This window comes from Pithys albifrons, chromosome 1 (genome assembly GCF_047495875.1).
Source record: "Pithys albifrons albifrons isolate INPA30051 chromosome 1, PitAlb_v1, whole genome shotgun sequence".
Taxonomy (NCBI): domain Eukaryota; kingdom Metazoa; phylum Chordata; class Aves; order Passeriformes; family Thamnophilidae; genus Pithys; species Pithys albifrons.
The window spans coordinates 76,271,005-76,415,183 of NC_092458.1; the positions used below are offsets into that span (position 1 = coordinate 76,271,005).

General features: G+C 43.4%; 3 protein-coding genes across 5 annotated transcripts in view; 2 read left to right on the forward strand and 1 right to left on the reverse strand.

Moving 5' to 3' along the window:
* The first annotated feature begins 47,215 nt into the window (after positions 1–47,215).
* Positions 47,216–93,342, forward strand: SESN3 (sestrin 3). Of its 2 annotated transcripts, none has more exons than XM_071555422.1 (10): positions 47,216–47,473; positions 71,375–71,440; positions 74,453–74,650; positions 75,313–75,495; positions 75,876–76,112; positions 77,543–77,690; positions 79,899–80,014; positions 82,399–82,589; positions 83,897–84,041; positions 84,818–93,342. In XM_071555422.1, the coding sequence occupies exons 1-10, from the start codon at positions 47,378–47,380 to the stop codon at positions 84,902–84,904; spliced, it is 1,467 nt and encodes a 488-aa protein (XP_071411523.1). In that variant the 5' UTR covers positions 47,216–47,377; the 3' UTR covers positions 84,905–93,342. The 2 variants fall into 2 exon arrangements, with proteins under 2 accessions (XP_071411523.1, XP_071411531.1); XM_071555430.1 differs by lacking the exon at positions 47,216–47,473 and adding an exon at positions 55,096–55,115.
* Positions 93,145–110,118, reverse strand: ENDOD1 (endonuclease domain containing 1). Its single transcript, XM_071555442.1, has 2 exons — positions 109,471–110,118; positions 93,145–103,906 (listed from the first exon to the last, which is right to left on the reverse strand). Exons 1-2 carry the CDS (start codon positions 109,762–109,764, stop codon positions 102,773–102,775), a joined length of 1,428 nt encoding a protein of 475 aa, XP_071411543.1. The 5' UTR covers positions 109,765–110,118; the 3' UTR covers positions 93,145–102,772.
* Positions 110,119–124,833: 14,715 nt separating this feature from the next.
* The window catches only part of CWC15 (CWC15 spliceosome associated protein homolog), a 19,368-nt gene continuing 22 nt past the window's right edge, over positions 124,834–144,179 (forward strand). The window contains exons 1-7 of one of the 2 annotated variants that reach the window (XM_071555490.1): positions 124,834–124,918; positions 127,712–127,850; positions 129,911–130,023; positions 130,935–131,023; positions 132,170–132,280; positions 143,194–143,312; positions 143,849–144,179. The exon at positions 143,849–144,179 is cut by the window's right edge and continues 22 nt beyond it. In XM_071555490.1, the coding sequence (XP_071411591.1) occupies positions 127,720–127,850; positions 129,911–130,023; positions 130,935–131,023; positions 132,170–132,280; positions 143,194–143,312; positions 143,849–143,978 (693 nt within the window). In that variant the 5' untranslated portion in view covers positions 124,834–124,918; positions 127,712–127,719 and the 3' untranslated portion in view covers positions 143,979–144,179. The other variant, XM_071555496.1, reaches the window with a different exon arrangement.

Genomic DNA, 144,179 nt, shown 5'->3' on the forward strand with positions numbered 1-144,179 from the left:
TCCAGCCTGGCTGCAAGAGCAAGCACAGCTCGGCATGCCCCAGAGGAATCTGTGATTCTGTGAGGGGCAGTTCCCACCCAGACTCCAGCCACTGGAGAAGGCTTGTTTGACATCCTGTTTGCAGAGGGGACACTCTGATATCTCAGAGGGAAGACCACAAAAAGTTGTGAAATGTAGCCTACATGGTCATTGATTAAGCATGATGTCTTTTTGTGTTCCCTGGTGTTGCACGTTGGACCACAAGCCCTGTGCACCACCCTTGGGAAGAGGAAATAACACCTACAAAACTTGGAGAAGAATAAGGGGCAAGTTTGACATTTGACTCCTAGTGGTAGGCACTACCTAGGCAAATATTTGTAAAAGATAGCTCTGGCTCTTTGAACAACGAAGGGAAGTGGAGGGGCAGGGACTTGCCCAAGGTCAGCCAGGCAATCTGCAGCAGATTCAGAGACCTTTGGGTCCCAACCCAGCACCCACACTCCAGACAGCGCCGTGTTTCACCAAGAACCAATAGCTTCACACCTTGCTTTGCCTGTGTTGGGTTTTCTTTCTCCTCTGTGCTTGGACCTTTCTTTGAAATCCCGAATGTTCTCCCAGTTTCTCAGATCATGTTCCTATTGTCATAAGCAGTGCTTCTGGGTGCAGTTGCTTGGGTCACTGAGTCCAAAGAATCTGACCTAGCAATAACATCATCCTTCAAAACATTTAATCAACAAGTCTTTCCTCTCACCTACTGAAAATGCCATAAGGCTTATAAAGGTTATTTCCTGCAAACAACCTGAAGTCCTTGAATACCACCAAGGACTGGCAAACAAAGAAGTATTTAATGAAAACCAGAAGTTGCTTCTGCATAACATGGAATAGGTCACTGGGATTTCTGTGACATAGTGTTCTACCTGTAGTTTAAGAAGTGGAACACATTAATACCTGGTATATTATTGACTTAAGCTTCCCATACATCAGAAGAGAGAATGAAGCTGACTTGCATTTGGATGAAGAAGAAAGTAAGCCATACTTTTCCCATGGATAAGTTCTGGTCCCAGGTCTAATATGACTTGCGATGTTTGCCAAAAGCTGTGGGATTTGCCATTGACTACTCTGAGCTTTGGAAAGGCATGTAGTTCAGAAGGACCAAAATGGTCCAAGCCTGATACAGGCATTTCAAAACCCCACCAGGAAGGTTTTGCTTCTGGTTTTCAGTGTTTTCTAAGGGGAAACCAGGTGCTACAGTAATACTACAAAAACCTCATAAAATCCCACTTCAAGCCTTGCTTATCTAAATATGAGAAATGGCTCCTGCTCTGCAATACTTTCTGATCTACATTTTACCTGAAGCCTGCAGATAATTTGCAATAATCTGCTTGGTCTGCACAACAGCCACCCACTCTCACCTGCCCACTCCCCGGTACACAGGAGGAAGAGGGAGAGACGAGCAGCTCCATTCTGCAGAGGGAAACTTCCAGAAACTGCTCTTTTACTACAAAAATAATTGTTGCTTAGCAGAACCCTCCTTGTCCCATATTTTCTTTAAAGTCCTCTTTGTTTTCCAGATCTGAGGTGCAGAACATCAGCCATGTTGAATCAACTGATAATTGCACCCACTTGCTCATATAGAGCTCCACATCATCCTTGAGGTTCTGCTGTATCCCAGGTGTGTTCACTTTGTCTCCTGCTCATCCCAGAAGGATCCTTGAGGCACAGAGCATCTCTGGCTGCTTGCTGGGCTCCTTCCCTGCCTACTAGGAAGGGAGAGCTGTGATAACTTCTCTACGTGCCGTGTTTCTCTGCTCCAAGAGCCCAGCCAAGCAGTTGGGCACAGCTTCTGCACCCGTGCTGGTGCTGCCTAGGGCTGACAGGGGGTTTCCCACACATGGGGTGCAGGCCACTGGTATGGTCCACTACCACAAACACAACAGTAGTAACAAAAATCAATAACAAGTGCATTTCTTCCCCAAAACTTAGGTCAGATTTTGTCTCTTCACATTTAGAGCTCCAAGTGGTGGACATCTAGGATTTTTGTGACTATATTTCACTTGAAATCAATAAAAACAGTCAACATACTTCATGTTTCTGGGGTGAAAATGGAGCACAGGGCAAGGTTTTTCTTTTTTTGAAGCAAGAGGGTCCAGTGTTGGGATGGAAAGGCCTTGTGGAGGTAAAAAGCTTTGCAGCCCTTCCTGAAGGGTATTATCCTCTGAATTCACTTGGAGCGGGTCATCAGTGAGACCGCTGTGCTGGTAACCTCAGTGGCTTTATCCAGGTCTGCCAGCAGCTAATGGGCACCACTTGGAAAGCAGGATGGACACTCTGCTGGTGGCCTGGTACAGCCATCAGCTGCCTGGATGAACCATAAAGGCACTGCTGATAAGGCATGCAGTAGAATGGGTGGTCCAATACAAGCAAAATAGTAAATAAGGAGATGATTATAAAAAGCAATTAGGATCCATTCAAACAATATGCTTTAGTAAAACCTGATTTGGATCTCCCAGTACCCAGAGCAAAGCTCAGATGGTTTAAGACCAGAGCTGAGGAGCATCTCTCCAAAGCACACAACAAGAAGGCTTAAATGACCTTTGGATATTTCAACAAGAGAATGATGATTACAACAAGGAAAGTGATTTTACCTCTTCATATGTGTCCTAGTTCAGCAGGAGGGACCAGCTAACCCTGTGTGGGGGTGATCAAAGCTGTGTATTCCACCCCCTCTATTCATTCCCCAAGGACAATGGGCCATTAGCAGCAGCTGCCCAGGGAGCCATTATCACCTTCACACCCAGCCTGAGGGGGGCGGAGCTGCTAATGGGCCATCAACAGCTCAACACCCCCTGGCTCCCAGAGTTAATCACCCATTGTCTGAGTCCCCGCCCAGGGGGAGGGACTGAGAGCTCCCTGAGGGTACATAAGGGGTGGGTAAGAAGACCTCGGGAACCTCTCATCGGATCCAGAGTAGCAGCAGGACCTTGACAGGAGGAGATCCCCGCTCTCGCCCAGACCACAGCCCTTGCCTGCACCAACAGGTTTTTCTTTTCCTTTTGCTCTGGACTTGGGGGAACCACAGGGGTCTCAGCACAAGGGCAAACAAACCCCCTTGGGTTTGTGCCCCAGGACACTGGGTTATACTGCTGGGGTTTTGTGAGTTGAAAGCAATCTCCCTTGTGTGTCAGTGTTGTTATTGTAATATTATTATTAAATTTTAGGTCTGACTTATAATCTCTCTCGTGGTGAGTTCATTTCCCCTGCTGGTTCACCTTTAAACCAGCACAATATGGATTTGATAAGTACCATAAAACTGCATTCAAGTTAAATGTCAGCATTTTTAAAGGACTTTTGGAAAAAAATGTAGAGGTGGCAGCAAATACTAACACCAACAATGTGAGGGTAAGGAGAAATTCCTGCAATGAGAATTATGTGAGCCTTGCATTGCTCAATTTATCAGGAAGCAAATTGAGAGGTGTGTCTCACTGGAGTGGGTAAGAATACTTGCCAAGAAAAATGGGGGGTCTCAGAGGGCTATTGTACTCAGCAGGACATGAAAAGACATGAAAAACTGTAAACCTCTGCTCAGATGACTGAAAAGGGAATCAAAACACATGAGATATTCTTCATCCAAATGTAAGTAACTGGCCTCAAAACAGAGGTAAAGAGGTGATTGCTCAGTGGCCTGCAACAAGTGACAGCCCAGACTATTTGAAAAAATGCTAGACAAGCTTTAATTCCAGTTAACTGACCTACACCTCAGAACCCAATGTCAGGGATTTCTCCATGCAGCAACAGCCACTGCTGCAGCCTGAAGGATGCAAGAAGGCACAGAGCTGGTCCAGCTGGGCTCTTGGAAGAAGAGACCCCATGCCTGAAATTCATAGTGTCAGTCCTCCTGGTTTTGCAAATGCAAATGGCAAAGCCTGGGAAGCAATTAGCAATGTTTTTGTTTTTAATCCTTGAAAAACAGTAATAAATATATCTTATACCAAGTACCTGAAGGTGTTACTTACCTAGCAAAGGGCTGCACTACTCATGCTGTGGTGGAAAGGAAACATCAGGAGAAAGGTCAGAAGTGGGGTTTTCTTCTGCCTGTGATGGGGAGAACCAGACCACGGCTTCTCCTCCTGTATACCCTGTGCTGCTCTTCTGGATTGCTTCTAGCACAGTCTCACATTAATGAACCTCTGAAGCAACTGCTGGGCAGAAATCAGATCATGAATGTAAATGGGGCTGTCAGTATGACCTGAGGGGTACAACAGGATTTTGGGGACCCTTTAGTGGAGAAAAACTGGATACCTAAGCTGATTCTGAGCGCACACCCTGCATGTCAGAATATTGGGAGTTAAAACCCAAGTGCAAAAGCAGCAATAACAATAGCTTGAGGAGTTTTCCCCACAGTTTAGCAAAGATTTTGCTGTGTGCTCCTGGGAATAACTTCATAAAACTAACCTGGGAGATGCCCAAGCTCTCAAACAAGAATTGTTTGCCATTTTTTACTATGAAAAAACGCCACACATGAAACATCCTGCACAGACAAGTAAAATATCTGAAATGGTTATACTGAGGTTGATTCTTCCTGCCAGAAAGGAAATCCCTGTTTGCCTGAAGCTGATGGCAATGTTCTGCTATGGGGGTTTAGGAGGACAAACGTTAAAGAAGTATCTAAAGGTTGATAGGACTCAGACTTGACAAACTTGAAGCTACACAAATAACTTCCTTTCCACTTCCAAGCTGTTGGTGAGGACAGAAACTGTCTCCTCCCTCACACACAGGAATTTTGGGGCTCCAGGTCCAAACTGCCAACACACAAGTTAGTAACCAGGTCCTTCAGCAGAGGATGTCTCTTCCCCTGTCCTGCTCCACCTGAGGGGCTTGGGATCTGGCCAGAGCTCAGCACTGACCCTTCACCACACTTGGTTGAATTTCTTCTTCAGAAGTGGGATGTTTGGGGCTGAGAAGACACTAGGGTCACTGTCCAGCCCTCACTGGTTACAGCAGGCCATCAAGTCTGAAGCCAGGCAGGAACAAGACAAATGTCTGAAGGCCAAGTTAGTCCTGTTTTCCCCAAGAAAACGATTATTTCCTTCAAAGTTCATCACATATGCACGCAGATTACATCAAGAAGTGGCAACATTCATCAAAATTCATGTAACTAGCTTGGATAAACATGGCCATCCTGAACCCTACCAAAATCCGTGTATGTCCTGTGCAGTAGAACCGTACTGTTTACACCTCTGCCACCCTGTCCCTGCAGAGCTCAGTCTACTGCAGGTAAATTGTCAGGTAAAATTAGAGATATTTCCTTCGCAGTCCTTAAAAATCTGCCTCCAGAACATGTTGATCCCCAGTGTGGCTTCTACCCCTTTCCCAGACATTTAACACCCATATTTACTTTGGTTCCTTTTCCTCAGCTATTGAATTTTGATTCCTTATGTCCAGAACTGAATCACTGCTGGATTCCTCCTCCTCTGTGAAGCCAGACCTAGCTGGTGTTTAGAGGGATGCACAAATTTTGCTGTGGTAGCTCACAAGAAACCCAATTTAGAGAGGGCATAAAGAAGTGGCAGATTTAGTGGGTGGGCTTAGGAGATTTCATTCTGAAGAGATCACATCAGTGATGTGGTCCTATTCACATCTTCCCTGCTTGCCTCCAGTTTCTCAACACCATCTGTTAGACTTAAGAAGCAAGATGGCAGCTGCAGTGAGCTACCAGGGAAACAGGACATGGAAGACCGTGGGGTGGTCTTGTGCCTCTCTCCAGTCAAAGTTCCACTCCACAGACTCTTCCTTTCCAAGTGACTCTGTGAAGACTCACCCTAGGGATATGGAAACTCTCCTCTCCTCACTGGGGCTGTTTCCAGGCTGACCTGTGCAGTTTACTTACGTCTAGATCTCAGCAAAATCCCTTTCAACCCTTCACCCTGTGTCTTCAACAAATTCAAACCACAGATGGAACACACTACAGGTGGGTGCTGGAGAGAGGCAAGTGGAGCCATAGCACAGTGACTGCTGAAATATAAGCACTTGGCTCTTATTTCACTTTCACCACTAAGCACCAGTAGTCACCAAGGCAGAATGGGTAAAATCAATGTCCTTCCAGCATCACCCTTGAACAAGATGCCTCTGTGTTATCCACTATTTATGGCAAACAGACATGTGCCACTCTGTCTGGAGCAGAGACAAGGACTGTTACGTGAGCAAAGGAGTAAGAGCCAACTTGCACAGTGCCTTCTTTATCAGAGGAATTTGGGGGTTTAGAGGAGCAGAAGGTGAAATGCCTCTTCTTCAGGACAGTGCACCAGCATGAGGCAATGAGTCAGTCAGTGTAATCCATATGTTTTCACGTCTGAATGACTCCTGTCCTTGGTCCAGGGGTATGAGCTCAGTCCTTCATCTTGATTTGTGCCAATGGTCACTGCAGGCAGCTGTACCACAGTGTCTGGACTGAACAGTCCGAAGTGGATAGACAGGATGGTAACTGCACATCAGGTGCCAGCATGTCTCCCCCACATTAGCTGATTAGCCTGCTAGGCTTGCGATACCCCTTTGACCAATCAGACAGTTGGTATAAACAAACTATTGTCTCAGAAGGTTTAGAAATAAACTTTTTCACAGTAGATTCTTCCTAATAGGGTTTCTTACACCTTCTTCTGAAGCAGCATAAGTTGGCGCTTCATTGTTGTTCCCTCATCTGTGTCAAAATCACAAAGTGGGAGAGTCCAAGTACTCATGCAGATGGCAAGTGAATACACAAAAAAGGGGATCCTAAGGACCTACAGCCCCTTCTCACCTTCACGCTACCATTTCAGTGACTGCTGCCTCTTGACTGGTGTCACCTCACCTGTGTTCTGAGGGATTAGCAGAGGACTTAATGGAGGACTCAAGGGTATCACACTCATTTGAGACTGTAAGATGAGGCACCTACCCATGCACCCTTAGATCAAAGAGGATCCCACAAAGACCTTACATTTATTGTGCTTCCCCCCACGGCTGCTGGACCACTCTGTTCATCTGCAGGGTTGAAGAATACACCAACCTCAATCCATATTCCAAGCATTCCACCACTTAAATAGTTTTAAAAGCAAATAATAACAGCTAGGCACCAAGAACCAGATCCTGTGTGATGATTTAGCTGAAGGAATACCAGACATGTAACAGGATCTCTAACTGCAGTCTGCAAAACATTGGCATTGTATGCTCAGATCTTCAGTTCATGTTCTCAGGTTGCCACAATATAATACACTCTATTTTTTCAGTAGTGCAGAGATAAACCCTGTTTGTGAGAGTTCTTACAATGGTGAAGAAGCCAAGTGGGAGTGCATAGGGCAGCAGGCAGTCTTAATTTCTTGAGCCAAACCTGAACTCCATGAAATCAAACTTGGAGCAGCAGTGTTTATATAGGACAGCATGTGGTCCTTTTGCTCTGGTGTGTGAGGTAAGCATCAAGACTTCTCAGCTCTGTAGAGGGGAAATAGGAAATACTTTAATTGCATGCATCCTTACTTTTATTTCCTTTATTTTTTGGATTATTTTGTGTAGCCACAAATTTTTACATTTGTTACAGCCGGCTACTTCTAGCAGAGACTTAGGCTTTCAATGTTCTTCAAAAATTTCTTGAAGTATTTTGGTTTTCCAGTAGTTTTCTTTTCCTGCAGGTGAAACTTAAGCACATATCTGCAATGGCTTCACATGGTCTCAGAATTGCATCTTACCCTCTGTCCATGTCTGAGTCAGCCCCCCAACTGTAAGGCTAGCACAAATACCCTGTGATCAACACAGTTAATTACCTTTGGTGAAACTGGGAGCAATATCTGTCCTTCTTATGCACTTTCCACTCTCTGTTGAAAAGTTCTTTATGAGCTTCCAGGGTCTCTTTGCTGGTGGGCTGGCTTTAAAATGTTTCTTTCCTTGGTAATAAACTGCCTTTTCCACTCTTTCCTATGGCAATATCTAGATTTCATAGGCCACCTTCATAGGTGGTCTAATTTAGGCCAGATGCACACACTTGTTAACATGTCCATGATGATATATAAAAGCTCCACATTTAGAAACACCTAATAGGGTATTGGAATAGTAAAAATTAAAAAAAAAAAGTAAAATGAAGCTCTGTTCTGTAAGTCTATGCAATGCCAGCAAAATAGCTCAAGAAAGGGTAGCTTTTGCTGACTGCTGAAATGAGCAGGGTTTAGGTACTATAAACTAGTGAGAAGTAACCCTGGTAGTAGATCACCTCAATCACAAATGCCCAGCTGAGTGCTGTACAAGCTCAAAGAAGATTTGAGATCCAGGCTCAACAAATCACGCCAGATTTAGTTGTCATATTTATGGGGATAGTACCTTAGGAAATCTAGGGAAGCAGAGCCATGCATTTCTTTCAATCCCATTTGAATCATTCCAGTTCTAATCCTAAAACTCATTTTCAGACAAGCAGTTGCTGACCACAAGAAAATATTTACTGCAATTGCAGAACACATTGGGCAGTCTTGCTGAGCATGCATATTTTGGGACAATGGATCAAATCTGGCCTCGTCATTGTGAAGGAAAGAGTTTGTGAATGTTGGCTAGTTATCTCATCTTTGCATACCTGTTGAGGTTAGCTACCTAAAAAGGCCATTCCAGACCAAAGTGATAGCAGGTACAAAACCAAAACAACTGCAAATTGCAGCAAGACTTGGTTCTCACCAGTATTGGTGTAAATCTGGAATATCACTACAAGTCCTTTGGTGAAAACCAGACTGACTGCTATGAATGGGATTAGGTTCTGTAGGGTTTAAATTGTTATGCATTGACCCAGACAAAATCGAAAACATTGAAAATATCTGTAAATGTTTAATTTTTTGTCAAAACATCCCCACTGTGTTATTAAGCAGAGAAATGCTTATTTTGTACTATTTGCAGGGCATGAGAACTCAGGAGGGCCTCTGCACCCCTTCACATCAATTTGTGACATTTGATTTTCTACCTCGGAAATATTTCCCACTCATCTGATTTAGCAGACTGGACTTATTTGCTATGCTGTGCTGTGCCACATGATTCATCTCCATTTCTTACCCACCATATATAGCAGTTGTCCTCTGGCAATCTGCTAATGACGAAATGCTCAAATAAGAGAGCTGATCATGCTGCATGGAAATCTTCCAATCCATACACTCACCAGATGTGATGGAGAACCACTTCAGCAAACTTTCAGAGACATCCACTTGGTTTTGGAAGGACTATGCTAGATGGTAGAACTACCCTACCTGGCACACAACTTCTGTGTAAGTATCATCATAGTGGCACAGGAGGTGAGGTACAGCTGTTCAAGAAATGCACAGAATTCATTAAACAGTAAAGACGTCCAAAGCCCCCAACACACGCATGTGGGAGGTGAAAGCTGACATCCTATGATACTAGAACTCAGACATTCCACTAAACTGTCTTAATATCTTGGTAAATTTGAGTTGCTCTTTATAACATGAAGGTTATGGTGAATGTACTTGAAAGGAGACAGAAGAAGGGCACAACATGGGGTCCTAGTCCACTTCAATAATTTAATGATTTTTCCTTAAAGGACATAGAGATTGAAAGGCAAAATCTAGGTAAGACTATCCCAGCGTTTGCAATACTTGAAATTCCTGAAAACTTTGCCAATTATTTCTTTCCTTCTAAAATCAGGAAATAATCAGCAGCCTAAACTCACCCTTTCTTACCTTCCCCTGCCTGAAATGAGGTAGTCTAAACCCTGAAAAAAAAAGCAACTGGTTTACTAGTATACCTTTTTTTTTCTTGCCAGTGCTCCCCCAGTATTTGTGGGGAGCTAGAAACAAAACTGGAATAAAACCATTGAACTTAATTCAGGTTTCTCAGCTAAACAAGACAAAAGGATGAAAACATAACCTGGCTGGCTCCCCAGCAGGGACTCTCTAAGTAAACCTCCATGAGCTCTCAGCATATTCTCTTCTCTTCAAGTGGTCTTGAGCTGCCGTAGACTGGAGTAGCACTGTCTTAATTTACCCCAGATGGAAATCTCCCTTCCCCCCCACTCCTTTCTCCCTTCTCTTTACCACAGATTTTAACCAAGTCCAGACTCTCAGAGCCTCTGGCACCATTTCTATAAGTCTGCAAAATTTACAATATTCAGAAGCTGCAGTAAATAGAGGCTGAAGATAGTGATGTTCACTGCTGATCCAGCAGGGATTTGCAAAATAGCAGGAGCCTTATGACAAAACCATGTGAGCAGAAGCAGATGACTGTAACAGCTCTGCATCCCTATCCTATCTATGATTTCTTAAATACCCGGTTGCCCAGATAGCTCACAGAACTAAAAATACATTTTCAGGATTTTTAACCTCACAATGAATTTTCTACATGTCATATTCAATTGCACGAATAATACACACCTTTTATTTTTCCCTTCCTGCTCCCAGGTCCTAGTAATTTACCATACATATGGTAAACACTGACTTTTTAACCAATTCTCTTTGTCAGCTTAAGCTTGATATCACTCCCTGAACTTCAGTGGTTTTGCTGTCTGTGAGCTGAGATGGTGTAGGGAGATGGTAAAATAATATTAATGTTTTTTACCCTTTCAGTCCCCCAATTTCCATAATCCTACAATTACTCAAACAACATGACCAAAATGCTACTATGCCTCATGTCCTCCTAAAGACTGAGCATATGCCTGAAGTGCAGCCTTTCTTGTGATGGTTCTTTTCACATCTTTCAGCACAGGGTTGTGAATTTAAGCAGATCTGTGGACTAACATTGATTTAACAGGATAACACTTCATACCTTTACAATGCTCTGCATTTCCAAAGGACTGTTTAAGCAATAATTAACTCAGTGTAGCAGCAGAGTACAGCAAGTGGGTCAGTATTTGCTGTGAGCACTCAACAGAAGAGGAAAGTGCAGCATGGTGGATAAGTGAGTTGTGGCAGTGCTCCCCACTCCTGCTCCCGAGGGCAGGATATGATCCTGCTGCACCACTGAGCTGAGCCACATCTCAGCAGCATTCCTTAGGAAGCAAGAAGAGCAAGCAGCCCCAGCAAAGCCCTGCAAGGATGCGGCTCTCTATGCCTCCAGTGCAACTCAGTCATGACATGATATTGGGCCACTGGTATCTTCAATGTCTCTTTCCTCCAGAAGACAAGGATAAAGACTGTCATTGAAAAGGAAAAGCCACTGGATAGGGAAGGGATTAATTCTGTCAGGAGATTTACATACAAAATACTGTGACAAGCTATAACTTGCTATCTTTTATTGATGAAATCACAGGTTGAGTTGATAAAGGCTGTAGTAATCATCTAAGAGATTCCTAGAAAGCATTTGAGTAGCATACTACTTTGACTCACAGGCTCAAACAATGGGAAAAACAGCACAGTACTTGGTTGAACAAGGGTTAAATGCTAGAAATGACAAATTTCAAATCAAATTTCAAACCTGGGAAACATCCTCAGACAGGATCCCATGAGACTTTTCTTGACCTTCTCTTATTTAACATTTTTGACTATGACATGGAAAGAAAAGATAGTTAATAAAGTTGATTAGATAGATAGATAGATAGATAGATAGATAGATAGATAGATAGATAGATAGATAGATAGATAGATAGATAGGGGCAGTCCTGTGGTGTAAAGGAGAGCACTCCGGACTCTGAATCCCAAGATCATGAGTTCAAGTCTCAGTAGGGACCGTCTGCTGTCAGTTCAATGCCTCCCTAACATCCGATCCCATTAGATCTTGGATGCTCAGCAGGGTCTCCTGAGGACTTCACTGTCACTGTCCAAGCTTGCTTAGCCATGGCAAATGGACCTTAGGACTTAAACAGTGGGGCCAGTTCTGCTCCCACATTGGGAGAGCCCTTCCCAGACTTTGCGAAGTCTGGCCATACATATATAAATATATATATATATATATATATATATATATATATATATATATATATATATATATGCACAATAGCAACTGATGAGGACAGTACATGACTGACAGAGTAAATATCTAGCAACAAAGACTATTGGTTTTATATACAAGCAGGAGAATGATATGGGAAACAATGACTAAGGCCACATGTGGGTAAATAAAAACTTGAAGCCAAAAGTAAATGAAGCCAAAGTGATTGGATGAACACAAAAATGCTGAGTACCTCATGCAGTAATTGAAACAACAAAGGGTTCGCTATTCTTGTGGGCAAACCTACACCATGATCCAATGTCTGTAAGTTGATACTTGACAAACTTGGAGTAGAAAGATGAATTTTAATAGTCAAAATGTTCATCATTAGAACAGGTCACTAATTGGTACAGAAAATTCTCTGTCAAAGGAAAATTTAAAATCAGGGCTCATGTTTTTCTATAGAAGTCATGCCTTAGTTCTCGTTGATTCATGGAAGTCAGAGATTTAAAGATTCTTGCTTCAGTGGGTGACTAGAACTTGTAATAAACCCTATGTTATGGAAGAGATCAGACACCTGATATAATTTCTAAGCTTTACAAGCTATTTAATTAACAAACCAGCAGATGACTATTCTTTAGTTATGTGTTTGGGTTTGTAAGTGTATCCTGAATTGCAGCTAACTCCCAAGGTAAGACTTCACTGATAAGTAATAACTCTCTTCCTTCTCAAAGCTCTTGAAAGCATGAAAAGTTAAAAATTCAGGGGATTCAGTGAACTAATCTGAGTTATTTAGGATAAAGATCCATTTTAAAAGTGGAATACGTTTTTTTCTTCTCCATCTAAAAGTTAGCAGTGAGATGAGCCACATATTGAGACAGCTTTATGAGGGTGTCTGCCACATAAGGTGCACATACAAGCTGTGTGTCAAAGTTCCTCCATACCCATGGAGACCTGGAGACTTGATTGACATAGAGCAGGTATTTGAGATTTCCCAGGGTGTCCTGCCTATCCTCCATCTGCTTCTTCAGAAGGTCTCAGATCTACCTCCAATCTGCTCACCCAGTGTGGATATCTTGATATTGCAAATCATCTCATATAGCACTGCATGTCATGAGTAGGCAACCGAATCTTATCCCAGCCAATGGAGCCTAGAGACTGTTTCACATTACCTTTAAGTAGCTATCTGTATGTGCCCACCTTAATCTCTCTCTAGGCTCCACTGATTGCAGTGTTCGGATCTTCCCTGATTACAGTGAGAGTTTGGACACCCAACTTACATGTGGTCAATGTCTAAAAGTAAGCGTCTCAGTCTGCAGCTCAAGGTTTAGCTTCATTACCCATCACAAACATCTTGTGCCACATGATGTGTCCCTGACCATTCTGCCTGCCTTCCAGCCATCACTCATTGGGGCACTCACGTCCAACTAGCCCCATTCAAGTGTCTCTCATGCCTTCAAGAGTCTAAAATGGAACAAAATGCTGGTTTCAGGTAACCCAATCATGCTCAATGTAAGGCAGTGAGTGAGCAAGGTAGGTAGCCAGCATACTGTGAGCAAGACAGCAGAAAGTGGAAAGAGAGGCTTATTGTAGGCTTGGAGTGCAAAGCTGACTGAATGTAAGTCAGTAAGGTCTTTCTCCTGAAACAGATTGCACAAAAGTGCTTTCTACCCCAGCCACAGGAAGGAATGAGGAAGACTTTTCAAAGGAGCATTACCATCTTTTGCACACAAAGCTGCTGTCCAGGAACATTGTGCTGTTTCCAACTGTTGAGGTTTCCAGGATGGAACTGGATAAAGCCCCAAGTAATCTGGTCTTATCTGAGAGCTGACTGTGTCTTTGAACAGTCTAGGTTCTCTGGTCCACTGATGAAAAACAAGAAGTACATTCAGAAGGTAATCAATCCCATCTGCTTTAGGCACCTCTTTTGGCGTTACTTGTCTTACAGCACATCAGCCCCACAATGTGCTATTGTTCTAATCTAATCTTGAACATTACAAGCAAAAGTTTTTGTGCAACTGTATTTTCCTCACTTCTTATCCATATCTTCTGCCTCACATTGACAGAACAATTTCCTGCAGTTCGGCCATCAGCCCAATCCGTCAAATAGGAGTTGACATTTGCAACTTTCTTCCTTTTCCCTTTCCACAGGTGGGAATAAATCACTGAGCCCATGAAAATAGATCCAGGCATCTTATAAAGGCAGTATGAAAAAGGGAAACTATTCAACAAAAGGCCAGCATTTGGGAAAATACCCATTTCTGTGGTTAAGCCAAAGCCCACACTCAAAAGCAACAAGGTACAAGAAATAATCCTTCAGCAAAAGAAAATGAAAAAGAATCCCTTTGGTAGGATCTTTTGTCTCATGATGGGCCCTCATGCAGAGACTGCCCAGTGCTGTGGATGCATCCGAGTTGTGCCTAGCACCTGCTTGACATGGGCATAGGGAAGGGTTCAGGGATGGCAATGCCATGATGGCCCAGGAGCTATCTAGTCCACTAGCACAGCTAGTCATCGTTTAGACTCCCCAGCCAGGGCTGGGCTCAGCATGCTGAGTGGACACACTGCCAAAGCCTTCACTAGCTCATTTCAGAGTACAGACATGCCCTATGCATTCAATCCTGGCCCTAGCAGACGGAAATAACGCTGACAGCAGTTCCATGGCCCTCTGCCAAGAGTTATATCATTCAATTCTTTTTAATAGGAAATGTATGTCTTTCTTCATTTACTTGCTGGCATCCAAGATTTTAGAGCTACTCACTTTGACTGCAAACTTCATCTTTCACTTTAAAAATCAGACATTCTCTCAAAAGACAATGGTTGATAATAATGCAAGGTCGCTTGTCTCAAGAAGCCAAAGCTTTAAAACAGCAGATACTCAAGAATAACCAGCGAATTGAGCTCTGTCTGCTAGGCACCCACTGGTGTCAATGTGGAGAGAGGCCTAAACCCAGGCACGAGCTCATGTGTAAACGGCAATTCTCCTGTTCTCTTTTACCTCCTGAACTACTTATACATTGAACTTGTTTTGACTTTAAGCATTTCTAAAAATCTTGCATACTAGCAGCCTCCCATTGAAATGGCAACATTTTCACTAGTTATTTTCTAAGCTACCAGGTGCATGTCTTAAGTACTGGAAACACATACATGCATCCTTGAAAGAGAGAAATGAAATTTCCCTCCTGCCCAGTTGAGACTAGTTTTTCATGATTAGCAAAAAAAGGTCCTGAGAAACTACAAAATGGAGTGATCAGATCTCTGTTAATCTGCATGCTGAAAGTGGAATGCAAAGCTATAAATACAGGACAGGAAAAACTAGTGATCTCAGCAAGGCAACTGCCAGCAGGTGAACTAATGAAGCAGACACAATATTAACGTCACTTCTGTAGTCCTGTCTGAGTGCTGGTAGAAATAAGAAAGGCATTTATTAGAGTAACATCATCCCAGTCATTACATGCATGCTTCTAGGGGAGAACAAGCCAGAAGGGTCTGCCGAGCATAATGGCTCTTGTTCAGGAGTCTTCTCGGTGTTTCGACAAACTGCTTTTTAAATTACGGGAGTTAAAAGTGAGTGATTCTGTGAACACAGCTTTGAGAAGCCTTGCAATCATGTGCCTAGGCTCCACTTGAAATGCACTCAACCGGCAGTGTAAGGCACAGAATAAAGATTTTAGTGCACAAATACTTGATGCCATGTATCGTACAAGGCAAAGCAATGCTTGGATCCAAAGTCTCTATAAATCTGTGGAAACTCTTGGTTAGGCAATAAAGAAGAGCAGTTTTATGAGGATTGCTGAGGGAGCTGGGAATGTTTAGCCTGGAGAAAAACAGGCTCAGGGGAGATCATCTCACTCCACATCTACCTGACAGGATCCTGTAGCCACGTGTCAGTCAGTCTCTTTTCCCAGGTACCAAGTGACAGGACAAGAGAAAATGGCCTCAAGTTGCAGCAGGGGAGGTTTAGATTAGACATTAGGAAAAATTTCTGCACTGAAAGGGTGGGAACTGCCATGCCTGGAAATGGTCAAAAGGTGCGAGGCTGTGACACTTGGGGACATGGTTTATTGGTGAACATGGCAGTGGCTAATGGTTGGACTCGATGTTTTAGAGGTGTTTTTCAACCTTAATGATTCTATGATCCTATCACAGAAGGTACCCTAAAAGAGGTCAATTCCATTCCATGTCCCTCAACCATTGATGTGCATTTTGTGCACCTTCTGTCCAAAAAGAAAATCTCCAGCACAATTGGAAGAGGTAATATTAACAAATATTCCTTACAGACCGTTTTGTGTTAAGTTAAATCTCTGTTTCTATAAGTTCAACTTCACAGGACTAAAACCAAGAAAAACATATAATTAATGAACTTTCAACACCTTTAATAATCATGTAAATTAAGTTTTCAGGAGGTAAAAATATCATAACTTTAAGGTTTGCTGTGTCTAAACTTGTCAGTCAAAGACCATGTCAGTGATACTTGAAGAAGGCTGAGAATTTATCTTTTCCTGTGTGTTTCCTTTTTCTATCCTGCCTGCTCACCCAGCTGTTGGCTGGTCCAGGATTCAATATTTTCTAATTTGCATTTCTATGGGTAGTTGTTGGGGTGGGTGGGAGAGGTATTTCCCAAAGGAGGGGAAGGCGTGAAGCAGTTTTGTGGCAGGTTATTCTTCAATGACCGTCTCTTGCTGGCAGCTTCGGGGAGGTTTTGCAGTGAGAAAAGCACCCTTAGGAGATGAATGAGTGTGGCCAAGCCCAGTGAAGGTGCTCAAAAGTGCACAATCAATTTATCAGGATCACTGCCACCGACTTTGTGTGTGTGTGTGCATATGTATTGACATCTACGCACAATGTAACACATCCACATTGTTGGTTAAAAGGATCATTGCCATCTAGCCAAATATTTCATAATTTTTTATGGTCTGCTTAGCCTTGGATTGGCTGATACATTGAAATGTACCAGTAAGTGCTGTCTAATAGATTGCAGACCTCTGTGAAAAACCACTATCAGTGTTTCAGCAGTGCATGGTACATGTGTCAGAGAAGTGCACTGTCAGCAGGATAGCGTCTGGGCATCTATCCACATTTTCCTTAGTTTTAAAAGAGCCTTTAGCCTCTTAGAGGCCTTGATCAAAATAGAATGAATAAAAACTAGGTTATGCATTGTGGCTCTCAGTGCAGCTTCTTTCATTGTGCATAATATGGTTTGTATGTCCATTTGCAGGGACAGGGACTGAATCTGAGCACTTCTTGGATGCTTGGTGGGAACTGGTCTGCACAGTCTGTACCCTGCTGCCAAGAGCAAACCGCACCTCCTGTGACAAGTTTCAAGAAAAGGATTTGCAAAGCTATAAAACTAACAAGTAAAAAATAAAACACACCTCCAGAGCACAAAAGTCTGGCCACATATGCAGATTGCTTTTTGCTTTCGGTTCCTGCTCTCTTCGCTCTCCTGCAGCCTCGTTGTGTGAAGGTATGGGTAGTCTGCCTGCTGTGCTACATTTTGAGTGTGTCAAGAGCCAACATGTTTATACAAGATATAAAAAGCACTGGGTGCAGGAGGAGAAGAGGCAGGAAGTAGAACAAGAAGGAGGCTGAGGAGGTGCAAAGTAAGGTTAGAGAGACTCTGGATACCAGACATTGGGTGCTTCCTCCCAGCACTGGGAATTTGGTCAGTCAACAGATGCCAAAACCATGCTATCATCACTACTGAGGGACAAGGCATGCTGGATGGGGAGTTGGGGGGGGAAGGCGGGGGGCAAGCAGTGGGAAGCAGGACCCTGAAACACTCCTTTTGGGTCTGAAGTTCTTCAGAACTCCTGGAAATTCTTTCACTGATTTCCTTGACCTTCAGATTGTGACTTCCATCCACTGAGGAGCACCAGCAGTGTCAAAGTCAGAACAAAGGCTGCAAGATTTCTCATTAAGCTCAGTTTGATAGTTTGCTGCATCAGACTGGACCACCCAGCTCTCCCAGGACTAGCTGAGCTTCTCAAAGGGACCCAGGTATTTGCCCAAGCAGTAATGAGTCAGAGATCACTAGGGACCAGAAAGGCTGATCACCCTTACAAATCCTGCACCCTACCTGGTCACAGAAACTGGTTCCAGCTAGCCTTGGTGAGTTAGGCGGTATCAGACCTTCAATCTCTTGCTTCTTGTTCTCGTATCTTACATCTGGGATCTCTCTCATGTTTGTTCTCACATGGTCAGCAGGTCTGCCTGTATTCCAGCCTGGGAAGGAGGCACAACCACCCCATCCTGCTATGGTAACTTGGTCTCTTCACTTGCTGCTGAGCCTGTCAAATGTCTAGGTAGTGACACCTTGGTGAAAATCCAAGCAATTGTCCTGATTGCTTCATCCATTGTGCTCCCTTGCTGCTACTGGTGCCTTTCCTCCTGCCCTGTGACACATGCCAGGCATGGACTGGATGTGTGATCTATCTGGTGTCTCAGCATGGGGTCAAGGGCAAGCAGGGAGCATGCCATCTTTCAGGGTACCACATGCAGTGATCCTTGCTCAGAGGCATCCTGATTTAGAGGAGCAAATCACACAGGGACCAGGGGCAGGGTCCATTTGGCACAGGACAAATGGACTGCACAGGACACTTCATACCCTCTTCAATAGCTCCTGAGGTACAGAGACTCCTTGGTGGCTGCAGGGAGGAACAGAAGCAGAAGGAAGGATCTGCAAATGGCTCAAAGTGATGTATTGCAGTCAAAACTGAAGAGATAACTAGACTTTTTTACAAGGCAGATCATGCTCAAAAAACGTCTGTGATAAGGGGTCCCTAGCTTTGGAGAAGCTCAGTATATCGTGGAAATACAGAGGATAAATGCAGCTTTCAGAGCTTTCTGATGAAGTTGGAAGCACAGGAACAGGCAGAGTTCTTAGCACACTGTGGGGCTTACATTTAATTTTCACCAGTAGGTCTCAAGGCCCTTCATAACAATTATACCCACTCAGATAGGGAAATTGAGGCAGGGACAGAGGCAGCACACAGCCACCCTGCAGGCTGATGAGCACAAGAAGGGAAAGCAGCAGGCTGCTGGTAGGACATATGATAGCAAAAATATGCAAGCCTAATCTGTCCTGCCCTAATAGGGAAGAACATCCTGGGGCTTTAGCACTGAGATTAAATAGATCCTCCTTGCTCACTGCATCCCAGCACAGAAAGGAAGTACTTTTGTGAAGCTATTAGCTCCAGAGGCTGCATCAACAAAATGTAGCTGAGTTGCTGGCAGGGAACAGCATGAGCTGTCCAGACTCATTGAGGCATTAGGATGACCTGCAGTCATCCAAGGAAAAGCTCAAGGTGCTACTGAAATGAAATTACCTGTCAGAGTATGGTGACAGTCAGACACATAAAGATTTGAAAATGCCCTTGGCTGCCACCACACAGTCTCTGCCCCATCTCACTTCTTTGCTCTTCCATTCTTCACCTGGTGTCTTCTCCTCACTTCTCTATCTGTGGGGTCCCATAATTGTCTTTCCTCAGCCTTAACCATTACTTGGGCACACACTCCCCATTCAGTCCCTGTTGAGTGTTAACACCCCCTGCTACATAGCCCACTGCTTGAACCCAGCTAGCACTAGCCCCTTCCAGTGGCAGAGTACTAGGCACACTGGGAGGGCCCTCTGACTCACTGTGGCAGTGGGTGCCACTCTTTGCCTGGGCACTGAGTCCTGTGACCCATCCCTTAGAGGGGTACGAATATGATGCTTGGACAAAACAGGACATTATACTGTGAAAATCACAGAGAAGAAGAAATCAAGAGGTATTATTCCCACTGCCTTTTGCAGGGCAGGGCTAGGCATGTCAAATTTGAGCTGTTTTAACTCTGTTTTCTTGGAATGTTGCTTTTCAGGCAATTCTGTATTCTGGTTGTAAACCTATGGCAACAGATCTGCAAAGATGACTGGGGTACGTGCTCCTGCAGAGAACAGCAGTGCCAGGAATCCCTCCATGTTGAAGAGTTTATTTCAGTTTCCATCTGACAGGGAGAGTGTCACTTGCTCTTTTTCAGTAAGAAATGCTAAAAGTAAGCTATCCTTTCCTGACAGTGTGCTCACCTTTCTCCCCCACACTCCCCCTCACCCCTGCCAAACTGGATGAACTGGATGCCTTCCCAAGATACACCCCAAATTTAAAGCACTCTACTGCTGACATGGTCTAATTCATGTCTCCCTTTGTCTGCTCCATGTACAGTGACACAAACTCTTGTTGACTCCCAGGAGAACAGGCCCCATGCACTGGCCTGTGGTGCTGCACAACCCAGGAAGGCAGTCTGTGTGCCACCGGGAGCAGCTGGGCAGAGCTGGGTAGATGTTCCTCTTCGGAGGATGAGTCAGCAGCAGAGCTGGAGGCAGCACTTCCCTGCCTGCAGGCTTGTGCATTCTCCATGGGGTGCCTATTCAGACTATCAATCATGTTCCTCCTCTATACTCACAGTTTCCAGCAGGATCACAAGTAGCTTAGGACATGTTGTCAGAGTAAGATGGGGTCTGGAAATTACTGTAGCAGCAAGAGCAGCTCATATACTTTCAGTATGGGTCTGGTGCCCTTGACTGCAAAAAGATGGTTGGTTTACACTGATGTAGGAGCAAATTGACTCAACCTTAAAGAGAGAGATCATGAGGACCAAAGATGAGCTGCTCCACAGTGTCTGCCTCTCCTCCCACCAAGAACTGGTGAGTGCCCTGCTTTGCCCTCACCCTTGAAGACCCTTGTCCCCTGCACTCAAACCTCCCGAAGAACAGGACTGCAGCACCTGGGGTTTTGAGGCACTGCACAGGATTTGGTCTCTGGACATTCAAATGTACAAGAGCAATTTTTTGTCATAGGGCCTCAGGATTAATTTATTCAACTGTCATGGAAAGAAATTGGGTCATATTTTGAGGAGAATAGGATGTGTGTGCAAATAATAACTCTCAAAATGCCATTTATTCTTTTAGCTTTTACTCTATTTGATCTGTGATAGTCCAGCACCCAGACTGACATTTAAAACAAATGACTAGGTGTACTTTTTCACCCAACACATAATTAAATTGTAGCTATGACAATTGGAGCGCAATAGTTTAGACCAGTTCATAGAGGACAGATCTACCAAGGGCTGCTGAAAATAATGTTTGGGATTCAGTCTCCAGGCCAAGAAGATCTTGGACTGCCAACTGTGAGAATATTTATCTCTTTCCTTCAAATTCTTGTTACTGACCAGATTGAACCTGGACTGAGCCGTGTGGACTTTTGCTCTGGCTGCAAAAGGTGGTACTGCCCTCTGTGCACAGCCTCTCTGCCATGAACATAAAGCTTTTCTCTCCAGTGCACCCTACACTGTAGAGCCACACTGTAAGGTCAGACATCAACTTGTTCTAAAGGGGTATTTGCTTGCTTGGGTTGTGGTTGGTTTTGTTTGGGAGAGTGATGCGGTTAAATAAAAAGGAGTGCAGGCTGGACTCCTGCATTATTCATCAGTTAGGCAATCCCAAACAAAAGCCAGGTTGGCATTAGAGGGAGTTTCATGTGTTACTCGTTCCTCAAGGAGATCTGCTCCAACGGTGCTAATTTATATCCTCACCAACAGGAGCCCACGTCTCTGTCTCTGACTTTCCAGGGTATAATAACATAGGAGTCACTTCTGGCTGCTCCAGCCACCATCCAGTGTGCACCCATGTCCTCCGTGGGCTCAAGGTGGGGGATGCAGGAGTAGTGAGGGAGCTAACAAGGTTGCAAGAAAAAGGAGAGGGAAGGGAGATGGATGAGTGAAATTGGAACAGGAAATGGGTACATTAGGTTGGATTTTCTTTTCACCTACAGTGGTACACAGTAAGATGTACAGGGATATAGAGCAGATGGTCACAACCCAATAGAAAGCACATGGAGCCAGTGGACATGTGTGCAGCTATCCCTGTGTGGCATGCTGATGTGTGATGCACTCTGGGCTGACTCATCCTCATGCTACTTTGGTGGATCCCCTTTGTTGTCAGGGCAGCAGCATCAGCACAAAACAAGGAATCACAAAACAGTGATTTGGGGAGCTGGGGAGCAGTGCTTCCACTAGAATCGGCCTCTGTTTGCCATGGTCTTTGCTGTGAAGAACAAATAAGTCTGTGGCATGAATTGAACTTTTAAACCCAGGCTGTTCAAGTGGGTTTGAAATTAGGACTGTCTTTACTTAATTAAAAATGAAAGGCTCTTTACAGCATTAAGCTACCCTTTGATACAGTTAAAACTGTAAGAAGGGAGAAAAACCAGAATCTGAGTTCAGGTTTGGAGATGTAGTTGTTTCACCTCAGTGGAGCACCAAGTTGTTTACAAAATTGCTGTTTACAACAGGAACAAAGCACCCTCAGATAAAGCCAGAAAAACCCATTTACCTGTGGAGAGAACTGGTAACAGGATGCCTGAGTTAAAATCCTTCATTGAACAGGGCATACCAAAATGAGTTATTTTGTGCTGCTTTCTGTTGATTTAAAATGAGATGACACAGAGACAGATTAGCCAAAACCACAGACATTATAAATTGCAATTTGGTCTCAAAAGCTGAAACGCTTTGATCTGTGATTCAGTTGGGGCCAAACTGAAGAGCATTTAAAGAGGGGGAAACACATACAAGGGAAAAAGAGCTTCAACATAAACAACATTTTCTCAAATTACAGTAGCTGACCTGAATAAGTCTTTGCCATTATTTTCATCCAATGTTAATCAAGTCCACCAGGAAAGTTGTATAGCAACATGCCCACAGAGAGATTCTAAGACAAAACATGGCAGCCCCTAGTATGTTCATTAAGTACAACCATAGAAAGCATTTCATCTTTGCTGCCCAGTTTGGGGGTCATATTTGGTCTGGTCTTTCTGTGAGAAGTGTGGTAAGAGATTTTGGAGCTGATACATAAGCAATTTTCTTTTTTTAAGTAGAGTCAGAAGATCTTAGATTTGGCAGGTTTGAAATTTCTTAAGGGTTAAAAATATACTTAAAGTTAAGTAGGTGAGTTGATGTGTGCTGAAGCAAGAGAGAAACTATCCTGCTCTCTGGGGAAAAACATTTCTCATCTCTCCCTCCCTCCCTTTGGAAAGGTTTCTACTCCAGACAGCCCTCCCCAGTCTACACAGCAAATTGTGGGGCAAAACCCTGGCTCATTTTCTCAGCAACTTGAGCTCCTCTCATTGCTTTCTACTCATCTGCTGATCTTATTCAGTCTTTTGCAGCCTTTTGAAATACTTTTTGAAATAATGTTTTATTTTCACTTTGTAAACAGACCTCTTTTGTGCTCCCAATCACCTTGACACTTTCACAATTCCTGCTTTTGCCAATGTGAAAGGGCAAGTCACAGTGTGGAAAGTTTGCCAGCAAGGGACTGAGCTTGACCACCCACACTATCTGGGCTGAAGCAGGGAAGTGAATGCTGAACAGCTGGAAGTCTCCTCAGGCAATAGCTCAGGTGCTGTGGCAGAAGCTATGCTAGGGGACAACCCACATCTTTCCCAAACATCTGTGCAAGCTGCCTCAAGACCTTGCTACATCCCAACATCTGAGTACATCCAACGGAGCCTCTCCGGAGCAGAGCAGAGAAGAAATATCAGATTTGTTTTGTGGTTTAAAGCCAGAGGATTTTCCCACTTTCTAGTGTGTAAACAAAGTGCACCAATGTCCTTGTCCTGCTGACCTTGTTTCTGCCTAGCAAGCATTAGCAGAGCTATGTAAAGAAGTCTTCCAGATACATCAGTGCTACTTCTCCCTTTACTGGAGGTACAGTCATACCTATATTTGCTTGTACTGCTTTTCAGAGGCTTACCAGCACAGTGTTGTCAACATTAACTTTCATCCCAAGAAATGTCCTTCCAGATGAAAAAGGAGCCCTGGGCTGTCTGGGATTATCCTAGTCTGTTGGCAGGAGGCTTTTGGCTGACATCTCTGATGGCGGCATTTTATGATCCAGTGGTCTAGTGCCATGTCTGCCATGGCAATGACTGAGTCAATGCACATCATAACTCACTCAGTTGTTTTGTCTCAGCTTCCCTTTGGCAAAAACCCAGCACTCATATATCACAGGATAATTGCATTGTTTAATGAGACAGTGGCCCTTGTCTTGCTCCTCTTTCTTTAATTGCTCCCACTGAAGACAGACCCATCTTAGAGTAGGAGTAGCAAGATTTAATGCATTATTCACACAGACCTGTGGTATGAAACGCTGCTAGGAAAGAGCTTGAGTGGGAGAGTAAAGATGAACTACTTTGAAAAAGACTCAATTTGGAGAGATAGAGAACTTAAATTTGGGTACCAATTCAATATATTGCTGAACCAAATGCCACTCTTTTGTGTGCAATTCTACTCTTACCACTCATATGCTTAAAATTAAACATATGCTTAAATACTTTGCCAGAGGAGGTTTTCAGAGCTCCACTAGCACTGTATGTTTTTGCTCTAAATTCACTGTAATTGTTTCTCACTGAATAGATGCTCACTGAGGAAGATATAAAAAGAGCATGGGAACAAAGGGGCCCTCAATCTGAGACTTTGATCCACATATTATTCAAATACATAATGACTGCTTTGATTTATGGATTTATAATTCTATTGAGGCATTCCGGAGATTACCCAAAACAATCCAGCTCCAGTCAATGCTGGAGGGTGTTACCAGAGCCCCTGCCTGGAATTAGATGGATAAAATTTAGTTGCCTGTTTGCTGCTGAGATTACATCACAGATTGCAGGATAAGAGCATGCTTCATAACCATGTACTCACTTACATTTGGTGCTCATTCCAAAGGGTTTTTTCTCTCGTCACCTAAGAAAAACATCTGAAAGCAGAGACTCTCTTCTACCTGCAGTATATAGAGTTTTGGCAGTATAACAAGACAGAAGACTACATAGTGGGTGTGTTGAAAGAAGGAGCAGATGGTGGATTGCTAGCACAAGGATTTAGCAATACATTTAGAAAACAGATTATTTTGGAAGATGAGAAATTATGAAGCATGATCAGCCCCCTCCCTCCCCTTTCCTCCCACTCCCCTCCCCAAACATATCCCCACAAGATGTTAGGTTGGCCATGCAGTGTAGGAGTGACTCAGCTTTGACACTGACTAAGACTTTTGCAAGAATTCAAACAGGTGACAGCTGTGAAGAAAAAAATGCCCTGCTTTTCATTTGCATCAGTACTAGTTTGGATTTTTAAATTTATTTAGCCTGACACAACAGGCCCATCTATTTGGTAACTGAGAGGATTACTAGTAAAGGAACCTGGCCAGCAAGAAGGACTCTTCCTAAAAAATGGGGGCTAATCACCCAGCTCAGGACTTACTTTGCTCCCCATCTACCACCACTTTTTGTTTTTCATTCAGTGGGAACTCAAATCTAGGATGAGGACTTACTTTCATACCTCCCTGGCCATAAAATTTCCTTTTTCCCAGTCATTATGTATTGATTATATTGAGAGATTTAGGTGTAGGATAAAGTGTGGTGGTTCTGCTGTTTGAGCAGAAAAGAATAAGACTTCATGAAGTGCTGAATCCCTCAGGTAATCCATATAATCTGGCTTCTGGGAGAGAAAGAGCAACATCAGATATGAGGGTAACTTGTACCAGTAGACCCTAGGGAGACTTCTAGTTACATAAGGAGTCCTCTCTTTCTTTATAGGTGGTTTTATCATGGGGAAAGGAGACCAGAGATGAAGGGCTTTGTACTACAAATGCGTGAAACCCCTGGCACTGCAAGACAAATCAGTTTTGGGTTCCTCCCCACTTCTGTGACTCTGGCAACAGGATTTAGGGGTTAGTCAGAGATTAGCTTAGGGAGTGACTCTTCACATTTCCTTCTGCTTGGCCATAGTGACAAAAATGGATTTAAGAAGGACATAAGAGGGACTGTAGTATAATATCTGGAAAGCCCTTCAATGTGAGACAAGAAGCAGGAGCTTGATAGGAAATATGAGTATTTTTTGGTATGGTGCTACAAGGTCACTCTTGTTGTCAACTTCTGTGCTCGACAGCTGCATCACATCAGAGGCTGCCATCGCTGGTACAATAACAGGGACCCAATAAGAACATCAGCAGGGGAGTCTCATGTCCTCAGTCTCTGTGGAACCTTGAAATGAGGTAAGGGCAAACCACAGAGACAATACAGATCCTGGACAAAGAGTATAATTTTGATCCTTTATAGTTCATACTCTCAGGATCTCAAAGCCTTGGGACACAAGGGGGAGATTCACCTGGAGACCTAGATCACTTTGGATGTTTCATTTTGTGTCATTCTAAATAAGAGGTCTAAAGTGAAACACATACATCGTATTCTGAAGTTGCCTATTTCTTCAAACAAATATGCAAAGAGTAATCAGCTCAGATGTAGCATGTTACTGTAGACTTTTAAGATGGGTGAGATAAATGCCACCCAAAAATCCTGCTTAACCGCAAGAAGTGTTCTCTTGGTAGAAAAATCATCAACCTACAATCCAATAAATAAATGTAGTGTGTTACCTATGCAGAAGAATGGTATTGAACATAGCTGCCATTTAGCAATACACCATGACTTAAGGCCATTAGGGAGAAGAGCAGGCTGTACTGTCTACTTCAGCATGAAATGACACTTTAGTTCAGTATGTTGTTTCCTCAGGTGCACCATCAGGTTAGTGCATGTCCCTTCACAACTTATATGAATCCTTCAGTGCAGTGAGACTAGGCATGGTCACTTGGGGCAATGTCCACCTGTGTGGAGATGACAGAACTAGGAAGGCAGACGTGAATTTTCTGATCATCAAAGCAGCTATGTCGCAGTGATTACCAGCAACTGAGTGTTTGGGTCTCATTTTTGAGTAAGGAGTGGAGTATAGGAAACTAGGTCTTACATCATGCAATAACCACTACTTCAGCATTTCAGAGTTGAGGCAGAAACCACCTCTTTTCCATTCAAGCTATGGCTATGTCCTTTTCACTATTCAGAATCCTGGAAGAGGTTTCTTCTGGGTTTAGATAGACTGGTAAGTCTGGATGATCTTGATCTCACAACAAAGCCAGGTGTTTATAATAAGGAAGAAATTGTTTTTTTGTGGATAGGGTTGATCTGGTGATGAAACAAACTCACAAGGTAATGCAGGACTCATATTCCCTTGTGGGCGGTACTCCTAGGATATTGTGTATGTTGGAAAAACAGAATATGTCTTGCATCTGTATTGTCTGTTGTGGATGAAAGCTGGTGAAGAACTCTTAGATCCTTGACTTAGAAGTGGCCAGCACTGCTTTTGAGGAAGACCGGATCATTCCGCTTTGAATAAAGTGGTTTTTGCTCAAGATATCATTGCTGAGAATTTGTAATTCTGGTCACTCTGAGCTACAGTATTTTCTTTCTTGGATAAGATTGTGGAGAGGCATCTCTCAGAGGAGCCAAGTGCCTTTGATATCCTTCACCCTCCTCTATGGCCCTGGCATAGAAACCTCTTTTTGGAGGCTTGTGATCACCAGGGACATACTGCCATTGGGCTGATAGCTGTTTTCAGACTTTCCAAAGAGGGTTTTGTTGGGGTTTCTTGGGTTTTGTTCGTGGGGGGAGAGGGTGTGTTTGTTTGGGGTTTTGGTTGGTTGGGTTAGGGGGTTTGTTTGCTTATTTTTAGTTTGTTTGGGGGGGTCTTTTTTTCTGGTTTTTTTTCTTTTTTTTTCCCCATGAAAATGCTGACCTGACACAGAGAAAATATACTTTGGGAATGGGATGATTCTGACAATACCCTGACAGAAACTAGGCAAGTTTCCAGTACAGCCCCACTTGCCAGGTGGGTTTCCAAACCCTCTCTGTTTCTTGTCAGCTCATGCACAGCACTCCTGGCAGGCTGCCCTGCTGAATCCCAGGCGCAAGGATTGTGGGTACAGCAAGTTCATGGAGTTTCCCTCTGCTGCATTGAAAGGGCTCAGCAAAGGTGACCAATCTCAGGGTTGCTGTGCTAAGAAAGCCATCCTCCTTGAGTCTTCTCCCTAAGAGTCTTGGGAATACTTGTACATGGTTGACACACAACATGCTGTTGTAATACTTTCTCAAATGACTTTTGGAACTTTGCCACTTCAAATGTTTATTTGCTTTTGGAGTAAACTTTTTTTCTTCCATCTGTGGAACTGAACATGGAATAAAATATAGATCCATCTGTTCAAACTACCAGTTGCCTCTGACTCCATCAACAGTGAGGTGTTGATACACTGCCTGCAAATGCTTCTGGGATTAGAACATGTCCACTCCTCAGCAGTTTCTTTCTTTCTCCCTAGGAGATCTTCACAAAGGGTCCCACTTCCAATGCATCCTTCCAAAGGGCTCTTGACTGTGGGACACAACAAGATGTTAATCCTGACAACCTCTCATATTTTTTGGCCATAAGGAAAGGCTATTTCACAAGATGCAGCATTCTCTTCTTTTTATCAGGTCTACTGTGGCCAAAGCCATCCCACTGTATCCTCTGGGCTGGAGAACACAGGTCAGCTTCTACATGGGATCGACTGGTGCACTGCCAAGGACAATGCAAAAGGAACCCAAAGGAGGTGAGATGAGAGTGATTATGGCAACCTAGAGACATGGTGAAACAGGCAGCCCATCATTTCCATTCTTTTCTCACCTGTGATTAGCTGACTGCAATGCCCCAGAATGTTCAATGGATGCTTAAGTCTGAGCCCTGCAAGAGCTCTCCTCTGTCACACAGCAGCTTCTCTCTAACCAAGTACATGAAACACACTGGTTCCCAAGAGGACTTTAAGAAAACACAAATAAATTTGTTTTTTAAAAAATCTGGTGGGTTTTAAGCCAGTCTGATATTTTCATGCTGATGGAGGGTGGATTTCATATGTTGCAGTGCCAAGCACAGCCAGGCAGCAGCTGGGAGCCCCTCAAGGGTACAGGGCTGGGCTGGCAGCTGATCGAAAGCACTTGGTTCACTCTTTAAAGAAAAACTTGAAAGGCTCCACCACGGGGGAAGAAAAACACAAAAGCAGTGGTATGAGTAGCTGGCTGAAGGGACAGGAACAGCCTGCAAGCTGGGGTTTAGCAGCTGAAGCCTATTAAATGGATAGATCAATCAATAGCTCTTTAAATGGGAGGGAAAGATCAATCTTTTTTTCCTTCCCTGCAAAGGCAATGAAGCAGGTGAAGTTTATAGAGTGTCTTATGAGGAGCAGCTGAAGGAGCTGGGGTCATTTAATGTGGAGAAAAGGAGCCCAAGGAGAGAACTTATCTCTCGCTACAACCACCTGAAAGGAAATTCTAGTGAGGTGGGGGTTGGTCTCTTCTGCCAAAGAACAAGCCGTAGGACAAGAGGAAACAGCCTCAAGTTGCTCCAGGGGAGGTTTATATTGGATATGAAGAAAAAGTTCTTCACCAAGAGGGTTATCAAGCATGAATGAGGCTGCCCAGGGAAGTAGTGGAGTCATCATCCCTGGAGGTATTTAAAAGATGTATAAATGTGGCACTTAGGGACATGGTTTAATTGTGGACTCAGCAGTGCTAGGTTAATGGTTGGACTCAATGAACTTTGAAGTCTTTTCCAACGTAAACAATTCTATGTTTCTATGATTCTGTGGCTTACTCCTACCCCAGCTCCCTTGTATTCACTTCCTATAAGCAGGTAAATCCATAAGAGCTGGACTGTGGGATGCTGGATTTGGCACAGAAAATTTGCACTGGAGCAGGATCCTGCTGGCCTGTGCTGTGTGTAGCAGGAGTCACCACTCCATCCCAATCTAGCCTGTTGGTACTTACCAGCCCATGGCACCAAACTTCGGGCTGTGCAATGGCCATGTTACTCAGGGAAGGGAGGTCAGAAGTTAGTGACAGCCATGCTGGTATAACTTGTCAAAAAGTCATACTGTTAAACATCAAGGCCAGGTTCCTGGTTTTGACCAGAATCAAGTGAAAGAGAGACATCCTTATGGTTTATATCTGCAGCTGAGGAGGCCACTCTCCTGTTTCCCCACAGTGAGCAATGATGGAAGCTTCACAAGAAGGGTCAAGAACCTCTTCCTGTAAACAGATGTGGTCTCCTGATGGAGATTAGCTTCAACCCTACCATTTTGCTTCAGAAATGTTCCTATTGGCACATTACAAGGATCCTATAGTTGCCCACAGGCAAGCAGAAAGCCCATGAGCCTCAAGAGACTTGCCTTCAGCTGTGGTTCTCAGCTTACTTAACTCAGAAAACTCCCAGGCACAGGCCAGTGTGCTCGCCTGCTTGCACAGCCCCCCACCGAAACATGCAGTGTTCTAGACATGATTTTTATTCAGAGTCATGAAAATAGTCCACCCAGTCAGACAGGCACAGCTTTGTATTGTTAGGAGCTAGTTCCACTGGGGAATTTTTGAATTCAGTTTGCCCAACTCTTGCTTGGCAGGGCTGAGTGCCAAGGTATTTGGGCACAAAACGGTCAAGTGAGGTTTCATTCTTTTTTTGTAGACAGACAATATTTTTGTGCCCCGTCATGGCTGGGCAATCAAAACAGCAATTAGGTTGCATCAGCAGATGTGCTTGCTTTTAGTGACTGTCAGTCTCAGCAGTGCACAAGCTATATTCTGTTTGGTACAAAGACATTTTCATTTCCAAATAAAACTTGGACCTTTACAGTGCTTTGTCAACCATCTGAAAAGCTGAGCAGGGTTGGCATTTGCTTACAGTACTCTCAGCCCAGAAAAGTGCAGATGTTTATCTTTAGCACTTCCATAAGGTGAGCAGAAAATGAAGACTTTGAACCTGTTCAACGAAGGCAGATCACAGCCCATGCCCTTGCTCACAGCCCTGCAGAGGAACAACAGAGCAGATTTTGTTTTCACATCAGCACAAAACTAGCCCAGCTTCCAAGTTTGGCCAGCACAGCTCCACATCGTTATTCTCGCCTTTGGTGTAGTCTGGCCCAAATAGAAGCAGCTGTCCTGAGAGTCACCTAATGTCCCTCTGTGACTGGGGACAGTGATGGTGCTGCAGGAGGAATAACCTGCCATGAGTCTCCAAAATCCACAGAGAGAAAGGGTGACTCACATGGTCCTTAGAATCTAGAACAGAAGGGATAAATGCTTTGCTGAGAACTCCTTGCCTCTGCAGGTGACAGAGGGAGATGGGCCACCAAAACATGGCACTTTGCTTATAGACAGCCAACGTCAGGTTTCCATGAATGCTACCCTCTACCTATACATAGCATCTGCACCCACAATTTCCCAATCATCCTGCGTTCCCAAATCCACCAAGCAGCAATGAAACTTGCTGGTACCTGTCGCTTTGGAAAGTCATACCTCAAGTTTCATAGGAATGTTTGCAGGTTGGAGCAACTAGGGGATTAAATACAATAATATTTAAGTACATACATTTCACTCAGATTAGCTGAGACACAGCAATGTAGAGGTCTAGGAGATATATTGTCTCCTGCCAGCTCAGGTCATCATGGACACAGCCACGTGCCCATCCTGGCACCAAGGGAGGGCAGGAACATCCATCTAGCAACACATGCACATTGTTTTACAGCACACCACCCTGGAAACATGGTGCAAGGAGACAGTGCAGTGAAAGCTCAGGATTTGGAAAGCACATAAGAAAATGGGGATCTATTTTCATTCAAGCTTCTTTGGTAATAATAGGCTATGAACAGATTTAACAGGCTATTACATATGGCAAGAGCACAACTTTGTCGTCTTTGGGTTGTCTGTAGGCTGCCTGAGAGGAAAACAGTTTCACCTCTTCATGTTACACCATTTCTAATAATGTTTGAAGGTAAAATAAAACCCTTATTTTTTTCATATTGATCTTACTTGTTATACCCACTTTGCTCTTTTTTTCCACCTCTCTCTCCTCCCAGGTCTGCACATGTGTATTTGCACTGAGGATGGTCAGCTTGTACAAAGTACCTCATTCACTAGATGCTAATGGGACTGGCTCAAAAATTAATTCCAAATATGGGATCTGAACTAAGGCAAGTGAAGGCCACCTGAAAGTCACTTACTGACTTCAGAAAAATGCTGGATACTTAGTACACATAAGAAGAAAGAAAAAAGAAAAGGGGAAAAAAGAAGAGAAAAGAAAAAGAGAAAAAAGAAAAAAAAAGAAAAATTAAAAAGAGGTAAATTTTGAGCTTTCCATATTTGTCTCTGACCCATGAGGTAGTCACTGCCTGTTACAGTGCCCAAAGCACCAGCTTTGTGGTGAACATGTGACAAACTGGAGAAAGCCTTCATAAATGCTGAGAGGGCAGGAACTTCTCTATACGAAGTTGAGGGCCCTGAGCTAGGGCTGGTGGAGTGGCTGTGATGGATGAGCCCAGCACCAAGAGCCAAAAGGCTCCAAGGGAGCCAACGGGGCTTTCTCACCAATGTGTCTGTTGCAGGCAGCTTTCATCTAAGGCAATTTAAAAGATATCAAACTCTTTCCTAACTTCATTTATCTGTATAAACAAGTACTGAAGTTGACAAAGGGCTGTTCTAGAATCTCAAAAAAGATGACAACTGGTAGTCAGAGCTGGAAATGGGACAACATACTTGAGACAACAATGTTTTTTCCAGATGGGCTGTCTGCAGCATCCTTTAAGCCTTTGCAGCACTGTGAATCCTTATCATGTCCTGCAGGACTGGGGCAGTCAGGCCACATGTGGAGGGTTAGCTGAAGATCTTCCATTCAGTTCATGGATAGAAGATTTCAGCTGTTCAGCCTCCTTTTGATAAATAAACAGGTGTTTGGGACTAACTGCTATTCATCCCATGTTAGTGTACCATGTATGTCAATTAAAAGCCATACCACTCACCTCTCCTTCACCAGCCTTCCTACTGAAGAAAGGCCACCAAAGCTCGGACCAGTAAGTTGCTATCAATACAGACTCCACTGCATTGTGGCTCCTCGTTTCTCTTGTCTGTACCAAGACTTACAAACACCAAAACTTGAGTTATCTTTCTGCCCTGGACACATGGCTGGAGTGGAACCCAAAGGCCAGGATCAGACACAAGTAAACCCTGAAATATTGACATCCTCTAAGGCTTAGGCTCATCCTATATCACCCAAAACTACAGGAATTTCTAGTGATTCTTTGGATGTCACATGGGCTGATTTCCCTTTTGGAAAGAAGCATCCATCCAAGATTACTGTAAAGGGAGTCCAGCATATCTGTGCTCCTCACTTAAACAACTCTGCTTGGCACATAACTTAGGTAAGCTGAATAATGTCAAAAAGTTGCCAAATATACACTGACCTCCAAGGAGGAAAATGTTTGTTCATTCTTTGATCCCTTACCTGGTGCACTGCAAATGGTAAAACAGACCAAGGAATTTAGCTTAAGAGTAGTGATGGACTAGGAATGTTGATCAGCTTCATATGCCAAACAGGGGTTCTTGATGCAATGGCATTTTGAAACAGGTGGCAAAAGGAGGGTATGAACCGCAAGCAAAGGTGTGGTTTGGTTTGAAAGAAAGACTGAGGCTTCTTTTTTTAAAATACCAATTTAGTGTTGAAGTTGCCTAAGCATATTTTCTTTTATCCTTCCTCGTTCTTTCATAATGGACAAATGTAGAGAGTAAGCAGAGGAACTGCATCACCCTCTAAATATTTTGTGAGTCTTTTGTGTCCCTCACCATCCTCTATGTTACAGCAACCACAGCAGAAGTGACCAGATGCCTACTAGAGCAGCTTGTAGTGAAGTGTTGCTGTTGCATATATTTAATAAGAGCAGCCATTTGAACATCTTATTCCATCGTGGATTTTTCAAATTAGATTTACATCCAAGGACCTGCTTTATTTGCAACAACTAGGTAGAAACATAAACAAGAATAATTTTTCATAGCAGTGGTTTTTATAAATGTACTATTTCTCAAAATCTCCATCTCACTTGTTGGATACTATCCTTTTAGACAAATAATTTGCAGTATCACCAGGATATCCTGTGTGATGCTCTTAACTAAAGAGCATCTATGCTGGCAATTGATTTTTTTTCTGATAGAGCAGAGCTCACAGTACAACCTAAGTAAGAGCACAGTCAAATGGAATGGTTTCTGGAGTGCACCACTTTAGAAAGACAGATCCAAAAGTTCAGTTTTCAGCTGCACCCATGACCTGTGCCATGACCTGTGCCAAGTCACTTCATCTTCTCATGCTTCCATTTCAGTTTTAACCTTTTGCATTTATGTCTATGCTTGTGAGCTGGGCAGATGAGTTTCATTGTGTTTGTACAATACATACTAAACCAGATCTGTCAGCCTGATTTGTGCTTCTTGTGTTACCAGTTCTTGAGGATGCATATTTGGAGGCTCTCAGGAAGTCTCCTTTTCTGGGATGTTGCACTGAATTAATTTTTCATTTCAAAGGAAAGTAGATTTTTAGGCAAGCTTGAAAAGGTTCATACTTCAGAATATATGTGGAGATGAGGTGGTGTTATTTTGGATATGATAATCATTGTTTTTAACACTTGGTGTTAGCAGAATAGCAGTAACACAGAAAGTGCACAAATGACATACCCACAACAGTAAAATTAGTAGAGAGTCAAAATGCTCCTATTACAAAGGCAGTAGACAAGCAAACATCTCATTACCACATTTTAACAGTATGGAAAACAAGTTAATATTCTGTTTACAAAAGGAAGATGCTGGCATTCAAAGATTGTGGAGTTGTCAGTGGAGTTTTATTACCATTTATCAGACCAGCCCCAGACTCCTCTCTTCTGTGCCACACACGACACTGGCAGCCCAGAACTCCAGCAGAAAAGGTGCTGGGCAAGGAGAAAACAAAGACTGTATTTTTTTATTGTTGATTCCATGTCTGACTTCTTATGGAGTGTGATGGCCTGCTAGTCTGCATCTAAAATCAGGACAACGAGTTGTTATTTTGTGAATAACGATGTGTCTTTATTTAATTCTCTTCCCAGAACCCTGGCTGCAAGCAGGTGATGCAGATGGCCCAGGGTGTGTGGCAGGGAGTGACTGCCAAGCAGCTGGAGTGAGTGCTGGATGCCCACAGAGGGTGTACATTCACCACACCAGCAAAATGACAGCTCCCAAAAGCCACCTCACCCACTGACCTTTTGGGGAGGTTCTGGGGAGGGAATCACCACCCCAGAGAGCTGAGCATAGTGCGCTGCACTGGATAGAAGTGGGAAGCCCAGGAGCAAGGCTGCAGTCCACAGCCAGATGCCTCCCATTACATTCACTTGCCTGAATAAAATACAAAAGCAAGTTTATGGAATTGCCCCTCACAAGGTGGGAGGTGAAATTGCTTGCCCTAAGGTCACCCCTGGAACCTGTGGTCAAGTCCAGCCTACAGGCAGATTTGTGAAGATAGTGAGAGATGAGACCTTCCTCAGATTGTATCTACCTGCATGTGACATCCTGAGACTGCAGGGGGAAAAATTTGCCAACTTACAAATAATTTCATAAATTTAATCTTGAAGTAAGCAAGTCAAACTGTTCACTTTGGTGTCTTTATATTCAGATCCATCCTACCCTGGTAGTTTATGAGTTTCCCCATGTCTCTGGTGCTGGGTGGGTGCACGGTGCAGCCTCTGTGCCAGCCGCCCTGTGCTGTGCTCCACCACTGGCACCCGCTCAGTCCCAGCACTGCCTTAATGTGGCATCAGATGTCACTGGGCTGGTGTGCTATGTACAAACCATTGCATGCACTAACACGTAAAGCGCTGCTTGAACCTTAGCACAAAGAAGCAAAAAGGCAAAACAATAAATGCATTTTCCACAAGGGCAGAGACAGCAGCCTTTGAATAGGAATTGCTGGATCGGCTTATGACTCAGCTGGCTGCTCCCAGAGCACTTCAGCACATGCTGAGCATGGGATGGTAGATGAGGCTCTGCCGGCTTTGTTGGATTCAAAGTGAAATGCACACAGAGAGCATTGTAAAGGCTATGGTAGCAGTCAGCACTGCTAGGGCAGGGCAGGTTGTGTTGCCCTCACATCCTCCCTCCAAGCAATGTGGTCACCCCAGTGCAGGACACCCCTCCAGAGGAGCCCAGGTGTGACATGGCTGGTGAAGGGCAGCCCGTGCTGTGCATGGGGCTCAGCATGGCATGGGGTGCCAAGCACAGGGCTCACAGGATGTGTTTCACCACCCGGGTCAAGTCCTGCTTGTTGGAGTAGGAGGAGGGAACCAACCCAGGCGCCAAAATGTCTGTGACTCTGCTTAGATCATACTTATAATGTTTTTCTGCATACGGATCTACGTAAAGAGAAAGAAACCATTCATCTGGGAGGACTGGCAGCCTTTGGAGTCACTCTGTTCACTGATATCCAGCTACCTTATTTTTTGCCCACTCTTTGATTTCTGCCCTCCTCCCCCCACCAGCACTGTTCCCAGGGCATCGTCTTCATGAAATGGCCTTTTGTTCATAGGTGCCTGAAGCCAACGTGCCTCTTTGACTGGCTGCTTCATTTCACGCCGACACCCTTAACTGCTGGTTTCATCTTCCTGGTAGCGATTGTCTCAGATGAAGTTTCAGTATCGCTGTTTCTCATCTGCGGCTTGAAAGTCCCATTTTCACCAGCCAAAAGCCAAAATCCTTGCACTTGCCTGACCTCTGCAATTACCAGCAGGACTCTTGCTTCCCAGCACTGCAGCCTCTGGCCATGGGGAACCTTTGGAGCAGGGGCCATTTTGATAAGCCATAGGAAACATAGAAAGGGTGCAGTTTGTTTAAAATGTCTGGTTCTTCCTGCAGTTTCATTCAGATTCACTGCTGTGACCTCACTTGCTGTGGAGCATAGTTTCGATTATAGTGTCATTTGAAAACTGCCTGTGATGGCAGAGAGCTTATCCTCACCTCTGGAGGGTCTTCTTGTTTTCTAGTTTTTTGTTTCTTAATCAAAGCAAAAAGTTGCTAGCCACTCTAGGCTGCAAGTCAGCCATGGATCTTCATGGGCCAGAGGCACAACAGTAATGTAAAGAAAATCATTAAACAGAACTATTTGGGGATTTCTTCCCTCTGATGCATATCTGTGCAAGAACTTATGCAAGTCTCCTGGTGCCGCTCAGGATACTCTGCTAGATGCACACCACCTTTGGTTTGCATTATACCATGAGCATCTGTCTGACGTCAGCCAGCAGCTTTTAATAGCTCCTAGGCAAACCCCAAGGCAAGTGCCTTCAGTGCTGTGAGGAGCCTACAGCATGCATTTCTGCTATCCTTTTAAAAGATGAAGAGCAAGGCATGTTAATACTTCCACAACAGACTGAGTGGGAAAATAGCAAGCTCACCCCATGCCCATAATGCTCCTGCACAAAGTAGGTCCATCTCTGATTTCAGCCAGCACATTTCAGCTGCAGCTCATGGGAACTGGGGATGGAAACCCTGTGCCACACCACTGCTGCACTGTGGGTGTCTTCATGTCCAAATGTAAACTTTGCAGACCAATAAAGCACCCAAAAGCTGGTGGCCAGTGCAGTGCTCACTGGAAGTCTGGCATTGGAGCAGATCACCACCAAGTCCCATGGAAATTTTTCAGCATTTAGGCAAGATATTTAGGATAATTCAGAGGCCCCAGATCTGCTTTCCTTCCTACAGGCTCTTCTAAGGCAGATCTTTTAGCTCTCAAGAAATAGGGTGCAACAAGATGAAGGCCCATGGTGCTGCTCATTGGCTCTGCTTGAGGGCTGGAAGAGGGGTAGGCATTCAAACCACAGCTGGGAAAACTAACTGGCTCTGCTCCTGGACCAGCCCCAGCATACCACTGTCTTGTGTCAGTACAAGCTCTAGGAAACACAAGCTTGTTGTTCTGGGCACCATGCTCCAGCACAGGCTATGGCTATGCCTTGGCTTACCAAAGTATTCTCTTCTGACAGCACACCAGCTTTCAGGGATGGATGCAACCATGGTATTGAGGTGCCACTAACTAGTGGCAGCCAATTACAGGGCTAATGTCCCACCAGGCCTTGTCGCTCCCTAGGAAACCTGACTTGGCTAATCACTTTAGCGTGAACTGCAGGGAAAGTGTGGATAGCAGAAGAAAATGAGGTCATAATAAAACTTTCACATTGGCTTTCTTGTGAGAAGAATACAATTTATTTTCATCAGTCAGTCACTGTGCATGGTCAGTGGAATTCTTTCCATTGATGCCATTATCAATATCTCAGCGGCCACATCAGCTTTGTCTTCAGTTTGAGTATTTTCCTGTTTTACTTTCTCTGCAGCTTATCGAGTGCAGACACTGTTCTTTGGCAACTCCACAGATAACTGCTCTTTCTGGACATTTATTTTCACCATTCATGAAGCACCTTACACAAGTGAGAGTTGAAAAGGAGTATCAGGAGGCAGACGGGGTCTGATTCTCAGACCCACCTCATGCTGCCCTTTACATAAAGCTTAAAGACTTTCCAAGCAATTCCAGGTATGGGAAAGGAGAATCCAATTTCACAGAATTACAAAACATGGCTGCTTTTCATGATGAAGGTGGATGCTGGTAAGCATTGTGTCTCTAGAGAATAAGAAGACACAAGAAGCCTGTGGCAATCCCAGAAGGCCATAGTCAGCTGTCCCAGCCCCCCTTACCTTGTTTCCAGAGAGAGCCTCAACAGAGGCAGTGGAGACTTGGGATTGGGTACAAGGCAGCTTGGGAAGATGACAGTATTTTTAGCACTTAGGAGTTTCATTGCTGTCGTGATGCCCACCCAGGAGACATGTCCCCACAGCAGTTGACCGGCATGCTTTCTTGTTTCCGGACAATCTCTCATGTCCATTATCCCAGTGGGGGAAAGGAAAACATGCTGCAGATGGGACATGCCTCAATTATTTTTTTACCAGACAACAACTATTTTTCCAATCTTTTTCCTATTAAATGTCAGCTTCTCTGCATTGGTACAGCTAGCTACAAGTCTGCAAACCCAAAGAAGTGATTTATTCACTTATGATCCTCCCTCCCACCCACAGGCAAACAAGTTGGTGGTGCTTTAACAACAGCTGCATGTGGCAGCTCAGAACACACCGACAAAATTACCTGGCATAGTTGCAAGTTGTTCACCGCACTGACAGTTACCAGACACTTTCTTCTGCCTCCCCTGACTTAATCCTGTTACAGACATCGCTTGTAAACCACATCCTTCTGTTGCAGTATGACTTGTCCCCAATGCTTACAATGTATTTTCTGATTAAATGCATAAATGCTGTGTTTTATCAGAGGGTGAAGTCACTGCGGAGGTTTGGAGGATCCCCAGTCTGCACAGAGGATGCTTTGCCCACCAGCTGCAGGAAGTTGCTTGAGGCACCAGGATCCCCCTTTGCCTTTAGCCAAGTGCTATCCTCATCCAATGGTGGACTTCTTGGCACTCTTTCTCCAGCATTGTTGGCTCACACATTACTTGCTCAATAGCACATCCCTGCTTCTTTACTCAAAGGGAATCTAACAATCCTGCCAGAGAAATAAGGAAAGAAATTCACTTCTCAAAAACTGACTAGAGAGAGACAAATTCTCTGCCTACCAACAGGAAGGTGCCTATGAATAGTCCCTGTGTAAACACAGATTGCATATTGCAAAATGACATCGAGCGTGGTTACTGCCAGCTATCTCTTCCTGAAATTCAATAGACATTGATATTTATACACAGACTTTGGGGTTTAGCATGCTTCAGCACAAATATACATTTATTAATACCGCATAACACCAGGTCTTATTGACTCTTATTGAGTCTCATTTCACTCACAGATTTACCTTTTTTCCTGGACTGTCATGCTTGAAATAAATTAAGCCAAGAGAGAATGATCTTTCAACAGAGTAAGTAATATGTTTAAGGCCATGTTCAGCATTATTTCCCTTACTTCCCTTGACCAAAGTGATATGTATAGAGAGGGCTACATTCTGCTCAGCAGGAGATTAGTGCTAATGATGACTCCAGTGGTTATAGCAGAGTGGGTCTGAACATATATTGACAAAATACGAAGTGGGAATTTGGCCCAGCATTCTCAGAATAAGAGCACTAGGACTGGAGTCATGCCAGAGGAGAATTTGGTCCATACTGTTTCTGAAACAAGAGAGCCAAATAATACAAAAAAGGAAGCCGATCTGTAGTCTGTTTACAAGAAAATCCATGCTCTCTAGTGATTTAAAGAGTCTAGCTAGAGGAAGGTTAAGTTTCAAGAGCAATACAACATGACTAAAATAAATTATTTCTCCCTGTAAAAGGACATTTTAATAGAAATGAGGACAAATAAAATTCTTAAGACATGACCTTGCTGTGGAAACACAATCCTTTCATGTTTTCCATCTCAGGTCCTGCTCCTGTTCTGTACAAAGACATCACTTTGCCTATAAAGCAGTTGTTCCCCTGCTTCTGCTGTCCAGCATTGTCCCAAATCTCTGTCAATATAAATGCTTCAGTGGCGATAGTAAATAGTTCAGTCTGTGTGCCTGAGGTTCAGTTATACCAGACAGCCCTGGCACTTAGCAGAGCACGATGCAATGACCCTTGTTATTATTCATTTATTCACCCAAGCAGGACTTGGGTTCTGCCATTTCCAGCTCGGGAGACCCAGCACTGAAGTAGTGACTGCCAGCACCAGCAGAGCAAGTGCATTGATTACACATAATTTTTCCTTCTAGACTAACCCTTCCTTTTCCCTCTCCTGACATTATAAATAGAGCTCATGTCTACTGCAATACCAGGCTGAAATAGGTCAGGAAGTCTTCAAAGGAAAATATACATGCAGGAGTCACGCATTTCCATCTGGCAGCAGACAAACAGGCAGGCTAAAGGAGACAGGAGCAGAAAGGAGCTGGCTGATGTTGGTCCAGGGAAACTGCTGCTCCTTTTCACTTGCTCTGCAATACCAGATGGCTGGGCCCATCCTGCTTTCTGTATTTTGGTGTATCACAGCAGGCACCGCCTGGCTGTGCAGGAGGGAAGGAGGCAGAAATGCCAAGGTTAGCAGGTTGCGTGGCTCCGCACAGGCACACTGTGTTGCTTATTCAGTCAGCCAACATCCCTGCAGGGGTCTTTCTTTAAGGCTGAATCTCAAAATCTGGGACCTCTCCTGTCTGAGAACATCCCCAGCACCCAGACAGCAATCAGTCAAAGAAGGAAACACACCATGCAAACAAGACTTCAGCATTTAGCTGATTTTCCTGGGGAAGATCCCATGTGTTAACTTCCTCCACTCACACGCCTAATTGCTTCTAAGTGTGATACGTTCTGAGAAAATCCCACTTGCACTGACACTCTAGTTTTTCAGAGTGTAACCATCAGAAAAATAATGAAATAGGGTAAAAACATTTTAAAAATAAAAATAAGCCAAATCCATAACAGATGCAAATCTTTTAGCACTTCAACTCCTCGTTGTCTAGAAGCAAAGAATAAAACTCTACCATAATTCAGCCTGATCTTCCAGCATATTTATGTTCATATCTAATGGGATTCAATGAGAAATGGACCTAAACTATGTGCCATATCCCAAAAGCTGCTGAGTTCTGTGTTTGTATTTTGTATTTGAAAATAACGAAAGCCATAACTTTGCCAGTGAACACAGGAAGCTAATTTCACTGATCAGCTCCATCCTTAATGTGGCATCATACTGCACCAACTATTTCATTTGCAAAATGCAAACAGACAAGTTCAGCTGCTTGAAAAATGTTAGTGGTTTTCAGTCAGACAAAAGACATTTATGTGCTTTGCACTGGCTGGGTACAGAACTGAGCCAAAGTAGTGGGAGGAAACAGGCAGCAAACTCCCAGGTTCCAGTTTGCCTCCCCAGCCAGCAAGTATCTGAACCAACTGCCTCCTGCTTGCCCTCTTCTGTCTCCTTGGCTTTTGAACTCTTGGTATCCTGTCTGCAAAAGGAAGGCTCAAGGTACTGTACCCAGCCTGACCTACAGTGTCGTGGTTAGGCTGTACTTTTCAGTGATATGTAATGTAGTTGGGAGCCAAGGCAGGAGCTCCCAATTTCAAGCCAAAGGCCAGCAGCATTTCTGTCTTCTTGAGGAAATCTTGCCACCTGGACCCAGGCCCACAGCACTGGAGAACACCTACATCTCACACAGATGTTGTAACTGCAGCTTTGATGCAGGTACCCATGTTTCGAAGAGGTATAAAACCCCAGGCACATCCTTCCCAGTGCTGCAACTGGTGCCTTGTGTTGTGGTTGTGCAGTCAGTGCTGAGACCCAGACTTGTCCCTGCTCCACGTGTATGACCCCAGGCATCCATGCCTGCCCTGTGAACTCCACCTCCAGTCCTGGAGGGGAGAGGCGTTTCTGTCACCAAAGGTAGTCCTGCTGCTGTCATTAAATCTGCTTGGTAGGATTACCTTCAATATTAATAAGAATACATTTCAAGGGATTACTTGCAATACTCTTTTTGCAGGGAGAAAGACCAGGCTACCTTTGTCCTGCTTTGCAGAGACTTTTTTTTTCATTTAATGCATTTCCCCACTGTATCACTCCCAAAAATTGTACAGGCTGAAATACTTCCAAAGTTAACTTGAAGCATAACATATTTTTTTTCCAGATGATCCCTCTTTACGCACTTGCAGAATTGGCCAGTGTGGTCTCAGAAGACTGAACTGAAGTAAACAACATGTTGAAATATATTTAGCGAATTATCATGCAAACCACAGAAGAACATGAAGAGAGTGAGAGAGGAGAATAGATTTCTTGGTTGGGTAGTGATTTAATGTTTTTTTAGAGTTATTTAACTGTCAAAGAAATTGGATATTAAAAAGACATATTAGGTCAGTGACAGCAGCTCTCCTGGGCCAGGATATAATGGTTTCCTATGATAAACTTAATTTCAAGTGCTTTCTCTGGTCAGGGTTTGAACTCTGCAAATGAAAAGGCATGTACCCTCACCCTCAAGGAAGAATTCCACAAACTATCGCTGTCTCACACAATTATCTGAACATCCATTTTGCAAATTAGGCTGTGTAATTGTAAGGATGGGAGGTCATTTTGTAGTGTCAAAGTGTGCATAACATCACTCAGGGCACAAACTTTATCTGTTGCTCTTCCTTCCCCTAACAATGCCATATAAATTCTGTGCAAATGATATTAAAATGGTGCACCAAAAGTTATGATAATGAAGTCAGGACTATTAATCAATTGACATCATGTCAGTGGACTGGATTTTTGATCTGGAGAAACTACATCTATTTTCCTGTGCATATCTGTTCCATATGGCTTTACTGAATGACTCAGGGAGTCATGAAATTTAAGGCATGTGACATGTCAATCACCTTGTTAACCAACCACACAGCACTTCACTGTGGCAGTCAGACAGGGAGAGTGGGTAAGGCTCCAGAGCTGGGTGCTCAGGCATGCTCTCTCTTCATGCTTTTGGGCAAAACTTGAGGATCTTTTAGTTTCATGTGAAATTTCTAGTCTTGCAGCAATCCAATCAGAGCTATTGCATGGCAGGTGCCCCCTCCCATCCTCTCTCTCCAAGCTGCTGGATGTCTAGGGATCACAAACATTTTCTCTGCATAACAAGTTTGATTTTACAGCATTTGATCTTGTAAATGTAACCTTTTTCAGGAAACAACAAGCAATTCACAAATGTATTAACAACTATAGCACTGCATACTTTTAGGGTAGGCGCATGTCTTAGGGAAGCATCTTGTGGATTTTGTGAGCGCTGGCATAGCACCTGCTCAGCACATTGCCACTGGGCTGACTGTTCTGGGACATACAGCATGGTCAATACTGCACAGTCAGTCTACACACCATCTTGTTTTTCCTCTTGAAATAAGTAGGTGTTTATTGCTCTGTGCTCTCTCACAGAATAGTTGTGCAGCAGATGGTTGTTGGATGTGATGCTTTCTGGAAGACAGTGGAGATGCACTGTGTCCAAATTCCGGGCAGAAATATTGCAGCCCCAGCAGAAGTTCAAAGCTGGTATCCGACTGTTAAACCTCAGGATGAGTTCTTGTTGTGGGGGATGAAAGCAGCTCGATGCTTGGATGCGCCTGTCTCTTGGCTGATCTCTTAGAGACATGTTAGCTTGAAGGCTGCTTAAGGCATTAGAAAAACTTTGACCTTCTAGCAAGGCTGTCACAAGTCATACATTCCTATGGCAAGGGCTGCAGTCCATGCCTGGCTGCAATGTATCTACCAAAAATGCATCTGATGATATCAGGTGGCAGAGAAATCCTTGCTTCCTTTGGAAGTTCATTCCTGCCTTGTTTTTCCATCATAGTGTTTGTTTTTTAAACTTTGCAAAAGTTACGATCACTGATGAGAAAAATCTGTTCAAACCAGCATGTGATGGTCTCAAGGCAGCAATGCTCTATATTATCAAGATTAAAAAACAAAAGAATCTCCACCTTACCCTTACGCAGCACTAGCTCATAGCCTGTCTAGATAACCTCAGCAGAGAGGGCTGGTCAGGTTTACAGAAGTGACAACCTTCTTAAAATTTTGAGGCAAATCAAGATGCCATGCTGCTTGTAACTCAAATACTTCTTAATTTCAGCATTCTACTTTCCTTAACAACTCAGTAGCTGGGCAAAAACTGAAGGAAATCCACAGCAGTGGATGGCAAGGGAGGTACAGTTGGATGATAAAAACTGCCAGACAATTGTGAAGGAAGCATTGGATATTTTTGCATATTTCTTTTAAGAAATAATTTTACAAGGAGAACTTTCAAGAATGTGGATAAGTTCACCAAGATACCAGCTTGTACAAAGACAGGCTTTTACTCTGCAGAACTTATGCACATGTTTAACTCAAAATGGAATGATTCAAAAGTTCAAAATGAGGCCCATATGCACAAGCCTTGCAGGCAGATGGCACATACATGTCATTTTACAGTATCAATGTCACAGAAATTGCAACAGTTCATTTCCAAACTTTGAAAATTCTGTTTTGAAAATTCTGATACTGTCTCTAGTTTACACACTAATTATCTAATACTGGTACTGGGTAAGTACTGTGTCTGTTAGGCGTAATAGGCCTCTATCAGACATTAAAACTCTTTATAAAAAAGAAAATGCATTGGGAAAAATGAACTTCAGAAAAGATAAATTTCGTTTGGTGCAAGAAAGAGTTTTAGGCAGCTTCCATTTGCTGTATTGTTTCCAGAACCAATGAAACACTTGCAAAGTTTATGCTTCTCTTGACATTTCTCAGATACTAAAGTACTGAAAGGCAAGACTAGGAGCCACAAAGGTACTTACTTAAGTGCTTATTGTCTAAGTGAGGGTTAGTCAACCAAATACTTCAAGCATCTGGGCATGCCTGTCCCACTCCCTTTCACAAGACATTTGTGGCACAACAGAAACTAGATATCAGATTTCTCAAATTTTAATCTGCCTGACAAGTCAACCTAACTTTCATGCCTGGCAAATGCAAAATTTTCCTGGTTTTAATGGACTTTGCTAAGGATCTCAAGATAGAAATTATTTCAGCAGGGAAATGGGATCCAACTACTTTTTTGAGGATGTCTAGTACTTGCCAGTGTCTATATAAAATAAATGAATGGATGCTATTACTGAAATCTGAGTACTTGCCAACATTCTAATGTTAAATATAAGGAGCAACTCAGCCAAAATCTGTCTCTTACCTGTGTTTCAAACTGGCCTGCTACCATCCTTGCCAATGGGTTTGAGTTTTGAACCAGACACTTTAACAGCAAATGACTCAATGTGATCTTAGTTGAGCTGAAGAGTGAACTCTGCTTGTGTCTTAATAACTCTGATCCTCTTCTGTTTCTTTTAACAATTCTTATTTCAGGTAACATAATCATGGAGTTCAGCAAGAAACAAAAAGCCATTTACATAATGCACGTTGGTTACTTAAATTTTAGCATTACATTCATATTAGATGATGGAAACTAACATGTTTGGCTACACTTTTCCCCTTGCTTAAACAGCAGCATGCTGCAGAGTGCGGGATCCAGACAGGGCACAGCAAATACCTGGACTTGAGCAAACTGTTTTCTCATGTTAGGATCTCATTTCAAGTACACTGCTGGAGGGGGAAGGAAAAAAAAGGACCACCCTCTTCTATTTATTCCTCTCCAAGCATTTTTGTATGGCTGCCTGTGACTGTAACATTTGGATGCATTCCACACTGAACTGAATGGCAATACTGGAGTCCACAGAGCGCCCGTCTTCTGAAGGCTGCATTGCCTGAGGAAAAGATCCCTTTGGAAACGCACGGAGGGGAAAGGATGGAGGGGAATGTTACTGTGGATAGAATTTTTACTTACAGTGGCAAAGTCTGGACTTTTCAGTACTTCTCAAAAGACAGTCAGATCTAGGTTCAATTAGTCTCCTTTAAGAGACGTAAATTACTAATTACATTGTGCCCTTTTTAGCCAGCCAGTTGACTAAATTACACAACGCTTCATTTTGCAAAAATAGAAAGTATTCCCTGGCAAAGCAGATCACAGTTCTCAAGCAGCTGATTTAAAATTGTTTTGCCAGGAGAAACCTTAAAAACAATGTAACATCCCAAATCTGCTTAGAAATTTCATAAGGTAATAGCATTCTGTTCCCGTAAAAAAACCCACAAATTATTCTATACCATCATGTTTCAAAACAGAAATTATATAACGCTCGACATTTAATGAACTTTCATTGACGTCAGTGTGACTGCTTATGTTAAAGCTCTTCTATGCACATTTAAAAGCTAAAAAGCACAGGAGCAAGGGAAACTGCAGTGATGCTGTGATGCAAAAGAGAGGTTTATACCCCAGCTCTCCGAGCCTGCAGATTACAGATTTGCCTCTGTCCTAATTATACACTCCATCTCCGCGCATTAGCGTGGAGTCCAGAAAACCTGACTCATCATTCCTACCAATCCCGGCGACCTGAGGCAAACACACACAGACTTCCCCAGAGCCAACACCTCATCCTGCTCTGCCAGGCAGCAGGGCAGTCGCGTCCTGCATGTGCGGCACTCCGGCAGGGAGGGCAGCCCGACCTGCGCACAGGCAGCTCCCGCCCCGGGACGGGGGACCCCGGGAGGAGGAGGATGGTCCGGGCCTGGGTCTGGCCGCAGGGCCGACAGGCAGGCGGGGGGGAGGCTGAGGCAGGCACCTCATCCATGCCACGGGTGATCCTGGGCTGGGGATGCCCGTTGACTCCATGGAGGGACCGGGACCGGGACCGAGACCGACCCCAGCCCGGGCAGCGCCCCCTGCCCGGGGGGCGTGGTCTCGCTGCCTCATTTGCATATCGCCATACCTATTGGCCAGGAGAGGCACGAGCCGAGGCGCCAGCCCCGCCTCCCTCCCCAAGGCTGCCCAGAGACGGGCCGGCCCCGCCCCCCGGGGCTGAGGCCGCGCCTATCACCCCGCCCCCTCCCGCAGGCTGCCCGGAGATGGGAGCGCGGAGGACGCTGCCCATTGGCCAACGGCGGGCGAAGCGCTGCGATTGGTCGGAGCTGGCGGCGATGGGCGGGGCGGGCTGCGCGGATTGGCGGGACCCGCGGGGGTGTGCGCGGGGCGGGGCGGCGCGGAGCGGAGCGGGCGCTGGGGCCGCGGCCGGGGATGGGGACGGCCGGCGCGGGCAGCTGAGCGGCGCCTCCAGTCCCGTCCCGTCCCGTCCCGTCCCGTCCCGTCCCGTCCCGTCCCGTCCCGTCCCGTCCCGTCCCGCACGGCCCTCGCCGCCACTGCTGCCACCATGAACCGCCTCGGCTCCGGGCCCGTGGGCAGCGCCGCCGCCGCCGCCGCCGGGCAGTACCGGGTGTGCGGCAATTGCCGGAAGGTGCCGAGACAGGTAGCGGGGGGCGCCCGCTGAGAGGCGGCGGGAGCTGCGGGGACTGCGGGAGAGGCTTCCAGGAGGGAGCGGGGGGTGATGGGGCAGCGACTCGGCGTGTGGGTGGAACACGGTCAGGTACAGTGGGACGAGGAAAAAGGGGCCATCGGTGAGCAGTGGGGCGGGGGATGGAGGGGCGCTGGGAGAGCTGGGGGTAGTGGGGTCGGGACATGGGGGGGCTCTGCCAGGGGGTGAGTGCCTGGGGAGTGGGGGCGGGGGGATGTGCCCGCAGGGGGTGCCGAGGGGTGCCGGGTCCCTTGGGACGGCTGTCACCTGCCCCAGGCTGCCCCCTCCATCCCGGGGGCTTGGGGGGCGCCCGGTCTCCCCAAGGCTGGAGGGGCGTGACTTGGAAGCCCAGCCGCGCTTGCAAAGTTTATTATCCACGTATCTCACCGGCGAAATTCATCCCCGGCGTCTCCGTCAAGTCTTTGTGCGGGGGGATCCGAGCTCAGAGCTTTAAAAAAATCGTCAAAGCCCCGAAGAGCCCCCAGCCCCCATCCCGCTGGAGCCCATCCCTGCAGTGCCCGGCGCTTCCCGCGGCCCCCCCGTGCCCCCCGAGCAGTACCCCCTGCTCCCACATCTGCCTGCGGGAGGGAGCATCACTGGAGGTGCTTTTTGTTTGTCCAGTGCAAATGAATTAAAATTGCTGAGCTGTTCAAACGCGCCGAGTCCCCGAGCGCCCAAGATGAACGCGATGCCGGTTTTGGTTTTATTTTAATTCAATCTCTCCCAATACATTTTGCTCTAGGTTGGTTTTTGCAAATGCTAAGAAAGACTGTAAGTCAATGAGCTCAAATATTTGCGCTCTTTGTCCAAAAACTGTTTTTCTTCCTCTGTGGGTCAGGCCAAGTGCCAATCAAAGTTGTTTTTCAAGACTCTCTTCCCTGCAGTAGGACTGCTTTTTTCTTTCTTCCTTTTTTTTTTTTTTAAGACTTTGGTTTTTGGAAAGGAGGTGTGTATTTAGGGGAGGGGGAGGAGAAACGTTAAAAATCGGTAAGAGAGAGGAGCAGATCTTAAAAATCATGTTTCTTGAATATTTTAATGGAAACAAAATCTTATTAAATGTGCATGCTTGGTATGTGCAGTTATTTTTTCCATAAACTCTTGGATCATATTACAGTTGATACTTGGTGCTCAGCTCTTAGCTCAGCTTGCAAGAAATGTAATGGATCAGAGAAGCACACATCAGCAGAGTCTGATTTTTAACCATTTCGTTGCAGGATCGAATCCCTTCTTGGCTTTAACTTGCTGCTGTTACTGCTTTAAGAAAAACAAGTACTTAAAAGAGAGAAGTTCCGTGGGGTTAAAGCCTGAAACAGCTTCAGACTTGACATATGTCTAAAGACATACAAATTAACTGGTGCCAAATACATAAGTGGAGAAAGTAGGGAGGGAGTTTGCTTTGTTCTGCCAAATAATCAAAATGTTTTGTTGACAAATAAAGTGGTGCTTGGCAGCACTTGTAGATCTAAAATTAAATTATTGAATTTTTTTTGAAGCCAGAGTCCTGTCCTGCTGGGTAGGACGTTTTTTGTATACCTCTTTAATAGCAGTGGGGGGTGTGAGGAGGGGACAGGGCTAGATGGTTCTTTTCTGGTATCAGGAAACTTGCTGGATTTTTTTTTTTATTATTTTATTTTAAAGTAATTTAGGGATGATGGTGAAACATAGGTACCCAGCTGGGTTTGTTGAGGAAGGCAGCTTAGCACTGTCCTGCTTTGTCTGTGGTCATTTTAACCACTCTCATTGCAAAATTGGGGAAAGAATAAAGAAACCGAGTGATATCCTGTAAAACTCTCCTGGAACATAGGTGTTCTCTGCTTTCAGTGGTTGTACTGGGATGTTCTTGCATCTGTGTTGTAGGCTGAACAATAAACATAGAAGTACGAAGCTTCTGACTACATCTGTAATTATTTAAAAGTTGGTATAATAAAAATCACTGTAAATTTTAACCTTTTGCACTTCGTTGGCAAGCATGCAAGTAGAAAACATGAGAAAAAAATAAAAGGCTTGATGGAAGCAAGATGCAAATTTGACCTGAGTCTCAGAGTAATAATCTTCAGATAAGTGCTGCCTCATCTGTTCTTTTGATGGTGTTGGGGTTTTTTTTAATGCTCATGTGATAACCTACTGGAAAAAAATGATCGGTTTTGAAATGTGTTGAATCTCTTCTGCCCTCCTCAGTCTTAAGTCTTTATTTGAAGCCACTTCAACACTCACAGTTTAGGCAGTGCTGTTGTCAAGATTATAAGGAGCAAACAACCTTTCTGCTCAGTGGCATGTAATGAAATTTGAAATAGTCTAGAAGTTTTTGGATTCTCATGGGTGAAGGTAAGCTTCCCTTTCAGCAGGGAAACAGCAAAAGCTAGAGGCAGCACTTTAGGTTTTGGCCAATTTCAAATTAACCAAACTTATGTTTTACCAGAAAAAGTTCTATCAGGGTAGGACTAAGAGTCTTGCTAAGGATTCATGGGTTACATTTGCCTATGAAGAAGCCTTTTCATATTAAAAGATACAGTTTCCGATTGGGTCTATTGTTACATGACACTTTGGATAACCAGATCTACTTGCAGAACAATGCTGCTAATCAGAAGAGGTTAGATGGCCATAGATACGACAGCTACATCATTATTTGATTTGGGGGAAAAAAAATAAAGATGATGAATAATAGGAGGTTTGGATTTGGTGAGTGAGCTTGTTGAACAGACAACCAAGGCTAATACTTTGACTCAGTTTAAAGTAAATGGAAAAGTGAACAAAATGAGATGAGTAGCTCTGGTTTGTGCGATTGATGAGCAGGATTTGTAACAAAACTGTAGCATATCAGGAGGGAAATTGCTTAAAATGGCATACAGGTTCTGTTCCCAAGTCTCTCCTAGATGTGGCTGAGAGTTCTGCCATTGCAGTAATCAGGACAGGCCCAGCTCTTCCATTTGAAAATGCAACATGTAAAGGAATCCCTGGGCAGAGGAGCTCTGGGTGTAACCCTGGAGGGGGTCTGGAACCTTATGGAAACCCAAGGCTCCCCTGCCTAAATAAAATCAGTAGCCCAAGCAAGTGAGGAGAGAACACATAGGAAGGGCTCAGTATTTCTTCAGACAAATAACTGCTTCAGGAAAACTTTTAGGAATAAGCAAAAAGTCCTCAGGAGATGGAAAAATCCTGATATGTCAGGAAGTGTAGGAACAGGGAGGGTTTGCCAAATGTTCAAGCTTAGTTGCAAATTGCAAAACGTGAAGTGAAAGCTTCTTTTACACGTACATACAGGTTGGTAGGATAGAAAACAAAGTAAGTATAAACATGGTTCCAGGATTAAATATTTTGTGTGTCTTAGATTTCAGTGAGGAAGATAGAAGGGCAATGACAAAATGGGTGTTGGGGGTATGCAGTTGTAAAGCATCCTTCGATATTGGCAAGGTGGAAATGAACCCGGCTTAGGTGACCCTCCTGGCTTGAGCCAGTCTCTGTGCTGGAGTCCTGCGTAAAGACATGAAATCTAGTGTCTGTTCCTGGCTTTTATAAACCTATCCAATGAGGGTTATGCTGTGAGAGGGAGAATACCCATCAATATGATGGACATAATTTTCAGTGCTCCTCATTGTCGCATGCAACAAGAGCAACAAGGCTGGTGGAAGGACTGGAGCACAAGTCCTATGGGGAGAGACTGAGGGAGCTGGGGTTGTTTAGCCCGGAAGAGGCTCAGAGGTGACCTCATCACTGTCTAGAACTACCTGAAGGGAAGTTCTAGCCAGGTGGGGGTTGGTGTCTTCTCCCAGGCACTCAGCAATAGGACAAGGGGGCAAGAGCTCAAGCTCTGCCAGGGGAAATTTAAGTTGGAGATCAGAAAAAAATTCCTTCCAGAGAGAGTAATCAGGCATTGAAATGGCCTGCCCAGGGAGGGGGTGGATTCACCATCCCTGGAGTTTTTTAAGGTGAGACTGGATGTGGTACTGAGTGCCATGATCTGGTAAATGGACTGGAGTTGGACCAAGGGTTGGACTTGATGATCTTGGAGGTCTTTTCCAACCCAACTGATTCTATCATTCTATGATTCTATGCCAATCTCCTTGTTTAGTACAAGTCTCAATAGCGTACAAAGCTACTAAAGCAAATACGAAGAAAACATACGTGACATGATACCACCAAAAGCAGGTCACACTAGACTAATGTAGTGGTCTTCTTTTGATACAGTGGATGCCAGAGGGTCCTCTTCCAAAGGCTTTGGATAGACTGAAACTAGACTTCATTCATTAAATATCATTAAATATCTGAAGTAACATCAAAGATTGAACTCATCATTGCAGGTCACCTCAGATTCAACACTGGGATTTACTAACGCTAATGTTCTGTATAACAAAAGGTTTAACTGGGTTTGAGAAGTATTTGGGCAAACTCATAACAGAAAAATGAAACAAGACCTGTAAATATGAAATAGCAACACCCCTCAGTATAGTTTCTGTATGCTTTCCTGGCTGTTACATGTCTGCTGTTGCCCCCTGGCAGGGGCAGATTATTGGGCAATAGGGACCTTTGATCTAACACATTTTGTCTGTTTTTCTATTCCTATTACTTACACGTATTTGGAACTGATGGGAATGGGAATAGTGGTGGGTCGTGCTGCAATAAGTCTCTGTGCTGAGAGGAGTTTTCAAAGAATGACTTGAAACTAATCTGGTTTAACCCTGTTTGAAATAACAATGAGAGTGTCCATAAAAGATGTACACATGGCAGAAGTGGCAAATGCTCTTGGTCCAGGGAGAGAGGGACATTTCATGGAAAGTTGAGATACCTTGAGCACTGGCTTAATGAAATCCAGTGGTGTGAAATGTGACAGTTACAGGTTTTGCTGTCTGTTACTCATACTTTCAACAGGAGCAGCTCCTTGGAAGGAGCAGGGAGAATGATGTCAGTGCAGGAGGACTAGCAGCCTACTGTCACCCTGCAGGGCTGTGGTGTTGGGGAGTAGGGGAGCTGAGAAGGATGGACTCTGTGTTAAACAAGCACAGAGGTCAGCTGGCTGGGTGCTAGGGGAAACAGAGCAGTGATTTTGCAGAAGGAGACTAGAAGAGTTTGCTTTTTTAATCCAGCAAAAACAAAAGCTGAAGGGGGATATGGTCCATGTCTATAAATACATACACTGGTAAGTGCCTGTGAGGAGAAATTAGCTCAAGAGTAGATGGATGTAAAATGCTTATAAATATGTTTAGGCTGGAAAACTGAAGTGGCCAGAGGTGTGAGGTTTTGGAACTTTATTCTGGGTCTGTTGTAGCCAAAAAGAGCACCTACTTTTTAAGATAGAAAGATGTGTGAACGTCATTAAATGATGCTGTGCTTACAATAGCATTAGCTTAGACTCAGGGAGTTGAGGTCATATCCAAAAAAAAAAAAAAGACACACTTTCATTCACTTTATTGTTCTGTGTGAGTGAGTAAGAAAGTAGCCCAGAGGTGAACCAAAAATAGTTTAATGTCAGGTCTCATAAGCCCATGTAAGCTAAAATATGTGTCACCATGGGTCATGAAGGTGAATGGAGATGCTGTTACCTGCATTGTAGAAATTGAGAACGTCCCAACTATTTGAGGGAAGTCAGCCTGGTTCAATGTATTCTGAGCACAGGCAAATCAAAGTTCCTTGGAAAACACCCTGAGGTTTCCACAATGCAGCATCCTTTTTGTTTTGTTTTGTTTTTTGGCGTTGTTTTGAGTTGCATTGTCTAGTTGGCTTTGGAAATCAGATCAACAAACCTTGGCTGTCACTGAGAAACTTAATTTCTAGAATCAAATTATGTCTCCTGTAGTTTGATACCTCTTAATAATAGTTTTCTCACACTGTAGTTGTGAGAGGTTTCCTAGGTGGCTTTGAATTTCCAATGTGGCTTTTGCTAAAGGAGTTCTCAAAATTATTTGCAAAGTCTGTCAAGAAAACCCAACTCTGTTTGCATTGGTTCTAATTTTAGCAACATTCTGTTGTGTAAAACATGATGTTTGCCTTCATTGTTTGTGTCTTCCAGTCCCCTGGAGCATTGGTGAAACATGGTGAAACCAGCTTGGGTCCCTCCTCCAACTAATCCTGTGTACACAGCTGGGGGGGAGAAGATGGGTCTTTTAGGATCTAGAAATGTAAAGATACAAACCAAGAGCAACAAACCCAACTTTTTAAGGGAGTTAAAACTGGCAGCAACAAGCCCCTCACTTGTAATTAATTCTTACTTTTTCTTGAAAGATTTGGTTGGAAAAAAAACCTCAACACAACAACTAAGAACAGGGTTATTTCCTGTGAAACAAATGCAGTCAAAATCCAGAGTTGACTGGTTTGTCTCTTTCTCCATCCTCACAAGTGTTTTAGTAATCTGTATATTTTCAGAATCTGACCTGTTTAGATTGTTCTCCCACCCCCTGTGTAATTATTGTCTTTGTGTCATGGAATTGAAGCGCAGTTTTGCTCTTTGCAAACATGTACTGGTCCTGAGCATTCCTGGGTTCTTTGATTTTTACCTTTCAAGCTAGTATAAAGAAATTGCCCTGTGTCTTCCTAGTCATTCGGGCTGAAAATGAGATGGCAGAACTATTAAATTTTCATTAGGCCTGTAATGAGAGTGCCATGAGTGAAACGAACCTCTGGTGAAGGACGCTGTTTTGCAATGAAAGCTGTAAGAGGTGGCCTCGTAGGAACCACTCTCACTTAGAATAGTCACTTTTATTTAAAAAAAAAAAACCAAAACCCAAAAGCACACACAGAGTCTTCTTTGAATTACAGGGAGGGAATGGAGGTGGGAAAGGAAAGAAAGTGGGGAGGAGGATTTTCTTCAAAGAAACTTTGAGGTTTCATGTTGGGAGTGGGTTAGCCAAGAGTGGAGGTTGTCCTCCACTAAAATTTACTTCTGCTGGTAGGAGTGGAGCATTGCATTAGCCAAATTGACTGTGGTTTGGACATGTGGACTCTGAAGATTTGCTTTAAATTTATGCATATTACTTAATTAGGCCTTCAGATCTCACATCTCTTTAAATGGCAGTGTTTTGAAATCTGAATAACATAACATGGTTTGTTAAACATCCTTGTTTTTTTCGCTCTCCCACATTGGCCAGGGAGCTGCTAATGCTCATTTAGTTATTTATTTGAACCTTTTTTCCTGGCTAGGGAGATTTGAGCAGGAGCAGATAGTGGTATAATTCTCCCCTGGCTGTGTGTAGCTAGGGGAGTTGGTCTAGAGATTTTATTATCAGATTTCCATTTGCAGGGCTGGAGAATAGGGAGCGATCTCAAGCATAGTTTGTATGGCCAGGCTGAATATTGGCTTTTGTCTAAGTGGGTCAGGATAGACTGGGGGGAAATGGAGTGTTTTCAGTAGAAAAGAAATTTCTTTGTCAAGAGGGAGACCTCAGTTAATGAGAAATTGCACCTCATCAGCTTTGGAAAAACCTGTGTGGAAATAATTTATGCTGTTTAATTTCTCTGTTCTTTGCAGGTGTTCCTGTTTGTATGCAGAGGTCCTTCCCAGTGTTGTCTCTGCAGCCCAGCCTGGCAGTCTTTGTGTTTTAAGTAGAAGCTATAGGAAACATTATGCAGATGAATCAAATATCTTGTGAAATGCCATTACAGGGAGGTAGGAATACTCTGCACAGTTTTTTTTCTGACTGTTTGCCTATCAGTCAGTCCATGAAATGCATTCACTGTAGTTCAAGATGTTTTATGGGGCTCTTGGTATGTCACCCTGGGCAAATTACTGATAATAGGGGAGGCCGTGATCAAGGTGTATTAATTTTAAATGCCTCTCTTAACCACTAGTTTCAAATTTTTATTATAGGATGCTTCTTGCATATCATACATTAGATAGAACCATAGAATCGATTGGGTTGGAAAAGACCTCCGAGATCATCAAGTCCAACCCTTGGTCCAACTCCAGTCCCTTTACCAGATCATGGCACTCAGTGCCACGTCCAATCTCAGTTTAAAAACCTCCAGGGATGGGGAATCCACCACCTCTCTGGGCAGGCCATTCTGATGCCTGATTACTCTCTCTGGAAAGAATTTTTTTCTGATCTCCAACTTAAATTTCCCCTGGCAGAGCTTAAGCCTGTCTATCAGTTGGGGCAAAATACTGATGTAGATGGTATTTGATTCATTAAATTAATTAATATTATGTGTTTATGAAGCTGAGAAACTATTTTTTTCTTGTTATAGACCATATCAACCGTTGATTTATTCAAATATCTTCATTCTCACATCTTGTTTAAATTGAAAGTAAGGTGTTTTGAAGCAACGGCTTTTTTCTGCTAGGGCATAATCCTTGTGACAGTCAAGGACTTAAGTTAGGGCTGATCAGGGTGTAAGTGATGCTGCTCAGGGTAAGAGACAAGCCAGTGCTCTTAATGTAGGAAGATATCTTAAATCTTTCCTGAATGTCCCTGGTTACCAAGTGTACGATAAATAAACAGATACAACCTCCTGATTAAACACCTTTTCTTTTTTTTTGTTGATTTCTCTCCAGGTAAGCATCTTGTTTTCTTAGACCAACAATGGATTTCTAATGGATTCCAAGCTAGTGATCTTGGTAATAGTGTGAGGCTATGTGCAGTCCCTGTCCTCGGGGGATCAAGTGGGAAAAAATAATAACAGAGTGAAATATGAAGTATTCCTAGCTTCATTTGTTCTGAGTAGGCTGGAACAGAACTAATAAGTCTGCATCACACAAGAATATTGTGTGGTCAGCGTGTGGACCACCCTTGGGTTGTGGTTTAGGTTTTCCAACATACACAAATGTTAGGTTAACATGTATGAAAGCCAGGAGAAATTGCATTCTTGAGAATTCTTTGGAGCCATAGGTCTCTGTTGTTTCTTCAAGTGAAAAATACATTTGGAAGAAAAGCAAATGGTGTCCAGGTTTTCATCTATTCAGAATGAGCAATTAAATCTAAATACAGTCAATATGTCTTAATTGCTGAACTTTGGAATCAAAAATGTGTAATTGTGTATCTGTTTTAAAGTCTATTAAATTTGAACTTAGTTTTGACATGAAACTAGAGATAATGGTAAATTCTTTTAGAGTCATTTGACACTTTAAAAGATCAATTAAAGTGTTTCTTAGAAGGGAGGAATGGTTGCAAGAATGACTCCTCACTTAACATTTTCAAATGAAGGATTCATGATTCTGAGCAATTCCACATAACCTCAGTAAAACAGAGATATGTTGATGACAGTGAAGAAGTAGTGGCTGTCTCGGTGTAACCCATTCTTAGCACAGTACAGAGCTGGTTACTCAAAATCATCTTTTGTCAGTCTCAGGGCAGTTTATTATTGCATTGGATTTGCTCTGGCTGATACTAACAAAACTATTGAAAACCACCATATGTTCTCTCCTCTGTATGAATTGTGCAATTAAAAATTATTTAATAAGACAGTATCTTAACAGTGTTGAACCTAATTTAATAGCATGTGCTTGTAAATGTGTTTAGTATCTCCTGCTTTAACATGTGGTGAAGGGAATATAGTTACATTATTGTCTAAATGTATCTGGAGGGGTTTTGGCCATATGGTTCTAAATCTGGTTTAAAGTAATTATGCCTATTAACTAAAAAAATAAAAAATATTCCCTCTGAGTTGATTGACATTCTCCTCAGTAAAGCACTCTCCTTGCTGATTAGAGGTGTGGAAATAGTAATTTGTTCTAGCATTTAGAAATTTGATTAGACCTCTAATGAAATGGAGCGCCTACACGCTGTCTAAATATTCTACCTGACACCAGCTGGATCTCATCCAGCATGGAAGAACGCTTGAAATGTTGCTTTACTACAATATGTTTTGTGTCTTGAAGTCAGCTATGCTGCCTGCATGCAAATACCCACTGACTTTTCAGCAGGCAGAGCAAACCTTGACCCTTCGTGGAAAGAGGCATCAGAGTTTGATTATCCTGGTGAGCACTTACTGCGATAACTGGCTTAGAGGTAGGAAATGCAGGCAACTGTTTACGGGGAACCACCCACACTACTAATTAATTTAGCTGGACTTCTGAGTGGCTGTGCACATGCATTATACATAGTACCTGTATATGAGGCAGGAAAATGCTGAAGCTCACAATTTGTCCCTGTTGTTGTCTACTAATAAGCTGACAACAATATACTATAAATAAAAATTTAAAGCACCACATTTCTCTCCCTGTTATGAGCTGGCTTGTTCTGTTCCCTCCAAAAGCTGATTGAAACAGCCATTAGGTGAGTGGCAGCTGTTTGAATGTTTTAAGTTCTCTTTCACTGAGTTGCAGCTGTTTTCACTCCAGACCACTACTGCTAGAAAATTCTAAATCAGTACTCTGTTAGTATCCTGTGGTGGAAACTGCCAGTCCATAGTGGTAGGAGATGTACTGAAACACTTGAGGGACACTTGAGGTGCATGATGTTCATTAGTCAACAGTTCATTTTGACTAGCTAGTTTCTCGCTCTAAAATTCAGAGGACAGGCTCTAATGCATCTGCACTAGAATCAGACATGGCCTTTTGTGTTCTTCTTTTGTGTTTTTTCAGTTCTGTTTCTCCACTATATTTAATATTTTTACATTTTACAGTTTCCACATTTAAACAAATGCAGTAGTGGGGTTGAACCAGAAAAACTCCCAACTAGTTTATGCCACATTAATGCTTCAGGAAGTATTTTCATCTTCTTTTCCTTCCATAAAACCTAAACAAAATGTTCCATTACATTGATACTCCAAGTTTTGAGTTATTGGATGAGACAGTAATGTCAGGGGATCATTCAAGTAGAATCTGCTTTGAAACAAGTGACTTTTATTCCAGCAATTTAAAACTTGTCTCACTTCTGTGCTGGCGCTTCAGAGGTAGTTGGGAGGAAAGGTGTGTTGGTTGCAAAGGTCAACTTAATGTAATTAAAGGTTGGAGGAGCCTGCAGCCAGCATTGTAGTTCTTCAGGGGAGATGGAGCTTAGTATTGTTCCACCTGAGCAGAGGACAAGTGGAAAGAGAAGAGTGCACCCACGGAGGGTATAGTGGAACAGTCTTTCTCACACTTGGCTTAGGAAAGCAAAAGGGGAATGGAGGTGGAAGGAAGGCCTCCCTCCATGCCCCTGCTCTTTAGGCCACTTATGCAAAAGGTATTAGATAAAGGTGTAGTTACTTGACCTATTTATCCAACAGAAACTTGTCGTACAAGCAAAAGCAGTTTGACTATCCGGTGCTGTTGCTGTTTTGTATGGGACACTCCTTTGGGTTAAGCTGTGCCTCATGAATACATGTTGCCCTCCAACATGATTAATTTGTCTTGTTTGAGAAGGTAGGTCTGTAGCCATGCGTCTTGTTTCCCAGAAAAGTTGGAATACTCGTTGCATGGACTAACCTTTGTCTGTGCAGAGGTAAGCTGGTTGCAAGTAAAGGCTGTGAACTTACTCTTGTGAAAATGTCTCAGTTTGGGTTTGGTGACTTCATTAGGAGAAAGGACAAGTAAACTGGAGTGCGGTGGAGAACTTCATTAGGCAGTGCGTGTTATTCACTCACTGCATGTTATTCACTCTTCCATAGCTACAGAAGTCTTTATTCAGGCAGGTTATAAAATGAGTGGGTTTATTAGTTCTTGCTGGTGTGTTTTTTGTTGTTTTTTTTTTGTAGAGCCATTAATTCACCAAACTCTAGCAAAAGCCCTCTTAGTAGAAGTGTAGGCAGTAATCTGAGGAACGAATAGCATCTGTCAGCTCTGAGGTTGGAGGTAAATCTGAATTTCTGTCAATCTGCTGGCCTGGGTGGCTGGAGAGAGCAGGAACAGCTGATGCGCATCTGGACAAGTCTCTGTATTGACATGCAATAAATCTCTTCTAAGTTTCATCAGGAAAATACATTTGTACCTTAGGTCTTTGGTCTTTGCTGCCACCAGCTCAGCTACATTAAGTCAGGGTGTTTTGAAGATTGTATCTCACTAATGACTCACTTTGGTAAGATGTAAAATGTTATTTAAAAAAAAAAGAAGAAGAAGAAGAAGAAAGAGGAAGAAACTGCCTGACTGCAAGTATTCATACGGTCGCTCCAGTGAGTCTGTGACTTGTGAATGTGCTACCAAGATGAAGCCTTTCCTCTGCCTGTCTCTTCCCCAGACCTCTCCCAGACGAATCAAATGTAAAACAATTAGTGTGTCAGCTCCCTGCTCATTGTAGAAGTCTCCTGCCTTTGCAGGCAAGACTCCTTGGAGAAATAATTTTCTCTAATTGGTGACTGTTTTAGGATTTCCTATCAGGTGAAGAATCAAAAGGGCTCACCCGTGGTTTTCCATCTGTGGCCCTAGCACCTGTAAGATTTTTCTGGACTTCTTTAAGGAGACTGTGTAAGAAGACTTAATTCAGCAAACTCAGGGGCATGGTGTGGATGCCACCTCCTTCTGAAAAATGCTTACAAGTCAAATAATCAAAAGAGGCTTAAACTTCTGGCTTAGACAGCAAGGCGCTTGCTCTTGGAAATTGTACCTTTAGGCTAGAGGTAAAGCGTGTTAGTCAGGGAGATTTTATTTTTCGTCTGGCACATTCTTTCTGTTTGAGTCATCGACCAAAGAAAAATGGCAAAAAAAAGGTGCTTCTCTTAAAGCAGAAGAACATTACTTTTTTGGGATGTCCAGGAGGACTATCCCTGTCCAGGCAGAGCTATGAGAACAGCATCAGCATTCCTTATATTATTTGAACTGTAGCGAAGATGCTCAGTGGTCACCAGTTGTACACGAGCATTTGTCCAATAAACATGTACCAAGAGGGCTTCTCATTTTCCTTTAAAAGCTTTTCAAAATTTTAAGGAACATCAACCACAAATTTTGTTTCCTATAAATTAGAAACCTTAAATCAGCCTCATGTTTTAATATTTTGTTGTCTTGAATGTTAAGTTCTTTATGCTGAGGTAGCATAGCCACTATGTGCTTATTTCTTCCAGTTAGATACTATCTATCTAAACAAGCATCACCTGCCCATCAGGTGAGTAGGAAGGGTTCATAAGTATATTGTCTTAATGTTTTAATTCTGTGATTTTTTTTTCTTCACCCTTTTCAGGTCTAAATTGATCTGATGATGTGCATTCAGTAAAGGGGAAGAATAACATTTGTTTCCTAAAACCAGTGTTAGTAAAGAATTGGAGTGTAATTTAGTTAAGATTCTGAAGTAAATCATATGATACCACCTGTGTTGAACAGACAGTTGTAGGAATGTGCTTGCCCAGGCACTAAGAAGCTCCATTACATGGGCTGCATCTTCTAGACTGGATTAGCACTATGCTTATTTCTACAATGATCTGGTTTAGCTAAAATGTTTCCTTTTTTGAGAGATGCCAATTCTTATCTCTATTAGAAAATAAGTTCCATTTTTATATAGGATTTATAGATTAAGTAGTATTCTTGAACCAGTCTGCTGCAGATATATGACTGTTAGGGCAGGTATAGTGGGTCAGATCAAAACTCATTGTCCTGTCTGTGACAGTGCCAAGGGGAGAAACAGAAGGAAGAAGACTCAAAATGAAGCAGTTTGTCGTGGCAAACAGCACTGTCTCCCAGTATCCCAGGTATCTGCAACTTGAAAACTTCCTGAGCTGGAGGTGATTTCTCTGTATTTAATAATTGTTCTTGTAATTCTCTTCCATGAACTTGAAGACTTCATTTTTAAACACACACTGACTTCAGGTGTCCGCAGCATCTTACAGCAAGGATTTTCACGGCTTAGTTGCACATTGTGGAAAAGGTTAAGTACCTCTGCTTGAGCTTGTCACCTGCTGGTTGGTTCCTAATCCTTTTATTTGAGATGGCAAAAGCACACTATGTGTGCATGGACTGTGACAGCCAGAAGGCAATCAATTAAAATTTCTTGACATGCTTGTGACAGCAAGCTCAGCAGTTCAGAGTTGCTTTCCAAGACTCAAGCTACTGTGTTTCACAGTCCTTTGTGAAAAAGATGTCAGAAAACTAGATGAGGGAACTTCAGTACTGAATGGAGCACATTTACCTCTTTAATCTGTGTGAGAGGATTTGGTTTTCTGAATTTTGGCAAGTTACTCCATGACGCTTAAGATAGTTCCTGCACACAGATTTAAAATAACTGCTATGATCATTTTGTACATAGAATGTGTGGGAGAAACAGTTTGAAAACCAATGCTTGTGCCATTTCCTTGACTTTCTTATGTTTCGAAATAGAATTTGGTTTTATATAGTACTTGGTTAGTGAAAGGTGCTTGAGAGCATGTTTCTGTAGCAGCAAATAGGTAGTGTCCCAGAAGTTTTTACTGAGCTAAAAACATTACAAGGACATAAACTTATCAAGAGGGAGTGTCAGCTGGGACAAATGGTACATTTATTTCTGGAGTGTGGGGCTTCTGTCCCTGTTCTGTTCCTTCTGTTCCTTATTCCTTGAAATGCAATGAAGAAGCACCTGTGGTATGTTCCATAATGAAATGAGCCTGTGCAGCAGATTTGCTTCTCTTCTGATAAAATTCAAACTTTCCTGTCCTGTTTCAATGGCTGATCAGGAAAGCAGGCAGAGTGTATGTCCTTGATTTCACGAGAACTGTTGCAAGGAGAGCTGTAACCATACAGTGACATTACATGGTGAAAATGTTGGAAGTGCCTGGGAATCGACTGTTTGATGTGAGCTCTCATGGCTACAGGTCAAACAGCTTTTCACATTGGAAAGGTCCTCAAACTTTGTAGCTCGAGTTAAACTCTGTGGTGGATTTCCACACTTTGCTAATTAAGATTTTTCAGTGTTTGGTAGTTAGTAAACACTTAGAGACCATTCACTTAAGTGTTGGACTCAATGATCCTTTTGAGTCCCTTCCAGCTCGAAGTACTCTGTGACCCCATGTAGTGTTTAACATTAGTCACAAGCATTGCTTGACTAACACATCAGCCAGAGAAATAACTTGTATAGCCAGGACACCAGTGCAGCCTTGTTCCTCCTGATAGCCTACCACACAGGTAGTAGTAGAAGGTGGGAAAGAAACAATTTTACTGAGGTAGTGCAGAGGTCAGAGCCCAGCTTCCTCCCCTGCAGCTGTGGGGAGACTGATGCTCATCAGAGGAGGATATTGTTACTATTTTTCCATTAAAGTGCAAAGGTAGGGCTCCATACTTTCTCTAAGCAGATCTCTTTAAGGTACTGTTCACTCTGAACTGTCAAGCTTCACCATTTCAACTGAAAACTTGGCAGTAGCTGACTTAACATTTGACTGGATTCTCGAGCGGGTTGTGGCGCTGAGTTTCATGTGCTCACCTGACTTAGGAACTGTTAACCAAGGACTTCTTTAAAGCTAGCTTTAAATATCTGTAGAAGAGCAGCAGTTGTGCGAGTGACTGCAGTGCAGACATAATCTTACCTTGCTAAAAATCCAAATGTTGATGTTTTAAGGCCCACTGCATCTGAAATGTCTCTTTCTGCTCTTTATCATAATGAATGCAATGGCAGTACCAAAGAAGAATGGTGAGAGAATGCAGCCTTGGTTAAAAATTCTCTCAGTCTGCTTTTACAGTAACCTGCAGATAAATGTATCTTCTTTCCTATAAACCCTTGGTGATGATGATCTCTGCTGAAATGCTGTAGCACTAGAACTTTTCGTACCGTGAATTGCAAGAGAGTCCATTCATGGCTTTCTTTTAAAAATTGTTGGAGTACTTTGCTGTGTACTACTCTTACATTAGTATTTCAAACATTTAGCATCTTGGAAATACTTTTAAAAAAAACCAAACGCAAACCCCAAAAAACCACTATACCCTAGGCCATTTTCTTAACAATAGGAGGATGCTATTAGATATTTACAGGATGGATGAATACCATTCTATTTTGTTTTCTTACAAGGCATGTATTTTCAGATAATAATTCTATTAAAAATTTGGTAGAGCATTCTTGAGAAACAGTTCTGCCAGAGATACATGATAAATTTGCATAACCCTAGGGGTCTTTCTCTCTTTTTGTCTTTTAATCTCCAGCAGTTAGGCCTCTCCGACTGGCAGTATGCCCAATAAATCAAATGTGTGTGTGTTTATGAATTGAAGTATTTAACCATTCAATTACTGTACTGTAAAGAGGCTGTGTGCTCAGTAGTTAATTGAGGTATTAATTCAGGCCTGTCAAAGCAGCTGCTGTTCTATCTGCACTTTCTAGCAAACGCTTGTTCTACCTGTTGGCAGTGGTTTGCTGCATGGTTCCAGTGGGGAAGTTGATACAGTCTCTCTAGAGGAGGATGGAGACCACACTTGCTGTCCTTACCCACACTGGGCCTACAGCCTCCTGAGCACATGGGACCCCACTGGCAGAGCAGAACCAGGCTTGGTTTGATGGGCTGTGCTCAGGCAGGATGAGGCAGCCCTCTGCATGGGAGGCAGTGGATTAAAGGATATACCATGCTGCTTCAGAGGCTCTTTATTAACATACAGTGCTCTTGTCCTGCTTGATGAGGAGGCAGATTAATTCAGTGCAGTTTTGCCAATTCAGTGGCTAAAGGCTGTGTTCTCCAAACTAGATAATACTGGTCTGTCTAGTGTATGTTAGATTTGGACTAAACCTGAAGGTGGAAAGGAGCCAAGGTACAGATAAAACAAGTCCCAGCTAAAACCGCTGAAGTTTTTCACTGTAACTTTTGCTCTTAATATCTGATGAAACATAGAAAATGCTCTTCTACTGTGCCTGTAGTATTTTGAGTCATCTAGACACTCACTCAAAAGATCTGTCCTGAGGGCATTTGTTGGGGAGCACACAAGTTCCAGTGTAACTCTTGGGTATGCAGGGAGGGAAGGAGATGAAGTTCTCCAGGGGCACATGAGGGAAGCATTGTCTCTCTCTTTTTTATTTCTTTTCCCCTGTTGATTTTTTTGGGTGTTTTTTATGTTATTTTGTTTTGTGGTTTTGTTTGGTTTTGTTCTTGTGGGAGTTTTGTTTTTGTTTATTTGTTAATTTTTGTTTTTTGAAGGCTGAAGTAGACCAGAAGACCACTTGTTGTCTGCTGGTGGTACATATCTTGCCTAGCTTCAGACCCCTACCTGGTTAGCCATGGATTCCTGTTAGTCTGTGGGGGACATTTAGGCCTTTGCATGGCACAGTTGATCTCATCCTGGCTTAGACATCACTTTTTTTTTTCAGCTGTAACCAGGATCCAGCTCGCTAACGTTGATTTCGGTGTCTGCTTTTGGTCAGTTAAGGTTCATCCTCAGTATCTGATAAGGATTGGGGCACGAATAAGGACTCAGATTTTGAGGTTTGCCTTAAATTAAATGGAAGTGATTCCCAAGCAACAAGGAAGTAGAAGAAGTTGCTCTTTGTCTTTCATCCTTTTTATGTGTTAATAATCAATGTTTGGGTTTGACTTGGCACCATTAGTTGAGCAGATTTTCTTATGAAGATCTTTACATTTTTCCAGTCAGGAGTGTCAGCCTTACTTTCCCAGTTAGATGTACTCTGTACTTAAGTTACTTCAGTCAATCTTGAGTTAAAGATGTGTCTTTTACATGATATATTTAGGTCTATTCTGAAAAAAATGCAAAATATAGTTCAGGTTTCCTAGATAAAGAAGTGTTTTTCAGCACATTCGTTACTCTGACATTTGACTTGCAGTCCTTGCCTGTCTGCTCCCAGTTGCAGCTGAAGGTTGGTTTTGGTTCACAGAAATTATCTCCAGGACAAGCAGTGCGACACAGCAGTGGGAATAGTAAGAATGCAGATGTAGACTTTCTTTATAAAAAAGGCAATAGGCTTTTCTGCCAGTAACATCATGTTCACTTCTGAGTTTTAATTCTGTAGGTCCAAGTTACCAGATATCTTTCAAAGATTGAGGAACTGCTGTGGGACTCCTACTGCCTGGCCATCCATCTTGGGTTGGGTAGAAATTGCTGCCCTTTGGTTTCTAATTAGTGTGAATTGTGTTCTTAATAGCTGGTGGAGGGATGGCAACTTGGGATAGGCTTCCTTTTATTGTGTGAAATCTAAAAGGGCTGTAACCTGTTACCAAAGCAAAAGCTCCCCATCAATTGTGCAACACTGGCTCTCTTCCCAGCTCTTTGCACCACTTCATCAGCTGTGAGGCACAAAGATGCCAAATTTTTATTGTTAAAAGTGATTCTTTTAAGTATTTTGAAATGCTGTTCCATAAAAAAGATTTTCTGCTGTTTGACTTTCTCTGCTAATTTTCATCTTTATGGCTTAGTTTGCATGTTTGGAGTTGTACAGGCTGTTAAGAGGAAGAAACTCTTGCAAAATCCCTTGAAATACCTCTAACAAATGACTGCAGGCTAGGACTTTTACTTTGTGAACTCGTAACATTTTGACATTGTTTGTTCTGAGCATCTCTCTTATTGCTTCTAGAGGTACGTCCAGGGTTTAATTATAGAAATGGGTCAGTCGTACAGAGGAGTTCTGCCTTGTCATCAAATAAAGTGTTGTGCATCATTCAAATTATTCCTCTTCACATTTTTGGTTTTTGGCTTTTCTTGTTTTGAATAAAGGGACACCCTTCAATTGTGTATCCAAATTTTTGAAGTTACAATGCAAACTTCATTTGAGATGAATTGCAACTATATTCTGAAGCTATAAAGCTCCCAAATTTATTAAATTAGATGCAATAAACAGATTTTTTTTTCTTTAAAAAATGATTCATCAATAAGTGTTTGTCAATACATGTCAAAATTTCACAGCTTTGATGAATGTACTTTTTTGGTCTTCTCAGTCAGAACCTCCCAGGATTACTGGCATGTGAGGACAGGTAAACTGTGACTATTTAGCTTTCCTTTTAGTCAGCAAGGCTATGTATAGCTTTTAGCTATTATACTAATCCTCTGTACATTTATGAAAATTATTACAGTTTCTACCTAAAATGAATTGGATGCATCCTAAACTTCTGCCAAAGTATTTCTTCTGCCTAAACATTTTTGAACTGTTCTTTCTTTGCCAGAGTTAGGTGGAAAAATTAAAATGCAACTTGGATGCAAAGAAACAAACACAATCCCTCCTGCAGCCTAAGGAAGGGTAAGAAGAAAAGTAGAAGCAAAGACAAAATCAGTGTTCAGACAACTTTTTTTTTTTTTGCGTGCTTTCTTCTGTCTTCAGTGAGGATGTGATGGAATGAGCAGGTGGTCCAGTATGGCTGTAAAATTGTGTTAGAATTTACTGAAACCCAGAACATCTGACTGTGATCAGAGCCAGTGAAGGTAGACCCTGCTCTGGGATCTCGGAATTGAAAGTGAAAATGTGGTCTGTGAGCCACTGGGAGTGGGAGAAACAGTCTGTAGGTAGGTCTTTAACCAGCAGCAGTAGCAAATAATGCTGCCTGTTCTGTGTGAACCAAAACACAAGGCATTTGTGTCTGTCAGTCAGAAAACCTGAAGTGCAGCATTAAGTCTGTGAGACTGAACTGGTGTGTTTTGGGTTTGAAGAATTGAGAGATAAAGGTGAAACTGGGTAAAACAGATCCCTTTGGGGAGATTCAGCCCCAGACAGGGAGTCCTAAATCCTGTTCTCCATTCCCACCCAGGTGACTCAATGACAGTCTTGACTCAGATTATTGCTGCAGATGATCATCTATAAAGAGATAGAGCCCTGAATTTAAATAACAAAGATCCTTATAAATGTTAGATAGTAGCAAAGTTGCTTGTAGTTTATGAGAAAAGGTGTAATAAATAATATATACTCATTACCTTCCCCCAAAAAACATTTCTGCTTGTTTAGGAGTTTTTTCCTCAAGAAAAGCTAATTTTGCAATACCTTTAGGGTTTATGTTTGATCTGGTGCTGTTTATTATGCTGATGTCTTTATAGAGGTGTCAGGTTTTGTTACAGTGAAGGCTCTGAGCCTCTTCATGAGTGTTTCCTGGATGCTTGCACTGCCCTGGGAGTTCGCAAGGACACAAGTGGCAGCGTTGTCATGGCTCACAAAATCCCGTCTTGAGGTGCAAAATGTTTCTTCCCAGGGGATTTTTTTTTTCCCAAGAAGCCATGACCACCTTGATGTCGAGTTCAGGATAAATTCGTTTTTCTGTGCAACATGTGTGAGAAGCACCTACGCACCTGCAGTAGTGGAACCACTTGCTTCTTGCCTGTGTTTTCTGCATTCACAGGTATTCAGAAGTACTTCCTAAAGCAGCTGTTTAATCAGCCCTGCCAGCCAGCACCTCCATTTTCAAATAAAACAACTTCCTTTGACAGCTTGCTAAAAATAGGGTTCTTTAAACCCTGAGGACACAGTGATTCATGTGTGATAGCGAAGAGGAAGAAGGGTTATTTCTTTTGATTTAGGCTTTGGAAGGAAAGCCACTGTGCTTGTTCCAGTGCCAGCTGGGCTCATGGTTGCTCCCACTTGGACTTCATGGCCTCATCGTCAACCAAGTGGCTCTGGCATCCCTTGCTCTGCCTCGGCAGCTTGGCAGCTATTTGAGATGCAAGTGCCATGTCCCAGTGCCCATCTTTGCTCTGGAGGGAGGGTGCACAGTCACTGCCACAACTGAAAATAAACCCTTGAGATGACAACTTGCAGCTTTTGTCCCTGTTGGGTTTGTGCAGAGCTCGCCCAAGGACAAAGGTATTTCTTACAATTTGTAAACAAGCAAAGGGGAAGTGCTTCCTCTTTGTCACTGTTTAAATTCCTGATGAAGGTTCTGACACCATTGCAAGTGCAGTGTAAGGACAGGAAGAAGTCACAGATACAGCTTATACAGGCCTGACTTTCCAAGAATTCCTGCAGCAGCTTTGCAGAGGTCTCATTCTGCTGTCTGACACCACAGTGTACGACTGCTAAAGCTGCTTCCAGGCTCTGGCTCACAGTGGCCCCTCTCTCAGTAACCTGCTCGGGTGCAGTTTTTTCTCCTTTAAAGCTCTTCATCATCTCTTTCCTCCTGAAGAAACAGCCCCCAGAAAGGCACTAGTCTTCATGTGAATGGAATTGGTTGCAAACCTTTTAAGATACTTATTCATACTACAGCAATGCGCTTCTGGAGGAATGTGATGCAGAAAATGGCTGATACATGTGCGTATGGCATTTTAGTTGCTGAGCAACCTCTTTCTTGCTTCAGTCACTTAGCATAAGAATCCAACTTCAAATAAGATACTTGGGACCCTGACTGACTTAGTGATAGCTAGTGTAACCTGCAGAGACTGCTTGGACATGAAAACAAAACTGCTTTCTTGTAAAACAAGAAGCTTTGCAAGAACTTTTGCCATAAAGGACCATATTCTGCAATGTTGCTTTCTAATTCCCATACACATTTTTTCATATTTGGGTTCTTGAGTAGGCCTTAAATCATTGTTCTAGATAAAGCATGCCCAGGAGCAGTGGTTCTTATCTACAGCTCCACAAAGTTATCTTTCTTAATGCTTGTAAACTTCCCATGTTTTTATTAATAGCATCCTGAGAACTTGTGCAACCAGATAATGTTTGCTCCTTTTCTCCTGACAACCTTGTTTTAACCAGTTTTAATAAAATAAAAGCTTTGGCATGAAGGCAAAATAATCTTTCGTGTTGATGGAAGGGGGAAGAGCATACACTGCTAATATAGAAAAAACCAAGTTCCCTGAAAGTGTGCAGTGATAAGACTCGCCAATGTGAACAATCATGTTTGGGCCTTTGGTTTTTTGTTCTTGTTTTAGTTGTTTGTTGGTGTTTTTTTCCAGGCTTGTGTTATTCAGAACTGCTACTACCAAAAAGGAGCTGGGTTTGTTCTTTTTGTAATAGATTTAACACACATTTTTCATGTCTGACTATCTTCTTGGCTTTCTGTCATTATTCATAGGAATTAATTGTTGATACTTGCCTGTATTCATCCACCCAAGTACCGTTTCCTCCTTTCCTTCTCAGCAGTAGCTTATCTGCAGGGTCAAAGGAGTAATACCAGTCACATTGAATGGGAAAACAGGGGAATGGAGCCCAAATCCTGCTAGAAGCAACACAGGGATTTTTTTGCCTTGGTCTGGCCTTGAGGACCAGCTTTGCAGAGCCCAGAGAAGGTACAGATCAGAGGGCAAGACGGAGAACTCAGTGGTTCAGCTCTGGTTTAGACCTGTGCTCCAGCAAGAGCTGACAGTGTGCAGCTATCCAAGTTGTGTCACTCACACAAGCTTCTTCCTCCAGATTATTCAGTATGAAATAAAGGTTTTAAACTTTAATTTCCAGATAACTTTTACAGAAGAAGTAAAATGCAGCATTAGCAGCAATCTTGGAAAACATGTCCTTTTTTTAGTGTTGGCAGAAATGACTGGCTGCTGGCAAGATTGTGTATTTGAAGACAGAAGGTATCTTCCTGTGCCTTGTGTAACTGTGTGAGGAAGGAGTTGCATGTGTATATACCCAATATCTCTACACCCTACTTTATATTGAGTGCTCTTTATGCATAACAAGTATTTTACAGGGGTTTTGTGGCTGTGACAGCAGTTAAGTTGTCTCCTGTCTGCTAGGCTTCAGTCAGTTGATCCAGCTTATTTCTGCATCTTTTGGCAGCTAATTGTTCCAAAGTCACAAATTTAATTGTCCTGTGAGAGTTTGCTTTGGAACATCTTTCCTGAATAATCGCTGCTGATTTTTGCATGTTATTTTTTAATCTAATTTAGAAAGGACAGGATGTTTTTAAGGATCAGGACAATAGCTACACAGCTCCAGTGGCTTGATTTTCCTGTGTGGAAATCAGTGGCACATTCATTCTGAGACTGGCACTGCTGTTTGTGCACACAGCAGTTAAGCTTAAGCCCCGCTGGTAGAGGTATTTAAGGGTCATTTGTTATGGAAAACCTCAGACTTTTATGTTAGGGGCACAAAATATTTAGTATGCAAATCCAATACTCCTGTTTATGGATAACATATTAAGAGTCACCAACGCTGTGGTGCAATTAAGGACTTGAGACAAGTGTGCAGTCACCCAGATAGGTGGAAAATAACCATAAAGAGGTAAAGAAGAAAAGAAGCAACTGCTTCAAATTACTGCAAGGGAAATTCAAGTTAGACATTAGGGAAACTTTTTAACAATCTGAGGGGTTAGTCACTGAAATAAATGACCCATGGAGACGGAGGAACCTCCAGGAGGACTAGACCAGCATTGGTCAGGAATGACAACAGTGCTGGTCCTGCCCCCGGTGACCCAGAGGAGCAGGCAGCCTCCCCAGGTCCCCTTCACCCCTCTGGCTGACATCAGCCATGCTGTAAAAGGCTCCAGAGTCTCTAGTAGTTCAGTTTCTTATCCCTAATAAATCAAAAAAGTCCTCTGGCTCTTGTTACGCTATCGGCTTATTCTGTACTAGGTATACCCTCGTGCCTTGTAGCTGGGGTTTGCACACCAAGGCTTGTGCTGCATGCAATGTTCTCCAGACCCAGCAACAAGGAAGGTGGCCATTTCATCAGGTTTCTAGAACAAGCCTGTAATTGGGTCTTGCTGGTTTGCTTGAACTGTGGTTTTCATGCCAATATTTGGCACACAAAATGCTTATGCTCTTCGCAACACTAAAGATCTCATCAGTTGCTGATACTGAAAAAACCCCAGCATCTTGCTTATAATTTCCCGAGTGTGGCTTTTTTCACCCTCAGTTTTCAAACTTCCATTCAGACCAGTAAATGGCTAATTTTAGCACTATGCCAGATGTTTTGTTGCTATTGTCTATGTATCTTCAAGCTGGTCTGTAAATCGATCAGGATTAGATTTTGGGAGGGGGATTGTACCTTATTCCTTGCCAAAACTGGTGCCATTCCTTCATGCAAAGTACAGGGGATGAAAAGCTGATCAAAATGCAGTGTGGTGGCATCACCTCCTCAATGGGCTGTAAAACACCCAGGTGGCTTTGGGAAGAGAACCGAATCCAGACCTTGAAGATCTCATCTTGTGAGAGAAAGCAAGTTAGTATGTTACTCCTGATGCTGACTGAATTATGTGACTATTTTACAGGAAAAGAGGGTACAAGTCTCCCCACCACTGACAAGAGGACCAAGTGCCTTTATACCAGAGCACGAAGTAAGTTTGCAGTTGGGCCAGGCGGGTGGGAGCTTTTAAAGTAGAAATACAGGACAGTTCTATGACACTGCTTGTTCCATGGTACCCAGGTGAGCTCTCTTGAGAGCAAAAGTGATGGTTTCTCTGGAGCAGGTTCCAGTGGGTAAGAACCACCCTATTCTTGCATACAAGTGGTGCCGTTTGACATCTTTTCAGTCACCAGCACTCCCAGAGACAGCCATGAGTGACAACTCTGCTCTTCTCAGGCTGAGGTCGAACACATTACTCATAAAGGCAGATCTGAGGGGAGGCCTGTGCAGTATTGCAGGAGTATGATTATACAGCTCTGAGAGCAGTGTCTGACCTTCAGTTTGAGAGAACCTGCAAGTATGACTTCACTCCTTAGACTGTAGCTGTGGCTCTTGAGAGAATTTATAGTTGAAAAGCATGGTTGGATTTAAGACTCAAGATTCCTGTGCATGATGTAATGTTCAGGGTAAGCTCTGATTTGCAGCTTGCTGCAGTAGATAGGAAGTTTGCTGTGGTGATGTTCTGTGATCTCAATCTTCACACTCTTATTCATTGATCAGTTAATTTAGAGTGGTCGACTATAACACCGAGACCTTTTGTTTTGTTTTGAGTAGTTGCTAAAGGCAGATAATTCACATACTAGAAGGGCCAAAAAGACATTTTAAAAGATGAGATAGCTGCTGTTCTCTGAGTCTCTCTCCATTTATACATCAGCAAGGTTTCAGTTTAAAAACAGAGAGGGTGTAAAGGTCAGCAACAAGAAAACATAATGAAGCAAAAAGAAGGGAGATCAAAAAGAGTTTTAAACTTGGGAAGAGAGTAGAATGAGTTCCAGCCAGTCAAATTTGTAGAGAGAGAGAGAGAGATACAAGATGAAATTGAGATGCCAAACTTTGTAATGACCTAGTTTTTCTCATAAAGTCAGTAATTGTATTAAAAGTGGGAAAATAAATGTAGTTAAAATTGTAACATATTTTGAGAGGATTGTTAATGAATTCATTTCACAGCTGAGAAACCTGGTAAAGGCACTGGCCAAGGGTGCAGGAGGAATTGCTGAATGTCTCTGGGTAACCCCAGCAGTTGCCCAGTACAAGCAGAGACCCTCCAGCTGTATGGATAAAACAGATATTCAGTATCACAAACAAATGCTACCTGTGGTTTGTTAAGCAAACAACCACCTTTTTCCCTCGTTCCTTGTCATGAAATAGTGCAGCAAACAGGGAGGTTTTAGTTAGAGACTAGTAACATGCTGAATGTCTCACAAATCTTGATAATAACACTGCTGGTGTCAAAGCCTGCTTTATTGTTGTAATGGAAGGAATATGAGCAGAGCACTAACAACTTAATTGTAAAGGTTCCTGTTAAAGTACCATAAGGCTTTAAAGGCAGAGTGAAAAAAATATATTTATGGATGATAATAAATCAGGAGGAAATACATGCACAGTATGGAGAGGATAATAATAGAGATAGAGATAAATCTTAGAAATAATAATGTAGCATATTATTATGCCTAACATAGCAACAGTGTGGTCCTACATGATTGTATTTTGATTCTGTCACAAGAATTTCTATCCATAATTTATACTTTTACAAGGAAAATCCCTGACAAGCTGATTAGAAACCTATGTTTGAAAAGTATGATTTCCCCAAGAAACCACTAAATGAGACAAAGATCTCTTAAATACACTTGCTGAAGAATAAGGGGGACTCCCTGGAGTACTGTGAGGAATGTACAGTAATAAGTGAGATAAAATGATCTCTAATGTGTGAAGAAACTTCTGACAGTAAAAACATTATCAAGAAAACTGAGAAGGCATCATTTTGAGCACAAAACACAGAAAAGTGGCCATAATGAAGATACACAGGTAAAAATTATGGAACTGTCTAACTGTGTATCTGCTTCTTCCCTTTCTTTCTGGGCCCACAAGTTAATATAGGAAAGTACAGTGATGAGAAGTGAAAGTGTAGCATATTGTTGGTGTTTTTTTATATGTAACTTCTAGATAGGATCTGATAGATAAACAGTCTTGAGGCACAGTCCACTCATCATCCCATCATAAGAAGGAAAACATATTTTAAATAGAATATTTCAGCAAAAACATTGTGTCTTCGTGGTTTTAGGCGCTTTCTAGTTTCATGTGCAGTAAGCCAGATAAAATGTGTTCTCATTTCATGGTGTTTGCAATAGTAAGCTGCCTGGTTTATTACTATGCAGTGTCAGAATAAATACTAGGTACTCTAGTCTTGTGCTTGTAACTTCAGTGGTGAACATGTTGAGAATGGCTGTTCTTGGTGATAAACACTGAGTAATAGCAGTAATACTGTGTCAGGGCTTGCAGTGCAAGAGCTACTTATTCTTCTGCTGTTTCATTTCATCTTGTGCCCAAGGTTTGGATTGGTTGGAATAATTAAAGAACAACTTTTGTTTAAAGAAAGCATTAAATTCCTATTCTAAATAATACTTGAATGTTATGGACAAATTAGCATTTGATCTCCTCTTCAATTATACAAGCATAGAAGAGGTAGGTTGCCAGGCTGTTCTATAATTTGGTTACGTAACCCAGTTCCTCTCCCTTAATTTTGAAATTTGTTTCAGAGCTGAATGCTCGGATAGTGTGGGCCCATACAGGCTATCTTTCATAAAGGATTTACTTTCCATTTAGCTTTTACTTCCAGCTCTCTGTACAGGTTGGACTTTAAACATCTGTGACCTTAGCTGTTTTGGAAAGATCTACAGAAAAATGTTTTTGTTTTTTGTAGAAACATTAAAATAACAGAGGTTTTGTGTAAAGTGCTCTTCAGGTTTCAGTGTGCAAGTAGGATCTCTGTATGTGTATTTGCATATATGCAAGCATGTATGTTTATAAATATACATCCAGAGCTCCATCATTGCCTTTAAGTCTGTACACAAGCAAACCTTTCATACCACAGTATGTTTCACTCTGGGGCTAAAGCTAGAGAAAGTCTCTTTCTCTGCTAAAATGTGTTCATCTTATTTTTAAGGTTATGCAAGCAAATGGTTTGGATGAACGTACTAATCTTCTTGTGGAAGAATATTCTACATCTGGTCGCCTGGATAACATCACACAGGTCATGAGTATCCATAGTCAGTACCTGGAGTCCTTCCTCCGCAGCCAGTTCTACATGCTGCGCATGGATGGGCCCCTTCCTTTGCCCTACAGGCACTACATTGCTATCATGGTATGTACCGACAGCCTCTGTATCTTCTGCAACATTGACTTCTGTATTCAAAAAAAGAAGGGGAAAAGAAGACTTTAGGAAGGGGAGATTAGTGTGATACTTTGACAGGAAGTGATTTTTTGTAGTAGATTTTATCAGAATAAAGAATGCCTAGCCAGAAGGTTTTCAGTGAGAAAGGAAAATGGGCAATGTACCTCATTCCTTGTTTCCCACAGTGCTGTATTTCTCACATGCCCAGCAGTAAGATGAGATGCACTGGACTCGAGTCACAACAAATTGCAGGTAGACACTAGGAAAACAGTTTTTACCATGAGGATGTTGAGACATTGCAGTGGGGACCAAGGGAGGTTCTGTGATCTCCAAGGGTGGAGATCTTGTCTGGGTAAGGCTCCAAGCAACCTAAGTCAGCCCTACTGTGAGCAGGAATTCTCCTCCAGTGCTCTTTTCCAACCTAAATTATATTCTGCAACTCAGAGTAATCAAATGTATTTTTATTGGAGAATCCTCCATACTGTATAGAAATACACTGCAATATAAAACAAGGCTCTTTGGAATGAAATTGCACTTAAAACATTGGGTTTGTTTTTTGTCTTCCACCTGCAGCAAAATCAGATTACATGCTAATGTGCTGTACTTTTCCCTCTGTGTTTAATTATTTCCAGGCTGCTGCCAGACATCAGTGTTCCTACCTAATAAATATGCACGTCGATGAGTTCCTGAAAACTGGTGGGATTGCAGAGTGGTTGAATGGTTTGGAATATATTCCCCAGAGACTGAAAAATTTGAATGAAATAAACAAACTCCTTGCACACCGACCCTGGCTAATCACAAAAGAGCACATTCAGGTACCTCTTCAGTCGTGCCCTGTAAATAGCAGTAAATGTCTGGTAAAAAGGACCTACGCAGGTGTCTGGTTAGGCTTCATTACCCCAAGTTAAAAAATTTAGGGAAGTACTAGTGCATCAAACAAGCCATAAATTCTCCTGTGTGACAGGATAATTCGTGTGTCACAAACCCAACAAGATTTTCTTTTTAGGAAATAGCATTGGCTAAAATAGCCCCAAAAGAAAAGAGGTAATCTACTAGGCGTCTCTTTTTTTATCCAGTGAGAGTTTGTGTGCAAGAGGAATATGGTATTATTGGAAGAAAGAATTTGATTCCTTTTCAAAATGCATAGTGTTTTATAGAAAATTTTGTATTTACACTTTTTTTGTTCTCATTTCAGAAACTTGTCAAGACTGGGGAAAATAATTGGTCTCTTCCTGAACTGGTGCATGCTGTTGTCCTGTTGGCACATTATCATGCCTTGGCAAGTTTTGTATTTGGTAGTGGCATTAATCCAGAGAGAGATCCGGATACATCTAATGGAGTCAGACTTATAGCAGTCAACAACTTCTGTGTCTGTGATCTTGCCAATGACAACAACATAGAAAATGCATCCCTCACAAGTAGCAACTTTGGGGTTAGTGTTGCAAGAAAATTCTTTTGCTTGCCTCTGTTTTGTATTAGAAAAGTTCCTTCCATTCTTTCCTTTTTAAATATCAGGGTAGTTTTAAAGTTTTTGTCTGGTAATTCTTACATTTGCTCTGGCAATTTTCTCTGTACTCTATTGAAAACCAGGATTCTAACTCTGGATAGTAGTCAGAGCAATGCTATTTTGATAGTTGATCTCACAACCCATTTGGCAAGACTAAAACTTTGCTTTCAGCAGAAAGCTTGAAGTCCCAGTTTCTTCAGACAGTGTGGCAGTGACTGGAGCATGGTGGCATCCATGTTCCTAACGTGTGGAATAAAAAAAAGAAAGGGAAAAAATAGTAGTAGTAGTAATAATAAGAATAATTTTAACTTCAAGGCCTGCAGTCACAAAACAGGTCAGTTCTGAAACACTTCTATGTACATGGGAGGAAATGTCTGAAGTAAAATTACTTCATTCTTCATGCTGGTGCTTCTTCAGCTTGAATCAACAGAGGATTTGAATTACTAGTTAATTAACTTAAATGTGGACAATTTTTCCTGAAAGGAGCTCTATAATGCTTTTGAAAACATGTCCTTGAATTAATGCTGACTGATGAATTAGCCTCATGGCCTTTGATGGAAGATCAGGACTATAAGCAGTCTCACTAGATGTAATTTCTACAATTAGTAGTAGAATGTGAAAATGTGATCACTCAGTTCAATTTCTGTGTCTTAAACTTCTGGCCTGTAAGACATGCTAGCTCATGCAACAGGAGTGTCTTACTCCCCATTTGTAGTGGGCAGAGGGTTACAGAGTCAAAAAGATGGAAAAAACCCACCCAATTTATCTTATGAAAAATCTGAATGATAAGTACAGATCACAGCACCCAAAATTTTTATGTATTTCTAGGAAAAAGTGGTCTGTTTTCCTCAAAAAAGAAAAAGGGTCCACGTAATGGTTACTTTGGTCACACAAAAAGCACTGATTTGCCATCTGATGTTATGTTCTGTATTGCAGTGTTGCGATGTATCTCCTCAGAAACATATTTTGCATTACCAATAGACTGAAAGAAGTTACCTTAATATTAAAAGTTGTTTTCTGATAGATGTAGGGCACACATGTGGATTTTCCTGAGCTTATATTCCTACATGGTGGAATATAAATGACTTTGGTTTCCACATTCAGCCACCACGTCTTTGCTGTTAGTCCCCCTGCAGTAAATTACTGCAATAGGTTATATTAACACTTCCCAGCTCCTGTCTTGCTGCCTGAAAGCTGTTTGTCTGCACTGCATGTGACAAAATGCATTCTGGCTTCAGTTTTTGTGTTTGCTGCTGCTGTCTGTTTTTGAGAACGCTTGTTGTCAAGCATGAAATCCGAAGATGACACACGTTGTCTATCTTCTAATTTTGCAGAATGTCATGGTGTTTTTGCAGATTGCAGATTCTTTAAGTGAGCTGGAGGCCTTGATGGAAAGGATGAAGAGACTACAGGAAGATAAAGAGGACGAAGAAGCCTCTCAGGAAGAAATGGCAACTCGCTTTGAAAAGGAGAAGAAGGAGAGTCTGCTCGTAATTAGTGGAGGTATTGGTGCTTTTCCAGTTCCATTTTATTTGTGCTTTGTGAGAAAAAAATACTTGAGGCTATTTCAGTGACTGAAACTTTTTCTGTCCGTTTCTTTATGCTGGCTCCTCACGTAGTAGGAGTGTATTAGGTTGTCTTGTCACTGGCTTCATCTGCTTAAGATTTCTGGATTGTCAAATAACACCATCCTTTTTACTCTTTGAAGTTTAGTTTTTGCATATTTTTAAAAAAGGCTGTGACATTCTTTAAGTAGTAGTGAGTAAATTGCTCATTTTGTGTATGCTCTGTATCTTCAAAATCATTCATTCATGTAAATATTCAGTAATACTTCTCAGGTTTATGTTCTACAGCACTTGGAACTTCAATGGCACTCCTAAGTTACCTTCAGATATGATATTTAGTTTAGGAATTCAATTGGCATGAGACCCAGCTTCACCATTTACTGCCCACCTGGATTGGACATTTTTAACTTGTCTTTCTGAGTGATCATACTGCTGTGCTGTTCCACTGCCTTTGTTGTGATAGTGATTTGTAGCATTTTTTTATTCTTAAGTAATGTTCAAAATTCTGAGCTGAAACTTTCTTTTCTGTATTGTTCATGTGCTCTAGAGGTCTGTTTCCTATAGACAGGAAAGTGGAGGTTTGTTTGCAAAGAAAGTGTTAGAAGAAAGGTTATTATTATGACAGTCAGGATCTCCAACTATTTCCTCATAGCAGAGGCTACTTAAAGATGCTTGCTTGTGTTGTTTTCAGAAGTGACCTGTAAAATGCATCACATTTTACTACACTGTTCTGAGTGAATTTAGATCTTGGTAGCTTCATACCAAACGTGTGATGATATCAGTGTTTTTGTGCAATGAGCACAAGAGGGAGGAAGAATTTATTGAGAATCAGCAGAGAGGTGGTTTTGTGGATCTCTGGAAACATGCAAAGTCTCCAAAAGAAGATACATCCAGCAACATCCTGGTTGGATTTTCAGAAATGGACATTTTAAATTCTTGCTGTTTTCCCTTGGTCAGGCAGTGTCAGTAGTGCAGATAAACAGACACCCATTGCAGTTGTATTATCAAATCAAGACTTTCATGAGTCTCTGCAACTTCAGGTCTATGAGTAAGAGGACTGAATGGTTTTTTGGATGAGGTTGCTGATAGTTTTGTTGACTTCTTTTTTTTTTTTAATTTCCCTTTGCCTTTTGCTGGTTTGAGCTGAGGATTCTCTGTGTGTTGGGCCTCTACCCTTTCATGAAATTCAGTACTAGTCAGGGGAGAGGAGTGTATGTATACAGGTTTTTTTCTTTGCTGAGAATTTACTGTGGCAGATGTTGTGCAAGCCTCTTCCTACGCAGTTATGTTTTGATTGTTTAATGAGGCAAAGAGGAGATAAAGCACTTCTGCAATTCTTAGATTAACTGACTTTTCAAGGTGCTAACAGTGGACATATGGCAACTGTTCTATCAATGCATGTGGAAGCAAGCCACAATTTTAACATCAGGGTCAAATGCAGTCAGCTATGCGGTAGTCAACTTCTGCAGAGGTAGTTACACAATCAAGCCACCTGTTTATTCGAGAGAGAAAGATTGATTCCTGATAGAGAACCTGTGCTTGCTTAGTGATATGTTTTGTAGCTCTTTGAAGATGCTTAGTTACTAGAGCTTCTGGCAGAATTTCACCCTGATGTACTGTAGAGCTCTTTGCTTTCATATAATCTTCATCTGATATTTACAAGTAGAACGTCGCATTGCTTTCTGGTTGCTCATACTCTGAATTATGGAACAGAGCTGGTGTGATTCCCAACACTGTAACTGCTCAGTCTACCTATCCTGTTGTCAAGGGGACATTTTTCTGTTTTTTATCCTAGCACAATGACTTTACTAATGGGATTCATCTTCCTGATTTGAGATACGTAACCTCCCTCAGGAGGCAACAGAGAGAAAAGCAAACCTCTAGGCAGAACTTTAGCCCATCTATCGCTTCCCTTTGTGTAGAAGCATGTTAGATGTTTAGTATAATCTGACATTTAGTGGGCTCAGTGAAAGCAATGGATCTCACAGAAGCAGATTGGGATTGAAATATTTCTTTCCTTTGTACCACTATTCTTCCTTGCACAGCTTCTAAAATTGTCCTCTAGTCCTGTCCTAGAGTGGTATTGGAAGTTGGCGCTAACTCATGTACTTGCCTAAAGCAAAGCATTTTGCTGTTTTATTCACAGCATTTGATGATGAAATAGTTTCTACAGATGTCTCACGTTATATTGAAGATCCTGGTTTTGGGTACAAAGACTTTGCAAGGCGAGGAGAAGACCATCTGCCAACATTCAGAGCTCAGGTACCATCTCTTTAAAACACATCCACTCAAAGAATGTTTGTACATCTCACTACAGGGCAAGTAGCATAAAGCACTTGTAGTGGGGCGTGTTTTTTGCATGCTCCTTTTCTTGTTCTGTTCCATTAAATAACTCACAAGCTTCCATAAATCTCCCTGAAATGGAGTCTTTCACTATTTCTAAATCTCAGACAAGGTAGTACTTGGCTTTCTGTCTTATTTCAGTTATTACCACTATTAATGTTTGAAAACTGTAAAACATATGACTACGTCTGGTATAAAAGTGAAAGGTAGAAAAGAAAGAATTTCTTTCCCATCCCTCCAAATGCCTTAGAAAAAAAAAAACACTGGAGGAACTTCTATTTCTGTCATTTTATCAAGTATTCTCTGTCCAATGGTTATTAATACCTGGATACATATATGTCTGGGAGAGCAATTTGGTGAGTATTGTTCTCATATGTGCACCAAATCACTGGACTTTGGATGTTGGGAAAGAAAAGAAGTCCCTAAAAATGATTACTGAAGTTTTTGCTGTATTTTAATACATTTTTTTCAGTGCTGTTGGAATAACAGCTTATAGATTTTACCTGTACATTGTCTTATATATGGGCATATTTTTCCATGACCAAATTCCTGAACTTTATATAACAGGAAGGATATTCTAAGTTGTTCTGTTCTATCTTATAGAGTACATTAATGAGCAATCTAGTAATAAATAGAAAGCAATGGAAGAAACCTTAAACCAAATCAGAGAACTTCAATTAAAACAACAATGGATACAGAAAAACTTCATGGTCAGAAGATGTATCTAAGACTGCAAAACAGAATCCATGATCACTCTCAGGAAATGTATTTAGCTATATAGCAGTCTGTTGATCTGGGTAACTTACTCTGTGGTCTTTATATGAGCCTGAAGTAGACTGTTCCTGCCAAAAAGAATATGGCAAAGTCCATGCCTCTGAATCAAACATTTGCTTAAATTCTTTAGAAGCAGCAGGCTCCCTTGGAAAAAAGCTCAAAGAAGTTGCAGTTGGAACTAAAACATCTATGCTTTTAAATAAACAGAACAGCTTCCAGCCTATATTCAAAGGAGTCATCTTGATAATTTAAATTTATTATGTCCTTTTCTTAACAGTTGTGTGTATATACCCACAGCCTCCCAAATGCTTTGCTGTTAATGGTATTTAAATTTCAGTAGTATCCCAAACTCCTCCAGTAAATCTAATCTGTATTCTGATAAAACAAGACTGCTTTATCTCTGTGGGTTTAAATTTAATAATAGAAAAAGGTATTCTATACATAGGAGAGTGTCTTTAAACTTGAGAGGAGGGATGGTGTTTTTTCATTATTAGTATGGTTCAGCTGCTGTTAGTACAAAGCACTTTCCTCCTTCTGGACCTTTTGGCTTTCAGAGGCTTCTGCGATGCCCAAAGTGTCCTGGACAATTTTCCAGAGCTGGGTAGATATGGCATATTTCTCACAAGCCTTCTGGTCTTTTGTTCCGGCAGCCAGAGGCCCAGTGTGGTGTTGTGGCATGTTTCAGATGTCACTGAATGCCTCTGCAAGGCAACCAAGTAATATCTTACATGCTCTTCTCAATATCCTAATTAGGGGGATAGTACAATAGGAGAGCTCTAAAGTACCTGAGAGAGGACCCAGCAGTACCTTTTGAAAATAGCCAGGCACAGGAATGACGTGGAGATGATACCCTTGACCATAAAGTTGCTGTCAGTGATTGAATGATTGAACACTTGCCAAGGATGTGGGCAAACTAACACGTTCTGTGTGACCACGGCATAGGGCATGGTTGCATACTGCTCTGAAGCAAGGTGGTTCTCTGCTGCTGATGCTGCACACTCTGCAAAAATTTCTCATTCCTGAGCAGGCAGGCTTTTATCCTTGCAATCCAGGTGCTTGTTTTAAGACCAAAGCAGCCTGGATTTTATCAGTTTTTTTAGGGACGGTTCAGTGCTTTACCCAGTGATTGTATATCCTGTCTGGAAGTAAATACTCCATCTCTACTCAGAGCTAAGCATCAAAGCCTCCAAAAGAAACAAGTTTTTAAACTTACAGGCCAATCCCACATAGAATGATACTCGTCAGAGTGACAAAGCAGAAGAAAATTCCCTCAGCATTTCAGGAGAAGCTTGGGATTTTTCTGCTGAAGGCTAATGATATCCAGGAGGTGGAGTGTCACAATATGATATTCATTGCCACGAAGTCTCGGGGAGTGGAGCAGGTGGTGTGGATGAAGAATTCAAAATGTAAACTTCTGGAAGAAAATAAAGTTATTACTATCAGATAACAAAAACTATTGAGCTGTAGAGTGGAACAGACAGGGAATTCACTTCATTTGTGCATTTATATATTTCCTTCTCTTCCTGCAGGACTATACTTGGGAAAATCATGGCTTTTCCCTTGTAAACAGGCTTTATTCTGATATTGGGCATCTCCTGGATGAGAAGTTTCGAATGGTGTATAACCTCACATATAACACTATGGCAACACATGAAGATGTTGATACAACTACGCTAAGAAGAGCTTTATTTAACTATGTCCACTGTATGTATGGAATCAGGTATGAAGGAAAATCCCCTGACTTAGGAATACATTCTGAAACTGTGTAAACAATAAAATGAAGCATTTGGAAAGCATGATTTTAGATTCTGGGTGTTTAAAGTGAAGATGACACCTTAGTCTCGAAGTTAAGAGTGGTCTTGCTGGCATATCAGTATAACTTTTCCTTCCAGTTCAGAAAATAATTATGAATCAGGATAGAGATTATTAGAGAAATGTCTTCTCTGAAGCCAGCCTGTATCCTTTGTTCAGGAAAGACAACATCCCAAAGCAAGTCCACAGACAACACCAAGTTGGGCAGGAGTGCTGAGCTGCTGGAGGGTAGGAAGGCTCTGCAGGGGTATCTGGACAGGCTGAACCAGTAGATCAAGGCCAGTTGTATGAGGTTCAACAAGGTCTAGTGCTGGGTCCTGCACTTGGGTCACAACAACCCCAGGCAGCGCTGCAGGCTGGGGGAAGAGCAGCTGGAAGCTGCCTGATGGAAAATGACCTGGGGGTGCTGGTCAGCAGTGGTTGAACATGAGCCAGCAGTGTGTCCAGGTGGCCAAGAAGGCCAATGCTATCCTGGCTGCTATCAGAAATATTGGGCCAGCAGGACCAGGGCAGTGATTGTCCCACTGTACTTGGCATTGGTGAGGCTGCACCTCTAATCCTGTGTTCAGTTTTGGGCCTCTCACAACAAGAAAGACATTGAAGTGCTGGAGTGTGTCTCGAGAAGGACAACAGAGCTGGTGAAGGGTCTGGAGCACAGGACTGATGAGGAGGAGCAGCACAGGGAGCTGGGAGTGTTTAGGGGATCCTGGAGGATCAGGGGAACCTTCTTGCTCTGCTCAACTACCTAAAAGGAGGTTGTAGCCAGGTGGGAGTCAATCTCTTCTTCCACGTAATAAATGACAGGATGAGAGGAAATGGCTAGGAGAGGTTTAGATTGGGTATTAGAGAAAATTGGGTACTGGAGAAAGTTTCTTCATGGAAAGGGTTGTAAAGTATTGGAACACACTACCCAGGGAAGTGGTAGAGTCCTTATCTCTGGAAGTGTCTGAAAAACATGTGGATAGACACCTGAGGACATGGCTTAGTGGTGAACATTGTAGTGGGGCTGAGTAAAATGGTTGGCCTTAATGATCTTAATAGTCTTTTTCAACCTTAGCAATTCTATAATTTTACTAAGGTTTTCAGATATTAGCAGGTAGGTTTCTGCCATGTGCAATAAATGCTCCAATTCCCAGGCTTAAGAACATAATGCTGCAAAAGACAATGCTTTTAAAAACTTACATCAAACAGAATGATTGCCTGTGTTATTTTTAGGTATGATGACTATGATTATGGAGAAGTTAATCAGCTACTTGAACGCAGCCTGAAGGTTTACATAAAGACAGTGACCTGCTACCCAGAGAGAACTACCAAGCGCATGTACGACAGTTACTGGCGTCAGTTCAAGCACTCGGAGAAGGTACATATTTCAAAGCCAAAGGGGCTTCACAGAGATCCCTGTGCTGTTTACAAATTAAAATAGGAGGACACCTATAAGTGGCAGTATCTGTCAAATGAACTATTTTAAATCAGAGAAAACCAAATGAGATTAATTCGTTGAGTGTTAGATACCAGTTTTACTAATGTACTTCTTAGTATAATGACTTCTCCATAAAATTGAATGGACAACTGTGAAAGAGATGTAGATAAACTTTGAAAAGCAGAAGTAGTGAGCTATGCCAATACTAGGGATTTAGAGATCAAAAATTACTTAAGTTCTTATATATGTGTATATATATATATATATATCTTTGTGGGTTTTTTTAGCAATAAAAACTTCAACGTGCCTTCAGATATCCACATGAAATGCTTCCTGAAAAGAGTTCAGTGCTTGTGTGCCCGCTTGCCTATCTGGCATGGAAACTCTTCCTTATTCTGTGCTCCTATATAATGGTCATAGGTGGTACTAAGAAAACAAAATATGTTTCAGAAAGAACTAATGCCATTAGAATAAAAAAAAGGTTTTATTGGGACTTCTCAGATGGAAGATTGTTTAAAGCAGCAGTTGAGGGCTAGTTCCTTGCAGTTGTGGGACGTTGTCCATACTGACATACTACACAGCTGTCTTAAACTGTAGTCTGCAGGAGCATACAGGGAGAAAGGGCATACTTCACTAAAGGTATGAAATTTTAGTCTAAATGAATAAACAATGTTTCATTCAGAGGTGAGCTAAATGGCTGATTTAATTTCTAACAGGTTCATGTCAATCTACTTCTAATGGAGGCTCGGATGCAAGCGGAACTTCTGTATGCCCTTCGTGCCATAACTCGCCACTTAACCTGACGCGTTCGCTGGGCAGGAGTAAAGGAGTTTGTACTGAGTATGTAAAGACCTTTTGAAATAGATACACACCAGAAGCTGTTTGTGATGTAGCATCAGGTTATTCAATTCTCTAGTGTCAAAGTTAAGCCGTGCTTCTTGGCGGCTGTAATGTGCAATGACGTGTTTTATTTTCTTGATGCTTAACATTACTAATGATAACAAAAGTAACACTGAGGAGCACTACTCTGCATTGTTTCCGGCTGGATTTATGCGCAGTGGTCAGGATCCTGAAACTGTTTTTATTATATCCAATCCTAGCGCTTTGTTCTTTAAGCACTGGAGTGAAGTGCTTAGAGACTTCTTTTTCCAAGCAATCATTTTTCAGATTAGTGGAGTCCAGCAGAAGAGGAGTTCTGCCTGTCCTGAGAACGTACTACCATGTCGTGACTTGTGACAGTGACACACAGGCTGTGTTGCATTGAAATGCCCACTGGATTCTTCTGTGTCTCCTGGAGACTGCTGCCAGTCACTGTCTTACTACAGCAATTGGAGGTGATGCGAGATGTGGATGCAAACATCAAGCACACTTTAATGTGAAATTAGTCTTGATAAATCCTACAGCATGCTACTGAAGTGTGAAATTCATCTGCTTTGTCATGCCCCTTCCCAAGAGAAGAGGTCTCACAATTTGCCATTTCAGTCACACTGTGTTTCAATCATGCATAACCTTGTTTTACTGACAGTCACCCTCGGTTGTCCTGACAATATCCATGCTCATCACATGTTGCAATTTGTTTAGTTGGCACCTATAAAGTTAATACGCAGGCTGACCAAAAATAGGGTTGTGGGGTTTTTTGCACTCTCTTCTTTATCAATGTTTTAACTAAGGAAAGTAAAGGAAGGCTAGCATATCTATTCTTTCATATTGGATGTATAGAAATTTAGTTCCCATAACTTTTTCATAGCATGACATTGTAATATTCAAAGTTTAAAAAGTTTCTATGCATTAGTGTGAGTGAACAAAGAAAAGTGCAATATTTAAAAAGAAAGCAAGCTTTTTTCCCTGATATGCCACTGCTAAAGTGTCCTTCTTACATAGCCATAAAGAAATTTTAAAACCAAATTTCTTTATTGTCTAAGGCCTAGCAGTTTTGTTTTAGCTTTTATGGCTTAAGACAACCTGATACTGAGATGCCAAAGCATCCCCAAAACAAAGCATTTTTGGACAACCAGTAATATTGGGGAAGGGAAGAAATAAGCTGCCAAAAATGTCACACTTTTGTGCTGGTTTTTGTTGCTTTTGACTAATTTTTAAGAGCACAAAATGTTGATATTTATAGCTTTATTTTGTATTGCATTTAATGAACCAGTGAAGTGCCTAAAGAGATGCTTAAACTTACCCAGTAGAACACAAGTTGTCACTACTTCAACTTTTGTCTGTTGGTTTGGACTTTTCATATTTCTTTTGAGGAGGGTGACCTTTATTTCTGTGGCATACATTCAGAACTGGACAACTTTGTTTTTAATGTTCCATTGGATTGTAGAAATTAATACAGGATTTTTTTCATTGGTGATTGAAGAATAGTTAAAAAATACTACCAGTCATATTTTAACCTTTTTCATTTACAAAATCATGGACCAGTACTCTACTAAAGTTAGTTTTCTCTTTTCTTTCCTTTTATGATCCTTGCTGTGATTTTGCATGTTAGTTTTTCCACTTTACCTGTCTGTTCCAGATTGGAAAGCTAAATGATTGTACACTTTTCTGCACTTTCAGACTGCAGACTCTGCATGTGAAAACCTTTTGAGGAAGAAATCAGTAATTATTTTTTAAATGTCATTTTGGCTATTTAGAAAACTACCCAACAGACAGCATTGGACTGTCTTCTAGAGAGAGCACTGGATAGACCATCAGATTTATTTATCTTGTATAGCTAACTGCAAAGATTTCTCAGAAGCATTGAGATGCTCATATGTATGAACTTAGATTAACTTTCTAAGTTGTTATGATCATTTTTCCTTCCTTTTGTGATTGTAGTGGCCATTTGCAATGGCTTTTGTGCATAAAATAGTTCTGCTGAGAGAAGTTTTCATACAATACTTTTGCTTTTTTCAAGTGGTGGAAACTGTTCAATACTGTTTTATATTCCTTTGTTTTGAAAAGTCAAGTAGTTCTCAAGAAGCACAGTTGAGCTCTGGGAAGGAGGTGAAACTAGATTTGGGGAACTAATATGATGGCTTAGTTTCCCTTCAGAAATGCAAAGATTCCTGGAGTGGGTTGAGTTTTATGTTTGGAAACATGAGTGCCTTTACTTCTTTCCTTATGAAATATACTTGCCAGCTCAAATGCCTTCTGAGCAAAGTACATGAGCAGATTTGAAATACAGAAACCATAAGTGGATTGCTTCATAAAATTTGTAGTAAACCAGTGTTTTGTTTTGTTTTTAAGGTGCCATATTAAGTCACATATGGCCTGCAAGACATTCCACCATAGGAAATGTCATTGTACAACTAGTTTGCTATTTCTTTTTTCCTTTTTTTATTTAATGCAAACTTGAAACATCTGGAAATGTTTTCCATGTGGCATTTTTTTTCCAAGTATTGCATTTACAGTGCAACAATTTATAGCCTAGTTTTTATACTTAAATTTTAGATTTTTAATAGATGTTTGTTCAGAATAGGTGTTTAAAGTCACACAGTGCTACCATACTCTTTATGCAGCTTTAGGTTCACACTGTGCCAAATTTTAATGTGCAAATGTTCTTGGATTTTTTTGCAATTTTAAGCACTCATGAATGTGAATCTTCACACTTTTTTCATTAATATTTTTCTTAAGAGTACTGTAATCATTGGAAGTGTAGATACTCTCCCTCTGAGTTCCTTTACTGGAATTGTAATTACCAGCATTGATGTTATTCTACAAAATCCCAGGCATGACCAACATAAAAACAAAAGGTACAGTCTACTGAAGAGAAAGCTGGGTAGGTAAAATTAACCAGATAGCACAGGGGACACTGTAGGCAGAGAACAGAGTTTCGAGCATGAACAACTTCCTATCATTGCAGAGTCACTTCAGAATTTATGTTGTGATAGAGCAGATCCTTGCTGAAATTGCTCCAGCTTTGGTAATGAAGAGAAGTGAAAAAGGTGCCAATTGGAGAAAGCATTTGCATTTCCCAGAATACTCTACCCACAGGTGAACATCACAAGAGTGTCATCATACAAGAACAGAAATATTTTTTAAAACAGAAACAATAATTTTAAACTTAGGTGCAGTTTGTGCAGATAGCAACTGCAGCTGGTGCTGTAGTATCCTATGGGAACTTTGGTGAGCTGTAAATGGATTTATTTTCATCAAGGCTGAACTGAAACATGTATCCTTTCCCCTAAAGCCTTCATTAAAATGAAAGTGATAGAATAGGCTGAGTTGGAAGGGACTGATCAGGATTGAGTCCAACTCCTGGCCCTGCACAGGACAGCCCAAGGGTCACACCATGTGCCTCAGAGTGTTGTCCAAGTGCTTCTTGATCTCTGTAAGGCTTGGTGCTGGGAGCTTGTTCCAGTGCCCAACCACCCTGTGGGTGAAAAACCTTTCCCTGATATCCAACCTAAACCTCCCCTGACACAACTTCAGGCCATTCCCTCAGATCTGTCACTGGTCACCACAGAGGAGTGGTGACCAGTGACAGATCTGCCCCTCCTCTTCCCCTCATGAGGAAGTTTTAACTGCAGTGAGGTCTCCCCTCAGTCTCCTCTCCTCCAGGCTGAACACCCCAGGTGACCTCAGCCACTCCTCTTACGGCTTCCCCTCAAGGCCCTTCATCATCTTCATTGCCCTCCTTTGGACACTCTATAATAGCTCAGTATCTTTCTTATATTGTGGTGCCCAAAACTGCACACAAGGTGAGCCCCCCCACCCAGTGCAGAGTCGAGCAGGACAATCACCTCCTTTGACCAACACCTTGATCCTTGAAAAGGATGTACTTTCAGCTGTAAGAGTTAAAGAATTGCCACTATCAGTCTTCTTTGTGTTAAAAAAAAAGCCTTTAAGGCCAGGAAAATCAGTGATTGTAAACAATTATATGTGTAGGTCTCTATAAATTTAGAACAGATCAGAACAGAACAAAAAGGAAAGCATTTTGTTGCTCTGTTACTTGAGTGCAAAAGGTCAAAGCACCATATTCTCCAGAAGTATTTTTGTTCGTAGTGATGCTGATAGATATTTTCATGGGATTTGAAAAAAGCAGTTAGCTGCCTAAATTTCAGTGGGAATTTAAACACCTAGGCACTCAGCAAAATCATAGCAGGTGCCCACTTGCATTTTTGAGTCAGATTTTTAAAGAAACTTAGTCACCTAAATTCAACAGAATAAAATTAATTTCCATAGAGATTAAAGGAATAACATGTACCAGATCCATGTGATTTGCAGCAATTGTTAATGAAATGGGTTGTTTTGGGGACTTAATATAGGTTTAAAGGAATCTCTCCCAAAGCAGTTAAACTAAGCTGCTGCTCTTCCAGAACAGATTCTCAGTGTTTCTCATGCATATGTGTTTCCCATGAGCATAGGCATGCATTTCAGTCTTGTGTTCCAGAATTTGGACTCCTTTTCAGAACAGCTGGATTATTTCACTTCTATTTGCAGAATTGATTCATTGGTGGTAGTAAGTGGATAGCTTGTGCCTGGACTAAAAATTTTTGTCTAAAAATACTCCAGATCTTCTTGATCTCAAGTAATGTTCTTCCAGTTACTTTCCTTAGAGGTTTGGATCCTTCTCTCATAAGTAAGGGGTGATGTTGCACAAAATAAAGGAAGAGAGGAGTGGATTCATTGTAAATGAACTTTCCCCTAGTGGATCTGAATATAAAGCTGTAAGAATTAGTTTTCTGTTTAGTGATCATTCCATAAGCTCCACAAAAGTGTCAGTTTTCACTATCTGAACTTCAGACTTACTGTCCCTAATGTCACACAGCACTATGTTTGTCTGAAGAGATGCATCCACCAGCTTTTCTATATTTAGGAATTGTAAGTGAAAGTTTTTACCTCCAAGAGAAAATTAATTCAGCATTTCATACCTACTGCATAGGTCACAGGTGTGGGAAATGAAGAGAGCACAGTAGTATGAGGAAACTTCAGGAGCATCTTGATCAGTGTTAATTTATTCCTTAGAGCATGTTTCCTGGTATGTGGTCATGCTCCTGCTCACCCAACACACACCAGGTCTCTTTTGCAGACATTTAATCCTTCTGCTGCTCATCAAGGGCAAAAATGGTCATTTTTCAGCCTGTCACCACCCCCGTCCTGCACTGAGTGCTTCCTGTCTTCCCAGTTCACAACCCTAAGCAGCCATGCAGGGACAGCCTCCCAGCCTTGACCTTGAAAACAAGGTTCCTCTATCAGCGTTTGATGTTGAGTGCAGAGGCTCTTTCCTAGGTTTAGAAACACCTACTGGCCTAATTAGGTTATTCCTGGACAGAAAAATTCTAAGTGTGGTTTGAAAGGATGAAACTCAGTATATTTAGGTAGCATTTGCCAGTAGCATGTCAGAGCCCATCTCTGGAGTTACGGTAACAATCCAGTGGATCCACTAAGGAAACCATTTCTTTAGTGAAACGCCCTATGTGTGCGCTATTCGACTGTGCAGGTTTCTCTTGAGGACATCTAATGGGGGATTTGAGGTCCCCTTGTGCCAGGCAGGCTTAGAGGGCCATTAGGTCAGCATTCCCTCAGGTGCCTAGCAGCCGGACACTCTGCATCCAGCCTCGAACAAGTGGATTTGGGTTTTTCACTTATCTATGGGAAAAAAATCCAAATGCACACCATGGAGTGGAGTGGCTGCTGGAGACAGGCAGGGTTGGATGTTTCTGCAGGTAGTATCATCAGGAATTGTGAAAAATATGAACCTGAATTCTGCCCTTGTTCCCGAGAGTAGTTAAGAGGTGGTACTGAAGATGCCAATTATTATACTAATTGTGGGGAGCAAGCCACGCTGTTGGCATCAGGAGGTACAGACCACAGGCACTCTCGAGGGGACACAGCCAGCACAGGAGGAGTTGATGTGTCTGACAGTTGAAGAAACTTCACTGATAGGTCCAAGAGTTTCTTTTCTATGCCTGTGAATCAGGGAGATTTGCTTACTCCACAGATGGAACAGAGGAACTTGCCATTGTTGAATTGCATTTTCTTGCCCCCCATCAGCCCTTTAAAGGGAGTTTTCAGGCCAAATGGGCGAACCACCAAGCATTGCGTCTTCAGCTCAGGGGTCTGATGGGCAGTGACAGCAGCAGGTTGAAACACGCACTGTCAAAACTGTTTCTCATTCCTCACTTCATGCTCATGTCATGCCACCAGACCCAAATCTCTTCCTTCCAGCTTGGCTGCCATGTGCCCAGGTGGCTGCAGGAGCAGCTCACTTAGGGTGGTGGGTGATGCAGCTGCTTTTAGGGAAAAAATAATAATAATTAGGCTACAGCCGTTGGACTCTGCAAGGCAACACAGTCAGAGATCTTTTCACAACTGTGACCAGAACTGGATATAAACTGTAGTTTAAGAAAATAGGAATTATGTAAACTTGAAATCTCTTGGTTTTACCCTTTCCTCCTTTTGCTGGAAAGCCACACAATGAATGTATATGCTTTATCTTTCTCTCCAACATAACTGAAAATCAGACTGCCAACTCCTTGTTTTGTATTAGCCTTTTTTTTTTAAAGAAAGAAAAGTTTGTGAGCAATATATGTAGCATGCTGTGAACGTCTGTTTTGATCTTTATAGTTACTCTTTAATCCATCAGTATTAACACCAGTTCTTTTTTGTGTTCCCCTTGGTACTTCGTATGCAGTGTAAGCAGAAGCTGTGATTGGCTTTGCAGTCCTGTGCCATGTTACTGTAACTCCTTGATTTTTTAGGAAGCACCTGACTGTGGGCCACCCTGGGGCAGGTAGCGTGCCCGTACACGACTGCCACTTTTCGGTCTCTTGTACTATGTATAGTTTTAAGTAGAATAAGCTTTTTAACAGAATATTGATGCGGTTTATGAGTCATGCAGGCTGCAAGTGTCTGGTGTGTGAGAGTCTTTGTATTTATAGTTGTTGGGGTTTGGGTTTCTGTTTTGTTGTTGGTTTTTTGTTTTGTTGGGTTTTTTAATTCATAAAGTAGCAAACTTGATAAACATAGCCACTTTAAACTGCTCTTGCTAAACAGACCCTGCTGTAGATAAAATACCACTGTATATACAGGGAGGAGTGCCAGCTGTCCTCTCTGGACTGTGGGTGAGCTGTGCCCCTCTCTGCAAAAAGCTGCACAGCCACCCTGTGTTTGACCACATTTGGACCCAAACACCAGGAAGGTTGGGGTCTGGCATGTGTTTCAGCCCCCTGTGCCCATAAGCCTGCCACTGGCTGCCCCCACACTCTGCTCATCAGTGCATGGAGGGGAACATGAGCCTTGCTGCCATGAGAGGCATGGACGGACCAGCTGCTGGACCACAAACATGGTCATGGCATTTCTGCAGCTGAAAAGCTTCCAAGCCTCTTTTGAGTGCAAAAATTAGCCCTTGATTTGCTGTCTGCAGAGCCTGGCATGTCTGGGAAAGAAGCAGCATTGGTTCCCCATTGGCAGCCGTGGGTCTGAGCACCCTTGGCTGGGGTGGCAGGCAGGGCAGAGCGGGGCAGGGCAGAGCAGGGCAGGGCTGTGCTGTGCCCAGGGAGGGGCATTTCATTGCATCTCTCACCTCTGGCCCTCTGGATAGGGGGTAAAATGTACCCAGCCCAGCAGCTCTCAGCTTCTTGCCTTCTTCTGCCATGACCCCACAGGTGTTTTGGGATGGAGGGTTAAGGACAAAGCTCTGGTCCTGCTGCTCCCTCCCATCACCACAGAGTGAGGAAGCGTGGTAGCTCAATGGGTTCTACAGTCCCTACAGCATCCTGTGGGCAGGTGGCACATCACCTGTCCTGCCTCCCGAGCCACCTGCCCTGAGCTCTGGAGATAGGCTACAGGCTGCATGCTTTCACAGGAGGTTTGCCTGCAAGGTGAGGCAGCTGCCAGGAGCTCACTGTGGGTTCCCACAGCAGCTTTCTTCATTTTTTTTTGTTGTTGTTGCTGGTTGGGTTTGGTTTTTTTCTGCAGAGAAACAGACTGACCTAGTGGGATGGATTTTTTTTTGTGTGTGTGACTTTTGTTAGTTTTTAAGTTACCCAACTTGAATTTATCTGGACAGATGCAGAAGGAACTTTTTTTTTGTGAGTTAAGAGACAAAAACGCATTTTTAAACAAAGGAATCATGTTTTAACATTTTAACAGCAATTCATAAATCTGCACTTTTTATGAGGTTTTGAAAAATCTATTTATAGGTACGGAACAATGGGGTTTGTTTAAAACTGTATCGCATTTATACTTGCTGAAATTACTTTCATTGTTATCAGTAGGAATTTCATTGGTTAAATAAAATGGATAAAACCTGTTTCCTGTTTGAGCCATCATTTGCCACACGCTCGGGAACAGGTCTTTGGGCAAGAACATCCTGTGTTTTGGGACAAAATCCAGTCCTCAAAGTGTCTTTCCCCTCCATGCCCTTGTTGTGTGTTTTAATCTACGTATTATTTAATACAGAGATTATTTAATTCCTCTTCCAGGGAGCCCTGAGTGAACCCTACAGCAGCAGTGAGTGAGAAGCATAAAACTGTGAAGGAAATGAGAGAGAGGAAATGTGTGCCAACAGCGCTGGCTCAGGGCAGTGCCAAGCTTATCTCGCAACCAAATTGCCCCCAAGTCACCAGTCCTGCCCTCTGCCCCATCCAGCCCCCAGGGAAGGGTAACTTAGAGCTGAGGGATCACCAGGGCAGTTTGTCCTGGGGGAGATACTCATCTCCACTCCAAAGAGACAAATCTTGTTAACACAAACTGCTGACCTGGGGTGTTTTGGGTGTATCTTACCCTCCAACTGCAGGATGCTCACCTGACATGTCCTCACAATGGAAATATCCCAAAGTTCTTTAGAGTTCAGTCAGAAGTAGTGTGTGCCCCAAGGAGGGCTGTGACCAACAGCCTTTACCTGCTGGCATCTCTACCTAGTTCAGCTTCATCCTGCCCTGAAAAATACACTGATCACAATAAAATAAGTACATAAATAATACATATTATTTATATAGATAGATATAGATACAGATATATACAAAGTGCTTATTTATTTGCTGTCAGAATTTCAAAACACTGACACTATCTGTCATTCTAGGTCCAGGCAAAGCTTCCAGTCCCCTTACAGGTGCTGTGGCTGTCATCTCCAGGTGCTGGTGCAGCTCAGGACTGGGAGCGGTGACCCTGTCACCAGCACCATTGTGAAAAAGATTCAATATTCCTCAAAGCCAAGGGCTGCTGAGGAATTCCTGCTTTAGTCTCTAGAAGTCCCAGAGGACAGGTGAGCAGCAGGGCAGGAAGGTTCCCTCCTCAAGCAAGCCCTGACTTGATTTTGGTCCCTGCACCTTCCCCAGCATGTGGTGTGAGCGCTCTGACAGGTGACCAGCACAGGCAGAGGACAACCCCACTCCCAGGCACCTCGTCCTCACCCCTCAGACTGGTTCCCCCCAGAAAATCCAAAGCCAGAAACATCTCTGTGTATTGGTGATTCCCCATATCTTCTCCTTGACTATCCACCCAGCTGCCACAGCTGTGCTGCCATCTACCCACTGCCTCCTGCACCCGCATTGCTCGCCCTGGAACAAGAGACAGAACCCAAGAGACAGAAGAGCAGTGGCAGACAAGGGACCTGCCACAGGGATGCTCATGTGACCATGCTGGGTGGCTGCAGGACAGGTGATTGCCCCCTGGATGTGACCTCAAGCACCAGCTGAGTGTGGCCACCTCCACCCTCCCAGACACATGAAAGAAGCTACAAGGAGTAGCAGGGTGAGCAGCTGCAAGTGGGGTGACATCCCACTCATGGCCTAAGCAAGCCCACACCTGTAGGGTTGGATTTTCACTTGTGCTGGTGTCTCCTTCTTCCCAGCATCACCTCAGGCTCCTCGTGCTTCCATGGCACTGGGAAGAAATGGTGATCATACCCAGACTCCTGTACAGAACCATCAGTGGATCTGCACTCCCAAGTGTAGGTGAACTGCTGCTGAAGTGCACCCACCAGCACGACTTCATTCCAATGATACACTCTAAATTAGCCAAAATTATAAGCAATGTGGGAGTGTACAAACTCCCCCAAAAAACTTCTAATGGGGTCATGATGGAGCAGTCTCATGAGGCACTTGGCCAGCGGAGCAGAGGCTCTACAAACCCGAGCCACAGTTAACAGAGGTTTTAAGTAACATGACTCATAATGCTAATAAGCTCATGTAAATATCATTGATTTTTTTTAAGCTTTTAAATATATAAAAGAAGATAATCACTGGATTTGTATTTCCTGCTAAATTAAAACCTGCCCTCTGTGTCCTCCACATTTGGTTTTGTTCCTGGGCTTTCTTCAGGCCCTTGGAGCAAGCAGGAAAGTGCTTTTGCAGAGGGGAAGTTTTCCTCCTCCTCCTCCTGCCTGCAACTGGTGTTCAGAGTATCAGCATATCTAGCCAATAAAATATTTTGCCAAAAAACATATACAGAAAATACAACAAAACGTGATTTCAGTCAAAACGGAAGAGTTTTAGCAATAGTGACCTGCAACAGTAAATGTTGACTTGCCCAGGAAGGAGTCCCCCAGCAGTTTGCTGCTGCAGTGTGCAACCCCACCCTTCCCATGCCAACCTCACAGTCCCGTGTCTCTCATGATGCACTACAAGCACCGTAAGAAGAGCTGGGCTAGGGAGATGAGGCTCCCTGGATGTAGGCCCTTAATTTGCCTTGCTAAATTACCTAGCTAATCTCTCTTGGCTCCCCTTGCTGCCCGTAGAGAGGGAGAGACTCCACCAGAGGGTGACATCTGCCCTGAATTACCTCCTGGGAGATGGATTCTCATCCACACGGTTGGGATGCAGCCTTTGGCTCACAGAAGATTAAACTGCAGCTCATATCTGCAATACAGCACAGTGATACTGAAAAGATCAGCTGAAAACACTGTATTAGATTTAAGCTAGTCCCTAGGCTTTTTGTTTTGCAGTTTTTTGCTGCTGAAAAACAAAACAAGAAGATCACAATTTTTGGAAAAAAAATTAACAGAAGCATCTGATACAGGTATCATTACCAGCTATAATGAGTAGGCCTGAATGCAAATCCCCACAACTGCAAGAGGTCCAGAACCTCAGTGCTGCACCCCTGGGAGTCCCTGCAGTGCCCACAGGGTACCTTGCAGGAATGCGCTCTGTGATGAACATCTGCATCTGCTCACAGCTGGGAGTGGGAGATGGAGAAAGAGTGAGACTTTGAATATGCTTCTGAGCGAGAGAAATAAATAAGAGATACCAGGTCCCAGATAGATCCCACACCACCAAACCTCCCTTGGATTAGGGATGGGAGTATGACCTGAATCATTACAGGATCTGGGGATGGACAAAACTGTCTTTCATGATGGAGCCTGAGCACCTGTTCCCTTGTCCTTGATGACACTTGAAAGGAGTTTGTAACAAGGAGTGGTGTGTGTCTCATCTCTCAGGTAACAACAAGTGACGGGATGTGAGGAAATGGCCTCAAATTGTGCCAGGAGAGGTTTAGAGATTAGGAAAAATTTCTTTACCTAAAGGATGCTCAGGAATCAAACAGAATGCCCAGGGAAGTGATGGAGTCACTATCCCTGGAAGTGTTGAGGAAATGTGTGGATGTGGCACTTCGGGACATGGTTTGGTGGTGCACTTGGCAGTGTTTGGTTAGTGTTGGACTCAATCTTAGAGGTCCCTTCCAACCTTAATGATTCTGTCCTTTATCTGAGTTGGCATCCTCCTTAACTGGTGGGATGATGACCCTCATAGACCATTTGCACCCCTCTGACACCAGGATGCATATTGTTACCATTCAAACTTCTACAGCCCTGGGCTCTGTGCTCTCACAGATCCTTAGAAGGCAGCCCCTTTGCTCCACATCTGATACACATCTCATTTTTTAAGAGTGCAGTGGTGTTTTCAAATGCAGACTGTCACTGACAGTGCAAAGGTGTACAGTTACATCCCACAGATGGCTTAGGGTGAAGGATAAACTCAGCCACCCCACAAATGCGCAAGTTTATCATAAACTCAAAAAATTGTGGGCCAAGTTCTCTGGGGGTTGGAATCATTCCATGCAGGTCAGGGCAACTCATGTGGTTGAGGTGCACACAATTGTTAATTCCATCTGTCTCAGTGAGACCCCACACAAATCCCTACCCCCACCCAAATGTGTCTGCACACATTGTGGGTCATTTCAAGCAGCACTCGGGAGGCATAAGAGCCTGGTATGAGTCCCACCTGCATGGAAGGACTTAGTGACCCAAGAGCCTTCTTAGGGACTGTGAGAAAGATCATCCCACTTGTACCATCATTTGTGTGAATCACATTAATGGACACCTCAAAGGTCTTCGTGGGTGGAACAACCCCTATCAGCCACCAACCCAGCTACGCTTCACTGGCCTGAGCTTCAAGCATCGAGATGAGATGCCCAGGTAAAAGCCCTGTGAGATACTTAGACTGAATCAAGAGACGCCAGTGCCTGCAGAGAAGAAATTTTAAATTACTACATTTGGGTGGTACAAATCCAGAAAGTGATGTCTCTGCGAGTATACTGTATCATCCCTCTGGAGCTGCTCCACTTATCTCCGCAGCTTGCTGATGTCAGGACCAAGCAGAGACCATTTCATGGCCCTTACTGTTCACTATTTAGCTATTGGCCATGTGGTTTCATAGAATCATAGAATGGTTTGGGTTGGAAGGGACGTTTAAAGGCCACGTAGTCCAACCTGAGACATCTTCAACTAGATCAGGTTGCTCAGAGCCCTGTCCAGCCTGACCTTGAATGTTTCCAGAGCTAAGGCATCTACCACCTCTTGGGCAACCTGCCTCAGGGTTTTATTCATTGTAATTTACTGTCATTGTAAAAAAAAATAAAATTCTTCCATATATTTAGTCTGAAACATCCCACCCATCTGCTTGTCTTCTCCTACCAAGTTTCCTCCCATGCTCACTAATGTGGTTCTGCCCACCTGCTGCAGGTCCTGCCTTTGGTCCATAACTGTCTTCTACCAGTAGGTACTCAGGGTTCTGAAAAGTCATACAGTGACGTCTGCTCCAGATGTCCATTCCTCACCATGTTAAATTACAACATCAAGTTATTCATGAAGATGATACTGCAGAGGATTCTGAAGCCTCTGCTTCAGCTTTGCAGGCAACTTTCCTGGTAACTCAGTAGAAAATTGTTTCTTCCTCCCAGGAATACTGTCACAATTTCAGTATTTTCGGAAAGAAACAGGGTGTTTATTTTACATCCTTACAAATGGGAGAAATTACACATATGCTAAGATGGGCCATGGCTGAAGGAGACTCCTCTGAGATGGAGACAGCCATGTTCACATGCCAAACCTACTGTTAGGCAGGAGCGGGTGCTGAATGTCCTCGTCCAAACTCTAATCCAGACCCTGGGCTGCTCTTGGATGATTCTCATCCTTGCTTGTTCCAGCCTGGACCTGAAAAACCTTTTCCACTAAAAATGGTAAATTGCCATGAAAAGAACTGTTTGATAAATCACCCCATTCTGACAGGATATATTTCCTTGGAGATTTTCCAAACAGCTGTAACACTAACACCACTGGAAAGTCTTTCAGCATTTCTGCTTGGCTGGAAACACCAGTTCTGTAAAAATCAATGGCAGATGTTATCCTGTGTGAGATCCATTCCCAAATCAAAGTCAGTCCAACAGTCCAGGAGATTGTGCAGCAAAGGGAACTCATCCCATGCCAAACCCACAGTATTGCAACCTCACTAACACACACACCCTGGACACACCTCACCACCCTCCTTGCTCCCAGACACTCCCTCCCAGCCAAACGAGTTACACTGGTATTTATTTTCGAATACCTCTTCCATTTTCTGGCACTGACTACACTAGAGAGATAACCTGTGACCAAGCATGGCTCGATTCCCTGCCAATCAGGAGCAGCTCCCTGGCTGGAGGGAGGGACGGAGCGGGTGATGGAGCTCCATGCAGAAGTGAGCAGCTCCAAAACATGCAATGGCAGCAGAGGTGTGACCCAGAGGCCTGAGCCCAGGGCTATGATTGAGGGGTGGTGCAGCCAGGGCTGCTGAGTCCCTCTGCCATTATCGGTGCCTGGCCTCAGGGTGGATGCAGCAGAGACAAGGGTCACCTCAAGGTGCAGAGACCCATGTCGAAGCTTTGGGTGACCTGATTGAGGCAGAGATACCTTCCACTAGACCCCTTGCTCAAAGCTCCGTATAACCTGCCAACTGGACTGTTTCCAGTGATGGGGCCTGCACAGCTTCCCCAGGCAACCTGTGCCTGTGCCAGTGCCTCACCAGTTCCTACAGATCTGAGATGGATGTAGACTCAGCTGAAGGGGATTCATCTGCCCAGAGAGGTACCTGAAAAACGCAGGTGCCAACATCAGGTTTGCTCATCCCAGGATCTCCACACTGTCAGTGAAGGAAAATTGCCACTTTTAGGGAGTGCTTGTTCTCCTTCTGGAGAAGTTGTGACAAAGCGGGTCCAGGGTCTGGCACCACACAAGAAGAGTTTCTCCCTGTCGGCTGAATCAACTGGCCACCATGCTGCATCCCTGGTGCATCTCACCACATCTCACAAGAATCAAACAATCACCTCTCCTGGCACATGCAGAGCTAAATTCACTGCCTGTAACCCCTCAGCTTTTACCTGTGTATTCTGCAGCTTAATGAATTGAGTCTTAGAGGGCTTTAAGAGAGGAAAGGTGTTTTAAAAGCACAAAATGGCCAATAATATCAGATGTCAAGCTGTAACAAAGAAAAACTGTGCTGCTAGTGCTTTTTTGATTAGTCAGGGCACCCTGGGTTGCATTATCTCATTTGCCACTATGACAGAAAGTGATACCAGCTCCTCTTTGGAAAAGCCATTTTATTTTGTTGAAGCTGTATGTTTCCAAGGATAGAATAAAGCTCAGGAACCATAAATCATGCCTAGATAAGAACAATCTCAAACGATGGTTTGTAGCAGGATCTTGTTCTGTGATAATTGCACAGTGTTTGAGGCATTTCCCATCACCTACTCAGACATGCTGCACAGAAGAAAAATGCCCCATGCTGGTTACAGTTCTTAGCATTTGAAATCTGAGCGTGTTAACAATTTTAATAAAACTGCTCCACATCTGCCCAAATCCCACAGAGCTGCAGTGCCTTAGATTTCAAGGACTGTCCACTTGCAGTCAGAAGTTACAGGTGCAGCAGAGACCTGCTGGCCTGACCTGAGCTAGGCTGGGTAGCAACTGTGATGGAGATGTGGCAATCCAGACCTCGTGAGTGCCCCAGCTTTGCTGCCTCTCAGCACATGAGCTCCCACATACTGTGACTGCTGCCTGCAGTGGAGATGCTGGTGGAGCTGGGACACAGGGGTTGCTGGGTTAAGGTGTGGGGAAGCTGCTGTGGGTGCAGAACCCCCAAGTGCATCACTGGCTGCTGCGCAGCACTGCACAGCTACGATGGGTCAGAGATAAGGCCACACAGAAGGCACAAGACAGGGAGCTGTGGGGGCAGCTGCCTCCTCCCCAGTGCCTGGGCTGCATTCAAGATCTACTGCCATGATATGAGCCTTTAGAGGCTGTAGGAGATTCTGGGTTCCCCAGGGTGGGGTCCCTGTCAAACCACTCTGGCATCTCCTGGGACCTGGGCTGGCTCCTTTCCTGCCTTGACAGCTGCCATGCAACTTAAGAGGAGTTCTGGGGTTGGGACAGGGTCTCATGAAGCAGTGGGAAACCAGCTCTGCATCTGTGTTGGCAGCAGAGAAGGCATGTAAGAATGAGCAGAGATGCGAAGTTTAGTTTGGAGAGCATCTGCAGGCTGCTGTTGGCCTGCTAGAAGCAGTGACCAGGACCTTGCCCCTTGCACCCAAAATCCCTGCAGTAAGGCCCTGCTGACTTTACCCATATGCCATATTAGCATACAAAAGCTGCCTTTCCTGTTGAACAATGTCAGCGCTACTTGCATACTTGTGGCCCACAAAGTATGAGACAAAGAGTCATCCTTTCTTGCCACTCATCTCAGCACCTTCCCACTTCATCTCCATTGTTAGCAACCCCGACTTTGCCATTTGCATCACTGCTGAACAGCGTGCCCACTGATCAGGGTGTGCTGATCTGGGACATGCATATGCACCAGTGTGCATTGAAGACAGCCCCTGAGCAAAGGAAACTACTCTTTGTCCCTTCATGAACCAGCCAAATCTCCTTTTCCTCTGAATCCATCCACCCCCAGAGAGGCAAAGCTGCTGTATTAGTAACTGAGTTTTCTTCAACCCAGGACTGGCCATACCAACATGGCACCACTGAGTCCGCCATGGGATGGCAGAACCAGCTTGCTCACTCCTGGGACTCATTATGAGATGCTGTGTTGGTTCCACACCAACCTGACGCTGGAGAGAGGGACAGAGATGGGGATGAAGGGAAGGAACCAAGCATGCAGGACTCCCAACTGCCTCTTGGAGTCCGGCCAAAGTAAACGCTGTTGAGACCAAGAGTCTCTATCCTGCAGGCAACTGCACTAAGAGATCCAAAGGCCCGAGAAAGGGCAGCACCCCTGTGCCCTCCGCCAGCGGCAGCAGATGTCCCTGTCCCCCTCACAAGGCTGCAAACCTCTCATAGTCCCCTGCAAAGCCCCTGCATGTGCCCCAGCTCTGGTGTCAGATGTGAGGGACATGGCTCATGCTGGCAGGGAGAAGGGGTGAAGAGTGAGCAGAGAGGATGAGCAATGCAGAAGAGGGGCTCATTCTGCCTCCCGTATTAAGGTGTTTGCTTGTGCATGGGCTCACTGGATGGGTGTTCACACTGCAAAACAAGGGCAGCATCCTGGGAAACCCCCCACCTCCCACTGGACAGTCCATAGTATCCTGTATGATTCAGGAGCAGTCAGCTCTCAAGGGAGGCAAAGCAGGTGGCAACAGATTCGAGGCCAAAGGTGTGACTCCTGGATGCTGCTGGGCTTTGGAGGAGGCACAAGGGCCTCACGGCTGAGACATTCAGGGACTTAGACCATCAGAGATTATCACATCTTGAGGATTAAGGTGTTAGACCTTCAGTGGTCACTAAGAGAGCAAGGAAGAGTTGGGGGAATATGGCCTTGGTATGGCTAAGGGAAAATGCTTTCCCACCATGCAAAAAAATGGGCAGTGGGTCTTTCCTTGCAGCAAGATCTACTCAATTTCAGATGCCTGGAAAGGCCTGAGGACTGTTAGATACATCCAGTTGCATCCCATCCACCAGTGGGACCCCAGTGCAATGAGCAATGCAAACAGCAGAACCTTGCCACCATTCCACTCTGCTCCCTGCTGTTTCCCAGCCCCAAGTCCTTACACTCCAGTCTCCTTCTCTTTTCTTCAAGTCCCAGAAAACCCTCTGTAACTGAAATCCTCCTCTGACCACCATCACCTCCTTCTTTGCAGGGTTGGGCTTCTGCAGAGCTCACTGCCACTGTGTAAGGCTCAGTGACATCACGGCTAGAAAGAAATAACCTTGTACCACATTTAGTTAGCATCTTGACACCTGCAAATCACAGAAACTTTATGGCCTGCACTGATAAAACCCAAACATTTTGCAACAGACAGAATTTGAGTTACAGTAGTGGTAGTCCCCAGCGACATTGCCTCAGCCCTCCCTGTTATTCCCCAGTCAGCTCATTATTAATGTCACTACAATAAATACCAGAACAAAATTGACAGCGTTTGGTCACGTCTCTTAAAGCATTGTCCCACTCCTCTTTCAATCCGTGTGTTTGCAGCCTTGGTTTCAATCCTTATCAGTCATCAGAGGAGCCTTTAGGGACAAACCGTTTGACTATGTGACCAGCCAGGTAATAAAAGCCATGCAGAACTGCAGCTGTGGCATCAATGACAAGAGAGAAGGTGCCCCCAATCCCACTGGCCATGTCTTTAAGGACAGAGGGAATGGCACAAATGGAGTGGTAAGGGAAAGCAGCAAGGTGAAGCACAAACCCCACTGGGATGCTCAGGATCCTGTAGGTGAGGGATACCACATCTTGAACAATTTGCAGGAAGCCTAGGAAGATATTGATGATGACCCTCCCCACGTCATAGGGGATGCTGATGAGCACCATGCTGATGGCCTTTAGGTAAGACACCAAGCCACTCCACAGGCTGTAGAGTCCATCCAGAACTGTACCACAAACTCGCTTGACAACAAGCCACAGAAAATAAAACACAAATTTCACCAGCTCCACAAAGATGTAGATGAGGAGTTCCAGAAGTTTGATGAAAGGGGTAGCAATGATGCCAGCCACTTTTCTCACCCAGCCACTGTCTTTGGTCTCCTGGTTGTCAGTTGTTCCTGCTTGCTCTCCAGAGCGGATCTGACTGACAGCTTGCAATACTGCTTCTTTTTTCTCCTGGTTTTGTTTGTTTTCCCCACAGCTGCCCTTGAACAAGTGAACTCCTGGTAGGTGCTGCTTCTCCAGCTCTCCCACTGTGAGGTCCACCAGGCTACTTTCATCCTTAGTTTTTTTCACTAGTCCCAGAGACCATCCCTCTGGAGCATCACAGCAGGCTGCCAGCCAGAGGCTCTCTGGCACTGACACCTTGCCTTTAACTTGGACACTGGAAGGAATTGCACCTGCAAGGAGATACAGATGATCCTTCTTGGAGCAGTGAGGGATCAGAGCTTGCTCCACTACCTTTCCAATGTCTCTGTGCCAGCTTTTGCTCAGAGCTGGGCTTAGAGGGACAGCATTCGTGAGCGTGTAAGTCGCCATCTGGTAATCCTTCTCATTAAGCACGCTGGGATTGAGCAGCCCTCTCTCATAGCCAGAACCCACATAGTCTGAGGTCAGGGCTTGATTTGCACCAAGGTTGGCCACAGTGCCAATGATATCGGCTTCATGTACCATCTCATGCAAGTCATTTTCTGGATCATCTATCTGAAACAGTAGAAAGAATAGTTACTGGATGCAATTCACCTTTCTATATAGCAATGTATAAAAAGTGGATGCAATTCAACTTTCTATAAAGCAATGTATAAAAAGGACCTTGAAGTATCCTTTTCATTATGACTGCTACTACATGCCACACTTTGGATCATACTCTGCAGTCCCTAGTTACTTTCCCTGCAGTGCTTCAAAGGAGTGTATTCTCTGTTTAGCTTCCCTGACAAATACATTGGTTTAGGCTGCAAAGGATACTTGTAGTTTCTCCAGTCTGGTCCACAGCACAGCATGGCCTCCAGAATCTCACCAGCCATCCTGCACCAAGCCTCTAACTTTTGGGTTTTTTTCTAGAGAGATTTGAATAGGTGGCTTGATTCAGAACTGTGTTCTCACCTCCTGTGATGGTGGTCTTGCAGTTCATTAAGAACCTACCACCTTAATTCAGTCCCTCTAAACTATCAAATCCCAGCCACAGTGAAAAAAGAACAACCCATGGTATATAAGGTGCCTAGAGAATGCATTTACCTCTCACCACTTATTGTGTAAGAAGCCAGAATGAAGCCAGGCACCATGTCAGGTGACCTGAATTTCCCTCCCTTGAACAAGAGACACAGCAGTGAGCACTCCTAGGGCTCTCACAGGACTGGTCCTTACTAGTCTGATCCTCCTGCCATTAATAGCCTGAACCGCAACCTTAATGACCACGCAGCTTCTGGCATAACATGGTCCCATGGTCCTCGATGGAATCTGTGCTACCTGCTTGTGTCTGGAGTGCTGTGGAGCCAGAGGTAGCAATTACTGCAGCTGGAATTTGTCCTGGAGTCATGCAGGAGGGGCAGGGTGGGGGGAGACAGTAACAAGCAGTGGGAGGAGAAGCACTAAATGTCAGGGTGTGTTCAGGGCTTTCTCAGGTGGCCGCAGCTCTGTCTGCTCCATAGTCACTCCTATTAACACTGCCTGCAGCCACTCCAGAGGGCTGTGCCAGATTGTCATTTTCTTCCCCAAATTAGAGGGTGAATATGTTGGTAAAAGCCTGGGGGTGACAGATGATCTGCAGCAGTCACTGCTTCCTGCAGTCTCTGTAGTCTCTGTTTCAGAGGCTGTGGTCCTCAAGCTCCCAGCGCTGCGCTTGCCAAATTAAACCTGCTGCCTGTGCCCCAGCCTAAAAACTGTTTACTGCACTATGGTAGTCAGTTCATAATCTACCTTGAATCACTGCCCAGTCATTCCCTGTCCCTTGGTCATCCTGCAGTGCACTTGGACAGACATCCAACTACGTCCTTCCAATCTTACGCAGTTTGCATCCTCTTAGTGCCGCATCACCTCCTCACAGTTCTGCCCAAGCCTGTGCTAAAGTCAGGGTGAAAGGATCAGTGCCAGCAAGTGTCAGCAGCTGTCTCCCACTCTCACCTGGGAACTGAGCTCTGGCTGGCCTACTGCATCAGCCAAACCTCTGCAGTCAAGGCACAGGGCTCCCCCTCTGCACCAAGCCTGGTCACAGTGCCAAGACTGGCCTTTGCAGAGGGCTGCACTGCCTCCACCTCCAGCTACAGAGGCTTATTGCTCTTCATTTTGAAGCAGCTGATGCTCATGGCTTCAAGACTGGAAGGGTCACAGTGAGTGCCATGTGCTGATGCACAAGTCATAGCTTTTTCTAAATGCACCACTAAAAAATGACTTATTCTGCATTACTACTGACTTACTCTGCTCCTCTTGCTCAGACATCCCAAACATTCACAAGCTGCAGTTGGCTGCTGAGGCCTGACATTTTGCATTCCATGAAATCACTGTCTCCTCCTGCCAACTCCCACTTCCCCATTCTCCCTGTTCTGATGAGATGATGGCATGCTATGGGACAAGGGATGCACCTAGTGTGCTTAATTTCACAGTACCAGTGAGGAGAAGAGGACACAGGTGTGAGGCTGTGCCCAGGAACTGCTCTCAATGGTATGACCCTCTGGAGCTTTACACCCGCGCAGAGACACTTATCCTGTCTCACTCCCATGTGCCATACGACAGGACACACAGACCCAAGATGGATCAGCTCTGCCTCCTGGCAGAGATTCTCAGCCTACATTAAAGGAGATGGTATAAACCTAATTTTTCCCTCCTTATGAGCTGCTACATACGAATCTTGAGGTGCCTATCAAGAAAATATGTCCCGGTTACCTGTCCAGCTGGAAGGCTTTTGCACATACCATTGGGATTGTTTAGGTGCAATTAAAACAGAACGTGATAAAAATGCAGCTGTGTGCTGCTCATGTGTAAGGCTCTGACATCACCTAGTTATGCTTATAATAACTCATATTATGGTTTGTAATAACTCATGCATAACTGAGGTTTTCATGCCTCCTCCAGCTCAGCCCCAAGGCAAGCTGTCTCCAGCACTGCATCTAATCTGCATTGCAAGCTACCTTTCCTCACTGATGCAAAAAGCTTTTGGCTGGTGTCACCCCCAAGCATATCTGTGTTCATGGAGTCAGCCATGAAGCCACCTGTCCAAATAACCTGGAACAGCTCAGAGCAAGATCCAAGTAGACAGGTAAACACCTCATTCAGAGGATGGGGATTTAAAAATAAACTATGCAGCTGAACACCTGTATGGATGTTAGCACATAGCAATACTGATGTGTGTCATTAAGTGCAGAGTGCAGTTTCACAAATGGGGTGGCAGAGGATTAAAAGTATGGCAACACAGAGTTATTAGGGCAGGCAGCTTCCATGGAGTTTGGTCATTTAACAAGACAAGTCAGTGCTACCTCCCACCCTCCCCACCCTCACAGGTAAGATTCCAAGTGAACTTCAGCATTCGACTACCCTTGCTACTGCCTCAGGCAAGCTTACACCTTTGATTGCAGTGGAAATATTTCATCCAAACTCAGTGTGGGATTAATTTCTCAGGGAGGAGGCACAGTGCATCTTATGCCAAGGTTTCTGTAGAAGGACATGGCTCTAGAAGTACCTGTTTCTCTTGACTCTCTACCAAGAGAGATGGCAAGAGCCACTCAAAGGTAGCTGTACTATAGCTGCACAATCCCACCTTGGTCATCTACCTGGTGGTACTCATCAACCAAATGAAAACAACAAGGTGTTTCATCCAGGCCCTCATACATTAGGACAAAAAAAAGCAACACCAGAGTCTTCCATGTCGCTCTAAGCTACAGAAAGAATCAAACACAAGACATTTTCAGACAACCAAAATGAGATGAGGTGAAACACACCTAAGTGACTTGCTCTCAAGCCCTAGGAAATCATCGGCAGAGCAGGTTTTCAGACGTGCATCTAAGGGAGTCTCATCAGTATCCTACTCATCAGCCTACCCTTCCTGCTCTCTAATTTTTCACTAATTGCTGAATTAATTCCCTGTTTCTAGCTGCCAATTGGCAGTGGGTGGCACTGACATCCCTCACACTTCTCACCCAGTTACTGCCTTTGTGCTACATTTGGCATTTGTTTCTCAGGCAGACATTCCTGAGGAGGTATGCATGCAGGGAGTGAGACAGTGCCCTCACCACTTACATCATTATGCCCCCCCAAAAACATAAGACAAGCCTGAGGCCCTCACCACAGTGCTGATTGTGCTTTTACAGTGATTTCTTTCTGTTTGCTGTGTTTCTGCATCTGCATGCCACTGTGCAGCTGAGGCAGCTCGTATCCGGCTATCCCTGTCTTGGCGAAGAAATTACCAAGAAAATCAGCAATATAACCTCACTGAGCTATGCTGCAGTGTCTAGAGGGGTGTATGTACTTATTTCTTGAGTTATATACATTTTTCATAGTCCTGATTTCTTCCGCCCACAGTTTCTTCTGAAGACTTTTTTCTTAGTACTTTTCTGTCTCAGATGGAGGTTCCTGCAGTGAACTGCAGAGGTCCTACCTCCTATTTCTGAGACACCTGCATTTCAGCAATGGGTGAAGGGGACCCATTAGTGTCCACTAACAATGTAAACCTGCAGAGAGGCTCTGGAGAAGCCAGAACAGCTAAAAGTAACACCTGGTCAATTATTTTGGCGGCTGCAATAGGGTTTTGTGGCAGACACACAAGATTTGGGACTCTAGAGTGCTGGCAGGAACAAAGACAAGGTGAGGAGTAAAGACGGAGTAGGGAGGGCAGAGAAGCCAGATGGAGGGAGGTGCAGGAGAACCAAAGTTGCTGTGGAGGGGCTGCCCACTGTTCTATGGCAGAAACAGCTTTTGAGTGTGCCTGGGCAGGTCTGGAGAGTCAGACCAGAAGGAGCAGCACCAAGTATGGGGGCTAGAGGTGATGAAAGGTGTCAGTGACCAAAGGCAAGTGAGGAAGGATCTCATCTAAGCAGCTTTACCTCACTGCCTTCATGGCATTGACCAAAAATTCTTGCTCACCTAGGTCCTCTTTGTGCTTTAAAAATTCAGCACCCTTCTTTAACTCCATAATGGTAGAGTCTGCAAAACACTTCCCTCTTTTAGAAGGGCAAGCAGACACCTCCCACAGCTGCCTGTGAAGTGGAAGGTGAGCAAATCAAAAGACTCTTGGGAACTCCTGCAACTCAAACCCAGCCCAGAGAGCAGGGAGACAGTCCAAGGTGAAGACAGGGTTTGTAGGATCTCCTGTCTTCATTGCCTGTGGCCTTAGTATCTTATCACCCCACATGAGGAAAATAAGCACAGCAGACAGTCTCCTAGTAAGAGAGGAGAGCTTTGATTCTGGCAACATCCAGCACCTGAGGACCACACTCCCAACACACTGCTCTGACACTTCTGCCATTTCTGTCCTGACAAAGCACCCTTCCACACTTATAAATCTTTCCTGAGCTCAACAGATGGTGTACCCTGATGTTTGCTACAAATTTCCACACGATCACTGCTGAAAAATCTGAAATACATGGAGAAAAAAAAAAAAGGTAAAGAGTACCTGTTCTCTTAGGGCACCAGCAATTTTTTAAGGATTTCCTTTAATTTTAACAGCCTGAAGGCCTTGCTTAAACATGTCAAGTGTCAGGGGAGACAAAAACCACTGAAGCTCCAGCTAAATTCATTATATGCTGCATACTTCTGACCTGACTGAAGCCTGCATGCTCCAGGACACAGCAACTCATTTCCCTACCACAGTCTGCAACACAGGGACACACCAAAAAGCTGCGGCATCAACTTGGTGAACCACAAATGGATGTTTTATCTCTGCTCAGTGAAGCTAAAGAACTCCTATCAACACTGCGATCACAGTGGCAAGAGAACAAACTTCAACGTGCCACTGCGATGTTTAACCCATCGGCAGTGCTCCCTGCCCCCCGAGAGCTCGCTGGGCAGGACAGACCCATCGGATGGTGTCAAAGAGGACTTTCCTCTCCCCTGCCATTGCAGCAGCCTCCCGGTTTTCATTTTAAGCTCCCTGGGACAACGAACTATTTGTCTGCTCAGTTCCAAGCACAAAAATAAGTTCTGTTCATGTTAAATTCATACCAACAGAAGTTCAGCTAGCAGAGTTCCTGCCTCCTTCGCAGAATCGTAGCGCCAGCTTCACCCCGGAGGAAACGTTCACCAGGAACACTTGCTTTACAGCAAAGGAAAAGCTGACTTACCTGCGGTTCAACCAACCAGTTCTCCTCCTCGCTTTGGGCTGGCTTTGTAAACTTAAAAGCTGAATAAAGAGGGATTTTGTCCTTAGTACTGTAGAGGGTTGCAAAGCGTGGCTCTTTGTTGTATTGCTGACAGATTTTCACATGGAACGGCTCCGTAAATCCTTCGGGAGGCACTTGTCCAGGGAAGAATACGTTACACTCTGCAAAACCAGTTTCATCCTCTCTAACAACTCTGCCCCGGGAAAACCCTGGGAAAACTGAGATGCAAAGCAAAAATACAATTGACGTCTTCATGGTCCACTCCCTGGAGCTGAGTGAAACTCCGTCTGCCTCCGCTGGGTACGGCAAAAGACCTATGCTCTGAGACCATGCAGCAGCGAAGTCAGAAAGCGTCTGGAATTCGGGTGTAGCGTGCGAGGGAAATGAAATCCGAAACCACGGCCGATCCCTTGGGGAGCCAGCGCTTTCTGCAGCGAGCTGTGGAACCGAACGTGCGCCAAGGCTGCGCTGACACACGCTGCGGACGCGAACTGCCCGCGGGAGACAATGCCAAGCAACCTGGAATCATCCGGCTCGCTGGGAAGAGGAGGAGGGAAGCCTGTGGCAGTGCAGGGCAGGAGCTCAGCAGCACCGGCTGTCCAGGCTGGGGCTCAGTGCCGGCGGGGGTGTGGTGTGCTGCATTGCAGCAGTCCCCGGCAGGAATTTTGGCTGACACAGCCAGAAATGTTCCCGGAGCTGTCAAGGGGGATGCTGCAAAGTCAGATTCCCCACCCCAAAGAACATATGAGTTGCCCTCTCCAGCTGCAAGCCCGGACAAAGGAGGGGGAGAGGAAGAAGAGAGGTGCAGACATTGTGGCTGCTGGGAACCCAATTTCCCCTTCTTGGGGTGACTGTCATATCTACTGCTGCCAGGCACATGCTGCTTAGATGCATGCTTAGATGCATTTGGAAACGCATTCACCTGCCATCTCTCCTGGCACTTTATGGCACTTCAAAACCCTCCAGTATCACCTCACTGTGGCAGACTCTCCCTCAGAAGAGATTAAAAAGGGACAGAAGGATGAAGACCCTCGGATTACATACCCCTAATCAGCATCCGCCTCTGAACATTTTGACCAACCCTGTAGAACTGGCAAAAAAGGGAATGAAACTGCTCTTCTGAGTTTATGTTCGGCAGAGCAACCACCTGCCCAGTGGCCATCTGCCTATGATACCTCGGCTACTGCTGGGTAAAAGGCTGTATTCCTTCAGTGACTGAGAAAATTGATGTTTTCAGATTAGTGGGGATGAAAAGTAGATTACAGGGGAATTCCTCAGAGTCAAGAAAATGGTATTTTCCACTCATGAAGTGAAAAGTGATCAGCTGTGTTGCCAACAATTTAAAAAATTCTGGGTGCCAATAGGGCAGAAGTTCCTTTCATAATGTGTTTTCCAAGCAAAAAACTTCAATGCTACCATCCCACAAGTGCTCTGCAGACAAGGTAGGAGCAGTCCATATTACAAAAGATGAAATTGGACAGTGAGTGCTCGACGTGCCTGCCCAAGGTCAGAGAAGGAGCCTGTAAAAGGCTAAAAATAGACTGCACTCTAAGACTAAGTAATTCCTCTACTCAGGGATGACTTCTGGAAGTATCAAGACAAGGAAATACGTCAGCACCTCTTGGGGTGGTGATATCAGCTGAGGAGGCAGAAGCAGGCTGGGCAGGATGGGGAATAGCAGGAAATGTAGTAAGTGGGCTTGGTTCTGGTCCAGGCAGATGACTGGTCACCCAGCACTTAGAGAAAGAGTTAGTCATGTTCAGGAAAGATGACAGAAAGCAAAGACAAAATTTCATTTTCCTGGATGTAAAGAGGCTCCTGGGAAATCAAGAACTGGAGCTAAACCTTAGCTATTAGATGTTTTCCAGATCCTAGACTTTCAATTACCTGGGCAGCAGAAATAAATATTTTCAGAGTTGGTCAGAGGTTTTGAAAACTCAGTACTGCAGTAGCTTGTCTGCTATCAGGTGCTTTTATAGGCACAACAGGGAGCAATGCCTATAGGCAGTGATAGGCAATGATGCCTATAGGGATTGATGCCAAAAGGAGTATTAAGATCAGATCCAAAACAGCCCTAAGGCTGTTGATCTGAGCAGAAGGGCTCTGGCAAAATACACATTGGGTTAGCGGTGGGTAGTGTCAGCTGGTGGTGGCAGCATGAGCTGGTGAATACAGTGAAGCCTCGTGGGAGCTGGGGCTGCCTCCTCCAAACCCACTGAGGAGTGAGAGTGCAACAAGCTGAGCGGTGCCAGCAGTGCAGGCAAGGACCCAATATTTGACATGGTTGAGCCAGGAGAGGATGCAAAGTGGCATTAATGTGGTCAAAGGAATGTGGGAGAAAAACAATCATAGAATCATAGAATATTCTGAGTGGGAAACCACCCACAAGGAACATTGAGTCCAACCCTTAGCCCTTCACCGAACACACCAAGACTCACCCCATGTGCCTGAGAGCGTTGTCCAAACACTACTTGAACTCTGTCAGGCTTGGTGCTCTGACCACTTACCTGGGGAGCCTGTTCCCAACCACCCTCTGGGTGAAGAACCTTTTCCTAATATCCAACCTACATGTATGTCCCCTGGCACAACTTCAGACCATTACCTCAGGTCTTGTTACTGATCACCACAGAGAAAAGAATGTTGTCTGCACCTCCTCTTCTCCTCAGGAGGAAGTTGATCTCTAAGTGGCAGGCAGGGGTGTGTAGGAGACAGGAGAGTCTGTAGGCAATAGATTGTATGGACACAGAGTTTGCAAGGCATAACAGAGATAAAAGTGTGTTGGGGAAATTAAAGACCAAGAGATTGGAGAGAGGGAAGGGCAAAAAAAAAGAGGTAAAGATCCAGAAAAATATGTTGACCAGAAGGAAAAGGAGGATATTTCTCAAAAACTAGAGCTGAAAAGGATCTTTACTCCTGAAAAACTGGGGTATTAATGAAAGGTTAAGGAAGAAAACAAATGAAAACAGGCGTGAGGAAACATAGGAGGAGGATTGTGATAGGTCAAGTGAGAAGATGAAACCATTTTGAGAAAAGTCACTTGTGATAAAATAAGGAGAAAACATTAGGAGGAGGATAAGGAAAGGAGAATGAAAGGAGGTTTTCATCCGTCTTCAATGACCTGACATGGACAACCAATCTTCTCCAAGGGTCTTAAGCACAAAAACCAATGTGTCAATTAAAATAATATCCCCCTGCAAAACAAACCTGAAAAGCATGCCAGCATCCAAACCCTTTAGCTACTAAGAAGCTGCCAGGCTTGTCTGCCTGCTTTCCCACACTGGTCCTCCAGCCCTGTCTCTGTTCACACGCCTGACACTGGATTTGCTACAAATAGAAGATCTATCTCCTCACATGCCTGACCCCTCTACTATAGTCTTTCAAAACATTTTTTACTCCAAATATTTTTCTGGGCTGGATCTCCTGTCTCCACCATGACCTCTGGAAGAGACTCCAGTGCAGTATGTGACTGTCCCTTTCTTCCTTAGGCATCATGAGAAGAAAAGGAAAAAGAAGGTGTCTCAAGGGCAAGCAGTCTCATTGGAGAGACACCGTTTTATTCAGTAGACATGCTAAGATTTGGCTTGGAGCACAACAGTACCAGCAAACATGCCATGGCATGCCAGAGAGAACATTTGTCTCCTCACTGTCTCATGGGGAAAGACTCTCTTTTTAAAATTAGTTTAAAAACTTGGTCTGGGAAAGGCGCCCAGTGCTGAGCTAGAGAAAAAAGCAAGAGTGAAACAATTTTCCTATTATAACTAAAAGATTCAAGGGCGAAAGGAAGGAGGAGTAGGCAGAAGGACAATAAATGCTTTAAGGAAGAGCTTAGAAACACTTTGTTGGGATTTGACTCCCACCTTAAACCAGGTCTTGATGCCAATCTCTGCTGCCTTTTGTCTTCACACCTTCCTTACAGTGTCCCGGGTGCTGGGGAGGAATTGCCCTCCACTGACAGTGCTGCTTTGCTGCTCACTCTGCCATGATGCTCACAAGCAAGAGTGGGCCGGTGGGAGGCCATTAATTGTCTCAGACTGCCAAGGATGCTGATCTGGCTCCTCTGCTTCTTCACTTGCCTTTTCTCCTGTCCAGACTCACAGTCTCAGCCCACAGCAGCCAGTGGATGCCTCAAAGTGATGTCACAGCCAAAATCAGAAGAGGAGAAGATGGAGAGGTTTAAAATACAAAATTATGAAGGAAGTTGTCCATGGTGCACAGTCAGAGGAAGGAGTTGACAACTGGGAGTGGTGAAGCACCCAAACGTACTGCTCTCTGGCTGGTAACACTGTTAAGACAGGGACATATTCTGATTTTGTACAAAAACTTGCCCACTGGGAGTCTGAAAGGGACCTTGTAAACACAGAAATAAAAATATATTGCATAAACACTGAATAACATTAATAAAATCTAAAAGCTACATCCTTTAGCACTTTATCACAGTCTTCAGACTAAAGAGAATTCTGTTAATCTTCAGCCTGCTGGAAACAAGCACAATGACAATCCCATGCTAGACAGCAGAACTAGGGTAGATTTAGATGAGGAATATAAGGCAATGTTTTCAATAGTGCAAGTGATTAACTGTCAAAAAGAGTTATTTAGAGATGTGCTGAAAGCTCTAATACTTTTATTCTTTAAATTAGGAGATGCTTTTTAACACAGTAACAACTATAGTAAAAGAGTGGATATTGCAATTGTAGGCCTTTATTTTACAGATTGTCAGTTGGTCAAAGCCACAACAGTTCTTACACACCTTAAATCTGTTTTGGACAGGAAAGTTACCCACTTAAATTCTTTTCTTCTAGGTATTAAGAGTGATTTTTTTAAATTATTTGATTTCTTTTATTTTTTTCAAAGTCTGGTGCAATTCAGTCAGTGCTAAGAGTACACCATGCTACATGCTACCCAAAAACAAGGTGTTAGACAGCTCCTGACAGTCTGCATTGGCAGAAGACTGATGGGTGGGAACAAAATTAGAGGTATAGACTTGTTAGGCTTGCATCATCTCAGAAGAGGGAAGGAGAAAGCCGTAATGCTTGAGAAAGCTAAACTTGCTGCCAGGATCCAGAAGCTTTAATCAAGAGGCAAGATAATAGCCACACCCAGGACTGTCTCCAGTAATACCACTCTGTTTTGGAACCAAGAAGTGGGAGGAGAAGTGAGATGTTCTGCTTTAAAGGTTTGGCCAGACCTGATTTATGGAGGTGAGGTTCCGGCTGTTTCCCAGCTCCAATGTCCTCTGTGCCACTGGGATTGGCAGTGAAGATGTCCATCTGGAGCCCACTGATCCCAACAGCCAAAGCAGAGAAGCAGGCATCGCAAGGGTGTGATTTGCATCATCCTACATGTCCAGGGGAAGACAAGATGGCATCTTCCAGATGTGCCTCTGTCTCTGTACTTTAAAGCAAGCCCAGAATGTCCACAGCTGGTCAGACAAACCTCAGGCAGAACCTAACATACTCCTGCCACCACAGGGATTTAGCCTATGAAAAAATAAAGTGTGTTGGCTGTGTGAGAGAAGAGTGAGCAGCTATTTCTCCATTCTCATTTCAGGCCTTGGCCTTAATACTGAAACACATATTGCAACTGCTGCTAGGTGTCAACATAATGTCTTATTTTCCACATACATTGCTTCTTGGCCAGTACTGCCTGGGAAAAGATTCAAATGTGAAAAATATAGTCACCAGTCCCAGGATCCTGTCATTGCCGTGAGTACAGGGCTCAGATTCTGCCCTTAGAGTTCACAGAATAGCACTGGTGCACAGCAGCCAGGACAAGGTATTTCCTCTAAAATAAAAAAGCAGCAGTGCTTTTAGTCACACTGACAGTAGGGTGGGAGGAAGTACCGGCCTCAAATTAGAGCTCTAAACAAAGAGGTGGCTGTTGGGACTGCAGATTAAATTACAAATGCAAAAAAGCCTCTGAAGAGCACACCTGGCAGCCTCCTGATTTTGGGAATAGCTCAGAAAAGTCGAGCTTTGCAGTGTCCACTGGGATCTGCTGTGTAACCGATGACTTGATTTTCTTGGGACATGGCATTAACTTGTCTGTGTCTGTGTAACACTTGGCATATACCTGGCTGAGGGGCAGCCAGTCCCGAAACACATGGTTCATCAGGTGATATTCAGGGTGCACTACTCTTCAGTGCTGTAGAGTCTCATGTCAAGATCTCCTTCTGTGCAGTAAAACTCAGGATCTCAGGACACATGTTACAGGTCCCCAGAGGATGCAACAGAACAGTACCCATGCAAGCCAACACATTACACAGGGACCCTCATAAGGCTTTGGCACTGCTTTGTAAAGAAAATTGAAAGCCTGCATGTCCTTAAGATCTGTAGCCATGAATCCTGTCCCAGATGTAGGCACTGAAGGAAAGATAACTTTGTCTCTCTTTCTTAAGTTCAGTATCAGTATCTAGAAGATTGAGGTTTCAGTTCATCAGGAGGTAGTAGATGTTTGGGCTCACTTGTGCAAGAGCCAGTGACAGGAGTCACCGTCCTGCTGCCCTGGGCTGCTGCTATTGACCTTTACACAAATAGTCACCTATTCACAAAATCCAAAGGTGAATCACCTTCTGTCCTTTAGTTCTGTAGTGAAAGCACAAGAGCAAGAGTCTCACAGTCCAGCCTGGACCACTCTGCTTACAGTCTCTCTGAGCAGCAGCCCCTGTGCCAGTGCCATGACATGGTGCTGTCAATCACCTCTCTAATGCACCCAAATGAACCAGAACTCCCTTGAGAGCACCCCAGCCTTATAACCTCACTCCAGCACAAGCCAGTGTATAATCACTCCACGTGTTTCTAACTGAACATACTTACACCTGATGGGAAGTACTTTGAAACCTACCAAGCACAGACTACAGAGCTCATAGCTGGTCAAGACTGCAGGAGTTGCAGTCGTTAAAGCAGGCAGTCTCTAGCGCAATGAAAACTTGAAGGGGAGAGAGATGTAAACAGTGCAGAAAGAACATTCATCACACGCCAAACATTCCTGTGCAAGCCCTACCCCCACAGGCAACAGCTCTATTGGTCGTCCCTCTACAGCAGCTCTTTGAACTGCTGTGCTGTAGTGGGTGGGAGTCCTCACCAGTGGGATGCAGCACCGTGCACAGGACCAGGACTCCTCCCTCTATTCCTGCTTAAAATTTTGCCTTCAGGGATGACAAAACAAAGTTATAGAGGCACAGTAAGTTAGTATGGATAGGAGCAATGAGGTCAAGCTGCTCAATGTGCATGTTTTTGCAGGGACAGATGCGAGATGTGGCTGCCTTCACCATGCTCATGGCAGGCAACTGGCCAAGGAGAGCAGGAAAAGGGAGGGGAATACTAAGTTTGGTTTCAGTCACTGATCTTCAGCAGCAATGATACAGAAATAGGCAGTCTTGCCAAGATGAGGCATGTCTGCAGAGGCTTTGCAGCACACACACCTTCTTGATGTGCCCTGTCTTGAGTGGAGGAAGCAAAGCCCTGGTCAAAAGGCCTCCTGCTTCTGCAGGTAGGGCTTTGCTTATACTCACTGTGCAGCTCTGTGTTCAGCTGAAGGAACTGGCCATCACAAATCCTGAACCAACCAATACTAATAATCAGGTTTTGATACTCCTAACCAGCACCACACACTTAAATTTCAGCTGAACACCTCCTGCCCCTCTGCACGAATCCCAAAACAGAGATCAAAACCCAGAAAGGGAACAAATTTTGCCAGGCTCCTCTCATCCATGAAGGCCTTCAGTTACTGATCTTGGAGGAGAAGCTTTCCTTATCCTCAGTCTGAGTCCCACAGCAGGACTCAGCTTACAAACTCTACCTGAAATAGAGGTGATGGTTCTGATAGTAAAATTACACATCAAAGCCCTCTGTGCTTCGTAATACAAGAAATCAAATTCCATAGCCTGCTTTTACACAGAAAGTTGCAGCTACAGATCAGAGAGCAAAAGCCTTTGGTCCATTATTTGTGGTTTTATAAAGAGGGAAATGTACAAGACTTGGGGAGATGGGATCACTTTGTCAATATCCCCTGGCTAGTGGCAGTGCTAAGAAGAAAGGAGCAGTTTCCTGAGTGCCAACCCTATGCACTGACACAGTTCCATGTAAACAAAAGTCTCCCTTGACACCTCAGAAGCTACAATACTGTGAATTTGCAATCAAGATCTAAAAGAAAAACAACCTGGTTGATCCCACTTGTGGGTCAAGAGTTCATTGTTTTCCAAGCTGTTGTTCTTTGTTTCAGTCTGAATCAAAGTAAACTCGCTTCTGCCCACGTTTGAAAGAAACAATGCAAGTGGTTAAAACTCTTCCAAAGCCAGAGCTGCCTCACTACTGGGCAAACCCTTTGCACACTGTGCTAGTTCAGTGATTAAAGGATATCTAAAAGTTATCACAGTGGTTAAGAGAACTCACTACTGGCTGAAAACAGCTAGAATCCTCTTAGGTATGTTACATTCATGTGGCATCTTTGGAGGTACGAGAAATCAATCCTGTGGCCATCCTTCTTTTCAATGAGTTTGAGGACTGCACTACTGACATAGTCCTGGAAAGGAACCTGAATTGTGTTTTAACTTGGTCGGGATGACTATAAACTCTTGCTTGTACTCCTGGTTTGGAGACTCCAGATAAATTAGGTGATTCTGTGCTTTCACACTGGCTCCTCTATTCCTTACAGCTCTGTTTATGAAAAGTATTTAGCTAGATCTTGAAGCTTTCAGTAACTGAAATTTTAAATCCAGAAGTGTCACATCTAACTTAATCTCATCTTTGGAACAAAACTAATGATTGAACAAATATTGATAAAGAACTACGTCAGAAAATGAGTTACAGAGCAATATGGGTATCAGCTCCTGCTGTTATTTCTAAGTCACAGCTGCAGCTGGCTCTTACAGAGAGGAGTGCATCTCCAATTCACCCTGCCTCACAACCTCACTTATGGAATGCTTCACTTGTTTCTTTCTTCCACATCTACACAGAGAAGATGGAGGGAAAGCGAGCAGGTCCAAGGCCAGAGCCACTGTGGTGGGTGGACAGCCAGCCCTTAACGCCAGTTTTTCAGAGTCTGGGCGCTGTGCTACTGAGACTCCTCCCAGCCAGACTGAGTCACCGTCAGCCAGCAGTAAAGAAACCATAAAATTAGCTTGGCTATTAGAAATGTTTGGCTTATAAATAAAACAGTAGGACAGTTTTGCTTGACAGTGAATGCAACCATAGAGAGAGGTATGTTCTGGCTTCTTGCCTGGATGTAAATACTGCATGGCTAAAATTATTTGCCTTGCCCAAGCTCAAAAAAAAAAAAATTCAGTAGAAACAAGAGAGCTTCCATGGAACTGAGTGTGCATCCAAAGCTGTGAGTCCAGGAAGTGTTAGCTGTGTGTGTCTTGGGGCATCACTCCTTCCTCAAGCACTCTCCCTCCCCAGGTCCCTGAGTGCCTTTTGGTTGACATCACATCTCACGTTGAAAAAGCACTGGGATTTCAGCAGATAGTCATGTGTGTGGGGAAGCAGACAGGGAAAGACACAATAAAGAGCAGACGTATCCAAAACCAGTATGTCGGGCCTGCAGCACTGGTCCAGCCTGTTTAAAATGGCTGGCAAAGGAGCCACAGTCTGCAGTGATTGATGAATGTCATCACTGCCTTGGGCAGGATCCAGATCAGGTCCTCATCCTGTGTCTTTCCTTGCAGGGAATTGCTGCTGACTTCTGGGATTTTTCCTTCTGTGATGAACAGGTCTCAATGTCTGTCTTGCTGCAAAGCAGGAGTTCATAGCTGCTAAATCCACGCAGAACTGGAGCACCAAAGACACAAAAAGAAACAGCAGTCCAGGGGATGGGATGGAGCACAAAAGCAGAAAATGGGAGAGACAATACAGTGGGAGGCATCGGGGAAGAGGTTAAGGGCCAGGATGACTTTGTGAGCAAAGAGAAACAGCAGTAAAAAGTTTTTACTGTCCCAGGGCAGCGGGGAAGGTGTGACGGAAAGCTAAAGAGCCAAGATGGCCTCATCGGAAAGCAGCCCCTGCTGACTCACTGACTGAGTCACAGCCTTGCCCAGCCTCTCTTCTTTTTCCAATCAAGGAAACAGCAACTTCCCAGGAACTTCTTTTAAGGCTGCCATTTGGATGCTGAGCATTCCTGCACCAAGTTTCCACTCTTAACAATCCCCTGTGTCCTTCCTTGTCTGTTACCCAGCAGGAGGCACAATCCTTCAAAGCACATGATGTCCTGAGGGAGGAAACGGTGCAGTGGCCTCTCCAAAGCAGAAATGTTGATCACCCCATGCAAGTTGTGTCTCAGATGGCAAAAGGCAGGCTCTCACAGGAAGGGAGGCCAGGGGAAAATTCGAGCTGGGAGATTTCCATTCTGGCACTGAACCTCTGTTCTGCTGGGGGAAATGGTCACCTTCACAGTGCCACATTGCTTTGAAAGAGAGAATTGCACACCCTGCTGCTGTAGGGTAAACAGACTGTGGCCTACAGTGGGAGACACAAAAACTCAGGAATGAGAATTTTCTCAACTAAGTTCCTATTTGGATTCAGAAAAAAATCAGTGAAAATCAACAAGTAAGAGTAAAGTTACAGATGCAAGAAAGAGAAACCAGATAGCAAAGAGTATACATGAGAAGATTTCAAGAACAGAAAAATGACACAGGAAACAGAAAAATCTCTAGACTGGCAAGGCTAAAAGGGAGTTTTTAAATTCCATTATGAACATAAGCAATCTTTATTACACTAGAGGCCAAGAAGTAGATGAGAAAAACATTAACAATGCTTGTAAGAGGCACAAGATTTTAATAAATGTTTTTGTTCTCTTTCAGGACGCAATGTCTTTTGGGATCTTGCCATAATCTCAGAGAATGAGTAGCACTTAGGTGAGACCAACATCCTAGAGCCCTGGGATAACCAAAGAATGTTTGTCTCCTGGTGTGACGAACAAGCAAATATAAAATTGCACTGAGAATACATACAGGTACCATAGAGATTTTGGGACAGTAACTAAGAGGCTATGCCAGTGACACCAGCAAGGGATTTATTTTCAAGACAGATTCCTTTAACACAGCCAAATATATTTATTTGTCTCAGCTCAAAGACTACATAGAATTTTCTAATCCAGAAAACAACCACCCTGAAAAAGATTCAAGAGTCACCTCGGATATGTACCTGGACTCAAGCACCCAAGGTAGTGGTGTGAGTAAGAAGGCCAGTGTGGACCTCAGACAAACAACCACGTAGAAAGCTGGGGTAGGAAAGTGGTTAAATCTCTCTAGTTCACAATGATGAAGCTGATGCTGGAACTGTTCTTATACTCTTGTGGTTTAACAATTGGATAGAGAACAAGCAGAAGCCCTCAAATAATTGGTGGGAGGAAGGAAACAATCCTAAGACTAGAAGATCCCAGACTGCTTACCTTATCCAAAGGCAGTGGTAAGACTAGATTACAAAGTATACCTGGTGAGAAAACAGGCTTTTAAAATTACCACAGAAAGACACAGCAGGCACCCGTGGTTGGGAAGAAAGCCAAGTGAAATTAAAACTGTGAGGATAATTAATCACTGGAGGAAATGATCAAGGGAAGTGGTGACTCCTCCTGCTTTTCATGTTTTCCATGCAGCACACAATTCCTTTCTAAGAGTTGCTACAGACAAATTGCTTGGCAAAGATTAGAGTAGCCATGGGAAGGGGGGAGACCTGGGGTTTTGTTATTGTTTCGTTCTTTACACTACATGATGACATCTAAATGCATGGTCTGGAATACAGGAATTCACACTTACCACTTTTGCCAGTGAACTTGAATGGTCCTCCCTTCTACATCCCTGCTCTTTTTTTTGGTGGATCTTTAATCCCTTTCCCTTATGCTTGGCTAATCAACTTCCAGAATATGGGATGAATGTCCCCAAGCGGCAAAGCAGCCTAGAGCTGCCTACCTGGTGGGGCAATAATTCTGCACATGCAGGGTTAGCCCTGCTTGGGAAGGAGAGGCTGATGGCAATATCAATGGGTGCAGACATGCTCTGAGAGTCATTCCTGGATGAAGGCTTTCTGAGCACCTAAGCTGAGGAATAGACTGCTAGGCCCCAGAGAGAACATGATGCTAAACTCCCTAGACCTAAACTAAGTCCAAACAAGTTCAAGATTGGGCAAAACTGTGTATGTTCAGAGATCTTTAAACCCAAAAGTTGCAGGCCTCTGAAGGTTAGGTGCCTCTGCAATAAGACTTTCAGGAGTCTGGACTCAGGCACCTCCACTCCACCAATATCCATTTTCAGTGTTCAAGTCTTCTAAGGAAATCAAACCCTGGACCATAAAGCACATCTGTAACTACTTTTACTTCACATTGATACAAGCTGGGGGAAAGGAAGATCCTTGGTGAACAATTTTTGCCAAAGACACTAGGCCGTTCCTTTACTATTTGAAGAATCTTCCAATCTTTTCAGAGCAGAGACTGTGCTAGTTTTTAATACATAGAATGCTTGCCTTTAGCACAACACCAGAAGTTCCTTTGGTTCTTGAGGTCTTTAATCAAGACTTGATGCCTTATTCCAGATGGATATGAGAACTGAACAGTAGGTACTGCCTTCAGGACATGTTACTGAGGAAAATACAAAATTCTGTTGCATCATGACAGTCAGATGAGCATAATAGCTCCTCCACAGATTTATAATCTGGGAATAATGTCCATCATCATAGCGTGATGCACGAATTTCAGGCTGCTGTGATCTATAGCCCAAGAATACCAAATTCTCGAAAACAGACTTCTCTGCAAGGTTTGTTCCTATGTCTAAACTGCCCATAGTGGACGAAATCCTGAACACATTACACAGGGTACAGACTGAGTTTTGAGATGAGAAAATGCGATTGTGGATACTTGGTTACTGGCAGGTGTAACTCTTACCATAGAATCATAGAATCGATTAGGTTGGAAAGACCTCTGAGAACATCAAGTCCAATCCCTGATCCGACTCCAGTCCATTTACCAGATCATGGCACTCAATGCCATGTCCAATCTGTGTTTAAAAACCTCCAGGGATGGTGAATCCATCACCTCTCTGGGCAGGCCATTCCAATGCCTGTTTACTCTCTCTGGAAAGAATTTTTTTCTGATCTTCAACTTAAATTTCCCCTGGCAGAGCTTGAGCCTGTGCCCCCTTGTCCTATTGCTGATTGCCTGGGAGAAGAGACCAACCCCCACCTGGCTAGAACTTCCCTTCAGGTAGTTCTAGACAGTGATGAGGTCACCTCTGAGCCTCCTCTTCTCCAGGCTAAACAACCCCAGCTCCCTCAGCCTCTCCCCATAGGGCTTGTGCTCCAGTCCCCATTATGAAATGACAGAGTTGTTATTGTTACTGTTTACCTGACTTCAGAGTTTAACATTTTTGACAAATTGCTTCGAATAACTGGTTTCTTTCTATGCTAAAGGCTCCCTTCTTCCAAGTGCTTTCTCTGATGTCTCGCTGACCCAGAGGCTGCAACTTCCATCGTTGCTGCGTGGCAGCTTTCCTGGATGGCGATATCTGTGGGACGTCTTGTGGGCTCCCTCCTACACTGCAGGTTGGGTGCAGAGCACAGGGGGAAATGTATTGGATGGCCAGACTTGCGAACGAGGATTTGGGAAGGGCTCTCCCCACGTGGGTGTGCCTTTCCAGCCTGCGCAGTGGATTTTTTAGGTGAGGCACAGCGTGCGCAGAACTGGCCCCACCGTTTCAGTCCTGAGGTCCATCTGCCACAGCCGAGCGAGCTTGGACAGTGACAGGGAAGTCCTCGGGACTGTCACAGCACCCGGTACTAACCGGGGTGACCCTACTGAGCATCCGAGATCTGACAGGATCGGATGTCAGGGAGGCAGTGAACTGCCAGGGGACGGTCCCCACTGAGATTCGAACTCAGGTCCTTGGGATTCAGAGTCCGGAGAGCCCTCCTTTACACCGCGGGACCGCCCCACTGGCAGATGTAACCCTTATGAAAGTTGTTATTGCTACTATTTACCTGACTTCAGAGTTTAACATTTTTGACAAATTGCTTCGAATAATTGGTTTCTTTCTATGCTAAAGGCTCCCTTCTTCCAAATGCTTTCTCTGATGTCTCTCTGACCCAGAGGCTGCAATTTCCATCGTTGCTGCGTGGCAGCTTTCCTGGATGGCGATATCTGTGGGACCTCTTGTGGGCTCCCTCCTACACTGCAGGTTGGGTGCAGAGCACAGGGGGGAAATGCTGCCGTGTTCATTTGCAGATATATCGAAAAGCCTCTTACTTCACATGCCTTCGTGTGGATTCGCAAAAGTTTGATGATAATGTGAGAAGTATGAATGGAATTCGTATCAGTAAAACGAATGAGTTATTTGGGCTCCTATAGTGACATGAGAAGAAACATATGGCCAGCCAATTAAACAAAAATTCCAACTTACACCCACATAGAGAGATAAACAGGATAGTGTTAAATCACTTTATCTCCTATAACTTTGTCAAAGACCACATAAATTGTAACACAAAAGTTGAAGAGTTAAAACTTTCCCACGTCTAAGGGGAGCAGAATTTATAGTGGGGTTATCACTAGGGCTGTAAAAGTGAATTAGCTATAGTGGTGTATGTTAAACTGCTTAACAATGTACTTAGAATGTTTATGCATGAGTCGAATGAATATGTATGTGATAATAAATGTTAGAGTTACACTGTGTTCTATGTGCGAGGGTGAGCAATGCTTGTGTCCATGGTACCCAGCATGATGAAATTGCTTTTATCATATAATAAACTTTAATTGAAAACTGACAAAGTTGAGACTTTGTTTCTCACAAGAAAGTGCATATACAGGGATCGATAAACACAAGGAAGGAGCTGCGTTTTAAGAGAGGGATTTAATCCCTTAGTGATGCTCACTCGTGGCTTAGCCTCTTTACAGTGACAGCAATGAATATAAAATCACAAAACAGGTTGGGTTGGAAGGAACCTTAAAAGGACCGTCTGGTTCCAACCCCCTGCACTGGGCAGGGACACCTCCCACTCCACGGGATAGCTCAGGGCCCCATCCAGCCTGGCCTTGGACACCTCCAGGGGTGGGGCAGCCACAGCTTCTCTGGACAACCTGTGCCAGTGCCTCACCACCCTCACAGTGAAGAATTTCTCCCTCATCTCCAACCTAAACCTACTGTATAAACACATACACCATGTGAGGGAGCGCTTGGTTAAGTGGGGCATGACTTGCTAACGGACAGCCAGACTTAGGCCAGTGTCACTAATACACACACCCGCGAGCGACAAGAATGCCGAGATATTGCCTGGCGTTGTTTCCCTCCTGCCCCATCACCCCCCGAGGACCCGCCCCCATCCCGCCCGCGGAGCCGCCATTGCTGCCGGGGCAGGGCCGCGCGGGGCATTGTGGGCGCCGGACGGAGATATGGCGGCGCTGTAGGGCCGGGAGCGCGGGGAGAGGCCGCGGGGTGAGCGCCGGAGAGGGCGGGGGGCCCGCGGGGTGAGCGCCGGAGAGGGCGGAGGGGCCGCGGGGTGAGCGCCGTAGAGGGCGGAGGGGCCGCGGGGTGAAGGCAGCGGGGCCGCAGGGTGAGTGTCGGGAGGGCGGAGGGGCCGCGAGGTGAGGGCAGCGGGGCCGCGGGGTGAGTGTCGGGAGGGGCCGCCTGGGGGGCTACGGGGGGAGGCCTGACGGGAGAGAGGCGACCCTGGGGCAGGGAGGACCGGGGGGAGCCCCGAGTGACGGAACGGGTTGAAGCCCCGCGCTGCGATTCGGGTCCCGCCGTGCGGGCGCAGCCCGGTGAGGCCGAGGCGGTTCAGCTCCAGGCCGAGGCAATTCTGTGTTCAGTTCTGGACCCTTCAGTTCAGAAAGGACATTGAGGTGCTGGAGCGGGTCCAGAGAAGAGCAACGAGGCTGGTGAAGGGGCTTGAGCACAAGTCCTATGGGGAGAGGCTGAGTGAGCTGGGGTTGTTTAGCCTGGAGAAGAGGAGGTTCACGGGGGACCTTATCTCTGTCGACACCTGAAAGGAGGTTGTAGCCAGGTGGGGTTTGGTCTCTTCTCGCAGGTAACAAGTGACAGGATGAGAGGACACAGCCTTAAGCTGCACCAGCAGCGGTTTAGGCTTGGACATAAGCAGGAATTTCTTCACAGAAAGGGTGATAAGACATTGGAACAGACTCCTCAGGAAGGTGGTGGAGTCACTGTCCTTGGAGATGTTCAGGGAAAGACTGGACATGGCACTGAGTGCCATGGTCTGGTTGGCGTAGTGATGTTTGGTCAAAGGATGGACTCGATGATGTTGGAGGTATGCTTGCCAGACGATTTGTTAATGCACTGTGGAACTAATGCAGCCACACTGGATCTCATTCTTCACCTGAATTCAGGGATCCCCTCTGTCACATATAATTAGCACGGATAAGTTACAGGAGCAAGTGACTTTCTTGGATCATGGGTCTGGCAGAGTCCGTGCCAGGACACAGCTAAAATGTCTTGCTGAGCTTCAGCTGACTGCACAGCATCAACTGAGAGATGTCAGCCATCCTTGATTAACAAGCCAAGCCTAGTTACTGTCTCATTTCTTTTTAAAGGTGTTTCCTTCTGTTAATTTTATTTTCTCAGTAGTAGCTTAGTGGCAGTAGCTGTGTTTGCCTGGTGGGATGTTACTTTCAGCCAGAAATTATATTTTAATTTTGACTCTGAAACTGTGTGCTTTGTGCTCTCGTTAGGAGTAACCAAATATCAGATAATGTAAGTAGAGCATAAATATTTGTGTACTACAAAAGCTTGCAAAGCAACGTCATGGAGTTTTTTTTCCTTTTTAATATTTTAGTAGGTTCTCCTGTCACCCTTCAACACTCAGCATTGTGGTTGGTAGTACCAGTGCCTTTATGTATCTCTGCAGGTCTTTGTGTTCTGAATACCTTTAGGCTGTGATTAATGGATGTGCATGTCTTGATGAAGCAGGAATGAGAATCGTTCCAGATAGCAGATTTGAGTTCACAGAATTACAGAATATTCTGAGTTGGAAGGGACCCACAAGGATCATCAAGTCCAACTCCTGGCCCTGCACAGGACAGCCCAAGAGTCACACCATGTGCCTGTTTTCCAGTTGCTCCTTGAACTCTGTCAAGGCTTGGTGCTGTGACCACTTCCCTGGGGAGCCTGTTCCAGTGGCCAACCACCCTCTGGGGAAGAATCTTTGTGTGGTATCCGTTGTAAACCTCCCCTGACACAGCTTCATGCTGTTCCCTCAGTCCTGATGGTGGTGGTTGATCATGCAGAGGTTTTTGGCAGTGTTTAACCACCTCAAACTCTTGGCTGGCGCAGTGGTTTGGGATCACTGGGTCTCTGGGTCCTCTCTGGCAGCACTGAACACAGTGCGTGCTGACAGGGTGTCTGTGTGGCTGAGGTTGGTCCATGTCTATCCCACTCCTTTGCCACAGAATAATTGATTATAGCAATTTTGGGCATCAGCCAGTTTGTTTTTTAGGCCAGACTGGCAATATGCGAGTTCCTGCAGTCTCTCAGGGAGAGCTGATGACAAGTTCTCCATTTATCCAAGCTTTTTTACTTGCACTTTGTTTACATAAGGGTGTAGCTGTCAGCCTTGTGCCACTAGGAAAACATTGATCCCAGACCTTCAGCAGGTGCTGCTCCTGACCAGCTGGAGCTCTGCACGAGTCGGTCCCAAGGGACTGTGCCACAGCATTGGTGACAGGGTTGTGCCTGCACTGGAGAATGGAGCAGGGCTGTGGTGAGGGCCGGGGCACTCAGATGATCTTCATCAGTATTTAATGACCAGCACCATCCCGGGCATGCTGTAGTAGATCCCTGCCAGCGTTTCTGGTGGTGGTACCTAGATATGCTTTGTGGAATAATGGAGGGATCGTTCCCTGCAGGCAATCATTTTTGACTGCAGTATTTCGGGAGAAGAAAGAGTTTAGTTGCAAGACTGAGTTGCTTTTAATGATTGGAGACTTAACTCCTGGCTGGTTTTATTTCCTTTACAAAGGTACTTTCATATTCTTGTTAAGAGTTTGTGTATTGTCTTTCAAGCATGCTGGAAATTACTTTATTTTGAAAAATCTGAATAAATTCCTTTAATAAAAAGCTCCTTAAACATCAAGGATCATGAGCTGAGTGATAACTGGTGTTCTGTAGTGGGACTTGTCACTGCTTCTACAGTTCCAGGAGCAAAGTAGCTTCTGATGAGTGTCTTTCCCTGCACATTGGAGCAATTACTGGTCTCATCCCTTGATTCTGTAGGAGTTAAAATGACGACAGCAGCAAGGCCCACGTTTGAACCTGCAAGAGGAGGGAGAGGAAAAGGTGAAGGAGACTTAAGCCAGTTATCCAAACAATATTCCAGCAGAGATCTTCCTTCTCATACTAAAATCAAATACAGGTCAGTATTGGGGTTTTGGGTCTGGGGAAGATTTCTTTGTTATGAGTGGTACTCTGAAATTTTCATGGTGGGTGTTGATGTGCTCAGCAGTGAGCAGGATCCAGAGCTTGTGCAGCAGTGCTGAACAAGTGGGCTGAAATTCTCAAAAGCAGACCTAGGAGATCAAATGCAGTCCAGGTTATTGGAGAGGTTTAGTTTTAGTGGTATTTGTTACTGCTTATGGGCGTCAGTCATCGGAAGGAGAAATAGGAGCATTGGAGACTGAGCTTTTTGGGCAGTGGAGTGGAAAGGAAGTTGTCATTTGGACTGAGCCATGGGGAGTGCTGTCATTTGCTGCAGAGCAAGATGGAAGGAAAGAAGCAAAGTTGAGCATGTCTTAAAGGCAGGAAAACCACATCATGTTTTTGGTGAAGGACCACTTGGTAAGGACGTTGAGAGAAGACAGGGGAATCATGGAATAGCACTCAGGCAGTACTACATATTGGAAGAGCTGATGTTAAAACTGCATGTGGTTCACACAGGTCCTGGGAGAGGAAATTGCTTTAACCATTGAGAAAGATAATGTGATCCTAGAAATATTCTCCTCCGTTTGAAATGCATAAAAACAAATGTTTGTTTTCTTTCTGGAAGATTAAGTATGTAGTCAATGTGATACATAGAATTTAATGTGGCAACCTAAAAATGTTCTTTTTATCTAATTGCTATTACTCTTTTCAGTGAAATTACTGTCAAGGTTTTACTTCTGCATTTTTTTGTGTAGATATTTACCCTGTCCCCTCTTCCCTCATGCCCCTTTGGTTTTGAAGAATAAATATTCATGAGGGAGTTGGAGTGTTTTGGAGAATACCAAAATCAACTGCACAGAAAGTGCTGTTAAATGTGTTTTGCTGTTATGGGGAAAATTGCTGGTCGTTTGTTTGTTTAAACAAAAGTGGGGTTTGGAACACCAATCTGTTGTTTTGAAAGAAGTGTGTAGGGACAGGTATGTACAGGAATATACAGTGTATGTTTTAACAAATCTGTCCATTTGTGTGAGAGGGAGAGATGGAGGGAGCATTAAGTGTCTTCCGTTCTTTCTCCCAAATACCTCATACAAAGTTGTCTTTGTTAAATTGCCAGGACTGTATCATTGCAGGAGAAGTTCAGTGGTTCAGTCCCACTCATGTTCGCTTGAATGACACAGGGTTTGGGGGGATTTTGCAGCTCTAACAGGGATTCCAAGTTCAGATTTTTAATTACAAAAGCAAATGAAATACTTCATCATAAAGACAGGCTGTGCACACAATGTGTTTATAATGGCTCAAGTCTGGGTTTCTTCCAGGCACTCTTCTTTCCAGCACTGGGTTCACAGAGAGGTGAAAGGAGTTGCTGCTTGTTCTTATTCCTTAGTTCTTTACAAGATTTCCACAGCAATTTCAGCACTCTCTGGGTGGAACTTGGTGTGACTGGGATATACATAGGTCATTGCTTTTGGCCAGTGTGTGCTGCATAAAAGAGAGACAAACATGTATTTACAAGATGTTTCACTAAAGCTGATGTTTTACTTGTTCTCCCTACTGTTTTTTTAATGGTTGTGGTCTGGTCACATGGAGGAGAAAAGGTTTATGGAAAGGATGTTAGAGTCTTGGTCTTATCTGTAAACTTTAAAAGACTGGGTTTGCAGCAGCAACTTTGGGAGTAAAATGGTGAAGGAAGATCACCATAATACTTGTGGATGTCTGCTGAGATACTGGAATTGGACTGCTGGAGTACTGAGTATTTCAGCATAGCCACGAAAGGTAGATGTAGTCATCCTGTTTTGTAGGAATTTATGTAGGGTGTTTCCATTCATTTGAGAGCCCCCCGAAGGAGCGTGTGCATGTGGCATCGCATGGCTTTGCGTGCAGTGTGTATGCACAGAGGAGGCTGGTGAATGGAGAATAGAGACATGTTTACATGGTACCCAGTTCTTATTCTCTGTGCTTACCTGTTCAGCCCAGGGTTTATGGGCCTCCTTGAATACATTACTCCCAGCTGCACCCTGTTAGAATTCAGGCCTTTTCTCCCATTTGTTCTTTTAGACAGACCACTCAGGATGCTCCTGAAGAGGTGCGTAACCGTGACTTCCGAAGGGAGCTGGAGGAGAGAGAACGGGTCGCTGCAAGAGAAAAGAACAGAGACAGACCAACCAGAGGTAAAAACAGAGAAGCAAAAACCTTAATGCTTTTGTGTGACACTGTTCTTGCATGAAGCTTCGTGTGACAAGAAGTTTGCAGGTTGCAGGCAGCATGCCATGGGAGTAGAATTCAGGGTATTGGTCTGATAGTTCATAGCTGGTGACCTGCAAGAGAATGTCTGCTGACTATTATGCTGGTTTCATGCTGGCAGAATCCAGGCCAGCCAGTAGAAGAGGCGAGGCCATGGTGCAGGCCAGCTGATACAGTGTGATTGTAAAGAACTGGCAACAAGTACCTACAGCTTATAAAGGGCTTTTTCTTGTACTTGGACAAGCGGGACAGGAAGAAGAAACGGGAACGACTCCTCCTGTGGTGTTAACAGCACCAGCGTAACAATAAATCATTTTGGAAGTATGCAGTTCTGTTCAGACACAGTAATAATTAAAAGCAAAGAGCATTTTGAGAAATACTTATTTTTAGTATTAATCTTGGCAAAATTTAAGTACTTGAGGTGTAAAGGTATTGCATGGCTTTCAAATTCACAGATGAAAGGAGACTTGGTTTGGACCAAACTAGCCAACAGTAATGCTTTGGGCTGGTTATCAATGGGAACCCTCCAGCTGGGTATATGTAATAAGGATATTTCTCCACAGTTTTTTCATCTGCTTTTCTTTCTGTTTGAAATAATGACTTCCAAAAATATCTAGAGGCCAAATTGTAAGTTTGGGATGTTATTGCCTCTCTTGAGGATGCCTACGGGGGACAAATTAGCTTGAGCATTAAGATGGACAATTGAGGGAAAAGTGAACATAAGCTTGTTTCTCTTACTCTTATCCAAAAAAAATTTTTTGTGAAGATTTTTCCTAACATTTGATGCTGTTAAATGAAGTGTCTTAGTCCTTTTTTTTTTTAAACTTTCCTGACGTAGAACATACAACATCCTCGTCTGTGTCTAAGAAGCCTCGGCTAGATCAGATTCCTGCAGCAAATCTTGATGCAGATGATCCTCTTACTGATGTACGTATCTTTTTTCTGTCTTCTTTCGTGTTGTGCTGCCTTCAGGATTTGTTCTTAATGGAATACGTAGTTTTAGGTCTGCTAAAGATTTAAGACAAGTTCCAACTTACCTTCCTTTTACAGTTTCTGCACACAAAAACTAGGGAACTGAAAATACCACTTATAGTATGGCTAATGGATGAGTTTTTAGTCAACTGCTGGTTAGTTAAAATTCTCCAAAGGCAGAACTGCTGGGATAACTGTTTGGAACTGTTGGCAGAACTGTTGCAACAAGGCTGGTGAAGGGACTGGAGCACAAGTCCTGTGGGGAGAGGCTGAGGGAGCTGGGATTGTTTAGTCTGGAGAAGAGGAGTCTCAGAGGTGACCTCATCACTGTCTAGAACTACCTGAAGAAGTTCTAGCCAGGTGGAGGTTGGTCTCTTCTCCCAGGCACTCAGCAATAGGACAAGGGGGCACGGGCTCAAGCTCTGCCAGGGGAAATTTAAGTTGAAGATCAGAAAAAAATTCCTTCCAGAGAGAGTAATCAGGCATTGGAATGGCCTGCCCAGAGAGGTGGTGGATTCACCATCCCTGGAGGTTTTTAAACACAGATTGGACATGGCACTGAGTGCCATGATCTGGTAAATGGACTGGAGTTGGACCAAGGGTTGGACTTGATGATCTCGGAGATCTTTTCCAACCCAATCGATTCTATGATTCTGTATATGCAAATGACTTTCTACATGAGCAACAGATGTTTGCCCTTGGCTCCTCTCCTCATGCTGACATCTAGGAGTTGGGTCAAAGGCTTCACAAATAAGCTCAGGGTTTTTGATCTTATGATGCTTCGTCCAAGCAGTATTGAATGGGCACGCTATTGTAAGGACTTACGTCACAGTGATAAGAGAGTGATTGAGGATGGCTATTCTCTGGGGTCTGTCAGTTACACAGCATTTTTAATGGCAGTCATCCCAAAAGCATGAAGTGTTTTTGTTTTGACTTGACTTTACAGGAGCAAAGAAACTATTTGTATTTTCTGTTGTTACAAGCATCCAAGTATTTCAGAAATCAGCCAGCAGCAAATTGCAGCCCTGGCTGGACAGGCCAGGATTGTTTTTATTAAATGAAATGAAGGAGCTAATTCTTGCTTCCATTTATTCCTGTTAGGAAGATGATGAAGATGAGGACTTGGAAGACAGTGATGATGATGACACTGCAGCTCTTCTGGCTGAGCTGGAAAAAATCAAGAAAGAACGAGCTGAGGAACAGGCTCGAAAGGTAAAATCTCACCCATTAAGGAGCACCTGGGGTTTTTGCAAACTGATGTTTATTAAAACTACTCGTGCTTCAAGGAGTTAGAATGAGTGAGAACTGGGCAAACAAAGTGCTGTTCAAACCTCCTCTCAAGTACGATGGATTTGTTCTTCTATCTAATAATTGTCAAAATTTGTTTTATTTACTGGACATACTGAATGTTTTACTCACTGAAACATTTTATTTTCTTTCCCTACACTTTGTAGAGGCAGTCAAGATAATCTTGCCTTTCATATGCAAGTTGTCTTAAAATAGCTATCATACCAAATTATAGAAGTGACATACTATCCAGTGTAGTTTCATTTTTTAACTAGCTTTTTAGTTTGATTTTTTTAACTAGCTTTTATGAAACAAAAAAAAAGAATTTTATTAATGAAATAAAGATATGTGCTTTTCGATACTTCTTATGGCTGCAGGTTTTATACAGTAGTTTTGCATCCACAGAACTGGTGCTGTGTTGCCTTGGCAAGGAGCACCAGTTTTAACAGTAACACAAGAATGTTTTCATGTGATTATAAACAGGCAAATTCATTTGAAAAATGTCTCTGCAAAAATGAATAATAATACAGCGACCTTTTCAGAACTGAGTAACTCAGTGCACATATAGCTTTCACACCTCCCTATAATCTCTCTCTCTCCAGACAGAAAGACCACTTTCTGCCCTTGACAGGGGAGGGAAGTCCCTGTAGCTACAGATGATTTCATCTGAGTGGGATTAAATCCTGTGCTGTTGGCTCCTTTGTGTAAGAGAGTTGGGATGGAGTGCATCAGCTAAATCTCCCACTGCTGAATGGACTTCTAGGGACTGTTTCTGGGAGTAGTCTGTGTTGTCAAACTGGTCAGGATTCAGGATTGTGCTGGGTACTGGCTCTGGCATTGTATTGGAATAGAGTTTAGAGTCCAGCTATTTAATCTGCACTGCTGAAATGCCCTGCCTCTGGGAGGGCCACAGAAGTGGGTATGTGCAGCATTCCTTCCTATGCTTTTCCTAAGTGCTTGCTTGGTTTGAATGGCAGTTCAATGCCTCCCTGACACCTGATCCCATCAGATCTTGGAAGCCAAGCAGGGTCAGCCCCAGTTTGCACTTGCATGAGAAACCCCCTGGGAATACCAGGGGGCTGTAGGTTCTAGTCCTGAGGACTTCACTGTCACTGTCCAAGCTCGCTCGGCCGTGGCAGATGATCCTCAGGACTTAAACGGTGGGGCCAGTTCTGCGCATGCTGTGCCTCACCTAAAATCCACTGCGCAGGCTGGAAGGGCACACCCACGTGGGGAGAGCCCTGCCCAAATCTTCGTTCGTGAAGCCGAGCCATACATACATACATCTTGGTTTGAATAGGGCTTAAATCATTTTAGTAGGTTTGTAAAACGTTGCTTCCTTCATCTGGAGCGGTTTTGTATGTTTTTGTAAGTATATTCTCCATTAGTGTAAGACATAAAAAAAAGCCCCAAAACAAACAGGCAAACAAACAAAAAGTCAGAAAACCAAGCCACCAGTCACCTTTTTTATAAACTAATCTGAGATGTTTTTTAGAACATGCAAAATAAACACTTTAAATGCTGATCAGGAGGCTAATCAAAGGCTGCTCTGACAGCTTAATGCTTTGAAGCCACTGAACTACCTCTGGCCTTTCCTGTAGCGTAACACAAATGTTCATAATTTAATGTTTTTCATGAATGCTTAGCTGTCAGTGAACAGGGTGTAGCTTTCAGCAGACACTAGAAACAGGTAGGAGATGATAATATTTTAATGGCTGTAGGCAGCAATACAGTTACTGCCTGTGCTTGCCTAAAAATAAAGCAATTTGCCTTTAGAATCACAAGGGCTGTAAAACCAGCAAGCTCTGTGATTTTGGAGTTAAGTAGTACAGAAGGCTGAAAGCTGTACCATACTGCTTCTGTGCAGAAATTGTGCACTGAAAGACTGTTGATACTTGTTCCTCCATCTGGCCAGTGAGTGGTGTTCTACATTAAGGTGTGTCTGAAGGCATCTCTGGTCTCTTTACGCATTTGAGGCACATCACGCAGCAATGACACTGTGTTTTGCAGTAACAACATGGTGAAAATTACTTAAAAATACTGGAAAACAGTTCTTCCACATATTCCCATGTGAAATGTACTAAACTACATATTAGGTGTAGCCATGTATAAGAAAGACTTCAGCTGTCCTCGCACAATGCTTAAAATGAATGCTTAGGTCTCTGTGGATTTTTCATTGAGCCTGATAGTTGAAAATACACATCTGGATTAAACAGCATAACTTCTCACATTTCAGTGTAGAGAACTTGCATTAGGAAAGTGATGATAGTAAATTGCAGCTCAGACAACCAAGTCCTGACCAGGTGGGTGTTGGTCTCTTCTCCCAGGCACTCAGCAATAGGACAAGGGGGCACGGGCTCAAGCTCTGCCAGGGGAAATTTAAGTTGGAGATCAGAAAAAAAATTTTTCCAGAGAGAATAATCAGGCATTGGAATGACCTGCCCAGAGAGGTGGTGGATTCACCATCCCTGGAGGTTTTTGAACTGAGATTGGACGTGGCACTGAGTGCCATGATCTGGTAAATGGACTGGAGTTGGACCAAGGGTTGGACTTGATGATCTCAGAGGTCTTTCCCAACCCAATCGATTCTATGATTCTCTTTTCGTGGGTGTGGGAATGTTGTAATCCCCAGGAAATTGTAACTTTGTCACTAGAGGGTGCTAAAAACCCTAAAGTATTTAGGATAGCACTTGTTTTTATTTTGCTTTCTCTTAAGCAGTATTATATTTTACCTTCATGAATGTTCTCCTTCCCCCAGTGTCCAATGCTGTGTGGTTAGTCAATATTTGCACGTTTGTATGAAATGAGTATATTTGTTTCTTTCTAAAGATTAGTATGTTTATTTGCAAGAGTGCCCACTATTGCACACTCACCATTTAGACCTACGCTGTTCATCCTTTCACTGGTTGGTGGCAGGTAGGCTCACTTTAAAATTGGCATCTTCAGTAAATAGAGCATACTCTACAGGTTCTTAGAATTTTATTTTCTTGGGGTTTTTTGAGAGTAGGAAACTAAGACTATGTTAATGGAAAAAGTAAAGACCAGGGTGGGGCTCAGTCTTGGAGGGGGCCTTTATTAAGGGTAAGTAAGGATCTCCTTCAGAAAGATTGCCTATGTACATTGGCTTTAAGTGGTGCAGTCTGTTTAGATGATGCCTTGTTTTCCATGGCATTGAAATCAAGGGTTACTGGTATTCCTTTCCCCTTCAGATATGGGGGATTTCATATTACTATGTATTACGAGCCGTAATTTAAACATAATTTTGTAAGTAACCTTGTATTAATCATTCAGCTGACTTCAGGATAACATCTCCTGTAAAGTCTTAATTGTGTCGTTGATGTTAATCCTAATCCATGTGCAGGAATCCTGTATCTGCTGAAATGCTGCTGTGCGTTGCAGACATCTTGGGTAAACCAGTGTCCAGGCAAAGGGAAACTCCAGGGTGAATGCCTGTTCTCTCTTCACTCTGCACATCATCCTGAAATTTCTGTCTTATACAGACAGATTAATGTCTCTTCTTCTTATCTTCTTGGAACATTCCAGAGTCTTAATAAGATTAAGGGCATAAATACAGTAATATATACCAAACCTGTGCCATATGTCATTTTTCCCAGATACTTTAATTTATTAAAATGCTAACCCAGTTATTTCTTAAGACTTCATTTAGAGTAAACTGTATTTTTGTTAACTATTTTCATTCATCACTTTGATGTCCATTAGGTCAGTTGCCATGAAAGGAGGACTGCTCCTTTTAAAATGCATCTCTGGTGAGACAGCAGTTAAAAACAAAGATGAGAATCTGCTTTTTTCAGGTCATTGTGTTCTCTGTTAACTTCCTTTATGTGGTAATACCAATTTCCATAGAAATCCTCTAAATCTAATATTGACAATGTTACTATTAGGAGTTTCTAATAACTTGTCAGCCAAGTGAGCAGTTCCTCTCAGAGCATGTTAACATCTCTAAATGTTTAAGTTCCCTTGAATTATGTAGAATCTTTAAATACATACTATGAATGTTTTTTAAAAACTGAGCATGGGAGTCCTCCTGACCTTTCTCACACCATTCACAATTTTAATCTCAGGTTGTCTCTAGTAGACACTAAACTGACCAGGAAATTCTAGTTTTGAAAGCCTTTTCTGTAGAATAATTTTAGGTCTATATAAAACTGTACAACCACTAGGTCTGTGTTAATCACTCATGGATAGGTTTTGCTGAAGCATTTCAGTGTTCCAAATTCAGCTTTACAATTCAGCTCTAGATTCTGAGTTTCCAAGCGCTTCCTTAAAAGGTAAATTGAAATAATTAAAAACAAACTTCAAAACCAGTGAGTAGCTGAATGTACGTGTGCAGTTCCAGCAAAGCTGTTCTAACATCCAGTCATTGCTTGCTTAGCTGAGAGCAGACATAAGGTTTTAGGTTTGTTTTCTTAACAATTTTATTTCACTGAATGTTTCTCTATAACTGAATATATTACTTTACCAGTGGTCAGTGTAGGTCTTAGCTCTGCCCTGTGTTTTAGCCATGTCACAGGCATTCAAACCATCACAAAGTGAGTCTTGGTAAATATTAACATTTTCACTTAAGTCTTAAGGCTCTGAGACCAGAATATCAAATCAGTGATGTAAGAAAGAATTGCAGGAAGGAGTCAAAAGCAGATGGCACAGTATATTTCTTCATTAAGTGTTTGAGACATGCTAGCAATACTTACCCTTGGCAAGAACTAACGATAAAGTTCCCTCCCTTGTGGGCAGAGTGACAGCAAAGCTGTGTGTGGACACTGCAGTTGTGATTACTCAGTGCTCTTAATTTTTGAAGTTTTGGTCAGTTCTTTGAATCGCTGTGTTAGTAATTTGCACAGGATCAAATAACTGGGATGGATCTCAGCATTATTGGATTTTATTCCCTGCTGCTAAGGGTATAGTGCTGTCATAATTTGTCATTCAAAAATTAGCATTTAAATCAGGTTATGTGATTTCTTTTTTCAGCCTTCAGTGAAATGTGGGTATTTCAGGTTTCCTTTCAGCTTCTCAGCATTTATAAAACTGAGTAGAATAACTGACTTTAATACAATGGAGTAGTTTCAGGAATTTCAGCACTTTCTGTAAAAGTTATCTTGCTCTGTGCTAAGGGGGTAGGTGCCATAGTGAAAAAAATAACCATGGTAACAATAATGGTTTTCTTTCCTTTGGTGTCAGAAACAAATATGCCCAGGGACTGTTATGTTACAGCCAGAGAAGGAATGACTGTTTAGTTAAGGTTAATACAGTTCTGATCACTTTTCCCACCTGGCTGTGATGCCGCACAGTGGGTGCATTTGGGCAGCGAAGGCTTTGCTGCGAGATCCGTCTTGGGTTGAGCTGGCAAAATGCCAACTGCCCTACACAGAGTCAGAGGTTCCCTCCCCCCACCAAGAAAAGGGAGGAAAGGAAAAAACCCCTCAAACTAGGTTTATGTTTAAACTAACTATATATATATTCATACAGAAAAGAGAAAAATTAAGAGAAACTACAATATGACACACACTTTCACAAGTTAGAAAAAACAAGAAATAACTCTCCACTCTCCACCGAAAACAGATTCCATCACTCTAGATACATAAGCACTTTAAAAGACACCCAGCAAGAAATAGAAAGTATAACAACAAAATGCTTTTACTTCCCTGAACTCCAACGAAATTCAAGTACTGGCAGCAGCAGCAGCAGGGCCCAAGACAGCAGGGCAGCAGCTGCATGTCTTGCCTCTACTTTGGCCATGATGAAACTGAGTGAACACCTCTTACTCCTGTATTCATATCTCAGGTTTGTGTCATCTGGTATGAAATATTTCTTTGGTTACTTAAGTCAGGTGATAGCTGTCTCTCCTAATCTACGTAGATTCTCTGAGCCTGCTAATTTGAGGCCTACCTAAAACTACCACAGATCCAATTTACACAGCAGCATGGCGGGCTCCCTTGCCAGGCCAGCCTTACTCCCCAGGCCATGATATTCCTGTACTGTTGCCTCTGCCCCTAACGCGGTGGTTACAGCGTGGCCGCTGTCTGATGGTTCTTTGCAGAGCTGATGCCGCACACACAGCGCTGATGGCTGCAGGGATGGAATTATCTGTAGCACGGTTTTTTTTTGCTAAAGTGGCTTAGGAAAAGTGTCATGTACAACCTCATGTTGCAGAACAGAAAGGCAGGCAAAGAGGCATTATTTTAGAAAGGGTGGAGTGAGTATAGATGTATCGTTTTCCCCCTTAGGCTTTTCTTCTGTTGTGGGTTTGTTGTATTCATAGTGATGGAGCTTAATAAGCCTTTGTTCCACAACACAAGATCTATGGAAGCACTGGGAGCTGCTTATTTGGTGAACAGCTGTCTGTGCTTGATTGTGCCTCAGAGGTGTGGAGCTCAGACAGCTATGAAGGTTCTGTCTGGTCTGTTTGATGTGATACAAGCCGTGCTCCATCGCCTGGAGCGTTCCAGCTTTCAGTGGAGGAGTGGGCAGTGGAAGATTTATGTGGAAAATTATGAAACATAATGAAAACCTCTTCTGCCTGGAGATGTGGGATTCTGTATCTCTGGCCAAAATATATCACTTAGCTTAAGTGTAATGTCAACTTTACACTGCTGTGAGTTACACCTGGTATTTTCTCTGTGTCATGTCTCTAAGATACAAAACTTAGTAAATTATCTTTTCTTTTAGTCTTGAATACCTTCTTTGGGAGATTTTAATCCTGCTAAATAATGCAAAAAAATCTTCAAGACCAGTATTTAGAATTATCTTGTTTCCTGAAAATCATAGCAAATACATTGAAATGTCACCCAACCTAGAACAGCTTTGAATGACTGAAGTCCATAAATAAATTGCCATGTATGCCAGGTCTTCTTTATAAAGTGACTAAAACTGGCAAAGCCTTAGTCAAAAGATATCCATCTTCTTTGCTTTCAGACTCTAAATCTGTCGATTTTTAATGACAAAGATAAGCTTATGCAGTTTGTTAATACTTGTAGTTGTTCTGCCTCTGCAGGTTTGAAAGACAACAGAGCTGTGTTTGTGAACAGAGCTGAGAGGCAGCCAAGGGTCACGCAAAGTGCCCGTGGATTCTGCAGCATCTGCCACTGTGAATATGTAAAACTTTTTTCTGTATTTTCTGAATTTGTTTTCTATTACTATAAAACAACATTTGACAGCTTCTGTTAATGCTCTGTTCATAATTGTTTTAATAATTTAATGGTGCAAAAGTAAAATGTAATCATAAGAAATTCCCAAGAAATTACCACTTCTTTTAATTATAGTGCAATTCTTGCCACCCCTCAGTCCTCTGCAATCGTAGTTGACTTAAGTCAGTGCAATTTTTTGCTAGCAATAATCAGCTTTAGACAGAATTCAGCTGAGCCTGAAAGCTCAAGTTGTTGGGGCCAATGTACAAGTTATGTATCCCAGCCTCCATGGTGGTGCAGTGGAGATGCAGTCAGGAGAGCCTGAAGTGTGGTTGGTCTTCTGTGTGAGTAATTCAGTATGAGCAGAAGAGCCATCTTGACTCCATATTTTATACTCCAGATCTCTGCTGAGAGGTGAGCTCAGGTGCCTGCAGGCCCATGTCTAGCTGTGGGTGTCTTATACCAGAGCTAAATCACTCTTTTAGTCTTATACTATTGCTGGTAGCGTAATATTTCCTGAAAGTGTTATTTCAGTTTTGAATTCTTTTCTGTCACCACATTTTATCACTCCAGTCTGATAATGCTTTTCTTTGTTACTGGGTCAGGGTCAGGGTTAGGGCCAGGGTTAGGGTCAGGCTCTTTGAGGCAGAGAGATATTGCATGGGTTATCTCAAGTAGATAGAAGTTAGGATGATGTGAAACGTGCCTTTCTAAAATCCTAATGTAGAAAGTATGGATGTGCATCTTTGTGTAATAAGAACACTGGAGTACAGTATGCATATTTTTTATGATTCTTAATATTGGCTTCATCCTTCCCTAGTGATTCTGAATGTTTATAATCCAGATGACTGAGTGCTTTTCACTCCTCTTCATGCCTGGTGTGGAGTGCTGGAACCATCACCTGTATAGGAACTGTTGAGATTAAATCTTGAATGGGGGAATGGAGGGAAGAAGAACTGTAATCCCCACCAAAAGGTGCTGGTGACTCCAGCTGACCTTTGACTATTAAAAAAACACTGTGTGTGGAGTGCATTGTGGTTGTGTATTTGTCACTGGTGTGTGGATGCATTTTCATGCATCATAAAACCCCAGCCTGAGATAGCAATGTCTGCCCCAGATAACGTAACGTGATGCACAGGTTTAGTAACTTCGGGTCACAGCTGAGGTTACTGTCTTGGAAGTTCGAGGGTGAGACTGTGCTGTGCTGTACATGCCACCTTCAGAAGAGTTCACCTGGAGTTCAGCTCTAAAATGGAAAACCGTATCTGTTTGCATATACAGGACTTGGAAGAAGTTCTTTCCACAGAAGCATTTTTCAACAGAGGACTATTAATTTCTTACAATGCTCTTATGAGTGCTACCTTCTCTTGAGTGTGAATTTTTGGTATGTAGCTTTTGTATTTGCTTTCAGGGCTTGTCTCAGGTTTCTTGTGTTTTCAGTCTCACCTTCAATGGAGCATTGGAGATTAAAGTTAATGATGCAGAGCTCACCTCACTTTGGACAACACACAGGACACTTGACATGCTTGCATCCTGTTGTAAATTTGCCCAATGGTCTTAAACAGAATCTGGTCACCTCCCAGGAGGCAGATGAAGATCAGTACTGGTTTTTTGGCTTGTACCAGTATCCCAGATTTTGCTTGGGTTTGAATCAGTGCTTTGACTGCACATGCTGTCTGAGGGTGCTGGACTTGTGGGGGGAACACCTGACACAGACTGCGGTAAATTATATTTCATTGCTGTTGGCTCCTCTGTGTTATGGGCAAGGAGAATGGTAAAAAGGTTGGCATGCTGTGCAGAAGAAGCTGCATACATTTCTTGTCTCTGATCCACAAAAAAAAAGTATAATTTGAGTTTATTTTTTTTAATATGGGGAAAAATTGTTGTTCCATAATAAAATATTTTTGCTCTCTGTGTTTCATTATTTAATGGGGTAGTAATAACTGAAGTTGGAATGCAAGTGTTGTATTTAGAGCTGTGTTTGAAAATGCAAAACCGTAGTTGATTTATGTTAATAACTTTTAACTGCTGCAGTTTGTGTTAAAGCTCCATGGATACAGCAGCAAGTGCAAGTTTTGCCTAAGCATATGTTTTAATAAGGGCATCACTGTGCTTGTCCTGAACCTGTGCCATGTTTTTAAGCTGTATGCCCTTTTGGGGAGCTTTTCCCATCCCACTGGCAATTAATTGCAGCTGGTTCTACATTTTATTTTTGAGAAGCAGTGTAATGGTAGATGTTTCTTCATAACAAAATCTCAAGTACATTTTAACAGGTAAAAGCTTTGCCAGTGATCCTGCATCATCTGGTATTCGTAAGTATGTAAGATCTGTGTCATTCTTAAGAGAGTTGGGGTATTTTAAAAGACAGTTTCACAGAATCACAGAAAGAAGGTTGGAAGTGACCTTAAAGGTCATGTAGTTGCAACCCCACCTACCATGGTCAGGGACACCTTTCACTAGACCAGGTTGCTTGCAGCTCCATCCAGCCTGGCCTTGAACACTTCCAGGGATGGGACATCCTTCCAAGATTTCACATACCTGATCAATTTCATTGAAAAATATTGTAACTTGTAGATGGTAGTGAATCACTTAGAATTGATTAAATGTTTGAATTTAGAGAGCTCTGGCCAGCATCAGCATCAAGTTTAGCATTTAAACCTTGTAAACGCCGCTAGCATCAAGGAAATGTCTTCCTCTTTTGGGATCCCACAGAAGTCCTCAGGCATGAATTTTCTGCAGATCAGAAAAAAACCCACCATCCTTGTGATCTCTTTTTCTTTAGTTTATATTGTTTTTAAAAGCCCTGTTTTGATTCTGCAGTGTTAATGAGACTTCATTTTTTTAACTATGGTCTTCAGACCATACTTAAGAGCAGAAACCCTGATTAGTCATTCAAATTTAAAGGGTTGTTTTTTTTCCTTCTGGTTCTTTCATCAAAGATCACTCCCTGCAATATTTGTGAAAGCTTGTGGGAAAATACGGTGATGTAAAATGAATATTACACATTAATTTTGAAGTCTATGAACATTTAAGTCATTAGATATGTTAATAGACCTTGAAAGCATAGGCAGTGAAATTACTTTGTGTTGCTTGTAGTGCACTGCTTCACTTGGACTTGAGTTACATGCATTTAACAATACAAGGAGAAGAAATTTTTTCTGCTCCTTAATACTGGAACTCTTAAATAGTTGTACGGCATCCTCTGTTCAGTTTCACCAAGTAGTTCTCAATATTCCTTTTAATTGGTCCCCAGGGAAGTTTTAGCTGTAAAACCCAAACAGCTGCTGAAAACAGAAGTTTCAACATGCTGTAAGTTTCTTTCACCTAGTGAAAATTGTGTGACATACTTGGTTTTTCTCATGCAGATAAAGAAAATCTTTTAATCTGTATACAATTTTTAATATAATAAATATGTAAATGGTAGAGCTAGAATGTAACTAACCAATATTTGATGGAGCATCACATCTAAGAAGAGCAGATATGAGTGTTTCTAGTTTGACAGTTTATTAGAAAACTTTAGCTCTTTAGGGTATCTCTGCTTCTATCCTCATAAGCAAGTGCCAAACGCTTTGAAAAGACTGAGCTAGGAATTAAAGTTCCATCTGTGTGAGTGTGCACAACTAAATAATGTTTATCGCTTCCAATTAGAGGAGAAAAGTGGCCTAGAAAAGTAAAATATCCTTTTCTCGTTCTCAGGAACAAGAGCAAAAGGCTGAAGAAGAAAGAATTCGGATGGAGAACATTCTGAGTGGGAATCCACTGCTGAACCTTACTGGCCCAGCACAGCCTCAGGCAAACTTCAAAGTGAAGAGGAGGTACTGTGCAGTCTGTTCCCTGATGGCCATCCTGTTGCTCCCTCTTGCTATTGAGAGTCAGAAAATGTTATCCCTGTTACTGGTATTTGTTTCATTTCTCAGATCTCATCACAAGCAGTGTAATGTAGAATTGGGATACTGAGGCATGTAGTGATTGTCTTGTGCCTATTAGAATTAATAAATACCAGCCTTTTTCTCAACCCAGTTCTTGTTTGCAGGTATTCCAGTTACTGTCAGTTTTCTTAAAAATTAGGCTCAGCAGATTAAAGGGTTTTTCCTGCTCTGTTCAAATTGTCATTATTTTCTGTGAAGATACAATAACCTTTAGTCTAGTGATACTCATCTTCCTTGTAACTCATGTAGGAGATGCCTTAGATTAGAAAAATAGATCTTGTCTGAAAGACTAAAATCTAGTGCTAATAACTAGTTGTTCTTAGTACTTTTAAGTAGGAGGGTCAAACTTCATTTATATGTTTTTTGTAAATTGCACCTCATGTTCATATAAGCTTACTGAAGTTAAAACCTTTTGTTTTCAGGTGGGATGATGATGTTGTCTTCAAGAATTGTGCCAAGGGGATAGATGAAACAAAAAAGGACAAAAGATTCGTGAATGATACTCTGCGATCAGAATTCCACAAAAAGTTCATGGAAAAATATATCAAGTAGTACAGTTTTATGTGCAGTGGTGTGCAAAGACTTGGAAGGTCATGGTCGTTCTTTCCCTTTCCCTCAGAATTTAAGGCTGAATTTTTGGTCATGGATTCCCAAATGCTTTTCCAAGATCTGCACCAGCTTTATAATTAATAATTGCTATGTATCTGGAGTTTTTATTCTTGCATTATTTGTTTTCCTTTTCAGTTTTAATTA

Excerpts from the sequence above, each read along its gene's own strand:
- SESN3 (XM_071555422.1), top strand. The coding sequence starts at position 47,378 with ATGAACCGCCTCGGCTCCGGGCCCGTGGGCAGCGCCGCCGCCGCCGCC. Across the intron at positions 74,651-75,312 it reads GGCACTACATTGCTATCATG|GCTGCTGCCAGACATCAGTG; the intron begins GTATGTACCGAC and ends AATTATTTCCAG. Across the intron at positions 84,042-84,817 it reads AGTTCAAGCACTCGGAGAAG|GTTCATGTCAATCTACTTCT; the intron begins GTACATATTTCA and ends AATTTCTAACAG.
- ENDOD1 (XM_071555442.1), bottom strand. The coding sequence starts at position 109,764 with ATGAAGACGTCAATTGTATTTTTGCTTTGCATCTCAGTTTTCCCAGGG. Across the intron at positions 103,907-109,470 it reads ACTGGTTGGTTGAACCGCAG|ATAGATGATCCAGAAAATGA; the intron begins GTAAGTCAGCTT and ends CTACTGTTTCAG.